This window comes from Phragmites australis, chromosome 6 (genome assembly GCF_958298935.1).
Source record: "Phragmites australis chromosome 6, lpPhrAust1.1, whole genome shotgun sequence".
Lineage (NCBI taxonomy): Eukaryota > Viridiplantae > Streptophyta > Magnoliopsida > Poales > Poaceae > Phragmites > Phragmites australis.
In genome coordinates this window covers 11,759,241-11,898,929 of record NC_084926.1, presented here as the reverse complement: position 1 = coordinate 11,898,929, position 139,689 = coordinate 11,759,241, and the positions used below count along the sequence as shown (strand labels likewise).

Genomic DNA, 139,689 nt, shown 5'->3' with positions numbered 1-139,689 from the left:
CTTGACCTTCATGTGTACAACTAGGATCATCCTTGACTCCGTCCGACCCTCCTTGATCATCCAGCACCAAGCATCTGCTTAGCCCCGATCACCCACCATCAACCGCCAAGTTGCATCTGTTACCTACACACCTTGAAACAATCAAACACATTTCTCCACACTCCAAAACATCTCCAGGTTAGCATTAAATCAAAACTTCAACTCAGAGCACATCCTATAGAAAACGTGAACACTGGATATTCCGATGTGTTCTGTTGTTGAACACCGGACCATTCGGTGAGTGCAACACTATTTGTTCTAAGAAAATTTTGCTTTGTGCAAGAAAAGGTCCGGTGAAAGCTTTTGGTGATCTCATATCTATCATCGGATAATCTAGTGTGTGCTAATCCACCGAACCACCCTTCTACAACCTCTCTGTAACAAAAGGTCTGGTGCATTCTCTGGTGTTCACAATTACAGTACCGAACTATCCGACATATATAATCAAACTTGGTGCCAAAAATCTCCTTTATGAAAAAAATACTCTGGCGCTCTCAAAGTTCATCACTGTATCATCCGGTGTCTAGTTTTGTTTCTGCTTTAGCACTGAAAATGCTCCGGTCATACCATCCGGTGTAGCCACCACACTCACCGGACCTTCCGGTGCATTGATCTCTAATTTCACCCAAAAAATTACTCTTTGGAAGAAATAGTCCGACGAGTACATACTGCCCACATCAGAACTTCTAGTGAACATCGGAACATCCAATGTTCACATAGAAACTTCCGGTGTGTGTAATTTTTCTACATATAGAGAAGTATTAGCCAATTCCAAATATCGTCAATTCGAGTTAGATATGAACAAGAGCAATCATCCACAAACACATGCTAACGAAGTTCAAGACACGTCAATTGTTGTTAATGTCTCATTACATGCAAACCAAGGCACTTCTTCACTTGATTTTTCAATCTCCCTCTTAATGAGTGCATCGACAACCCTCAAAGCACAAAGATTTAGGTAGAATAAGTGAAAAACATCCAAGTAACCAAAAACTCGAGAAAGAGTAAACACAAATCACTTAGCATAAGATAGATTGCAAAAGGCCGAAGATAAGCAAAGACAAGCCAACACCTCAAAAGATCAAGAAAAACTCAAAAACTTAAAAACAAATGCTTCCCCTAGATGAATGCACACTTTTCATTTTTCTTTGAGATTTATTATAAATTTTCTCATTTCTCCTCATTTTTAGCATATTCTCTTCTTTGTACATATACTCTCCCCCTTTGGCAATGCAAACATCAATGACAAAATATTATGCAATGCATAAATATGCAAACCTAATGAGCCTTTACATGTATACCACAAAGCATTTGCAAAAGCTAGAAACGTCAAAGGGCTCCGGAAAGTAGAAAGTGGAGCTCACAATCGCATAAAGGCTAAAAGAAGACAGTGACACAAGAACATGAAGCTTTACAAGCTAAACCCGAAGAATTGATTGGCGCATTGAAGTTCACATAGCAAAATCATATTAAAAGTGAACACCACATAAGCATCCACTCGTGCCGAGTCAATACAAGCATTAAGAACTAGCTGACTTCAATATCAAACTAAGCAAACAAGCATTCATGACAATAGACTTTGCAAACACTCACATATGAAATCAAAACTTAGATTGATCAAGTGATTAAAAAGAATTAAACAGTTAAGTACATTTCTTTGAATTTCATTTTATCCTTAAGTTACCTCTTATCCAAGCAAAGTGTCGCGCGACTGGGTATGACAAACACCTTGAGGCCTCAAGACAACCGTATTGGATCACATTTTAGAACAAGAGAATTGATTATTCATGATTATTTGATTCACACAAGTTATCAAGATGGTCACAAGATCAGGTTTAGTAGTGCATTTGCGACACAAGAATTACATGTTCCCCCAAGGTTCTATCATGAGCTAAACATTTAACAAAGACAGAAAACATAATGTAATATTCCCTAATTCATTGTCGTGAACCAAGAAGACCTAGAGCAAGATATTCATCAGACTAGCCTTAACATAAGCATTGATTAAGTCTAAGCAATTACAAACATGGTGATCAAGAATGTGGTATTTCGTAGCCTATATGATTCATAAAATTACCAAATTTCATTTTAAGTAAAGCAAGCTTGATTGCAATTTATCATGTCAAAGCATACAGAAGAGCCTAAGATTAAAAAATTGCTCAACATAACTTCTCAACTTAATCCAAATTCAAGTCTAGCAATCGAAAATGCTAAAGACATACAAGTCAAAACTCAACTATTATGATTATCTTACATAATGAAATGTAATGTAAATACAACAAAAATAAGATAGAGTATGTACAAAGAATAACTCCTCATAGGGATGGCACACACCAAGCTCTCCTCTCAAATAGGTAAATCTTGTAGCACTTAGAGGCTTGTGAATATATCGGCTAGCTGGTGTTGGATATCTATGTAGCTCAACTGAATATCGCCCTTCTCATTGTTGTCTCTTAGAAAGTGAAATCTCATATCTATGTGTTTATTTTTGGAATGTTGAACTAGATTGTTGGCTAAGCTAATAGCAATAGTGTTGTCACACAAAGTGGCACACTCCTGAAATTTAACCCAAAATCGCTCAAAGTAGCAACCATCCACAAAATTTTTGAGCAATAGCTAGCAGTAGCTACATATTCAGTTTCAGCAGTAGACTATGTAACACTAGACTGTTTACGAGAAGACCAACACCCAAGAGAAGTACCCAAGAAGTGACAAGTATCAGAGGTATTTTTCCTGTTAATTCTACAACCAGCAAAATCCGCATCCGAAAAACCTCAAAGAGAAAGCGAAGAGGAAGCAGAAACCTAAAGTCTACCAAGAAAGATCTAAGCCTATCATCCACATATATCTGAACAAGTAAGAAATCATTGTCATGCCTGAGAGTGAACAAAGTTTTATCAGCTGACCCCATCACATACTCATGCTATACCAAGAAAGATAGAAGCCTATCATACCAAGCTCTAGGTGCCTGCTTAAGCCCATACAAAGCTTTTCTAAGCTTGTAAACTCTGTGTGGGTATTTGAGGTGCTCAAATCCTAGAGGTTGCCTAACATAGACCTCTTTCTAAATGAAAATATTTAGGAAAGCACTCTTGACATTCATTTGATACAACTTAAAACCCTTGGATGCCGCGAATGCAAGAAGGATCTAATGGCTTCTAGTCTAGTTATGGGAGCAAAGGTCTCTCCAAAGTCTATCCCTTCAACCTGAGCCATTAGTCTAGCCTCGTTTCTCACTACATACCGATCTCCCACTGTTTGTTTATGAAAACCCATTTTGTGCCTATGGTGTGAACATTAGGGGGTAGCTCTACAAAGACCCAAACTTGGTTTCTCTCAAAATTTTCAAGCTCTTCATGCATGGCATTGAACTAACTCGAATCAGATAAAGCATGTCCAACATCATGGAGCTTAAAAAAGTAACGAATGCAAAATCAGTAAAATGAGCATGAGAAGCGGTCTTAGACCTCGTTACCCTCTCATCAAGATCTCCAATCATCATGTGTGGAGGGTGTCACTGTTGAATGTGTTGAGGGGCCTCACGCCTAGAGGTGAACTCCCCCTCAACCTGTGCTGGTGCAGGCTCAAGAGCAGCTAAAATGGAAGTAGACGTTGCAGGGCCCTCTACTGGAATAGAAAAGGTAGGAGCCAACTCTGGGACAGGTGTGGTAGAGGGAAGTAGTGGATCATCCTCATCATCACCAAGAGCTGGAAGGTCACCATCTACAAAGATGTCTTGCTCATCTCCTGATCACATGCACACTCAAAAATAGAACTAGCACAGGGGGTTGACTCATCAAAAATCACATCACAGGATTCTATGATAGTATTAGTGTTAAGATTGTAAACCATGTATGCATAACAACGAAGAGAATACCCTAAGAAAATGCCATCAGAAGGTCACGACTCGAACCTGTCAAGATTGCCACGTTTTAGGATGAAGCACTGACACCCAAAAACTCTCAAATATGAAACATTCGGCTTCCTCCCAAAACGTAACTCATAAGAAGTCAAATTCAAGATCGAGCGCAAGAAAATCCGATTTGAGATGTAGCACGCTCTACTAATGGTCTCAATCCAAAACTTTCTATATGTAGCCAGGTCACAGCCGGAACCCCTTTCTTCATGGTTTTTGGCGCCGAAGCAATGCTCCCCTATGAAATTGCCCTTTCATCACCCCGAGTCAATACTCGGATAACGACCAGGTGGCACGACGGGAGGATGACATAAACCTGATCAAAGAGTTCCGTGATCGTGCTCCAATTTGAGCTGCCCGTTATCTATTAGCAAAGCCTCATACGCTACCACGACCGAAAGGTGCGAAAGTGAACATTGGTCGTAAGCGACCTCGTCCTTAGGCAACTCCAAAATAAGGCCAGTCAGAATAAACTCTCCTCTAAATAGGAGGGACCCTACAAAGTGGCCGCCATCACCCAACCTGACGCAGTCAAACTAGCCATGGAGGACAACCATGAATTACACAACTCTTGGAACATTGTCTTGCACAGGTTCTATGTGTAGGGTCGCTCGAAGACGGCCTTATCTTTCTATTTTGTACGACCTTCCGAACGAGTGTGGAATACAGCTTGTGAGTTATTAAATAAATAAAAAAAAACCAAGACTCTGTTTTTCAGGACTTCACAACCAAGTCATGGGCTCCTGACATATTGATTCTCCAACCACAGCACGTGACCACGCTCGACGACCACTACGGAACTTAGTGACCAAGATGCCAAATGACCAGGAGGCCAGAGACAACGACCATCAGGCCACAAATTCTTGCTAGGGCCGAACGCTACTCATCCCTGACGGACTTGCCGAGTTGTGTCTTGTTTCGCACACCAAGAACCATACTAGCGTTCCGATAGAAAAAGAACAGGCGTTCAACCCCCATGCTTTTTCATTCATGAAAAGGTTAGGTTATAGGCCGACTAGTTGCATCCGATCAGACTAACTATCATATCAGGGAGGCTAGCTCAAAGTTGATAGAAAGGGTCCGCCGGACCCTCATCTCTATTTTCCCTTGAATGAGTCAAGGAACCTCTTGTACTCCTCCTTGGAGCGGCAGCTCACCACTTCAGGGATCGGACGACGACCAGTATAAGGTCCAGGGAAGGTGGCCGACACAAAGACCTTGCTGGGGCTGTTGACTGGCACCAGCGCATCCTGCAGACTTCCCTTCCGCTTCATCTCTGACTCCTCCTCTTCATTGATATCCTTCTCTAAAAGGTCCCAATCAACCCCCTCCTCGTCATTGGAGATATCGATGACCTCGGCTGGAGGATCCGCCTAGGCGGGAGATCGAGACAGACCAGAGAAGGGTGGCCTTCTTTCGAAGGGCATGAGCTCGATGGTTGCCGGCTTCAATCTCGTAAGCATACCCGCAACAACCACCGCCTCCGGAAGCACCACTGCGAGTGGATCAAGAGTCAGAATTGATTATGCCCTCGCCGAGCCGTCCGAGGTCATCAACCTCTCCGGCGATGATGGAGGGGAATACGCCATGGCCTCAGGACCTGCAGACACTACGGGGTAGAATACAGGATGGGATAGATGTGAATGGACTCTAGTCACTAAAAGCTTGAGGGTAAGAAGGAAGGCGAAGGGGTGGTTCAAAAGGCCATAAAGCACTCCCCCTTTTTAAACCACAGCGACACCCCAACCAGCGCGACCTTCAAAACCGCTCGAAACTTGAGGGGACGCACAGAAAGAACCAAGAGTCCTTCAGGTCTAGTGCCAAGCAACATCTCTCTCTCTCTCTCTCTCTCTCTCTCTCTCTCTCTCTCTCTCTCTCTCTCTCTCTCTCTCTCTCGTACCCTCTTTTTCCCCTCTCGGGACATTTAAACCTCCCCACTTAACGCGAAGTTCATAGTTGTACTCTAAGAACTGACGGCGTCAATGACCACTCTCTAGGCAGAATACGTCCCCCGAGGCCCAAGTGGTGTGACCAAGCTGGGACACGGTCATGAGGAAGTTCGGGGGCTACTATCGGTGTATTGAGTAAATGGGTACCCTAGCAAACAGGCCCTGCGAGAGATATAACGGCTAGAGACGTATATTTCTTAAAAACTGGTCGGTCGTGCGACCAGGGAATGGTTCCCACGACCAGTTCAAGGCATACGCGACCAGTCTCCCTGCACCATCACATAAACTCACGGCCAGCCTCACTGGTCACAGGGTCGTATCTAACACAACCTGTTCAATTGTATTTATTGACATCCACTAAAGCTTTTTCCTTCTAGCACTAAAATCATTGTTAGGGACTAACCCTCGATATTTGACGTACCAGGTAGGGGGCGTTTTCATCGTTTCACCAAGTTTGAAAACTTGATCAGGTTACCCATGGCCGGATCCACACCAATGCTGAGTCTTGTTCTGAGGACCCCGGCCGCTGCAAGGTATTCGTCATGGGGGTACCACCCAGATGAACCCAGTGTGCTCAAGGCAAGGGACACCGAGACTGAGTTCGAGAGCTCCGAGACCTAACACGAGGTCTGCATGGAGTATCACGTCACATCACATTATATTACATTAGGATCAAACATGGCCTAATGTTTGGTAGCACGAGATGATGGTCAACAATTTAGTAATACATCAGTTAACGAATTAGGGCTGGCAACGGAGCGAGCCGGGTTAGGTCCCCATGGGTTTTACACTCGGCAGGGATGGGGGCTGATTTCCCTTCTAGTTTTACACCCGCCCATCTACTTCCCGACCACCCTGCGCCCGCCAGCCTCTTGGCCACAGTCGTCCACAGCACATCCACCCGCGCCCATTGCCGGCCGCCCCGCCTCTGCCCACGCTCGCCCACCTCGAGCTCTCGGTCATCTCTGCGCCCGCAAGTACCCACATGAGTTTCGTGTACTCGTCGGGTTTAGGGTTGAGGGCATATTTCCATCCACTAGTCAAATTAGGTTCAGATCAGATTTTTCTAATTCGGGTTTTAGATCGGGTGTGTTCTAGCTGTATCCGGACCTAATCTGACCCATTTCAGGCCTATTACACATTGTGCAAAAAGCATCAAATTGATAAATTGTCTCCAATGCAGAATGCTTGCATAAATACTCAGATACTATCAACACGGGCAGATCCACCGTGGCGGAGGGGGCTCAATTTCTGGACATGGAAGAATAAAAAAAGGGAGAACCGGTCATCTTGACAAAGAATGAAGCTCTGAGCTTTCACCAAAAGGGGAAGAAGAACCGAAACGGCAGTTCTTCTCTGACAACGGTGCTCGCCTGTTCTGGCTCCTGAAAAGGACCGAGGCAAAATATCTAGCTACCGGTGAACTGAAGTTACAGTACTGGTAGCAAGAAGCCAAGACCACCCCAACCCCCGGACGGCGACCTCAATCGGCGCCGGCGGCAACCGCGCGGATCGCAGAAACGAAGTCAGAGGCGGATTCTTGCACGCATCGGACTCGCTCGCGCGCGCGCGCCATACAGTCACCCGCTGGTATGCGCAGCTTGCCACATCGCAGGCTCTCGCGCCACGAGCTGCCCATCTGTAACTGTACCAGACAAAAATGCCAGACCTGCCTAGTTGGACCTGTCTCGGCCGTGGATCTCTCTCTTGGTGAATGCCCCGCCCTGTGCTGTGAGGGGAGGAGCCAATGTTCGTGGCGAAAGAGATGGCGTGTTGTTTTTTTAGCGAAAGATGACGTGTTGTTCGTGGACAAGGTCAGGATGTTGGTTTCACTGAACTTTGCCCGAGACAAACAGTTAGTAATTCACAACTGTATTTGAGCACACTTTACCTGCCATTCTTATTTCTTCACTACTGGCACACACGAGGAAGCATAGTATTGAAATGTTGCACATGTTCTGTTCGGAAAAAAGACATGTTGCACATGTCAGCACAGGGTTCAGAATTCCATTTGAGCGCTGGGCGAACAAGGCCCAGACGTCTCACAGATCATCAGCACGGCTGAAGAGCAGAGCGTCAGAGCCCAGAGATGGCAATTTATATTTATTACCGTTTATCCACGGGGAAATATCCTAATATAGATAGTATCAGTTACCTATAGATACGTTTGTGAGCGAAAATACTACTCGATGAGTAAATAGATACGAATATAGGTAAGAAGTATCTATACACGTGAAATTCATATACCCGTACAGGTCTATGATGATGCCCTTGTTCAATGTTTACATATTCATTTGAGTCATTGAAATGCTCGTCTGTTCAAATGTTTATTTGAGTGAAAATTATGTTGTGTTAGGGATAGATAATCATATTGAAGTTTAGTATACATCTCACTGAAATCATACTGAATAATACATCTTGCTGAAATTATTTGAGCTGAAATCATATTAAAATCATTTATTTATATGTCTTGCCTAAATTATTTATATGTCTTGTTGAAAGTGCATCTAGCCTCTATGTGTGATTTTGGTAATTAATGACAATACCTATGGACTAACAATGGTGTTGAGTTTGTTAGTAGGATGTTTCATAGGTGATGCATGAATAAGAGACATGCATGAACTCTAGGTGAATGAGAAGATTGAAAGTACATCTAGATAAATGAGCTCTTGGTGATGCTCATAAGAAGATCAAGAAGCTCAATAAGATTAGCAATAAGTTTGAAGGCTAAGTTACTTATGGAGATCAAGTAACTAAAGGTATGACTTGTCAATAGAGTTTTATGGACTAACCCATGTGCTATGTGTTTAAGAATGAGTGGGGTTAGGTTCTATATGAAGATTGACAATATGCATGAAGGCTAATAAGTTACTTGTGGAGATCGAGTAACTTAAGGTATAAATGTTGTCATTTAGGTTTTATGGACTAACCCACGTGTTTTGTGCTTGAGAGTGAGTTGGGGTTAGGATCCATAAGAAGGCATAAGTTGAATTGAAATCATATATGCCAAGAGTGAAGAACAAGAGTGGACTCCATATTTGATAAAATGAATTCCTTGAAGATGTCGAATACAAAATGGTTTTCTATGGCAAGACGGTGAAGGGCAAGCAAGACTCGGCTGCGATGGACCATCCGGTGGTGAAGGGCAAGCAAATGGCTTGGCGCCGAAGGACCAAGGCAATGGTGAAGAGTGAGTGAAGCTTTGCGTCAATGGACCGTGCAAGGCCATGAGAAGCTATGAGTGATTCGCATCAATCATATGAAGAATCAAGAAGAGATGGAGTGAAGATTTTATGGAAGTTGGCAACCCTCAAGGTTTGAAAGAAAAAGAAGCGGTACTTGAAAGTTTTCAAATGCTCAAAGTGGTTCAAACGAGTTTTATGTTTGAATTTGAGTATAGGTATGCCGCACTATTAAGAGGGATGCAACGTGAGCTAATTGTCGCGTCTCAGTGCTCAAGAGTTCCCAACCAAACCCAAAGTGAGAGTTTGTTGTTAAGAGTCCGGAGCGGAAAGTGGGGAAGTGTCCAAAATGGGTTTTGGAGTGTTCCTAATTTGATCCTTTATGTTTTAGGTTATGAATTTAGTTGGGATGTGTAGCCCTCTGAATAAGCTTTCCATAGAGTCCAAAATCGTCGAAATCGGACTCCGGGATCAAAAGTTATCGCCGTTTTTCGGAGGTCAGCTGTGCTGTACTCGGAGACTCCGGTGAAGACTGGATTCTCCGGTACCTGGAAAGGCCGGAGACTCCGGTGAAGTCCGGATACTCCGGTACCTGGAGTGGCCGGAGACTCCGGGAAGTCTCTGGGGCTATTTTCTGGGTTAAGTGCCGACCGGAGACTCCGGTGTAGGCCGGATACTCCGGTAAAAGTCCAGAAAAGAGCATAACGGCTAGTTCTGACACATTCTGTGACCGTTCTGACGCCGTATTTGGATTTAGGGCCGGATACTCCGGTGTTCACCGGATACTCCGGTCAGTTCTGTCAAAAACAGTAACAGCTAGTTCTTTGGAGTGGGCTATTTATACCCCACTCACCCCATCCTTTGGGGCTGCTGGAAGGGCACGAAAAGAACACATTTCTAGAGCCAAAAGAACATCTCCCACTCCATTCTAGTGTGTGATTTGAGAAGAAAAGTGAGTTGGTTTGAGAGGTTGGAAGATTGAGTGCAAGTGAGCTAAAATCCAATCTTGAGCACTTGAGTTCTTGACAAGAAGTTCTCGAAGCGTTTGTTACTCTTGGAGGTGAAGCCTCCTAGCCGGCTAGGTGTTGCCCGGTGAGGTCCCGCGCGTGTGGTGAGCCGCGGGAAAGTTTGTGAAGGTCGATATCGCCTCCGAAAGGGAAGAGATAAAGCTAGTGGATCGAGGAAAGCGGTTGAAAGAGACCCGGCTCGTTGGAGCTTCCTCAACGGAGACGTAGGATTCACGGTGGTGAATCCGAACTTCGGGAAACAAATCTTTGTGTCTCATCTCTTGTTTCCTTACTTTTATGTTATTGCTCAAACCTTTGTGCATATTGCTCGATCTACTTGTTTGTGTATTTTTGAGTATAGGTTCTTCGTGAATCTACTTGGAATCATCTCCGGGAACACACGACATCACTTGGTTTGAGCTAGAACCCTCTACTCATTAATTTCATTCAGTTTCGGGCTCAGTTCTGTACAGAACCCGGAGAATCCGGACTTTACCGGAGTATCCGGACTACACCGGAGTCTCCGGTGAACAGTAATTTCAGGCATATGAACAGTATTTTCAGCCTTTTTCAATTTAAGTTTTATTGCATATCTCTAGCTAGAATTGAGTAATTTTTGTCACCTTAGGATTGTAATTTCCACACTTATTTAGGGTGATTGTGCACTAGTTGAGCCTAGCATATTTAGGTTTTTCTCTTGTGAAAAACTCGTTAGTTTATATTCCGCTGCAAGTTTAGGCTAACGGTAGAAAGGGTTGAATTTTTGTAAAATCGTCTATTCACCCCCCTCTAGGCGACATCATTGTCCTTTCACTTGTTGCAACCATTACACTATTCTTATATAGAATAGACGAACGATGTATGGAATTTGTGACAGTGTTTGGTATATCTATTATAGCAAATGAGTAAATAGGTATACTCGCGGGTGACGGGTATCCATGGGCGACGGATTTGGGGTTACTTTTCGCTCACGAGCGGGTAAAAATTGACGATATGGGTGAACACTATCTATACCCGATACCCAATTGCCATCCCTAGTCTAGATCACCAAGCACGACACGAGTAGGAGCACCGATCCCGAACTCCAAAAGATCCAAACCCAGCTTGGGATAAAATAATTTCACTAGCACATCTAATCATGATCATTTATTTATGTTGAGATGTACCATCGATATAATCCATAATTAGATCATCTCCAACGGATTTCCTTTGTGAAGGGATTTTCGTTACTTTCAGTGTTTCAACGGTTTTCCTTCATAGTTTCCTGTACGAAGAGATTCTCAAAGTCATTCCCTTCACCCCGGGATTCTATCTCCTTTTTCTTCGTGAATTCTTTCAAATAAAAACTGTTAGAGATGAAAAAAATAAAAGAAATAAGAACGGGAAGGAAAATCAGTAAGGAAACAAAATGAGGGAAAATAATTTGAGATAGCCTGACAAAGGGATGCGGAGTGGTATTTGCATCTCAGTGTCGAAACTAGGGATGTCAACGGGGAATTTCTCGTCGGAGAACGGTTCCCCATCCCCATCCCCAAACTGCTCACGGGAACTATTTTCTTCCTATCCTCATCCCCACGCAGGGAATGTGGATCCAATAGGGAACTCGTCTCCACTAACAAGTGGAGCGCATGGGTGCATACAACAGTTTGCTGTCAGGTACGACATAGCAGGCGAACGGGCGATGGACAACATGGGGGAGCTTGCGGGCTAGGGCCTTCTGCGACTGAGGAAGGAGGTGACTCGACAGCGCAAGATGTGTGGAGTGCATCGAGTCCACAGGTATGGTAGCTTGGTTGGCTCATTCTTCTCTGGGTTTGGTGTTGGACCAGGATGCATGTGTACCTTGTTACCATTCTCTCATGATCTCGCCCCCACGAACAAACAAAATAACGAGCTGGTGATTTTCCTCATGGAGAAACGGAGATGAGAAATGCTTTTCCATATCGATTCCCGTTAGATCTGATGGGATTATTTTTTATCACTAGTCACTGGACCCGTCCATATGCGGGTGTTAGTCAGGAGCTACGGGAGGCGGCTGATGTGCATGGCGTGCAGCGCTGGGTAAATGGACGTGCTAGCCAGAGGCGAAACGTGAAAGCAGGATTTTCAAGAGCGAAACACATACGAGCGAAGTAGTACGGATTGAGTGATATAATATGGGTAATTTTTTAGTAGTATTTAGGATTAAAAGTAAGACGTATTGTCTGACAAAAGAATTACTAGTATTTCTTTAAGTATTAGAGATTTATATCATCGCGAGAAACCAAATCTGTTCACCCTAATTCCTTAATAGGTGAATTCTCCGCAAGGAATCGTCCACGTCCCTAGTCGAAACCACTCAGAATCGCACGCACCGTCCCGATTCCTCCTCCGCCGCGACCTCACCCTATCCGTTTCACGCTCCTCCGTCTCTTGTTATAACTACTAACCTTCCTTCCCTATCCCCAACCCACGCCCACCGCCAGCCCACGGCTTCGTCGCCTCAGATCCCCCCCCCCCCCCCCGGCGCCCCGTACCCGTACACCACGCGGCCATGACGCCCTCCTCCGCTCTCGCCCTCGCCCACCTAACCGCCGCCACCCCGCTCCCGGCCTCCTCGTCGTCCCGGCCCTCGCCGAGGCCCAGCTCGCTGAGCCTGGGCCCCGGCCCTGTTGGGCTCGGAGGCGCGCGCCGGCTCGCCACGGCGGCGCCCCCGCGGGCGTTCTTCTCCTCTTCGCCGTACCAGCCCCCGCCGCAGCCGTCGGGGTTCTCGCAGCACCGCGAGTACGGCCTGGTCCCCATGGTCATTGAGACCACCTCCCGCGGGGAGCGTGCGTACGACATCTTCTCGCGCCTGCTCAAGGAGCGCATCGTCTGCATCCACGGGCCCATCGCCGACGACACCGCCTCGCTCGTCGTGGCCCAGCTGCTCTTCCTCGAGTCCGAGAACCCGCTCAAGCCCGTGCATCTCTACATCAACTCCCCGGGGGGCGTCGTCACGGCGGGGCTCGCCATCTACGACACCATGCAGTACATCCGCTGCCCCGTCACCACGCTCTGCATCGGCCAGGCGGCCTCCATGGGGTCGCTCCTGCTCGCGGCCGGGGCGCCAGGGGAGAGGCGGGCGCTGCCCAACGCCAGGGTCATGATCCACCAGCCGTCCGGCGGCGCGCAAGGTCAGGCCACCGATATCGCCATCCAGGCCAAGGAGATCCTCAAGATGCGCGACCGGCTCAACAAGATCTACCAGAAGCACACGAAGCAGCCCATCGACAAGATCGAGCAGTGCATGGAGAGGGATCTCTTCATGGACCCCGAGGAGGCGCGCGACTGGGGGCTCATCGACGAGGTCATTGAGAACCGACCTGCCTCGCTCATGCCCGACGGCCTCGGTGGCGGCGTCGATCTGCCCAACCTCGGTGGAGGCGGCGGACGGGGAAGGGATGTTGAGGAGCCGTCTGCGGTGTGAGGACCGGCCACAAAGGTGAAATCTTTTTCGCGTCCGGTGGCTGTGTTGTTTGTTGTTAGATCTAAGGCTTAATTCTTACTACACAAGGTTAACCTTGTTATTCTGGTTGCCGAGGCGTCCGGATCCCCATTCCCCTTGTTGCTTCAATTGCCTGAATTGAGCTATTTCTGATATTTATTTTAACTCTTAAGGAAATTTCAGTCCTTTGATACTGATAAATTGGTACAGTGTTGTGGATGTTTGTATCATAAGTATCATTAAAAATCCCATCTTTTTGTTTGTCTCACAGTAAATGATCTTTTTGGTTTGTGTCAGTGTTCCAATGTGTTTAATTAAGATGTGCTTGTTATAAAACTGACTATTGACTGGTATGATGTTTCTTCATATCAATCAGTTACTATCTTTCTTTGTCCTGGTTGCCTAGGCCTGATTTACGTGATTCTGTAATCTTGTATTTGGTGTCGACCGGCATATGCTAATGTGTAAGTACGATATATGAATGGAATTTGCATGATATTCTAATTTACTGTAAGCCTGTAAGGCCTTTCTAGTTTCCAGACCCACCTAATAGGTCTCAGCAGAAGTGAACTCTCTGCATAACTGATCACTTAACTAGTTATTTACAATTGGGTGGATTAGTTAAATTCCAAGACATCATTTATTATGTCTTAAAAAGTGTCATTGTTTGGTAGGGATTTGCAGATCGACGTTTAAGTAACTTGGTGTTTAATTGAGTCTCCAGGCCAGACTATAGAATAATTGTAAGCATTGTTATGGGTCATGGCAAGAATATATCATGAGTTCTAGCATTGCTATGGTACAAAACCTCATTGATATTGTGCTCAAATTTGTTGCAAATTGCAATCAAACACAACATGAAGTTGGTCGATATGAACTAGAGTCTAGATCAAATTGCATCCAGCGTGTTGTCACCAATCTATTGGTCATTTGGAGCTTAATAGACCATGGAGTTAATCTCTCAAAGTTTTAACCTGTTTGAAAGTACTATTATTTGTTTGGGCAAAACTGGGAATTAAGCTGTGCGATTTAACATGGAAATTAAAGTAGTTTAGTTGTTGGATTGCTGTGTCAGCCGATGTAGTGCATTCAACACTTCTAATCGCATGTTTAAATTTCAAGCTATCATAGTTCTGATATAGTAATGTCTGGTGGCAAGAATACATTGTAATTCTCAACCTGATGGAAAAAATATGTAATCTAGTATCACTTTTTGCAACATAGTGAAGAGACTGATATATTGGTGAACGTAGAATTTCAAGAAATATGGACCATTTGTTCTCAAAGTGGTTGCAGTGTGTGCATGTCTGAAGTTGATATGTGTGAACCAGACCATGGTTTATACATCTGGTTGTCTCAGATCTATGGCACCTTTGGAGTTTCATGGATCCTGGTTCTAAACTCTGGTCTTACTTCTTTTTTTCTTTTTCTTTTTTCCTTTTGCAAGTCTGATGTTCTGTCTAACTTCAAAGCTTCATTAGAAATGTGCAAAAAAAATCCCAGATATATTTCAACAGCTCCATGTAAGGAGCGCTAACAATGTGCTAAGGAAAGTTAGGCAAATTATGAAGCGGCTTAATTCGGTCAAGTTCTTTACCATGCTTTGCTGGTTGGATTGAGTTTTGCTGGCACATGGTCGACTAATCTATAAGCAGTGGGTAGCTTGTATCACAGTTGGATGATGAGCAATCGTGTAGAATTGTAAAATTTTGAAGCTGTTTGATTCTTTCTTGAGTATACCACTACTAGGTACTTTTCTAGAGAGTGCCAACTTGTATACTCTTGTATTGTTGGTTTGGGTGTTCTGTTTAGGAGTGCAAAGAGAAGGGTGTGCTTTTGTTTGGTTGAATGGTTTAATCCTGAAGCTAGGACTACAGTTTCAGTTTAGGCAGGGCTTGAAATCCTATTTAGTTGTTCAAATGTCATGTTCAATGCTTCAAATGAATCTGGCTTCAGTGAAGTCTTGTTCTTGCTCGGACAGAGCGACAGAGATGCATCGTATCCTGTATCCCAACAACATTTTGCTATCACCATAATACGAGGGAGGGACGAGGAATTGTTATTGCTGTCGCATCTGTTGGCTTTCATGTTAACGCTGTTATCAGCAAGCAGCACCGGCAGCTTACCTTTATCTGGTTGTAACAATACTTGTCGGCATTATTTGATCACTTGATGAGCTTTGCTGATTCTTTGCGTAGTAAGAATATCAGGTGCTCTCTGTTACTTTCCTCGGCCTTCAGTATTTGATATATGCATGAAACCTGGGCATTTCTGAGATGTTCAGAGTTGGATCGGCTGCTGGCTGCAGTACGATTATCCCTATTTTTTGGGGTCCTTCATGCTGTTCTATTTTTCTGCAACACATGTATACGTTTCGAAAAGAAGTTCAGGAACACGCGAGGTCCTCTACCGCTCTTTGTACGCTGGACAGCATCAGAGCAGTACAGATGTCTAAGTAATCAATCACCGTTCGCATTTTCTTTTCGATGAGCTTGATGCCGCGGCCACGGCCAGCGACAGTGAACCTGAAGTTGGCGGCCGGGGAGAGGAGGTACTGGAATGCAGCGTGCAGGCTGGTGCGAAATGCCAGCGCGTCGGGCAAAACGACCTGTCGGAGCTTGGAGAGGACTGGCACGCGCCATGTCTAAGTATTCCACAGATTGATGAGCCAGCAATCGTTTCTGCTTGCTGGCCAAGGTCAGTATACTGAATCCCTTACCAAACACCAACCCAATCTCCATTCCTTGATGGGAAATGAGCAAGATCAGCGGAATATCTCACATTCCAGATTCCACCTCGTCTCGCCATCGCCGGCGGCTCCTCACTTGGCGGTCCACCAGACTAGTACTGTCGTTCAAAGGCGCTTGCCGTTGGGTGTGAGACATTCCGCTGATCGCCAAAACGATTGACAAGAGGCCGGAGCCGGCGGGGCCTGCTGGTTCAGTGCTGGAAAGCGCTAAGAGCATGCAAAGCGGGTGGTGGCCACGATCTGCTGCTCTCGGGAGTTGGATCTCATCGAGCTTACCAACGCGCCCTCTCCGCCGCAAACGACTGTTACGCCGGGGAGGATTGCTGATGTCGGCGTCGAGAGCTTCGCGGCTCCCATGCTCTTGGACAGCTGCTGGCTGCTTCTTGCTGATTCCCGGGCACCGCCGCCGTGCCGGAGGAGAGGACGCGATGCTGCGGGGGTTGTTCACGAGGGCCGGCCCTAACAGAGGCCCAACACTGCCGAGGCCTACTATTATGGACCGCGCCCAGGAAGACCGAAGAATCCGATGCGGCCCAAACGTCCTAAAACCCCTTCTCCTCCCACGACCGATCGCCGCCGCCCTCAAGTCCGGACCCTTCTTCGACTTCACCCCTGCTCCGGCGTTCCGGCCGGCGTCGTTCGGTTCTCTTCATTCCCGCAGAGCCAATGACGGATCCAGGAACAATTTTGAGCTAGGGCGGAGACACGGAGTCTAAGTAAGGAAGAATACAAGGCGAGATTATATACTTTTGTCTATGTAATGTGGAATGACCTTATGAGATCATAACCTAAATAAGTTTTGTATCCCGTATATTTATGACATGTTACATTTTATCAATATATGGTGAAACTATCTAGACTTAGAGTCCTATTCTAATTTCTAGTTACTTAGTGCTAGTGGGAGAGGAGGTCACCCATATTTATATTGTCCTTTGATGCAAGACATTTGGAATGTTGGTACATGGCACATTCCACACATTTCTTATAAAATATCTAAATCTAGATTTTTTCAGTTTTATCTAAAATCTAGATATTTCTTACCATGTAAAATATCTAGTAAGAAATATCTATGTTTCACACAAACCTTTACTTTGCCATGAAGCATGATAACTCTAGTCTTTTGTAGTCTTCAAACTATTTTAAAGAATTTCATGTATGTATTGATAATTCAACAATCCTTAGTTAAATATAAACTAGATTGCAGTTATAATGAAAAAGTTATTGTGGAAGCCATATGGCTGGTATAACGCGTGTTGTATGTTGCCTCTACCAGGTTGTGTGTTTAAGTAACGAGCCTGCCGATGTAGAGCAGAGTATGCTGTTGTAATAAAAAGCATCACAAACATATGATCGCTTTTTTTGAAATGAGGGAACTATGCAGTTTTTGTTAGACTTTTGCAATGAGAATATAAAATCTTTTGCATTCCAAGTGCATGTTCCCCCATGATACAGGGCCAATTGCCAATTTGCCATAGTTAAAAATGGGCTTAGTTTATTTGCCACAGACCCCACAATCATAGACTCAAGGGGGCCATTTGTCATTGACTTCGATGGCATTATGATCAAAATGGCTCAAGTTTTGAGTGGCAAAAGATCAATTTTTTCCATGACACGAAGGTTAGTCCATTAGTAAGTGCATATATTGAGTTCAAAACTGTAACGCATAGTTCAAAATTGGTTGTATTTTTTTTATAAAAAATTGAAATAAATCTTCGAGCAACTCCGAAAGCAAAAATGAATAGAAAGCAACCAAATTGCTGCAATGAGAGCCGTCATATCTGTGATGAAGACCAGAGATGTAGATGGATTTGTCTTTCACCGTCTATCCCTATCCTCATGATGTCTAAAAATTCTATAGAGAACCCTTGTGCCCTCTGCCCGATGCGCACTGGCCTCACGGGTCGCGGCCATGTCATCCTTTCTTCCTCTTGACAACTCCTCATCGGTTACCTTCACATCGATTTAGGGTTTGGGCAGCCTTGTCTCCTACTCTTACTTTGTTCACTGCGACGCTTACTGCCTCGGCCAGTGAAAGATTCAAAAACAATTTTGAAATAAGGCGAAGACACGGAATCTAAGTAAAGAAGAATACCTCAATAATGAATAGAGCATATTAATTCCCCAACAAAAGATAACAGAAAAAATATAAACCTATAAATTAAATAAAGGGAAATGTAGATGGATTAGTGGGGGAAACAGTAAAATCTTGACTAAGCTATAATAAATATGTTTACTAATGGTTATACCATATTACAAATTAGAGTATGCATAAAATTTAAAACAATTTTGATATATTTCCAACAAGGTACAATGTGGCATAATGTGTGTTTTTAATTAAATGTTTAAGCACGATTGCATAGATAGATTGAATATTTAATATCCGAGTGTAATATTTTAATGACAACACGTAATGGGCCACACCTTAATCTTTCATTAAGAACTGTTGAAAAATTTAGGAGGTTTTCCATAAATTTCGAATTTGAGTTTGTAGCCAAATTTGAAATGTGGAATTTTCATGGAAAAAAGGGAAAAAAAGAGAGAGAAAATAAGGCGGCGGTTGGCTTAATGGGCTACTCCAGGCAATGCCGAGCAGCCCATTCGGCTGCCGTTAGGTTTCAGAATTCGCCCGGCGGACTCGGACCCGGCAGCTGCTCTCCTTATTAAAAGCGGAGCTCTCCTCTCTCTACCCAATCTGCAACCTCACCTTCCCCGTCTCCATTCTTCTCCTTGTCCAGCTCAATTCTGTCGCGGTTCACCTCGTCTCCAACTCCGACAGGCGCCAGCGCGTTCCTCTGCTCGTTCCGCCGCCGGGACACCTCGGGCGGTCGCCCGACCTCGCCTCAGTGGTGGATCCGCCCCTGCGCAGAGCCAAGAAGGGTGCCGCTGGCTTCTACCCTCGTCCACGCGGAGCATGTCCTTCCTCTTCAACAAGTTCCAAGAGGTACGCCTCACGTCTCGCAACCATCGCCAAATCTCGATCTGCCTGGTACCTCCCCCTTCGCGCGCGACAAATCGCAAAACCCACCGTGGATTTTCTTAACACGAGTAAAGTTTCAACCTTTCTGCACGCTTTGACCTGGTCGAACATTGGAGATGCTCGGCATGCAATTGACATTCTGTGCAATCAACCTGCGTGATGTGCTCCCGCGTTGCTTCAGTGCTCCTCCATCCTTCTTACCTTTGCTCTTGCCTTGAAAGGTTTTTACCTCCTTCTTCAGATGCCTGTTCGATTCTTCCGTGCTTTATGCCATGCTAACTGAAATGAGCACAACATTAGGCCTGCGGAACATCACAGCGAGTTTTTAATCGCCGTAAATCTGTACCGTCATTTTAATCGATTTGTTTTTACATTTCCAGGCGATCAGAACACTTGCTAAGAACCCCATGTTTGCTCGTGATCCAAGGCATCTTCAATTTGAAGCTGATGTGAATCGTTTATTTCTCTATACAAGGTTTGCAATTCTGAAGAAGAAACTATCTGTTATCCTTGTTCACTGTGTTTTTCAAGTTGAGCAATGCCAGTTCTGTGCATGTAATATCTAGTGACTAGTGGTTCTTTTTTTTGTGAGCAATGGAGAACATAAATTAGCACTTGCAATTTGGTTTACTCTTGCAAGCTTTAAGCAACCAATTTGAGTCCACTAGGGTGGTTATTGAATTCTCGTTTTTTTATAGGTCATTAGGCCTCTTCTTGTCGAATCCATGTGGTTAGGCAAGTTACATCTTCTTTTTTTTGCATGGAACATGATATATTAATCGAAACCAGAAGAAATACAATCGTCAGTAATATGATGAGTTACAACATTCTCCTCCTGCCCTATCCAAATCTTAGAAGTACCATGGATACGGGCATGATTTGCTAACTCCTGACTAACTTTGTTCTGGCTTCGGTCAACTTTTTTAATCTCCAATATCCTTGTTCCGGTGAACAAAAGTTTCACCTCCCTGACCATATGGGCAAGAGTTGAGCGGTCTTCTTCTCGACTTGTGGCTAGATGGATAACTGTGGTACTATCAGTTTCCACAATTATTGACGCTGATGTATATTGGAACGCCAACTCAATACCCTCCTTGCAAGCCACTAGTTCTGCCTCTAGAGAATTTGAACAGAACGGATTGCAGGCTGTAACAATTCTTTTTCCATCGCTATCCCGCAACACCATGCCAATACCCCCCCCCCCATCCTGTAAAGCAAAAGACCCATCCACATTTAGCTTGTGCCAACCAGGTGCGGGGCATGACCATGGTTTAGGCACAGTCGGTGAACCAATAGTATCCCGCCATTGTTTTTGTATCACCTCCAGAGAATTTGCAATGACATGCTTGCCTTTTGCCACATCCAAGTCCGGGTTATGCTTGATCATTAATAAAGATTGGACGTAGCTTTCCAAGAAGCGCCGGGACGCCTCCACAGGTGGCGCCGTTTTCTGGTGTACCACCTCATTCCGTACATGCCAGACACGCCATAACAACATTAGCAGCATCATGCGATCAGTCTCAGAAATGTTATCTAAAAGAATTAACAACCAATGCGTACCTGTGATTCGCAGCTGATCAGTCGACGGTAGATGCCATACCTGGCGCATGGCATTCCATAGAGCTTGAGCGTTTGGGCAGCGACAAAGAGCATGGTAACATCATCTTTTTCCATTCCGCACACACAACAAGTATCATCTAGCTCAAGACGGCGTCGCCGTTTATTATCCCGAGTTGCCAGGCTGTTGGTAGCAGCTTTCCAAGCAAATATGCGTACCTTCTGCGGCACAGGACACTTCCAGATGTGATTCCACACAAGGTTGCATCCATCCAGCTGTGAGCTAGCAGCTTCACCTCCAATCTCTCTCCTCTGAATATTTACCGCTAATCTATAAGCGCCTCGCACTGTAAACATACCATTTTTCTCCAGGTGCCAAGCTAAAAAATCATCCCCACCTCTACAAGAAGTTTTGATTTTTACAATGTCATTTACATCGACATGCAGGAATGCATGACTAAGTTTCTGCAAATCCCAAGCACCATTCGCATCTAGGAAAGTCGAGGCCCGCTTAATTCTACAATTTCCTTGCTTGCTAATTACCCTTCGAGATGTATTCCTTGGGATCCAAGGATCTCTCCACACTCTGATCAACTGTCCATTACCTACCCGCCAAATCAAACCTTGCTTCAAGAGTTCCAAGCTATGTTCAATGGCTCGCCAAGTGGGCGAGGCATTTCCTGAACACCATATCACCCAAACAACCATTCGGATAATAGCGTGCCTTTAACACCCTGGCACAAAGACTATCTGGCTTTTCAATAAGTCTCCATGCTTGACGTGCCAACAAAGCTTGATTGAAAAGCTTCATGTCTCTAAATCCCATGCCTCCTCTGTCTTTTGAACAAGTAAGTTTGTCCCATGCAATCCAATGAGTTTTCCTTTTTCTGTTCTCCACGCCCCACCAGAAATTCCTAGTGAGCCTTGTAAGGTCTTCTAACACCGACTCTGGAAGCTTGAACACCCCCATAATATATATCGGGATAGCTTGTGCCACTGTCTTAATCATGATTCCTTCCCTCCACTAGACAAATGATTATCTCCCCATTGGATAAGCCTTTCGCTTAGCTGTGCTTGAAGGCTTTGAAATTTACCTTTCTTCATACGGCCCTCAGGAGTTGGTAATCCCAAATACTTGGTTTCAAAAGCTTCTTGCACAATGCTAAGTGTTGTTTTAATTTCCTCTTGGTTATCACTTGGACAGGACTCATCGAACATGATTGAACACTTGGCCGGATTGATTAGTTGTCATGTTCCCTTTGCGTAGCTTTCCAAAATCTTCTTGACATTAGCAGCCCGAAAACTATTTGCTTTGAAAAATAGTAAGGCATCATCTGCAAACAAGAGATGGGATACGCCTAGCGCATTGCGACAAACTCGGACTAGAGTTATATTGCCTTTATCCACCTCAACCTTGATCAAGGACGACAGACCATCAGCAACAAAAATAAATAGAAAAGGGGACAGGGGGTCACCTTGTCTTAGGCCACGTGTCGGAACAAATGCATCCAATATAGCTCCATTGAATTTTACAGAGTATCTCACCGAGGTCACACACGTCATGATCCAATCGACCCATCGGCGAGCGAAGCCTATTTTAAACATCGCTTGTTCCAAAAAACTCCAGTCCACACGATCATAAGCCTTCGACAAGTCCAACTTATATGCACAAAAGGATTTTTCTGGTTTCCTTGTGTTATGTATATGGTGTATGCATTCAAAAGCCACCAAGGCATTATCTGTTATCATGCGCCCTTGCACAAAAGCACTCTGATTTGGCGATATAATTTTATCCAACAAAGGCCTCATCTTATTGACCAAACACTTTGAAACAATTTTATAAAGAACATTGCATAGGCTTATAGGCCGAAAATCCTTCAGATCAACCGGGTTGTCAACTTTTGGGATCAAAACAATAGATGTACAACGCCAATTATTTCGTGCTTCACCGTCCCCCAGTTTCTTTGGTAAAATCTCGCAGGGAAGCCCTTTGGCCCCGGCGCCTTAATCGGACCAATCTGGAAAAGAGCATTTGATATCTCCTCCTCCGTGAATTCCCCACAAAGCATCGCATTCATCTCTTTAGTAACCTGTTTATCAAATAATTGGATGATTGCATTAGGGTCTAGTGAAGGGTCTTTTGTATACATCTCCTTGAAATATAAAGTAGCCATTCTTTCCAATGCATCGGGGGCTGTTTGTATGTTCCCATCTGTATCTCGCAATTTTAAAATTTTGTTCTTTCTTGCTCTCCAGACTGCCTTGTTTTGGAAGAACCTTGTATTTCTGTCTCCTTTTAGCCAATTGATTCTGGACCTTTGTAACCAAAGCATTTCCTCTCTATACAGAAGCTCATTCATTTGGTCTTCTACTTGTCTTACTTCTCTCCTGTCCATCTGTCCTGCTTGGAGTGCATTCAGTTTTTCTCTTAGCTTCTCAATTTGCCTCTGTACATTGCAAACTTTCTTCTTCCCCATGACTGCAAGGTATTCATAAGTACCCATAGCCTTACTAATTTCTCCCAAGTCTGATTTGGATCCTGCATCACGCCAAGCATCCGAAATAATTTCAGGCAGCTCAGCTTCTTGTTCCCACATAATTTCATAGTGCAGGCACTTCCTTCTATTCATGGTCTTGGATTCTTGCTGTAACTGAACTAAAATGGGACAATGATCAGAACAAGGTGAAATAAGATGTGTTACTGCAGCAGCACTGAAAAGATCTCTCCATGAATCATTAGCAACAGCTCTGTCCAGCCTAACCCTCACATTCCTTCTGCCATCTCTTCTGTTATTATATGTAAAAGGATAACCTTCAAACCCCAAGTCTTTTAAGTCACAATCATGAAGCACATTCCTGGAGGTCTGCATATGGCGCTCAGATATCAGATTCTGTGAGGCATGCTCAAACTGCCGTAAGGCCTCATTGAAATCCCCCATCACCATCCAAGGAAGATCTGACCTTTGTTTGATATCACATAATAAGGACCACATGAGGTGCTGATTTTCAGTCCTTGGTTCGCCATACACACAGGTGAGGTGCCAAATTGGTTCATCTTGAGACACACGTACATACACATCAATATATCTCTCATTCATTGCCTTTATTTCAACATACAAAGACTCATGCCAAAAAAGAGCTAGACCTCCACTACGACCATTACTATCAACTCCAACAAAACCCCTCAAGCCAAGTCTACTACGCAGCTGATGAACTTTTTCACTTTTTTGTCTTGTTTCACAAAGAAAAACAAGCTGGGAATTATTTGCTTTAACCAAAGATACAAGATCGCGAACTGTCGGAGCGTTTCCTATACCCCAACAGTTCCAACTTAGGCATTTCATGGCTCCTAACGGAGCACCACATTCGGCTCCGCCAGTTGACCAGCAGCCCCTGGGCTGGTTACTTCCTTTCCATCCAAACTTGCCCTTGCATCCATCCACATCTCTTGCTTGTTAACAGCCAGTCCCCCTGCAGGAGACCTCTTCATCTTCTTCAGAGCTGCTCCCTTGGTTGGGTTTCTCTGTACCACCGCCAAAGCCATGGAAGACTTGATCTCAGAAGTATCCTTTTGCTCTGCCGCCCGTTTGAGCCTGGACAAGCCGTCATCTAGCAGCTCTGTGGTGCCATGCGACTCCAAACTTGATCCAAGAGCACGAAAGGCTGGGATCATATCACAGGACATGAGGGGGGGGGGGGATTCATTGCCTGGGTCGACTTGCATTGGTATCTTTCCTGTCAGTGCCAACAAGCCAGGGGAGTTAGAATGATCAGTCATAATCGGTTGTGTATTACCTACCTGACTGAACAACACCTCCCTCAAGAGTTGCTGCTCGGCCACAGACATCTTATTAATCTTCTCTGCAAGCTCTTTGTCAATCTGCATGCTATCTTTCCTTTCAATTGCTCCAAAGTCATTTCCCACATCACCTTGCTTAGGAACAGCCGGTTTTAGAGTTTGTGCAGTGCCTGGGCGTCGGCTTGATGATGAATTTGCACTCCTAGCTTGTGCGAAAGCAAGCTGGCATCGAACTGTTGGGGTAGCTTCCGCCTTGACATTGCTCGTTCGCCGTTCAACCTGTGTAAACGGAGAACAACGCAGCTCCGCAGAATAATGAAGAGGGACATCTCCTTCCATCTTCTTCTCACATTCTTTGTCTAAGTGTCCCATGAAACCACAAGAAAAACAGAAGTAGGGCACACGTTCATAGCGTAAATCGAAATTACGTACCACCTCCTGGCCCTGTACCTTCACCTTTGTTGGTAGTTTTACCTTCAGTGGACGATCAACCGGCAGCTCAATTCTCACCCGGAGAAAGTCATGTTTGCTCATGCCATTCTCCTCAACATCCACGGCCAGCACTGAACTAAGTTTTTTACCAAGAGTTTCTCCAGCGCGCCTAGTCATCATCCCAAGCGGCAAATCATGAATCCTAACCTGCACGGGAATAGCATTGAGAGGTACCTCAGATGGGCTTGTAAAGCCATCAAATAGGGCGACAATGAGCGCATCTCCTCAGTGGATCCAGGGCCCTCCTCTCAGGACGAAGGCAAAATCACCCTCGGAGCCAAAAGTGATGATGAACAAGTTGTCCCGCAGGGTCTTGCAACTAAAATCAGTCCTCAGCTGCCAAGCGCGCTTGAGATCATCGAACAGAGCCGCCGGATTTGGATGTTTCAGCGAGTAGAACCTCGCCAAAACAGTCCATTGTCCAGCCAAGGCCGCCTCTGCATCATTGATCTCGAACTCTACAGCATCTTCCTCTTCCTCAATCATATCTCCTTCAAGGTGTGCATCAGGCCCTCCATTGATTGCTGCCTCATCTTGCTGCTCCCCCATCTCTGTAGTACCCAACAGAGGTCCAGGTTCCTGCAATTTCTTCATAGCCGGGGTTGTAGCACGGGAAACTACCACCAGATCCAATCTCTCCGCTCCCTGCTGCAAGGCCGTCGCCGCACCTCCACTAGGCAACTTCGGATGGGCAATTCCCTCAGCGGAAACCCCTTTGACACCCCAATTGCTAGCAGAGGCCATTGACAAAGCACCCACAGGAGGAGGCAAAGAACCAGGATCAAAGGTAATGCCGGTGACCGGAAGAGATTTGCAGGTGTGGATTCGTGGAAGCCAATTTCTCTTTTTAAATCTGCAGCCCTGCATCTCATGCCCTTGATTCGCTCCCCAGGATACCCCTCCATCCGATGTGGTCATCAATGAAGAATCCTCAAAGAAATTCTTCCTCAGTAAAGTGCAAATCTCCTTCCCAAATTCCGGATCAAACTTTCCCATAGATACTCTGCAATTCCAGATTTTTCTCCAACTACGTACCTTCGTATGCCTAGAGGATCCATCCTGTGCCCCAAGGGCGATCATCTTCTTGGATCGGAGACTCACTCCACCCTAGACGCCAAACAACTCACAGATCTGGTGGCGCCACCTGATCGCCCAGGCGTCACCAGGCCTTAGCCGCAGTCAGACTCCAAGTTACATCTTCTTAACTCTTCTGTTGGACTGTTACCACTAATCAGTGACTGCAGGGATTAAGCCACTAAACCATTTGTGTGCTCATCTCCATATTCTTGGAGAATGTATTATAAAGTTCTCTTGCAAAGCTATATACGAAGATGACTACTTTTCTAAGTTTATTTTGCTGTGCACTTAGCTATTATCGTCTGGGGGAGAATGCTGAAGAGAAGGATGCAGATGAGATTATTGACTTGGCTAGCAAAGCTTCTGTTGCTGACCAGCAGAAACAAGTGCAAGAAAATGTTCATTATCAACTTAAGCATATGTGCCAAGCAATGGATATCATTCTTCGTCCTGATGCAACAAATGATCCGACAAAGGATCCTTCAGAAGCGCATAATCATTCTCGGCGTAGTGGATTGAGTTTTGCTGTTGGCGGATCTGCATCTGCAAACAAGCTAAGGTAGTTTGTTCCAACTAAGTACGTTACATTGGTACATTCTTGTCCATAGGCTACTTAGCATGTTGATGAGTTGTTTGTGGATGATCCTGTTGCATAATGTGTACTACTGAAAAGTTAATCTCAACATTTTCTGCTACTGAACTAATGAAGATGCTTAAAGTATGATAACCAGTTCATTTACCTCTTTTTGGGGGATGGGTATTACTGTTCCATAAGAACAGCATTCCCTTTTTAACTCCCAATTAATTTGTGTGCTGTATTAGCCATGCTTCAACTTTATGTACCATAATGTCACATCTCTAATCACTGTCATATTGGCACAGTTTCTTTGAAGTTCCAGGCTAAGGATACATAAAGTATGCATTGATCTGTTTCTGATGACATCATATGCATCAATGCATAAATATGTTGTCGCAAGAAGCAATGCTAAACCCTGAAGAGATTGCATATGTTTACCTTTTCTTTTGAGAAGGATTACATATGTTTACTGTTTGCACTCGTTTTCATTCGATGAATCCTAAGAAGCTAAGTGCTAGTCTATTTGCTCTGCAGTACAGCTGTCCCTGCTACACGACCTTTAACTCGAGCGGAATTGTCAAATAAATTTAGAGATCATTTCGGGTACACCCTTGACATCAAACCATCAGGAATTCCTCACAAAGATGCAGGTCAAGGTCTGTTCTTATCTGGAGAAGCTAATGTTGGTGCTGTCCTAGCCATCTATCCTGGTGTTATATATTCACCTGCTTATTATCGATATATACCTGGATACCCAAGAATTGATGCATGCAACAACTATCTTATAACAAGATATGACGGAACACTAATTGATGCAAAACCATGGTGTTTTGGCGGTGAAACAAGAGAATTATGGGATGGTTCAGATTTGGTGGATTACAATTCTGTGCCACCCAAAGGCTCAGAGAGCAACTCTGACAGAGTGTGGAGAATGCTTAGCAAGCCTCTAGAGAAAAGTGTCAGCGGGAATCTTGGGGAAGTGCTTGAACAACGAAATCCACTTGCTTTTGGTCATTTTGCAAATCATCCACCACAGGGGTCAACTCCTAATGTCATGATCTGCCCGTATGATTTTCCTTTGACAGAGAAAAACATGAGAGTATACATCCCTAACATTACATTCGGTGGTGAAGAGCCCATTACAATGAAGAGGTTTGGCTCCTTCTATTTCAAGTCTGGAGGTTCAGGTAATCAGGCTGGGGATTCTCCAGTTCTAAAGACGCTAGTGTTGGTGAGTACAAGGTCCATCTGTGATGAAGAGCTCTTCCTGAATTACCGTTACAGTAACTCAAAGCGTCGACCAGAGTGGTATACCCCTGTTGATGAAGAAGAGGATAAGAGGAGATGGAGCTAGTTTAGCACTTGCTGTACCAATCTGGCTGCGATGTTTTTCTAACACTTTCTTATTTCATTATCAGTCCGGATATTCAAACAGGGCCCTGGTAAGCTCCTGAAATTGAGGTTGTGTAGTTTCAGTATCCTTCATATATGAATATTTCCTATTTGCTACGACAATAGTTTGGTGTGACATTTATCATCATAAGAAAAGTAGAGTGTCTCCTGTAAACTCTACTAACTAGTCCTTTATAACACATAAAGAATACCGATTATGTTGTCATTAGTCCTTTTTATCTCTTCTCCATCCCAGTGATTGAAGGGATAAAAATAATTTACGGATTTGTACCTGATGATGAATTTTTTGTTGGAATTTCCAATTCAATTCATCTATTCAAGCAACTGGTTCCAGTTTAGTTCCCATCATTTTTTTTAACTGCTCATTCAGACAAAAGTGCAGAGATAGGAAATCAAATGAACTTTTTTCAGAAGTTTGTGCACTCATGATTAGAATACTATCCGAGGGTGTTTTTCTGCAATAAAAAATGGGAACCTTGATGTTTCCATCTTACTGACATTTTTTTCATCAGTTTCCTAAATCTAATAAATTTAAAATGAGCAAAAACAGCTTATGGTCCCTATTATATTGATTTCCTCTTTTGACCAGGTTGTCAAGTAAAGTTTTTTTAGAGAGATATTATCGAGTTCTGCTGTTATGGTTGCTTCTTTTTGAGTCATCCTGAATTGAATGAACTTGTGTTGACTATGTGTGGCATGGTGGCCTGCTTGCACTTTACCCATTCTTCCGTGCAAACCCCGCTTCACTGAAAATCATGCAAGCTGGCTGTTGACTGTATTCCATGTCTTCATATCTTCAACTATGCCGTATGTGGTATGTTCGCTTTTCCTTGGGATATGCATGCCTGATGTTATCATGCCGTTCTAGCTAGTAGCACCGAAAGAGTGCATTCTTTGGTAAGATGGCAAGAAATATATTTCAGTCAAATGGCTGCTCCGGGAAGCCTTGGGATCTTGCCGTGTGGACGGTGATTTTGCTTGGACATGTAGCTTGATAGGAGGCACCTTCTGTATTTTATGATCTTGGGTTGATCAATCACCGATCTCTTGGGCCTCCAATTATGCATCCATCGAGCATCACTTGTTCAGGTTCGGTAGAATCCAGTCGAATGCTTGATGGATACAAATCATCAAATCAGACACTTGTAGCTATCTTGTGTTCTCTAATTGAGGTAAGATGATGAGTTGCCAACTAATGACATTTGGTAATGGAACAAAGCACCGAAACTATCTTGAAAACGAGCAACCATTCTGTCAGCCTATTACATGTTTGATATAAAAAATTTAGTAAAGAATGGAATGACACAATATGTGAGTTCTATATGGTGCGTATGCGAAAAACCTCAATGGCTTATGGATTAAATGAGTTGGCATGTGAAAGCAATAGACTTCTAATGCGGTTTTTCTTCCTTTGAAGTTGAAGAATATCTTTTAATGCGGTTGTTTTAGAAATTATGTCGGTAATTTGCGCAGTTTTAAGCATCAACTTAGTTCGGAATTATATGAAAAAAAATACCAGCATGATTACTAGCAGTCTAGCACAATTACGCAGCTCGTTACTACTGCACAAAAATGTTCTATTTGGAGATACCGTTGTATATGGCTTTAGTGGCTACGATTGAAAATATCTCATGCATTTGTGGTATGGCTGCATTTGATTGATTTACGCTGAAATTTGTATATCTGATACTAATTTCGATGAATAGAATGTTTCTGGTGTTGGAATACGACTTCATTGGTTAATGGGATACATATTAAATGCATTCCGACGACCAAATTGGGATTTGGTTTCTGTCCGACGTTCAGGCTTTTTCTGTTGATTGATGATAAACTCTCCACTCTATTTTCGCCTTTCAAAGATGGCACTTTCTTGAATGGACCGTCTCGGCCATTCATATTTCGTTGAAGAGAAGAAAATAAAAATACCAACGGTCGTTGTCGTTCTTGTTTTATGAAGATTAATCTACATGTAACAACGACGAGGATCGACCAAACTTGTTGTGGATGGTAATTTTTGATATTGTCCGCCGAGTAGTAGAAAACTTTACAACTAAATATCCAGAGAGCACAGGCAGTTGGGGCTCAATTTCTGTCAGTCGCTGTCGATTTCACTGTGCAAATTATGTCGCTAGTGATGGATCACTGATCTCAATTCTCAATTTCTCATGCATGTCGATAACAAAAGCCAGTGCCGGCCGCTACAATGATACAACAATAGCTGCAGCTTGGAAGCACGTCATCGGGGAAGTAGCAGTGGCACATTCTCTGGCGAATTGTGGTAGTACACAGCACTATAGTTATTTTAGGAGGAGATGTATCCAGTCTCAGTGTCGCACTAACGAGCACAGCAGAGAGCACCATTTGTCTCTGAACTTGCAAAAGAAACAAGTCCATGCACTTGCCGCTGTGTTACTAGCTCGGATCGATCAGGCTAACCAGGAACAGGGGCGAATGCCGGACAAGTTCTTCTCCGGCAGTGCTCGGTCCAGCCGTCTGAAATTGAAGTGGATTTGGATAGGAACATGTCTTTGCATAGACGCTGTTCTTCGGTCTTTACTCGTCAGCTACTTCGCTAGTTCCATAAGCAAAACTTTCTCCCAGGTTGAAACTCTTTTTTATGCCCCTGAAGCTACCTCCTCAGGTGATCAAACCAGGCATGTGATATCTGATGCCATTATCTGCAAAAACGACTCGGGAGTTACTTGCGGTGGAAAAAAGAGCCCCGGATACACGTTGGTTAATTGGTTTATCTCTATGAAAAACAACAGATGCGTTAACAAATTAGTTTTTTGTGAAAAAAACCTATTTTTGAGACAAGGGCTTAGGAAAGGAATGCCCGCGTCGCATCTCTGTTAAAAAGTCTCCAATACTCTAGAAGGGGGTCTGGTGTTAAAAAAAAAAATCACATGGTGGAAATTACCAGGGTTGGGGATGAACCCAAGCCTAGCAATCGGGTGATTTGGGTGGAGGGGTTAATTGAGCTGGGTAGCCTAACTATAGAATATGCTATTATGTAGCTAGTATATATAAATACATATATATATATAGTGCTTATTAATAATATTATTATTATTTTAGCTCTTCAGACGTGTGAAAAAAACAGTCAATACCTTAGTTTTGAATGATTGGTTTCTGGAGGCTGTCCCCAGTGGGAGACCCGGGTTCGATCCCCGGCTTCCACCCCCGGAGACGCCCCTCAGTCCCTTGTGGCTGGGGGTGTGGGCCTCCCCTTTGAAAAAAAAATGATGTAAAATTTGGAAGTCTAGCTTTAAAGGTCATCAGTGCTATGTGCCTATGTTCTTACTCCATTGTGCTTTGACCTTAGCTCACTCTTTCTTCTACAGTTTAGCTGCAAGTTCACGCTTTGACTGTACATATATCACTGGAGAAGCTTTGGTTATATACTGACACAAGCAGGCAACCAGCCAACCACGACAGCAGCCGCCATCGGCATTTACGGAGCTTGCTAGGCCCCTCCCGACCTTCCATATATAGGCCACCCGGGGACGACGTGACGACGCACCACCAGCAGCGGCGGCGGCAGCGGCGCACCACGCATTCTCACAATGGCGGCTGCCTGCTCCTGGCTCGCGCTCTCGCTCTCGCTCGCGCTCTGCGTCGCCGCCGCCGCCGCCGCCCTGCAGGGCGCGTCGGCCCTGCAGCTGGACGCCGTGGCCGCGGCGCAGCAGGCGGCCGACCGCGTGGCGGGGCTCCCCGGGCAGCCGCCCGTGGGGTTCGCGCAGTACGCCGGGTACGTGACCGTGAACGAGACGCACGGCCGCGCGCTCTTCTACTGGTTCTTCGAGGCCACCGCGTCACCCGAAAAGAAGCCGCTCGTCCTCTGGCTCAACGGCGGTAAGTATATGCGTGCAACGTCCTACTAACTTCTACACACATACACTCCACTCTACCGTCGGCTCGTACCTCGTTTACTAACCTCTAGCATTAATTGAATTTCCATTGCTTCCTGCTGCTTCTATACTCGACGGTTTTTTTTTCTTGGAGCAGAGCTTGCTGTGCTCCACGTTTCTTGTGTTAGGTGGCCATGGCTACATGCATGCGTGTGGTCGATGCTAGGGGTTCAGAGAGATAGAGATAGGATGACGAAGGCGTAGCTGGTCGTCTCTGACAATTAGTTGAGACGTTTCTTCTCACTTCGAAGTTGACATTGATTAAGAAGCAAGGTGGTTAGGCTGGCTGCACTAAATTTTTTAGTAGTAGTCTGCTTGTATCGATTATATAAATTTATATATGTTGTTAGATATATAGTGAGATGACATTAAAATCATTTCAGCTCTAGAGTAGTGGGCAGAGATGCATGGTACACGCATATTTTGTGAATCGTGATGGCGCGCGAGTACTATGCGGTGTAGCCAACCAATTAAACGACATTTGATTAGAGTGAACGCGAGGAGCTACTATCGCATCAAGTAGTTACGTTCCACCATTAATATGCTGGTCACTGTTTGAGGTTGATGGTGTAACCGTCGAAGCAGCTACTCTTTCGATGACTTGCTACGTCATTCATTGGTGACCAAGGCTCTGAATTTTCATGGAGTTAGTCGAAGTATTTTCCTATGAAATTCATGCAAAATTCCTATGAGATTTTTGCACTCTAGATGTCCTATCAAGTTAATTGGAGCCTTAATCATGTTTCGTAATCTTCAAACGTCTGAAAAATGAGATGCATCGATCAAGCGACGAAGAACGTGGACAGGGTTAGGGGATGATTTGAGGGAGGGGGGCTCCTTCGTCGTTAGACTTAGAAGAGATTCTGGAGAGAGATGTCTGCTCAGCAGAGGAGGTGGGCACGAGGGTGAAGAGGTGGAAGACGGTCAATGGGCTAGTGCCAAGGTGGAGGAGGTAAGAATACCAGGTTAGTGTGGTGGCGGACGGTGCTAGAAGATCCGACGACAGGAGAGCCGTCAGAGACGGGCGGAGGAAGGCAGGAGGCGGATGTGGGGGTGAGCAGCTGGAGACCCGTGCAAGAAGATAGGCTGAGTGAGTTGTTCGCATGCACACGATGAAGAATCAGTAGAAGGAAGAAGGGAGGAGGGCCGTCTAATCAAGATTCCATGGCTGTCATTTATCGACTTAAACAAAACTCCGAAATCGGCCAATGCTATATGTGGTGAAGCACAAACGGCTCAGGACCACGCTGTCAACCTTACCAGCCACCAATGTTCCACTTGCTCAATGAGCCGGAGTTGCTGGTCAGAACTCAGAAGAGAGAGTGCCGCTTGCGCTTATGCTCTGGACCTTCTGGTCCATTACTAGCGGGACCTACAGGAAGTAGACTGTAGCTACATGTACGCCGTGGGTCAGTGATGCTCGACCTCAATCTGTGCACTTCAATGACGAGTGCTTCGCTTGCTTGCCTGGCACGGTCAACAGTCAACGCACGCACCCGGAGCAAAGGGAGGATGATCCATGCAGCCAATGGGGTCTCACCGTCTCACTGCATGCATGCATGCTTCTTCCAAGCGACAAGCTAATCGTGTGGCCTAATCCACAGCCTCGTGGGGATCTGCCAACCGTTGCCAACATCCCAAGCAAAGTGTCGGATAGTCAGAGAGGTGTAGCTAGCGGTATAGTTTTCCTTTCTGCTTGCGCCGGCTGAGCTGTTCGTCGTCGTCGGACCCGGCCGGCCGGGCAATATTTTAGGTAGAAACGTGTCACTCTGGTCCCTAGAGAATGATTGAGCAACGTTACTTAGAAATTAGACACGCCACTGCTAGCTGGTAGTCCACAGTAGTTTATAAGACTTGGGATTTTAATTTCTAGGTTCAAACCAAGGTTGTTCAAAGGGCGGTTTAGGATAAGTTCCATGGTTGATATTTTGATCAGAAGTGAAAAACTAGTTGATGCTGACTAGTTTCCTCACCATTTTCGTTTGTGCAGAACGGTCCCATCGGTCCTGGTTCTTCGTTAGGATAGAAGAATATATCCACAAGTCAAATTAGTATTGCAGGAAGGTTGTTAGGACAGGTGTCAATTTTCGTTCCAGTTTTGTGGAGATAGAAAACAAAGCTATTGAATTTGGTCCAACCAATCCGAGCATCCACAATATACTAGTAGCTGTTGATCCCTCGAATAATTTCCTCTCGATAGGATCGATCAGGCCCCAATGTCTATGCATGCCTCGCACAACAAGCAGCCAAGCCGTTCTTTGCCAGTTGCTGGACAGACACTGATCGATTCCCTTTTGGCGATGCATGCATTCATGAACAGATATATTGTTCCACACATATGCTCTCCGATCCGGCTCTCTGGATCGGGACACTTCATTCTCTTTCAGCTAACGCACGCTCCCGCGGCCACCACCGTCTCCCTGTCTGCACCGGCCGCCCTCGGCCGTCATCCCGACCCCGATAGCTCTATGCGCGCATGGAGCTCAAACAAGCAATTCGATCCTTCCGAAAAAGAGAGGAGTTGAAGCAGGCATGCATCAGTCTCTGGGATATATAGAAAGTTGCTCGTCCCTTTCTGTTTGTACGGAACCACAGGCACTGCACAACGTTCGCGCGCACAGCCACACACCCAAGATCAGCCCGGGAATGCATACGCAGATCGGTCGTGGTGACCGGGGTCTGAGCTCGAGAGAGCGCGGAAGAAAGGGCAAGGGGGAGGCTGGTGGTCGCCATGGCGCTTTCACGCGCGAGGGCGCAGGAACGTACGCGCGCCACCCGCTAGCGATCGAGGTCGGCGGGGACCATGCGTGCGTCGCGTTGCGATGCATGCGCTGCGCCCACGGAATCGAAGCGGGGAAAAGATCTGGACGAAGGGCGCATGCGCTTCCAAGAGCAAGCTAAGGGAGTGTAGACCTGCAATGCAGCTCGACCACTAGCTAGCTTCTCGCGCACCCACCACGAACTGTACTCCACTGTGCTCTGCTGCACCCATCGGTTTCAGTCGCCGGTCACGGTCAGGCGATCGATCGATCGATCGATGGCGTGCGCGCAGAGCCGTGCCTCGGAGCGTCAAGAAACGCGAATGATCTTACCGTACCGGTTCATAGCTGTAGGCTCCTTGAAACCGCGCGAATGATTTCGTCTGTCCCTTTGGCTTTGGCTTGGTCGCTGCTGTTCCCAGTACAGTTTGTCTGTCCATTTCGTTCGTTAGCTAGCTGGACGGTGTGCATGCTGAGATTTTCTTTCCCCCCTCGTGATCATGAGCTAGCTGGTGCGGTTCGAATTCTCTTCGGCTCGAATTCAGATGTTTATTTTCGTACTGATACAAGTATTTTCGGAACAAAATCAAAGCTAGATACGAGTGAAAAATGTGAAATACGTTTGCTGTTGTTGCAGGGCCTGGGTGTTCGTCTATTGGGTACGGAGAAGCGGAAGAGCTGGGGCCTTTCTTGGTGCAGAAGGGCAAGCCGGAGCTGAAATGGAACAACTACTCTTGGAACACAGGCATGTACTGATAAAGACAGGAAATCTATTGTAGAATGATGATGCTTTCGTTTCAGTTTGCTGAAACTTAACGAACCGCAGAGGCCAACCTGATGTTCCTGGAGTCCCCGGTGGGCGTCGGATTCTCCTACACAAACACAAGCTCCGACATCCTGCATCTTGGTGATAAGATCACGGGTAAAATAATTCATCCCTGGAATCATCTCTCTAAGACACACATTTTTTTTTCGATGACTCCAACTGTCTCTGAACTTGAATTGATTGTCACGCCCGGCATGCATGCAGCTGACGACGCTTACATATTCCTGCTCAACTGGTTCAAGAGGTTCCCACAGTACAAGTCTCACGACTTCTACATCGCCGGAGAGAGCTACGCCGGTGAGTGGCAACCGAGCGTTGCACATCTCAATATCTGAGCTTAATTCGCACTTCAGTCAGAGCACGCAAATGAAAAAAAATGAAAGATAGTAACGCGAGCTGGTTTTGCAATTTTTTTCCTGTCAGGGCACTACGTTCCGCAGCTGTCCGAGAAGATCTTCGACGGCAACAAGGTGGGCCTCAAGGAGAACTACATCAACTTCAAGGGCCTCATGATTGGGAACGCCCTGATGGACGACGAGACGGACCAGACGGGCATGATCGAGTACGCCTGGGACCACGCCGTCATCTCCGACCGGGTGTACGGCGACGTCAAGGCCCGCTGCAACTTCAGCATGGTGAACGTGACGGACGCGTGCAACGCAGCGCTGGACGAGTACTTCGCCGTGTACCGCCTCATCGACATGTACAGCCTCTACACCCCCGTCTGCACCGACGGCGGCTCGCCCGCGCGCGGCCACCGGAAGGTCGCCGTCCACGGCGCCGCCCCCAGGGTCTTATCCAAATACGTGCGTAGCGCACCGTGTTCGCATTCGTCACCTTGAGTCCTCGATGATTGCGCGATCGGCGTGACGATCTCATCGTTTTTCTTTCTTCTGCGTGGATCTTGCAGCATGGGTGGATCATGAGGCCGGCGGGCTACGACCCCTGCACCGCGGAGTACGCCGAGACCTACTTCAACCGGCCCGACGTCCAGGCGGCGCTGCACGCGAACGTGACCAAGATCGGCTACAACTGGACTCACTGCAGGTGCTGTACGATTCATTCGCTACTCCGGATCGAGCAGCTAGCAGTGCTGCCACTTCTCTTCAGGTACGTGTTTCTGAGAAGTTTTTCAAGCTAATATGTGTCGTTCCGGTGTATGTACAGTGATGTGATCAACAAGTGGAACGACGCTGCCTTCTCCACTCTCCCCATCATCCGCAAACTCGCCGGCGGCGGCCTCAGGGTCTGGGTTTTCAGCGGCGACACCGATGGAAGGATCCCCGTGACGGCCACGAGGCTCACCCTGAACAAGCTTGGGCTCAAGACCGTCCAGGAGTGGACGCCGTGGTACGACCATCTGCAGGTAGTCTGACGAACCAAACCCTACTGCCTTGTACAGAATATAGCTCGTCGCGAGCATCAATCTGACATCTTTTTCTGACGAAATTTAGGTTGGCGGATGGACAATCGTCTACAAGGGCCTGACGTTCGTGACGATCCGCGGCGCGGGGCACGAAGTACCTCTGCACGCGCCGAGGCAGGCGCTGACGCTCTTCAGCAACTTCCTCGCCGGCACGATGATGCCCCCAACGGCGTTCCCCTAGCTGCCGCCCGCGCCGGCTGATCTGGGCGTTTTCATTTTCCTTGCTCTCAAAATTGCAAGTGTAATTCGATTGGAAAAATCGGGAATAAAAGTCTTACTGCTGATTTCAGCGTTCACAACACATTGCCCTTCCATTTGAACGCCCTTTTGTGCCCCTGAAAATGAGTACTACACGAATGTCTCGGTGGTTGACAACATATGCAACGCGAAACCCTAACAGAGTGCTACAAATACAAATTAATTGAAACAGTGAACACTGCAACAAATTAGTGGTACCAACAACCGAATCACAAGATTCATTACATTATACACCAAGCATCCCAGATTCATGTTTTCTCCCTTTTACCGCAGAATACACACGTATACGTGGTAAAGAAACAAGCACCACAAGTTCATAAACAGACGACACAAGGTACATAACAACTTGTAGTCATGCATGAAACGCCCCCACTGGTACATGTTTCCTTTCACCCCTCTTCAGCTAACCTTTCTTTGGCATGGCAGCCAGCCTTGTATACATGCGGGCCATTGACTGAAAGCCTCTAATATCACCTGATCGCAGGAGATTGCCTATGGTTGAAGAAAAAGATAGCCAGAAAGCAAAGATAGATTTAGAGTACCATTGTAGGTCTCTTCAGATAAATTAAGCCCAAGGGTTTTGATATTATAAGTTTCTCTAGGCAGTACATGACTAATCAGAAATAGATCTTGCAAAATGTAAATGCTACATGTTTTGTTCATCAGGTGTTCGAATAGCAGATTTGTCAGTTATTACGTCCATTCTTTCATTTGGTTTATGTTCCGATTCACAATGAAGAACCAAATCATATCATCGACAACAAACTACACATTCAGAGGATCCTAATTGCTAGTGGAGACTCCAATGACGAGATCATATTAAGGGGGGCTACATACCTACATAAATATAAAAAACTAGTGAAATCAAAGGCGGCATCTTCGCTTTCAGGGCTAGAAACCCCCCAATAGCCCATAAGTAGAAAAGATAAAGAACATAAACTATTGGTAGAGAAAAAGAGAAGGATCAACACCGCTTACTTTGGTAGGACCATGATGCAATGGTGTAGATTAATTAGATATAGAAATTACAACAGTTACAGTTGTATAATAAAGTTGTAAAGTAGGAGTAACTATTTTTTCAAATGTACCTGTGCCATTGGATTAGCGATTCGGCTAGTTCAGTTGATAAGTCGGAATGCCAAGAATTATGATTTTGTTACCACCTTAGATTTAAGAACGGTTCATTTACTGTGATGTCATGCCTGAGACTTGATATATATTGTCATCTAGAGGTCCAGGCCTCTTAGAGCAATAGCCTAATATTTCTTGTTAATCTGGCTAACGTAGTACAGCATTTTCAATCAACACCGTATCACCTTGGTCTAATCCAGAAATATTGTATCATACAGTAGTAGAATGTGGTGGCTTTTCATGTAGCATAGTTCGATGAAAAGTGCGAACACGAACAAGGTACCTACAAAGTCATAAGTAGGAAGAAAGAGCTACCTGAATCACAGTTAAGTGGGCTGTCTGGTTCAGGATGGGCCATCAGCGCAATTATTGCTCTACAAACAGACTGAAGGGTCCATGCAGGGCTCCATGCATTCTTCAAGATATCCAGGCAAATTTCACCTGTCTAGAAACAGAAACGAGGGAAAACAAATGAAACTAAAGAGAAATTGCCCCTGCATTTTGTTGATTCATTTTTAAAGGATAAAAATAGGCGTGCGTTTATGTCTGAAGCCTAATAGTTTTATATTTGCACAATATGCCACACACAACAAAGATGCTAAGAAACACATTTATAATCAGGAGACCACATTCTTAGCTAACCTTGAAATGCACATTTGGGTGGAAAATTTTGGTCAGAAATCTAACTTGTGGAGGCAGCAGAGGATACTGCTCTGGAATTGCAAACGCAAGTTGAAATACACCAGCTTCATAAGGTGTCTCTGAAGGGCCCTAACCACATAAAGATAGACAGTCAGAAGAGGCAATAGTAAAAGGTTGATCTTTCCTGTTGCTGCAATTAAGAAAATACCTTGATAAGAGCAGTCCACTTGAATATGTTTGAATCGTCACATATTAATTGGATATCTGGGTCAGCTGACTTCTCTCGCTGTACCTCCTTATACTCCTTGAAAAGCCTTGCTCTAGATGCCTAGAGATAGAACATATTGTCAATAAAGGTTTTATTTTTATGCTAAGAACCCTGATAGCTCAATTGTGAAACATAAAATATCCTATGGGTGTGGTGGAGTATTTGACGTAGCATTTCATACTGTCCCTGTTGACTATAATACTATATTGCAAGTAATTAGCAGTTACATTTTATTCAAGAGAATTTTATAGTTGTGACAAACTAGAACCAACAGACAATAGACTAGAAGTAATGGGAAAAAGGAGAGGAAATTGCTCCCTATGAAATGCAATTGCTAGTTATAAAATCTTGCATAGGGATATAAGTGATGCACCAAATAAACATAAGAAAATAGCATCATTCAATCTTTATGAGATGACTGACATTTCATGGCTATGAAATTAATGTGCTAATGAATCAATTGTGAACTCACCTGCATCTTCTCTCTTCTTTACTGATGACCACAGAGCTAATACGATGAAAGTGTTACTGAATGCAAGCAAAATAGAAAACAAGAGAAGTTAGAAAGGTCCTATTAACCTTTATAGTGAAAATGAACAATATTGAGCTTGACATGGACAAAAATGGTAGCAAACTCAGATTACACTTCCTGTGACTAGATTCAGGAAGCTAGCAGAGATCCACACAAATCATAAACTGAGGAAATCAGCCACAAATGTTCATCAGTAGTAAAGACTAGTATAACAAAAACCGGACCTCTGACTCCACGGACAAACACATAAAAGCCTTTGGACCATAATATAATCTTCTGTTCTTTTTTCTTCTGACCTTATATACTTGTTAAGACGAAATCAAATGTGACCCTCTAACTGCAATAGGGACTGCGCATATCTTACAAAATAATCCACTGGACTACATTAATCCCAAATTAAGTTTATTACCAACATGTAGGGCACTGTAAAGCATCGGCCAAGGCGTAAATCAATAAAAAAAACCTGAGTCCATCGCCTCCAACTTCTCTTCAACAGCAAGCACTGCTGCCACCGATCTGGACATTTGCCTACCGCGCTCATAGGACCTTCCATCGCCCGCCGAGCAGCGCTTGAGTCAGGATACCAGGCCGCGCGCGACCAATCGCGCTCCCGAAATCGGTCAGGAACGTCCACTAGTAAAAATCCCCTAACCTCCCTCGACGTCCCTGAATCCTCCCTCAACCTCAACCGTGTACATACATCGAAGAAAAGCACGGTGTGGATCGAGCGTACCAATTTGAAGCGACTTCGATTCCGGCGTGGGGAAAGCCGACTCCACGCCTCCCCGGAGGTTGCTATGGCGAATCGGGAGGAGCTCGTGCTGCCGCGACGGTGCTTGGTCGGGAGCGCTGGGGTCAGGAGATGTGAAGAGCAGGTGGGTGCGCGCGCGGCGGGCCCGGACCAACCCAGTCCATCCCAAAAGCCCACTTGGACTCCAGCCCAAAAGCCTTCTTCTTGCGAAACACTCCACTCGTCTCCCACCCCGTCTCGTCGTCCGATCCCCTCCTATTAGCCAGCCGCCCCGCCCCGCCCGCGAGCAGCAAAACCTTGCCGCGAATCGCACACGCGAAACCCCAAACCCGGAGAAGCCGACGAGGTGACCGCGCGCACCGGCCATGGGCGACAGCCAGTACTCCTTCTCCCTCACCACCTTCAGGTCTGTGCCCCCCCCCCCCTCTGCGTCTCTCCCTTGCTGTTCCCCTCGGTCGAGATCGGGGGAGATTTGATGTAGTTTTGGTGGTTTGACGCGAGCTTTTTTGGTTTGTTTTGCTGCAGCCCGTCGGGGAAGCTGGTGCAGATCGAGCACGCGCTCACGGCGGTCGGATCCGGCCAGACCTCGCTCGGGATCAAAGGTGCGATCCGTTCAGTAGTGGCCTTCACTGTACTTTATCTGCGGTTAATGGTTTCGCGTTACGAGAATTCAAGTACGGGGGACAAGGTCGAGATCAATTTAGCCAGTTTGAGACGGCTTGTAGGTTTTATGATGTGTTCAACTCGATAAGGAGTGGTGCACAAAAGGAATATCACTGACTGATTGTTTCCACTAGTGTCAATTATGTTTTTCTGCCAATTTAAGACACGAATATTATTTTCTGATCTAGGGTGCATTATCGAGTTGCATACATGGTTGAGTTTTATGAGCTCCTTAATACATTCGATAAACTTGGCGTTATTTCTTGCTGTCAATGGGATTGTCAGAGCATGTGCATGTTTAAAGTTCTATCCTTCTATGTTCTGAAGGCTTATCAGAGCTGTAAAAGTTGGTGCTCTTTGTGATGTCGATTTTATAGTTGTTTGGATAATTTGCAAACTAATTAATTGTATCCCAAGGAGCGTGCCCTAATCTTAGCTGGAGTTCACCTTCTGGCTCCTGGATGTTCAATGGGGACTGTTGGAGCTTTTTCATTGGAAATTGCAAATTTGCTTCTCTACTTCATATACAGCATAGGATTAGTTTAGTTGCACTTAAATGAGCTAATTGTGCCACGCAGCAGAAGTTGGGCTATGCAAGTTGAAAGCAATATGTCGATTTTAGCTCACAAACTTTGGTGTGTTGTTTGTACTTCCGAATGAGACTAATATCTGACATGCATTCCTCACATAGTTTCTACCAATACATTTAGTTTTATTTAAATGAACTGTGGCATAGTAGGCACTATGTATATTTTTACCAGGTAGTTCTATTCTATGTATTCTATGTGTCACTGGTCAGACAGTACAACATTTTTTACTTCCCTTTTACTTGCTTTGTTGATTCTGAAATACATCTGCCATGTTCGCAGCTGCTAATGGTGTAGTTATCGCTACCGAGAAGAAGTTGCCTTCTATTTTAGTGGATGAAACATCTGTAAGTTTAAATCATCCTCAATGTTGAATGTCCTCTTTCAGCAACATTCTATCCTTCTTTTGCACAAAAGTGTTAAATCAGTACTTACTTGCAAATTATAGGTGCAAAAGATTCAGGCACTGACTCCAAATATTGGAGTTGTCTACAGGTAATTCATTTTTTTCCCTATTTTGGAATTTGCATACATTACGGTCATGCACTGTTTGTTAATTTGAATTACCCCAACTTAGTATTTTATTGGTTATGTTCTTAGTTTTTCATGATGGCATAGCTAATGTGTTAGTATTAGCTTCGACATTTTAGTTTTGTGCTCTGCTCACTGATGAACTGTTATACACAGTAGTACTAGAATGGAAAAAATGAACATTTAGTTCGAAGGACTATCTTTAGGTGTACAAGGGACGTTCTTAACCTTGGAAGCTGCTTTTCTTTGTTGACAAAGACTCTCCTGAAAAGGGCAAAATATGAAAATCAATCTATGGTATCTACTCCTATGCACACATAATTTTAGTAACTTCAGGTATCTATAGTGACACCTTGTTTGTAGCAAATATAGGGCATCAACTATTTTTTAGGCAACTTGAGGAATGGGCAAGCAGAGATTAAACTTACGTTTGTTATTAACAAGTAAATTGTGTATTGGATCAAGTCTTTAGCAAAAAGTCATAGCCTAGAATGTGCAAAGACTTCACTACTATTTGATGAAGTTTCTTGACCACAGAAACAGAAGCACACATTGGAGATGAAAAAAAAAGTTTTTTAGTGCTAAGCAACCAGGACCTCTGTTTTCTCTTCAATTATTTTGTTTCTTCTCTCAACTTCCTTCCTTAACATGAGTTCTAGTTTAATGATATTATTGGGGAAGTTATGGACGTTTGATGTATCTTTTGAATTGCCAAGTCTTTCTCTCTTATGTTGCATACATGTACTTACCTCGCATCGTTTTCAGTGGGATGGGTCCAGATTTCCGTGTTCTAGTGAGAAAAAGTCGAAAGCAGGCACAACAATATTATCGATTGTACAAGGTATATTTATTGGCAATTTAAATTTGGTTTAGACCTCCGAATATTATTCCTATATTTGGTGAAGACACCATTTTAAATATATTGCTAATTTGTACAATGTGTACTCTTGTGCTCACTTTCAGCCAAGTAAATATGTTTTTCATGATTATTGTTTCTCATTGTCAAATGCAGGAACATATACCTGTTACACAGCTTGTTCGAGAGACTGCTGCTGTTATGCAGGAGTTCACACAATCAGGGTATGTTACTAGACTTGGTAACTTCCATTGGTGCATATGAGATTTTTAGATCATGACTTGCCCTACCTAATTTAGTCATGAAAATTTAAGTTGCTGATTATATTGGCAGAGCCTCTGCATGGTCCCTTAATATAAGCTGCATTTAATTTTTTAAATATCCAAACTACCAACACATATTATAACAATGTAGCATGGATTGTGTTAATTTAATTGCTTATCAATGCTTTAATTGTATGTTACCACAATGTATTGCAATCTCTTCATAACATTATATGGGACCTGAATGATCTGTGTGTGATCCAATTATTGGATTTTCAAAATGGGTTAGATTGAGCGGTTGATGATTGGATGTTCTTAAAGTAACCAAGCAAGTCAGCCAGTGTCATACATCAAATATGGGATAATAAGATTTAGTTTCCATTTGTATTTATTGATTCACTTTAACGTCATCTCGACGGCTTGACCTGAAGTGAAGTTAAAAGAGATTACTGAGATCTACATCATGTTAAAAACCACATACTAGCCTCTATGGTTTGGTGCTAATGGTGATTTGTGAAGCCTAAAGAACTGTCTTACTCCTTATAGATAGGCTATACCAATGTATTTACTAGTGACCTCGTTTGTTTCAGTGGTGTAAGACCATTTGGAGTATCGTTGTTGATTGCTGGGTATGATGACAATGGCCCACAGTTGTATCAGGTATGTTTAAGGAGCTACAAGATAGAAACTTCGCTATTTTTGTTCTCATCATTCTAGCCTCATTTAACATGATCATCCATATCTCATTGACAAGCTGACAACTTGTTCTCACCTATTATCTAGCTGTAACTTATAAGTGATAACCAGAATCACTTATAAAGTGAAAATTTCAACTGTTGGACTAATATTTCACCATCATACTGTATTTGGCCGTACTTGATAAAATGCAGGATGGCTGACATTGTTGGCTATTTCTTCAGGTTGACCCCTCAGGATCATACTTCTCCTGGAAAGCGTCAGCTATGGGGAAAAATGTGTCCAATGCAAAAACTTTTCTTGAGAAGAGGTACGCAGAGGCTCAATGCAGCATACACTAATGTTGTCTAGACGCTGTTATGACTCAGTACTGCTAATATATTTCTTCCAAGCAGCACATACGCTCGTAAAGCTTCTTCTATTTTCCCCAAAGATGTATGATTTCACTTGTGTAAATGTATAACCTTTATTTATGGTTTTGTTGCAGATACACAGAAGATATGGAGCTTGATGATGCCATCCACACTGCAATTTTGACGCTGAAAGAAGGGTATCACATCCCTCTTGTAGTTGCTTACTTTTGAAACATTATTTGTTTACTAACTGGTTCTGGATCTGGACTTGCAGATACGAGGGGCAAATTTCTTCCAACAATATTGAAATTGGAATTATTCGATCTGACCGTGAATTCAAGTACGCTATTCAAACTCAATTTTACTGCCACATTTATCTGATGCATTGCTCCTCTGCCTCATCCAATGATTAAAACTGGCATCCATCCCTTACTTGTCAAGATATAATCTTGATTGGTTCGCTGACAACTGGTGCTCCTCTTAAGTCCTTACTACAGAGCACCTTCTAGCCGTTGATACATAGTCAAATTTCCTATTCTCATGGTTTTGTAGTTAGTCATAGATCTTTGCGACCTGTTCTGTAATTTAGGTCCAATATGTTTGTGTTTACTCTGCCTTACTGTTGCAACTTTAACACTAAAGCTATTTCATGATAGTACAAATTCCTTGCTACGATCAAATGGTTTACTTACAAGTAATACTTCTCCATATAAAATGCAGAGTTCTAAGCCCAGCAGAGATCAAAGATTTCTTGGAAGAGGTGGAGTAAGTTGTCTATTGATGATTCACTGTTTCGAACAAGGAAAGTGTCGCCAAGGAGCCGCCCTGAAGCTTATCTTTCAGTTTTTTTATTTTGTCACTCACTTTAAACTGATTTGCTCCAGTGACATGTGATGCTTGCACTTGGATCCTCATGAATGCATGTTGTAGACAAGGAAGACGGCGTTAGGTGGATGTTGTATTTGGCTTACTCCCTGGGGCTCATTTATGTGATGCACATTCTTGCGTATCCTGTCGAGATGGGGAAGTCTTGTTTATTTTGTGGTTTTTTCTATTTGCGAATTGGAGCCGGAAGTAACACACGCATTGCAGTAATGCAAATTTTCTGGGTTTCGTGGTTGCAAAAATTAAATTTGCTAGCAGGTGGTCCTTCACAGGCTACAGCTGCACAGGGTGTGCACCCGATGCGTGTGCCCAAATCAATTATAGAACTTCCTCATCACAGCCTAGTATTCAGAGTATGTGAATTTGGGTAGGCAAATTGGCACCACATGCTGTTTATTACCCATTGATCGTCTTGGCCTTCCATTCCTCATTATCCTCTTGGTTGCCGCCTTCTGGTGTTCTATAAGGTGCGCGGATGATAAACCTTTTTAGGCTTCACGGCAGTTCATGCACCCTTTTGGATTGGAGGACTCTTCAGAAGAATTTTAGATGTGAATTCCCATTGAATTCATTATTTCAAAGAAGTACCCCCCCCCCCCCCCTCGAGTCATTTTTATTCGAAGTAACTTTTTTTTGCTTATATTGTATGCATTGATACACTTTCTTCCGAATAATAGATACACTTTTTATCTGTTAATTTTTATCTTGATAGTGACACTCCTTTTGGATGGGAGGATTACTTTTTTTTTTTTTCTTTTTGAGTCTTCATTTTTATTCAAAGTAACTATTTTTGTGTTTATACACTTTCTTCCAAACAATAGATACACTTCTTTATCTTGTGGTCCTTAATTATCATGCATCTGCATCACATACAAGTTACATCACCTTAAATCAAATTATTTATCAACCACCCTAGCCGCCATCCTTCAACCCTTGGCAAACCACCATCTCTTGCCACTACCACTTCCTAATGTTTTGCCGTCATTGTTGTTGGCACCACCACTATCCTCCTCCTTTGTCAATTCAACACTACCTCTAATATACTGAATCGTCCTCTTCGTCAAATCCAATGGCTTGGTGCTATCATCTATCACCACCCTTTTCTTCCATGTATTGGCGGCAATGACGGACGTAGCAAAATCATGGAGGAGGAACTAATCTTCTTCCTCCTCCTCCACCACCACCTCATCTCCCTTTTCTTCTTCTTCTCTTGTAAAAAATGAAGGTGAGGCTTGAGGGGGCTAAGGGGAGTGATAGCCGGTAGGAGGAGGCTTGAAGATCCGTCGCTATTTGACAGGATAGTTGATATTATGCCCACTGCCTTCTTGCACTCTTGCAACCAATAGTGACACCGTCGCTGCCCCACTTGCCATCTTGTTTTCACCTCCCCTCCTTCCTGTTGGACTGCACCTCTAACCCTAATATGAATACGGTGAATATAAGATGAGGAAAATTTAGATAAAAGTTTCGTAATTCTTGCATTTGTTTGTTAACAAAACAATAAAATGACAAGTAAAATGCAAAAGTTACACTGACCTGCACATAATTTGCCAAAACGGTAAACTGGAAGTGGAAGAACTTGATCTCTGCAGCAATGCAGAGAGGCTACTATAGCTACAGAGATCTGAGCCTGGCACAATGGATCCACGTAGGCTACAGTGCTTGATTCACTGTGGCGACAGCTACTGATTTTACTCCTGAGACGATTTTGTCGCTGTAGCACCGCTCCTGTGGTGGTTGGCCTTGAACGTTCATCACGAAACGGACGGTGCAGATCATGCCTAATGCACCCTACTGTAGCCCTCTGCTGTAGCTAGTTGCTATAGCAGAGGATCCCGATTCCGAATCCGGTTCCTCTGACTTTAGAGGTAAAGGCAGAGAAGCACAATATTTTGTGAGTTAGACTACAGCACCGTAATTGTACTATAGCTGATTTACTGTAGTCGACCACCTAACCTAAAAATAGTAGGCTAAATTTACTGTAGCATATGCACTGTAGTATTACTATATTACTGGATCTTATCCTCTTGTTTTCGATCCAAACAACTCAGAGCTATCTACAGTCGCAAGTACTGTTAAAGTCAGAGCATCCTCTTCCCCTGATCCCCGTCATCGTCCTCCAGCTGCAGTCCAAAGTTCCACACTCCTTCCCCTTTTTCCTTATAAGGCCATCTCCAACAGCTACCTTAAAATTTCATTCTCTAAAACACTATTACAGCATCCCTCATTCCATCCATCTCCAACAGCTACTCTATATCTTATCCACTATTTTCTCTTCCCTATATTAAAATATTTTTTCCCCAACCGCCATAACCGTCATAACAGCATAATTTTTTCACAATAAATCCAATAATATCAATCTTATGTTGTCAATTTGCCCATCAATATTGCATTTGCCCATTGCCAAGACTAAAAATGCTAGCTATTAGACCATCTCTAATCATATTCTTTTCATTTCGTTTCCTTCCCGATTCCCTTATCCGTTCTCATTCCCTTTATTTCCTCTCATCTTCAACAGCTTTCTTTCGAGGGAAATCGCGAAGGGAAAGGAGAGAGAATCCCGTCCTAGAGGGAATGACTCTGAGAATCCCGTCGTGACGGGAACCGTGAAGGAAAATTGTTGGAGCGCTGAAGGGAACGAAATTCCTATCGTGAAGGGATTCTAATCCCTGAAGGAAAACCGTTGGAGATAGTCTTACTGGAGTTGAAGAGCTTCTGTAAAATATAGTGATATTGCTGCCAAAGAGAGGTTTATTCTTTAATAGAAAATTTTGCTACCTTTGTTCCAAGAATAAGGATTCAGATGTACACCATTTTCATCTGCATTGAGCCAGAGCAGGAGGGGCTTGGACCTCGAAGAACCAGTAGAACCAGTAGAAGAGTGCGGCGCCGTGCTTCTCGCTGATGGTGACGTACCCGGTGTAGTACGCGAAGCTCGCGTTGAAGGCTTGCCCCGGCACCCGCGGCACTCGGTCCCGCTCCTGCTTCCCCCGCTGCGGCGGAGACAGCGACCACGAGGAGGAGGAGGAGCTAGGGGCTCCCGAGCTCGGCGGCGGCAGCTCCCCCAGCGGACAGGGTGGGGAACGCGGAGGCGGCGTCCCCGTCGACGGCGAGCGCTGCGTCTACGTCCAGAGCAGCGGCGAGCGGCGAGCGGCGCTGGAGGAGCCCGGACGCGGAGGCGAGGAGGCCGAGCCCGCGCCGGAGCACGTGTTTCTGCGACGGGACCACCCCCAGACCGTGTAGGCGCCCACGAGGACCTGCGGCAGCGCTGATGGGAGCGGGCAGAGCAGGAGAAGCGCGCCAACAGTGAAGCAGACACCGTATCGCACCGCAATTTTGCCGCCGCCAGCCCCCTCCCCGCAACCCTGTTCACCTAGATACGGAGTCCGCTGGAGAAGCGTTGTGGGCGCACGCGAAGCCGTATCCGACGTGGATACGGGATGATGGGCGGATACGGCATCACCTGGAGATGGCCTAAACCACCCACCAAAGCCGACGGATGGGGTGGTGCTCCCCGTCCGCTCCCCGGCAGCTCCTCTCCACGGCCTCCTTGTTCGCCCTCGGCGCGGGCCTCCTCGCCACCGGCATCCACCTCTCCTACGCCCACATCGAGCCCCAACGCGCCCGCACGCTCGCCCGCGACCAGTGCGTCCGCGACTACCTCCGCAAGAAGTACGACAAGTAGCTCGTACCCCCTCCCCCGCTGCCCCGCCCCGATCAATCAATAACTCTCTTGGCGATGGCTTTGGCGCCCGCGAGCTCAGGAGGCGGATCGGTGATCGCGGAGGTGGAAATGAACGCCGCCGCCGCCGCCACCGTGCGGGCCACCGTCGTGCAGGCGTCGACCGTGTTCTACGACACCCCCGCCACCCTCGGTGCGTGCTGTTATTTTGCTCTCTCCCCGTTGTTGGTGTTGCTGTTGGAGACTTGGAGTAGCTCGCGTGGTGTTCGATTCATTGTCTAACTCGTATGGTCGCGTGGTGTTCGATTCATTGTCTAACTCGTATGGTTGTTTGGATTGGTGCTGCGCGCTAGGTGCTTGCTTGTTTGTCTCTCCGACACTAACTCACCGAATTTTGTTCGATTAGACTGATGGCTTGTATAAAAAACGGCCCGTGAACTGAAATTTGTTCAATTAAACTGTGATCGTGTCAGTATATGCTCGCCTCACTGCTTCAATACACTATAAGCTGATTGGCATCTACTTCAAGGAGACATCATTCTCCAGTTTTGGTCATGATCTTAGATATATGATGAAGGGAGTGCTGGGTTTGGTCAGAATGAATGAGCTAGATGGAGAAGGAATGGACACAACTTTTCTTAGATAGTGGTTGGTGAGTTGCGTGAACAGTTTCTCTTTCTGGGAGGATAGGGTGTTTGATGTGAGTGTGACACACATGTATGGATTTGATGATGGAATAATTGCTTTGGACTTATTTCTGTGGCCATTTCCTTAAATCCTTAACATCATGGATGCATGGTATAGGAGTATGTGATCCAGTTTTCTTGATGTTTTGTCGTATACCTGTGAAAGTGAGCTGAAAAGTAGTGAAGGCTTGTCTAACTGAGATATTTATTTTTTCATGCATGTGCATAAATTTGGTTACTATTTGTTTTGTGGTATCTTTCTCATAGTTTTGTATTATAATTTCTGGTAAAGAAGGAGATGTTTGGAGAGTTGCCGGAGGCATGTACACTATCATTGAGAAATTGTCTATTTTGGTCTTTTTTCCGTAAGATAAATCAGTAATGACTCGACTGCAATTAATATTTGTTCTAGCAAACCTAGTGAAGAATAAAATATTCTTACTCCTAAAGAGCGCTAGGAACCGCAACTGGAAGTACATGCTGCTAGGAGTAAGATCATTTTTATACATATAATCCTTTTATCAACATGAAGTCCTATAGGATTGGAGATGCGAAATTTTGTAAATTTCTTCACTAAATTGTGTTACAGATAAAGCGGAGAAATTGATAGCAAAGGCAGCTGGATATGGTTCACAGTTTGTTCTGTTTCCGGAAGTTTTCATTGGTGGGTACCCTCTTGGATCTACCTTTGGACTGACTATCGGCAATCGCTCTGCCAAGGGAAAGGAAGACTTTCGGAAGTATCATGCAGCTGCCATAGATGTGCCTGGTATTCCAAAATAATGTTAATATATCCACGTTATATGTTATTTTTCGGAAGTATCATGCAGCTGCCATGCTTTGTCTTTTGGCTTTACTTTGTACTTCAGACAAGTAAACTTTATGCTCTGAATTGGGGAGAATCTATAACTTGTGCTGCAGATGGCAAGCTGACAAATTGCAGCTTATGTTGGTTATATTTTACTGAACAAATGCACTTACAGCATGACATTTACTTTCTGTTTCAAGCCTTAGCATACTACTATGGAGCTCACTATAGGACTCTCGAACCTTTTCTTGTGTTTTAGGAAATGCACCCATTGTCTTATCTCTTGGCAATTTTTTATGATAAATTGAATAAACAACAATGCTTTACTGATTTGGCTAGCATCAGCATCAAATAACCACCCATGTATTGGTAGGGCAGAGTGTTATTTCTATAAGTTGCATTGACTTATTCCACCTTTATATTCATCAGTCTCATTTTAATGTAGTTCTTGCACCATTTTAGCTACTGCAATCCACTTCCTACTCGATATCTTTTGCCTGTTGTAAAGGACGTGTAGTATTCATCTGCTATTCCACAGTTTACGGACATTTGACGTATGCAGGCTCAGAGGTGTCCCGCTTAGCTGCGTTAGCCGGAAAATACAAAGTCTTTTTGGTGATGGGGGTGGTTGAAAGGGCAGGCTATACACTTTACAACACTGTGCTCTTCTTTGATCCTCTGGGCAAATACCTAGGAAAGCACCGCAAGCTCATGCCTACTGCACTGGAACGAGTATTCTGGGGATTTGGAGATGGATCTACAATACCTGTCTATGATACTCCGCTTGGAAAAATTGGTGCTCTCATCTGCTGGGAAAACAGAATGCCACTTCTCAGGACAGCCATGTATGCCAAAGGTATTCCTATTTCTTGGAACATGAGAGTTGCTCAATACTTTACCCAGAAAAAAATATTAAGTTTTTGCAGTCCATTTAACAGACGTCACAACCTTGAAACAAAGAATAAAAAGAAAAGGCAGAAATGCACCTTAAAACATAAGGGTTTAATGCTGAAAATGCACAATGTCACGTGTACTTGAGTTCATATTTTCTATTAAGTCCTTTCTCCTATGTTTGTGCAAATGTGCAGGTGTTGAGATATATTGTGCTCCCACTGCTGATTTCATGCCAAGTTGGCAGGCTTCTATGACACACATTGCCCTTGAAGGAGGATGCTTTGTCCTGTCAGCAAACCGGTTCTGTCGTAGAAAAGACTATCCTCCCCCACCTGAGTATACGTTCGGGGGCCTCGATGAAGAGCCATCCCCAGAATCTATTGTTTGTCCTGGAGGGAGTGTCATCATTTCACCATCTGGAAGAGTATTGGCAGGTCCCAACTACGAAGGCGAGGCCCTTCTTACAGCTGACCTGGGTAAGATTCTAAGAAATTCAAATGAAATTATATGCAAAATATATCTCTGTCTGGTGTTCATATGCATTAGGACATGGTACGTCTAGCTATATGTTTGCATTGATTTACTACATATGAGATAACAGTGTTGTGATCGTGAAACATTACAAAAACAATCCATGTTAAAAATTGTCTGATATTTGTTCACAGACCTTGGGGAGATTGTTCGAGCCAAGTTTGATTTCGACGTGGTGGACCACTACTCGCGACCTGAGGTGCTGAGCTTGGTGGTGAAGACCGATCCAAAGCCCGCTGTCTCTTTTACTTCTGCCGCAGAGAAGACTTCAGCTGGAAAGAGCGACGACATTTTGAAGACCTAATGACCATGCTTCTTCAATCGCCGTATATAACAATTGCAGCTGGCCGCTGCATCACAATAATTGTGGCCTTTTGTTTCTTGTAAAGATGGGACGTGCCAGAATAAACTGTTTTGATCAGTGTGATGGATTCTATCCTATAAGTCTGGCAATCGTGTCTGTTTTCTGCTTGTGCTTATCTTGGCGTTGTCACTTCATGATAATCGGGAAGATGTTCCATCTTCCATGCGCCCATTGCGATGAATAATCTCTTTTTAGTTGTCACGTGATAATTGATGGATCAGTTAGATAATGATGGATCTTGTTTCAATCTGTTCGCTATGGTCTTCTTCGCAAATAAATAAATAAAAAAAAATCTGTTCGCTATGGTCAAGAATAGTTCCCTTCTTATCAAACACCACTTTGTCACTCGTCTATTTTGCTTCTTCAATTTACTATCTGGACCAAGAGAGATCGTTCTGCTATAGTTTCCTCCACTGCCTTCCTCCTCGTCACTGAACACAAATGCTTCTAAAAAACATTCAATAAATCATACAAATCCAAAATTTCTGGACTTTCTTCTTCCTTAGAAACCCCAATTAATTTCCCATTCAATTTTTTTTACTCTTTTTTGAAAAAAATTGTGAACGTGAACCAAAAGAAGAAAAAAAGAGAGAAAGAAGAAGACAAGCCTAGCAGCATCCGTTCCTCCTACGCTCCTCGCCCCATCAAAACCAAGGAGAAACCACGCACGCGCACCACGGCCCCGGTGCTCAACGTCCACTGATCCACTCCCCGCGAGCTCGTCCCCACCTCCGCGTCGAGCCCCAGCAAGGGGCAGTAGCAGGCGTCCCCGTCCATACTGATGGCTCTGGTCACGTCGGGCTCGGGCGGCGGGCCGGTGATCGCCGAGGTGGAGATGAACGCCGGCTCCGACCCGGGCGCCACCACCGTGCGCGCCACCGTCGTGCAGGCATCCACCATCTTCTACGACACCCCCGCCACTCTTGGTAAGCACGCTTTCGCGTTCCCCACTTCTTCTGTGACTGTGTGCTCGCGTCAGTCAATTACAAGGGAGAGAGATATGAGGGAGGGTGATAAAGAGAGAGATATTATTTGTGTTAAAAGAAAAGTGAAATAAATATTATTTGTATTAAAAGAAAAATCAAATAAAAATAAAAAATAGCATATCAGCAAAAGGTAAAATAGTCAATTACACCACTATCATCTCTGAATCCATACAGCTAGCCAAACGGTTTCCTTCGATGATTTTGATTCATCATAGAAACGTTTCCAGAGAGAATCTGAAACCGAAATATTTCTAAGAAAATCTGGATCCCTATCAAACGCACCCGCTGGGATTTGATGGTCGCACCGCCATAATGCGATTATATGATTTATTGATACATATGGGGGAAAGGGTGCAGATTGACAAGGGGCCACATCTGTAGAGCACCTCGCCCCAAGCTGGGGGAGCTCAGAGTGGAGGCTAGCTCTGCTTCTTCAATCTCAGTAGTTTCGAATTTCGCTAACTGATGGCTACCATCACCATTAATGCTACATTGGCTTCATGACTAGGAAAACCCAGAAGTCTCTAACTAAGCTAGCATGCACTAGAGGAAGTTTTGGAGAAGGTGTCGACATATAGGTCATAGTACGTTTTGCAAAGCTTATTGTTTGCTTATCATATTGAAAGAAACCACGTAATGTAATCCAAATGAAATATTTATTCTACTAAGCCAAACAAGAAGTTTGAAAAGAAAAAAAAATGATTGCTGTTACACTTTAAAGTCCAAGGTTTGCCATTGTAGTATGTCTTTATATCATGGCTGTTGCCCGGGGAAGGAACATGAATGGAATGGATAGTTTTCTACTCTTCGCTGGATGTGTATGTAGTAGTAACATATTTGGGAGGACCGAATGCATTTCAATGAATTTGTACTTATGAATTTGTTGTTAATAATGCTATTTCCACTACAGATAAAGCAGAGAGATTGATAGCAGGGGCTGCTGGGTATGGTTCACAGCTAGTTGTGTTCCCTGAGGCTTTTATTGGAGGCTATCCTCGTGGATCCACCTTTGGCTTTGGGATCAATATTAGCATTGCTAATCCAAAAGACAAGGGAAAGGAAGCATTCCGGAGGTATCACTCAGCTGCCATAGATGTGCCTGGTACGTGGAAATATAATGGACAATGCCTGTTCCTTGTTATTAGTTCTCTTATTGTTACCTAATAAGTTCACAAGAAACTTAGGTGTTAGCTTCTTCATATTTTCTGCCTGAATTTGGGAATATTGTTACTTTTTTTTTCATGTTTGATGTATGCATAAACTGTCTAAGGTTGGCAGGTAGGACTTTTACGGCCTTCCAAAAATTGCCGACTGTTTGGTAATTCTTCCACTCGTCCTGATTCAATTGATGGACAGTTAAGCTTGCTTGGAGTGTCCCTCAAATGCAGACAATCATCTAAGTTGGTCCTTTTGTTGATACTTGGTTGTGCTGCTTCAGCTACATGTTATGATCATGTTTTTACATTTTTTACATCGATTGCCATCCTGTAACTTAGTACCATTCTTAGGGTCAGTAATTATATCTTATTTACGACTTCCGCTGTTTTTAGTGTTCCATTAATCGCAGTTAATAATATTACCATATTTTTCATTACTATGGACATATAATTTGTTTTTACTGTATGTATATATCTACTTACTGACAGAAGAAGCCTACAGGTCCAGAGGTGACATGCTTGGCTGCTCTGGCTGGAAAATATAAGGTCTTCTTGGTAATGGGAGTGATTGAAAGGGAAGGTTATACACTGTATTGCTCGGTGCTCTTCTTTGATCCTCTAGGACGTTACCTGGGTAAGCACCGCAAGCTCATGCCTACAGCATTAGAACGGATTATATGGGGATTTGGAGATGGATCGACAATTCCCGTTTATGATACTCCACTTGGAAAGATCGGAGCCCTCATTTGCTGGGAAAATAAAATGCCACTTTTGAGGACAGCATTATATGGTAAAGGTAAGACTCTTGAAGATGTATTCTTTAGTGTGGTGCTGATCAATTTCCTAGAGACAGCTTACCAAGAAGTATCATTATTTCCTGACTTCACTGGATGGTAGCCTTGAAATGAAAAGGAATATACTTAAAGCACTAGTCCGAGTAGCAAATGCTTAAAAAGCGTTGGCACCGGAATACGTGCCTGACTTTTTTCTCTTGTTTTATATGCAGGTATTGAGATCTACTGTGCCCCCACAGCTGATTCCAGGCCTGTTTGGCAAGCCTCCATGACGCATATTGCCTTGGAAGGGGGATGCTTTGTCCTGTCAGCAAACCAATTCTGCCGCAGAAAGGACTATCCTCCCCCACCTGAGTATGAGTTTGCTGGTTTAGGTGAAGAGCCTTCTCCAGACACTGTTGTTTGTCCTGGAGGCAGTGTCATCATTTCTCCATCTGGAACAATCTTGGCAGGTCCCAACTACGAGGGAGAGGCGCTGATTACAGCCGACCTTGGTAAGAATACAAACACAATGGGTGTGTTTGGTTCCCCGCATCTCCTCCATTCTAGCCTAGCGAATGCGTAGAATCTCAAAAAGAAGCATATTTGGTTGCCTGCATCTACTGTTGTAGCCTGGCCCGGCGGGTGCAAATATACGGCCGTAGCCTGGCCCAGGAGTGAAGCTCGACTGTAGCCTAGTCCGGCTACAGTCGAGCCAAACAAAAAGTCATGCAAGCGGGCCCAGTACCAGTGTCAAAATTATCTTTATACGAGTAACGAATCACAATCTCAACTCTTGCATCCGCTCATATGGTCTCAGGTTCAGTCAACTAAACAGAAACTTAGCTCAGCCTGTCCAGACAGAGATGACTCCGCTTAGCCTGTTTCTCCTCAGCCTGCTTATACGGTACAACTTTATGAAATCTTGTCCGGGAACCAAACACACCCAATATGTTTCTACACAGGCATTTGTATACACTGTTCTGCTCTAGTGTTCTCATAGTTGTTTTGGTACCAGTTTTGAATTGTTGAAAGCTATACCTCATTCTTGTTAGAAGGGCTCTAATGGAATGCCCCTTTTGCAGACCTGGGAGAAATTGTTCGAGCCAAGTTTGACTTCGACGTAGTGGGCCACTACGCTCGACCTGAGGTCCTGAGCTTGGTGGTGAATGATCAACCACACCTTCCTGTGTCTTTCACGTCTGCTGCTGAGAAGACCCCAGCTACAAAAACTGACAACGTTGCTAAGTCCTACTGATGGACGACGACCCTTAAAATTCAGTTGTGTCAATACGTCGGTGACCGTGGCTCGGTTCCCCTGGGTGAGTCTGTCTGGGATGGGAGATGTAACTTTTGAATTCCATTTCTTTCTCCAATGAATGGACAAAGATCCTGCCATCCGTTTCAAATGAAAAAGGGTCGCCGGCGTGCCGTGTGCTCTGGACCTTCTGGTAACCACGGACGCACGGATTATGGTCCGTGTGCCTTGTACGTATGCTGCTTGTAAGGATGAACAGCTGGGGTCTGTGCCGTTTCTATTTCGCCCGTGCCCTCTAATGTTACCATGGCTTTGCAACGAATTCCAAACGTATTAGATTCAGGTAAGTACAATTGTAGAGTGATGAGATTTCGGTATTGCTTTCTAGCGCGCGGTTGCACACTTAGGTGTGGTAGGGATTGCAATTTTTCTTGCATTTTTGTTTTTTTTCGCTCAAACTCGAAGGGAAACTTTGCTTCTTATCTTCTTCTTTTCACCACGTTGCTGGCCGATTTGGTGGACGGCAATCTGTTTAGGGTTTAGGGCTTAAAAGGGAGGGATCTCTTCGACCATAGAAACCATGAGATTTTACGAGTATATTGGGCTTATGTAGAAGGATTAATAAAGTTTCATTTTCTCTTAAAAAATAGACTATGCAAAGTTGTTTTAGCAATAATTACTTTATTCTTTTTTACTTATCATTTAGGATATTAACACGATCTTTAATGCATGACTTTGACTATTGCTTTTTTAAAACATTTGTTATAAAAAGATATTAAAAATATAATTATTTGAAAGTATTTTACACGATAAATTTATTAATATTATTTTCATGTGATATATTTTAATTTTTCTTCTATGTTAGTGGTCAAAATTTGTATTTTAAAACGATATTTATTTAAGAATGGAGGTAGTTATCAATATCAAATATAGCAAAATCAGTGTTCTCATAAATTCACGTCGGAGGATCCGCCGCGTGCCATTCGGCCGCTCAGGGGCAGGCCGAGCTTGTTTGCGTCTCATGGCACCCCGTAGAGCGAGAAATGGTTCCTCCGACGTGAATCGCCTTCTGACGTGCTCACTGATGCATGAACCTAGACTTGAGAGGCTCACACGTTAGTGACCAAATCAGAGAGTAGTTACGTTAGACGAGCCTCCTCCTGTAGAGCGGTATGGCCGCCTAGAGACGCTCCGGATTTCGCCGTAGCTTCTCTCGAACCTAGGTGAGTTTACTTATTGGGGGAAAAATATTTGATTTCAGTCTAGGGTTTCAATCATACGAGATTTCCTGCGTGTTTCTTTTCCGGGGGCATGTCTGATAGGAGGGACGGAATCGATCCAAATCCTGAGGTTGTAGATCAAATTTGAACTAGGTCGCCCTAGAGCAATCCCATGGTACAGGCTGCATCTGTTTTACCCCCCTGCTTTCTTAGAAGTAGACCTCAAAATCCCGTTACTTCAGAGTTTAGAGCGTGCGGTTTGTAGGACCAAAATTTGACATGATACAGCGTCCGAAATTAAATTGGATATATAAGTCATGCTACTATTTTCAGAAATTAAATTGGATATCTGAATCTGGTAAAAGTAAAACCATAATTGATCTGCACTTGTAATTTCCACTAATTCTCACATCTAGTCATCCCCTGGGTGGGAAGACTTGTGGACTTCTGGTTCTGGATGCCGAATACCAGATACTCATAATCAACTTGAATGGTCAAAGTTGCTGGAAGGATAGAAAGACTATGCAGTAAACTCGCGCTGGTTTTGTCACACAAATTGGGTTTCCCTGTCTAGTGTTTACCTAGGTGTGAATTGTGAATTGGCCGGGGTTTCAGTCTCAAGCCCGGTTCGTGTTCCATACAACACGTTAGACTACCCCTAACGGATTCCCTTCACGGTCAGATTCCCGTCGTGAAGGGATTCCTGTTTCCTTCAGCGCTCCCAACGGTTTCCCTTCACGACGGGATTCCCAGGGTCATTCCCTTCAGGACGGAATTCTCTCTCCTTTCCCTTCGCGATTCCCTTCGAAGAGAAGCTGTTGGAGATGAGAGAAAATAAATGGAATGAGAACAGGGAAGGAAATCGGGAAGGGAACGAAATGAAGGGAATATGGTTGGGGATAGTCTTAGGAAGCAGAGGATGGAAATGATCGAAAGTGGTTTGTGCTCCAACATGTTAGGCTGATAGGCACTGAATTACACGTCAGGTTATAATATTGAAAAGACAGTTATACAGATGCGTGTTGGACGTGTTTAGTGGACTCATATTGAGTGATATCCAGCACTAGTTCACCCATAATCACCTCTGAGGAAAGGTTAGCAATCCACCTAGACTTTGATCAACTCCGAATATCATTTAAGTGCCACTCCTTATGGGCTATATATCTCTCTCTCCTTACACAACCACATGCAAGAGAGGCTCTGTGATCAACCAAGCAGAGCTTCAGTACTAGCTTCCTCTTCTACATCCACAACCAACACGCCCCCAATCCAAAGAACAGAGAGGCATGCAGGCCATAGCAGTAGTGTGCTTCTCGCTGCTGCTATGTTCCTATGCAAAAGCATCGCTCTGGAGCGGGGGCAGCAATGCCACGGCGTCTGACGAAGTCGCGCTCATCCACTTCAAGTCCAAGCTGTTGGACCCAACTGGGTCGCTGGCTTCATGGAATATGTCCAACCACTTTTGCTCCTGGCGAGGAGTTACATGCAGCAGGCGGCATCCTGGAAAGGTTATTGTGTTAAATGTGAACTCCTCTTGTCTGTCTGGACGTATCTCGCCATTCTTGGGCAACCTCTCCTTCCTCATGATACTCAACATCGGCAACAACAAACTCTTCGGGGAGATCCCCCCAGAGCTTGGCCATATGGGTAGGTTGCAAGAGCTCAACCTCAGCATGAACTCTTTGCAAGGAAGCATCCCATCGGTCTTGGGAAAGTGCAGTAAGCTCGTCATACTTGGTCTTAAGAATAACCACCTTCAAGGTGAGATCCCAGTAGAGCTGGGTTCCTTGAAAAATCTAGTCGTTTTGAATCTTTATGCCAACTATTTGTCTGGAGATTTCCCTCCATTTTTGGGTAACATGTCATCACTCCAACACTTGAATTTGGGAAACAACACATTCACAGGACCAATTCCTACATCTCTGAGCCACCTATCAGGTCTGTCTATACTTGTCCTTGAGTACAACAATCTATCTGGAGCTATTCCACCTGCAGTTTGGAATATTTCTTCTCTGACCCATATTTCTGTGGTGGGTAATGCGCTGAGTGGGACAATACCCCCAAATGCACTCAGTAATCTTCCTGCTCTGCAGGAATTACTTTTGAGCGCAAATCGGTTTCATGGCCATATCCCAACTTCGTTGGCCAATGCTTCTAACCTGCAATACTTTGAGATCGTGAAAAACAATTTTAGCGGCTTAGTTCCCTTGGAGGTTGGACTCTTACAAAGTCTCCAGTCGATAAACTTTGCCTATAATTTTCTCGAAGCTAAAGAAACCAAAGATTGGAAGTTCATGACTGCCTTAACAAATTGCTCCCAATTGATATATTTGGAACTAGATTACAATAGATTTAGAGGTATGCTTCCCACTTCTGTTTCCAATCTATCCACTTCACTTCAGTATTTCACTTTGTCACATAATGAAATATCAGGTATTATACCCGAAAGAATAGGCAATGTTGCCGGTCTACAAGTTGTTGCTTTGGAGTACAATTATTTAACAGGAACTCTCCCCTATTCTTTGAGTAAGCTTGGTAACTTGGTAGACTTGTCATTGGCAGAAAATGGCTTAAGTGGGCAAATCGACCTAGCCATAGGAAATTTTACCCAATTAAATTACTTGTATCTTGAAGTCAATTTATTTACTGGTAGCATACCAAGCAGCTTAGGAAATTTGTCATCCTTGTTAGAAATAAGCCTTTCTAGCAATAACTTCAGCGGCATGATCCCAAGTAGTATATTCAACATTCCCTCACTCTCTGGATACTTGGATCTTTCTCATAACCAGTTGGAAGGGACAATACCACCTGAAGTTGGAAATCTAAAAAGTGTCATATTATTCCTGGCTCACTCGAATAGATTATCAGGTGAAATACCTGCTACCCTTGGTGAATGTCAACTTCTCCAGAATCTCCAACTGCAAAATAACTTCTTTGAAAGTAGTATCCCATTGCTATTGAGTAGGCTCAAGGGTTTAGAAATTATTGACCTCTCAAGAAACAATCTGTCAGGCTGGATACCTATGTTCTTCGAGAATCTTACTGCGCTCCAGTATCTGAACCTCTCTTTTAACAACCTTGTTGGCGAAGTGCCAACTTTTGGCATTTTCGCAAATGCTACTGCAGTTTCGGTGCAGGGCAATGCCAAGCTTTGTGGGGGCATCCAAAGCCTTCAGTTGCCTCGATGTTCATCTGAATCATCAGAGAAGAAGCACAGATTTCCAGTGATGCCTGTGATACTTTCCCTCGTGGGAGCACTGCTCGTGCTTTTGTTGTTGATATATTTCTTGTTTACTTGGAACAAGAAAAGACTAGCAAATGGCCCTTCGGCATTGTCCTTACAGGGACGTCCGTTGTTTTCGTACTCGCAGTTGCTAGAAGCAACAGATGGTTTCGCAACAACTAATTTGCTGGGTACTGGAACTTTTGGGTCTGTATACAGAGGAAAAATTAATGGTGAAACTGGCGAGAATTTTATTGCTGTGAAAGTACTAAAACTTCAGACACCTGGGGCACTTAAAAGTTTCACAGCTGAATGTGAAGCTATGAGAAACCTGCGTCATCGGAATCTTGTCAAGGTAATCACAGCTTGCTCAAGCATTGATTTTAGAGGGAATGACTTCAAAGCGATTGTGTTTGAGTTCATGCCTAATGGTAGCTTAGAAGATTGGCTACATCCTAACTCACATGACAAAAGAGCGCTGATAAACTTAAATCTCCGTCAAAGAGTGAGCATACTCCTTGATGTGGCTTATGCCTTGGATCATCTTCACTTCCACGGTGCTATCCCAATTGTTCATTGTGATATTAAGCCAAGTAATGTGCTTCTCGATGCTAATATGGTAGCTCATGTTGGAGATTTTGGACTTGCTAGAATTATTACTGAGGGGTGCTCATCTTTCAAGCCCTCAACTAGTTCAATGGGATTCAGAGGAACTATTGGTTATGCTCCTCCAGGTTAGATAATATTTTAACTTTATATTTCTTTTGCTTGTTTATGAAACCAAGCATATTGTTGTGAAGAACAAATTGTGGAATATTCCTCTGAACTAGTCCGTTCTTTCTTATAATCAAAGATTTTAATTAACCTTTCTGTCATCTGAACTTTCTAACTACGCCCAGCCATCAAATTGCTTGTGCATAACGAAAACAAATGTAATGCTATCGTATTGTTTATTCTCTTAACAACATTTTCCAATGCAACAGAATACGGTGCTGGAAATACAGTTTCAACTCATGGCGACATTTATAGCTATGGAATTCTTGTTCTTGAGATGGTGACTGGAAGGAGACCCGTGGACAGTTCATTCGAGCAAGGATTAAGCCTTCGCATGTATGCTGAGATGGCTGCAAACACCAGAGTTATGGACATTGTTGACGCCAAGTTGGTGATGGAGTTTGAAAATGAGCTTGCAACTTCGGATGGTCCCTCAAACAGAAAAATGGTTGATGCCGTGATTTCACTGCTTAAACTTGGGATGTCGTGCTCTGAGGAAACGCCATCTGGTAGAATGTCAACCAAAGATATCATCAAGGAGCTGCATGCGACCAAAAAGGCACTAATTCAAGTAGAACAAGAAAGTGAAGATATGCCTAGCGCTTTTTGCTAGATTTTGAAGAAATTATGCAATATGTTGTCATGTATCACTTGAAATTTTCAGAATCATTCCCGGATTTGTGGGTTGAATAAAATGTAAAACATCTTCTTTGACTTAAAAGGTGTTATTTATAGTTAACTAGAGTTCTTATCTGTACTCTCTAATGTACTCTATATATATTATTATTAAATATAAATTGCTATTTCTAATATAATATCAGAGCTAGTTTTTCTTTTTCTTTTTTACGCCGCAACTCGTCTTCTTCTATTCCCCTGCAGGCTCTCTCCCATCGTCTCTCTCTCTCTTATATCGATTTTTCTGTCGATCTCCTGTGCCGCTCGAGAATCTGGACATTGCCTCCCGGCCTCCATCCACTGCTCCACGCCGAAGACCCGATCCGGCCGTCCCCGGATCCCCGTCGCTGCGGCCGGCTCAATCCGGTCACCGTTCCTCCGTCTGCAAGCTCTCGATGGTTTGGTCGCTTCTTCAGCATCGGCTACCTCCGTCGTCGACCGACACGAGCTGCCGCTCGATTCGGTTGCTCCAGTGTCTCCTCTGCCGCCCCTTGAGCCCGCTGCGCTCAGCGCCCCCGAGCCATGTCTAGCGCGTCGACTTGAACGCCCGCCAGATCCTTCTGCCCTGGCTTCCCCTCCGCCCAGCCGCCTCCCGCACCGGGCCGCCCCGGCCCCGTCCGCCTCCGTCCTGGCTGCTCACCCCCGAGCCGTCGCTCCACCTCCGGCCGTCCCGTATGCGTCGCCTCGTCCCCGGCCGGATTTGCCCGCGCCAGGGGCCGCCACCGCTCTCTCGGCCCCGCTCCGGCCGGATTCGCCCAAGCCAGCCTCTGGCCTGGCCGGATTCGCGCCACTCTGCTCGTCGCTCGCCTCGATCTACTCCACCCGTTGGCCACCCTGCTCCTCTTCTGCAAGCGCGTGCCGTCCACTCGCCGTCTCCTATGGCGGCGGAGGATGGGGAAGGATAGGCTTAAATGGGCTGCTTCTTGGTGGATATTAGGGTAGCTTTTGGTTAGTCGAACAAGTTGAATGGGGTGGGGTCATTCTGGATGTGATAGGATTGGATGGAATGAGTGGTATAAGTAAGTTATTTAGTTAGATGTTTGAGATGGTATAGAAATATGTTTAATTTATTGTATGAAATATGACGACTTGGTAAAAGATTCTGTTTGATTGGCTGAATGAGTTAATGCTAGATGGGCTGTATAAGATGATAAAAATGCATATAAATGAAATATTGTAAAGGAATTTATTTTTTCACCATATAACCGAGGACTGAAAATAATTTTAAAAATTAGTTTATCATATAAGAAGAATATTAATGAAATTTCTTGATTTTTAAGAATTTATTTGAGACCTTCATAATTGTTAGAAGTTATAAAAGTAGTATTTTTTAGAGAATTTTAGTTTCAATTCTACATAAAATTTTTGGGTGAATCCAATTAAAATAGGTTGTACATAGATTATAAAATACGTATAATTTTTTTTAGGATTTTTAGAAACAGAAGACGGCGTGTGGTATTGCCGATTTTGGTGAGTACTGTTCATGCAGGACCAGTTGGTCCTGCATAGTGTGTGGTTCGGTCGAATTTGGCATGCGAGTTGGTTCAACATCTGGAGAAAATATATTGGAAATCTGTATCAGACCTTATCATGCACCATGCATAATTCACGCATCTAAATGCGAGGATGAGAGCTCGTCCTGGACGGTCCCGTCCAGGTAAGCTCTCGTTCAACCAACCAAACATATGGTAGGATATCGATCTCCAGCTGCATACTGCTATCTTTTACTTAATTGCCACTATTGTTGTTGTGATAGTCGTTGTGTGGTGCTGCTGTTGTGGCTTGTGCTACTGATGCATCTCTGCGTAGCTTTTGTCTTCACTGCTAGTACTTGTTAGTATCTCACTGATGCCTACTAGTGTCTTAGCCTCGTGTTAGAGACTTTGTAATTCCGCTACATCCACATCCAAGTTTTAGTCTTTTTTTTGAGTTTGTCTATGCCATGCGAGTTCGCATATTCTTTCATCAATTAGTCGATTTATTTCCTATCGTTATTGATGCAACAATGCCATCTAGATCTTTCCGTACCTTTAGTAATAACTTTGTTTGTTGTCGTGCTACTTGTCATTATTTTGTTTGTAATTCTTGATCTAGGGTATTTTTGTGTCATCTTGGTTTTTCCATAGCTATAGTGATAATTTTTGTTTTATCATCTTGCTACTCGGTCGTTGCTTTGTTGCGATTTTTTAATAAGGACATTTTTGTTGTTGTCATCATCACGATTCTACTCATATGCTTCACTTTGCACTTCTTCGATTTGATTCGATAGGATTACAAGACTCCTCTCTACGATGATTTTAAAGAAATATTTTTTTAGATGTATTAATCTAAATTCATTACTCAGTGTCACTTTTTGAAATGCAACATTATTGCATACATCTTGCATTTGAGAGAGTGTTAGAAATATAGAGTCATTATCCTTTATGTATAAATTATTAGAGTCTTATCTCGTACTCTCCCATGTACTCTATATATTACCTATGAACTATCATTGAATAAAGTTATTATTCCTAACAATTCTGACGTGTGAAAGGATAATAGGAAAAGCTACCAGCAGCTAGTACTAATATATGTTCTTATCATACGTCTTCTATTTTAAACGATAGTTTTTTTGCGAGCAAAAGCAAGAGCTTTATTAATCAAGCATGAGACATGGTACAATCAAGATGACTCAACCAAACCGCAGTATGAACCGTTCTCCCATCTAATTGCGCTAACTCATACGCCACTGTATTCTACTCTCGCTTAACCTGTTTGATCTCGACACCTTGCAGTAACCCCATCAACCCATTTGCCTCCTGGACATAGTACCTAATCTCTGATCGATCCTCACCAAGTTTCTTGAGGGCGTTAACCACCTGACTGCAATCTCTTATTCTAGAATGATTGGACCATGCACCCATTGTGACGCCAGTCGAATATCTTCAACACTAGCCTTAACTTCGGCTTTTGCCGGATTAGCGCCCCGAAACAAAACTCTCCATGCTGAGAAAACCATTGTACCATGGTGGTCTCTTGCAATCATACCAATGCCAGCCTCTCCGGTATGAGGAAAGTACGCACCATCCACATTGACTTTAATCCACTCAGTCAGGGGTGGAGACCATCTTAAATTTATCTTGCAAGAACTTTCAATATTGTTTCGAGAAGTACGACCAGGATCCGACACCTTCGCTTTGCCCTTGCTATCATCTGGTATCTCCTCTTGTCAGATTGGCGCCAAAGTCGTCTGATAGTTCAAAGGAAAATGCACTGATTCTGAAATTGCCCAGCTTCCTGAATGATGAACGATATTGTTGTGCACCTGCCATGTACGCCAGAAAAGGAGACGAATCAGGTCCCTCTGCTCCCCATGCATTGTATTCAGAGCAAGAAGGAACCAATCCGGTCCTGTTTTAATTAAAATATCATCTGGTGGTAGTGGTCAATGTTCACGCATTGCTTGTCGCAGTACAACAGCTTGAGGGCAAGACACCACCGCATGGTAACTGTCCTCAGGTTCAACCCCGCAAAGATTGCATCTGTCATCCTGCTTCAGCGTTCTTTTGAATTTATTCCTCTTTGTTGGAAGAGCATCCCGAGCCAATTTCCATGCGAATTTTTTTACTTTTCCTGGGATGTGGCCTCCCCAAACATGTTGCCAGACTTTCCTTTCTCCATCAGCTCTATAACTCGAGGAGACGATTAACGATGTACTCTGATTGATACTCATGGCAAGATTATAAGCACTTCGAACTGAAAAGGTTCCTGTCTTTTCTGCATGCCAAGCAACTTTTAATTGTCAGTAATCCACAACTGACGTGCATCGCTAAATTCAGCCCATCTGACCGAAGTGTCTATGACATCTGACGCCTGAAACGTCGACAATAGCGATACTTGCGGCTTCGTGCAGAATCCGTGCAGCACTGTATATATTTTGCATGAGGCTTCATGGTCTTCATCGCCGTTTTTCAGAGCGACGACTGCGTCGCAGTTCTGCTTGTGATGACTGCTCTTGCTGCATGCTCCTTCACTTCTTCTCAAGATTGAGCAGGCACTGGCCGTGCCCGTGCTGCGACGTCAAACCAGCAAACAAGTTGGCGACAGCTTTACATTTTAGCCATACATCTGGCGACGAATTGATTCAATTGCTTGCGAGATCGTTCCCCTGTCTGACCCAACAAGCCATGCGGCACACAAGTCCTGGCCCGTGTCAAATACACGGAAGATTGAACCGTGGTCCTTATTGCATGCATCGATTACCCACGCATCTCAATTTCAAGACATTGACAGTCCATCTACACTAGAAAGCTAAAATCAGGAAAGAAAAAGAACAAGGCCGCATCCTTCGCACTGAGCTAAAGTAGACGCGCCGCAACAGCTCGAGATCAAATCAGCAGAATGACATTCAGTTTTCCTGCGTGTTGTTGATCTCGACCATGATGTTTTGGACGTGTGAACTTTTGCTATTTGTTGGCATTTTATCCCCAGCCTATGGATGAAACTTGTAATAATGGATAGTTAGGTGCATGACTTATACAGAGGCTGGAATAAAGATATTCCTTTATTAGAAAAATGTTGGAGATTTTGGACTAGCCAGGATTCTAGCATAGGAATGCTTATCTTTCCAACCCTCGACGAGGTCGATGGGATTCAGAGGGATAATTGGTTATGCTCCTCCAGGTTAGCCTTTTTTCCTCCTTTTTTTATATTTCTCAACTTATAAATTTATGGAATCGAGAGTATAATACACAATTTTTTAAAGTAGCAAGTCAGAAAATTAAATTGCATCAAATGCCTAGAGAATATTAAATTGCATCAAATCCCTCTAAACCAATTCAATCGTCTCATCATAGTGCATGAACATTTTCCTTGAAGGGCCTCATGTGATCTTCTTTTAATTTCGCCATTTTATTTCAACCACCAAATAATATTCCCCAACTGTTACTTCTTATATCATCACTACTCAATGCAACAGAATATGGTGCTGGAAATATAGTGTCAACTCATGGCGGCATCTACAGCTATGGGGTTCTTGTTCTTGAGATGATAACTGGAAAGAGACCAACGGATACTGCATTTGAGCATGTATTAGGCCTTCGCAACTACATTGAGATGGCCTTAAACAACAATAGTGTGATGGATATTATCGACATGGAATTGTTGACGGACACTACTGAAAATGAGCGTGCAACGGCTTGTGGTCCATCAAGCAGCAGGAGGGTGGATTCGCTGATATCTCTTCTAAACCTGGGGTTGCTTTGCTCTGCGGACACGCCATCCAGGAGCATGTCAACCAAAGAGAGATCATCAAGGAGCTGCATGTGATAAATAGTAAACTTGCTTAAGGAGAAGAATGTGAAGACACATATGCCAAGCCCTTCTGCACCAGATCTCAAAGAGTTTATAGGTCATCTTGTGATGTTCTCGAATTTAAAGAACCATTCGTTGATGCATGGATTTCAACTGTAGAACATAATAAAGCAAGGCGGCATGAATTTGAGGAATTTTCCTTGCTGGAATGTAATATGCTTTTCAATGGGTTTACATGTTAGTATAGACTTAGAACTTTTGCTGATTCAAATTCATTTGTTCTAACTAGTAACTGCACACATACACACGTGAAATCAATAATATTGTAATGGAAGCTGTAAATTTGTAAGCGTGCATATGTATTGTAATACATGCGCGTGCACTCGGGCATCACGTGCAGCATCTCATCGCCATCCCTATACTCGCTGAGACAGATGGAACACATGGAGCTACCCACGATGGCCCTGCTAGAAAATGGGACCTTAGGGTAGGACGTGATGGTGGCGGGGTTGAGCCCCACAAGGGACGAAGCTGATGCCATGGCTGAGGAGTAGATCTGGGTGTCCTCAACCTCTCGCAGGGTGTCACTGTGGCCATAGCTTTTGCTGCATGTGCTGAGTATGTAGGTTTACGGACGCTTGGTGGGGGAGAAAAGGAAACAAATACGAGACGGGAGAAAGGAGGCATGAATTATGGGAGCGGGATTAGAGAGGATGAGTTTCCATATAAATCGTGTTTGGTGTTTGATGGGATACAATATTGGAGTAATATGTGCTGTTTGATCTAGGATTTGGATGGCAGAGTAATATTTGGAATGATCTATGGATCCCAGGTAGTCCATCTCGAAAAGTTGTAATAAGGAGGGGGTCGGTGGTTCTTACAAAAGTATCAAAAATAATTGATATAGAATTTAGATCATGGAATGAGGTTTTGGTTTGCCAATAGATGCAAATCATATCCTCAATATACCATTGGCAATGGGGACGATGGAAGATTTTGTTGCTTGGAATTTTACAAAGCATGGCTTATTTTCAGTGTGCTTGGATTATCATACTAAATGGGACCATCAACATGGTAGAAAAATTGCTGAGAACTAATATCATGGGATCATCTAGCAATAATCCTATATGGAAGAATTTGTGGGCTCTTAAAGTACCAGCAAAGGTGAAAATCCATTGCTGGAAGGTCCTTCTCAGGGCTATCCCATGCTATGAGGTCCTTGCAAATAGGCACATGAGCAGTCAAGTCAATATCATCTGTGCCAAATTCATTGTGAGAACATCCATCATGTTTTTATTGGTTGTGGATGTGTGAAGGAAATCTAGGATCACCTGGGGCTAACAAGTGTGATTGATAATGTTGTAACTATTGATAGGGCTAGGTCGGTGGTATTGGAGGACATTTTGTGATCCCCAGCCCTTTTTGCTCTATTGCTACCTCAGGTTGGTTCAAAAGAACTGATTGCTAAGGCGTGTTACTATATGTGGTGGGAACATTGTCAAGTCACACATGGCGAGCAGATCTCGTGACCCATGAGGTCGTCTTTGGCGATAGCAGCACTCGCTACTAATTATGGTAAAGCATTGAAAAGGAACAGAGGAATTGTGAGGCATGGTTGGACTAGACCAAAGGAAGGGTACGTCAAGCTTTAACATTGATGCTTCTTTTTGTCTTGAACAATGCACATGGGTGACGGGAGCAGTGTTGTAGGACGAGCATGGCATGTTCTTAGGGGTAAGTAACAGTAAGATATTATACGTCGATGTGGCTGTAACAGCTGAAGCTCGTGCCCTTCGTGATGGAATCCTTCTCGCAGGTCAGGTGGGGTGTAACAAGGTGATTATCAATTCGAACTGTATGGAGGTGGTTGTGAGGAACCGTCTAAACAGTATTTGAATTAATCATTAAGTCGATCATTTACTTAATCACGACTTCAACGATTAACCCAAATACTGCTTCGGTAGTCCCGGCATGTGTTTTGTGTCCAAGATCGGAACACATGACTTCCAACATAATACATCACAATATAGCTTAATAAAGAGCGAGTAATTAACATTATATTACAAGTTCTTTAAACATGCAACGGTTTTCAACAATTTACAGCAAAAGTGAAACAACAACTACGCAGCGGAAGATACCTATACAACAAAAGAGAGAGCGGTGCCACATGCCCTTAGGCACCGACTGAAAAGCACGACCTCCTAGAATAGGATGAACTACTCTTGCCCGCCACCCTGATCGGCAGGCACGAAGTAGCCAAAGATAGCCTCCTTCTCGGCAGCAGCAATACCTGCATCAACTTAAGGGCAGCACCCTGAGTACGAAGGTACTCGCAAGACTTACACAATATGGGTATATAATATTCCGACTCCAAGGATTATGCATTGAGTTGTTAGCAATGACAGGCCATAAGGTTAAGTAAAATATATGCGGTAAACAACCTAGATATATATGTGTGAGCACCTATACTTAACCAAACATGTCATTCTACTCTGCAACAAACAACTGAACATAAATGAAACTGTAACATAAACGTAACATAAGTACTTGAACATATAAGTAAACTGAACCAACTCATCCATCACCATAATTACCGAACCATCAACCACATATATGAACAATCACCCACAAACGAGAACTCTACGACTGGGTGCAAATAAAACAATAGCATGCTCATGACCGAGAGTGCGGCAGTTTGAACTGTTTATACACCTTGCAGGGGGATACTCCTAGACCCACATGACACGAGGACCATACGGCTTGTGCCACCCGCTAAAGTGCACCCAAGGGGGTATTTGTGACAACTTTTCCCAACCAGCCCCAACCGTGTGGATCGTGCATCGTTCGGCGCGCCGGTACTAGAACTACTCCCGGAGCAAACTAGTACCACTTATAAGCCCACCCGCTCACACCGTCGATGTTCAGGCCCATAAAGCCACAGCTGCGAAGGTATTCGGCTCGCCTTACCATTAGATCGGCATGTGGTGAGTAAGGTAAGTGCTAAAGTCAACTACCCCAACGATCGGCCTTAAACGATGCAAGCGGTCTACGGTGTCCGGGTTCCTTTCCCAGACTACCCCCGGGACTTTTCTTCGAGGCAGACGTCACCCCTAAAACCGCCCACATCTCGTCTCATACTCACCACTCATCCAACCAACATCCACATAACCATATACGTGAACAAGTAGTAAGCTCTAAGCTCGCGAACAACGGTCGAACCATTGCTCGTCTTCTACCGAGGACCTATGCATTGCTAAGCATTTCGATCGACCCTTAGACATTTACCACGTTACCAAGACTACAAGGATATAGATGAACAATTCAAGGTAGGGATTATGCAATCAATATAGGTTCTACCTATAAAAACCCGACATCGACTCCCTATACATGCAAAGCTATACATAAGCATAGTTTATCAATATTTAGATTTCATTCAATTCGACAAAGGTGCAATATGATAGATACTTGCCTTGATGCACTGGCTCAAATAGGTGGGGTGCGTCGGGATCCTCCTCGGCCTCCGGGATCAACGGATCGGCGTGCTCTATGAAACATAACGCGTGCAATGATGAACATGAATGAAGTGCAACAAAGCATGCTACAATATGCATAACAATATGCTTAAAGCGTAAGACATGCGAAGGAACAACGAAAACTGTGATCGAAATCACTTCGGAAAAGTATCAGGAGGCCGGAGACTCCGGGTTGACTCGGAGACTCTGGGTTCCAGACCCTCCGGGCCATACTCCGGGCCAAGCTATCGGTTAACTTCTAACCCTATTCAATCCGGACTATCCGGGCTAGGCCAGATACTCCGGGTTAGCTGGAATGTCCGGGTGATACTCCGAGAGAGGCTCTCGGCTAAATTTAAACTAAATTACCTGGATACTCCGGGTTGGGCCGGACTATCCAGGTGGGTCGGACAATCCGAGTGAGTCTCCGAGCGAGACTCTCGGTTAAATCCGTCAATTTAACCCGGAACCTCCGGGCTTACCCGGACTATCCGGGTTGGGCAGACTTAGACATTCTCAAATATTTCTCTCGGTTGATTCGACTCGCATGACAAATCTATACTATATAAATATGTATATGCCATATCTAAAGAATTCTAGACCCAACTTGCACCCTAAACCCTAACGATTATTGAATACAATTCAATGGGTTTTCTCCTGTTGAACCCGGAGTATCCGGGTTTACCCGGAGTATCCGGGCTATCCAGAACAACCATTTTCGAGGGGATATTGGGGTCGGTTTGATTTGCGAGCCTCTCCAAGCCTAAGGGAAACATGCTAGAGATAGTTTAAGGAGTCTAGAACTCACTCATCAACCTAGCAACACGACTCCTAACTCAAATCTCCCTAATTCCTTTAATTTGGTCCAAAACCTTAAGAACTCATGAACTTTAGTCCAACTCGAAATCGACCAACCAAATCACGAATTCATGCTGAGGGAAGCCTAAGAGACTTACCCACGGTGCTTTGCCGAGGTTGGGGACCGCTGGGAGAAGGAGGAAACGGTGAAAAATCGAAGAACTCCGGTGTTCCTTGAGCTTCAACCAAGAACACCAAAAGACAACAAAATCGGCTCGAATCCTTCGGGAAAATAAAAATGAATTGGAGGAATGGATAGCTTATGAGCTCGTGATCGTAATGGTACCACATGCTTACCTCCACTCCTTCTCTTGAGCTCGAATTTGAGGGAGGAAGAGAGAGTTTGAGAGAGAGGGGGTGCTCCCTTGCTTCCTTGGCCGGTGGGGAGCACGGGAGAGCACGGTGAGGGAGAGAGGGCAGGTGGGGCTGCTGCCCAAATGGAGGGAGTGGTTGGTGGGGCCACATGTGAGGCCCACATGTTAAGGAAAAAGTCCGTTTTGACTGTGAATTTCATTCTTTTCCCTCCCGAATTTCTTTTTTCTCACCCAATTGACTTTTAACGAAGTGCATTAGTATTCTGAATTACAATTATGCAAAATTAAATATAATACTTAAAAAGCATGACTATGCTTAATTGCGTGATTAAGGATTTGGGATGTGACAGTGGTGGAGACTATGTTAGGGTGCGAATTCGGCGGGGCAAGCGGCAACGATTTATGATGAATGCTCATTTCTATCTCGCGGGTTCGATCATATAATAATTGAACATTGTTCTAGGGAAAGCAATTATGTTGCTAATAACTTAGCTTGTCGATTAGAGGATTCCCAATTTTGTGTTTGGATTGATGAACCTCCATCGTTTATTTTATCGGATTTTGTGAATGATGTAATGCTTATTTGATATCAATAAAGGTGCCATGATGGCTTTTCCTAAAAAAAAAAGCTTTTATAGTTTATATACGAGATAGATTGAACTTTTGTGTAATGGCTTTTGCTTTGGGGATGCTGTTCCAAACCAAAATTTTACCTAAAAAAATAGGACCCAGTTAAACTAACTGGGCCAAAAATGGACCGGTGGTTCGGTCCAGCACTTTGGCTACACGTCCGTCCTCACCCAGCCACGACCCACGAGGGAGGAACCGGAGAAGGGACCAGAAGAGGAGAAAGGGACAGGGAAGAACGTGGAGGCCAGCAAGAAGTAGCGAGAAAGGGCAAGGGTTCATGGAGCTAGAGAAGTCCGATGAGGCGGCGAGGCAGCCGATGGAGGCGGAGGCCGGAGACCCGGTGGATCATAGGCGGATCCAGTGGGTAGTACAGGTGGGTCTGGGACTATTTTGGGATCCGATCTATTTTTTGTAAGTATGTGTAGGGGGCTAGGGAGCGTGAGGTTGTGAGCACAGAGTACAACTACTCAGCTAGCATATATGTTTGAAGTTCAATATTGCATTGCTATGAGTTTCAATTGATTTTGTAATCTTGTATGTTCAATGTTGATTGCAATTTCCAATTTTGCAATGCCATGAGCTTCAATTTATCTGGTACAAATAGTTGATGATAATTATATAAAAGAATGTATTTTGGTGTCATTGATAAAATTTAGCGAGATCTTAACAATAAGTAAGTTACTAATTGCTTTATCCTTGCCTAGAAAATCAAGTACTGGCTTGGATCCTTGTCTAGAAGAAGGGAAAAGAGATAGGGAAGCGAAGTGGCTGCAGTACTAACTAGCAGCTAGAGCAAATGCATTGCACGATAGAGTACTACTTGTTGTGGTTGTGACTGATCGATCTTGTTAGTTGTTTCAATATTTGTTTGACAGATATTGATATTATTATTTTATTATTATTCAGATTACTCACATGATATTTAATTAGTAGAATTTTAGAAATTAGATTGTGTGGTTTGTGCCAAACATTTATTGAGCTGGATATTTTCTCCAAAGTAAACAAGGATGATATAATTGAGACTTTTATGGCTACGAGAAAGCGCAAGGTGAAGAATCTAGAGTAGTATTATAATCTCTTATTTATGTAAGATCTTATTTCATATTTGAACAATTTATATTGTAATTTTTCCAAAAATTAAACTTATTTGTTGAATTTATGATATTATAATATATTTTTAATAAATTAGTATTGTGCTTTTAGGATTTTTTTACTCATATATTGATTTTACGGTCTTATGAAAAGTTAGAGTGCTTACCCAATTTAAAAATCCTAGCTCCGCCACTGCTATGGATCCCCGCGAACTAGGTGATTTTCTTAATCTCCTTACTCCTGCTTCAGATGGTTAATCTTCTGCAATTTGTGCAATAAGCAGAGGGTTTCTTGTTTTGTTCTAGTGCGCTAAGCAATGTCTCTTATTCACCTTTGATTTATTTTTTTGTCTCTAATTCTCAAGTCTCCAGCGACGATGAGATAGACTACTCCGTCGAGCCCGAGTTCTACGACCCCGACCTGGATGACGTCGATGAGCGGTGGGTGAACAAGCAGAGGAAATGCCGCACATCCGACGCCGTGCTCAGCTGCCCCGCCTGTTTCACTACCTTGTGCTTGGATTGTCAGAGGTAATCCATTACTGCTTGACACAGCGCTTACTCTAGGAGGGAAGTTTCAATCAGATCGATTTTTTAGATTACCCTTTTTAGTTTCTTCCTTGATAAACAAAGTCAGTGTTATTTAGTGTGAGGCCTTCACAGTGATGGTTTTTCTTATGGTAGATAATCTATCAGTTACCATTGCTCACATCAGGGTCCTGGTGTTACTGCCTTTGTGAAACAGGAGTGTGAACAATTGTTATCAGCTAACCAATTCACTGACAATTATAAGCAATATCTCTTATATAGTCATGTTTAGAAGAGCTTATGCATATTAGACTAGTAGGAGTAACTATGTAAATCCATCTTGTAAGTAGACTTTGTATCGTGGCTTATGAGTTTGTTTGATTTGTGCCCCAACCAACCTTTGCCGGTTTTTGGAAATGGCCCAAGAATTTGGCACTTGATTGGATGGTTGCCAAATTTTGGCATGCCAATGTCCCTTTGGTTACATCCTATGCATTATGTTGCCAATCATCGGCTAAATCATGGGCAGCCAAATTTTGGCACAGCTGGTTAGGGCACAAAGCAAATAAACCCATAATGATCAGATTGATGGGTTAATGTCAAATGGTGAAATTCAATAGTGTTTGTTTTATTTGTATAGGTTAATTGTGTAAACTGTACAGGGGATTTATTTCTGAAAGATACTTCTCAATTCTCATAATATGGTAGAAACACTCTTGGAAGGCTGGAAGTGGAAAATCACAATGTTGTAAACTTATGAGCGGCATCTATATTCTGTGATGGATTATTGCCTGTAGGACTGGAACTGGACTGCATCAATAATCCTAGCATTCATTGTGCCTTTTCATTTGTCCTTCAGAATATGCAATTAATTATCGGACCTGTAACCCTGCTTCCGCTGGAAATTTGTTCAGACAAGAATGAGAATCCCATGTGTGAAGTAAACCAGAAGATCTAGGTAAGTACAATTTGTTTGCGAATGCTTGAGTAATCGCTTTATATTGTAAATATAGAACCATGGATATCTCTAGAAACATGATGCTGCTGTGCTCCCTATGCACATACATTGTTTGGAAATACCTTATTTTAAAACCTCAATGTTTTAAGTCCTCTCCCAATTTTTTCCCCAAGTTATTGAACATGGTACTCTCTCCGTTTCGTAATATTTGACATTTTTAACCAATCATAGAGATTTAGGTAATCATTGGTAAAAAACAATTATGACCTCAATGCTCTTTTATGATTAATATTGAGTTACAAGAATAACGAGGTGAATTATGAATTGATAGGGGTAAAAAATTATGAGGAAGGATGCCACAGAGATAAGGGGAAGAGTAATAAGAAGAAAGCAAGAGTCATAAAAAAAATGATCAAATCACGCAAGCTTGATGTGTCGACCTACATAGGAAGGGATATGCTAGAAATGCAAGACAAGTACTATATCATACCCTCCTATAACTTTAAGTAAGTTTGATACGTCAATTAGTCATAAAAGTTTATTTTGCACCTAACTTGGTCGATCAAGAACTTAACATAAGTATTCATGTAGTGATCACTTTATTTGTATAATGCTAATATCGAAGTGGAGCAGACTCGTGATCATTGACTCGGCCGATCTCTCCCAATCATCCTACCAAGATCTCATCGACATTATATAGATGTAAAGAAAATCTCCATACAAACAATCCTTATAATCCCCATCTGAATAGGGCTTACAAGTGGTACGTGCTGCAAGGTGGGATACACGATACGGCCAAGCCAGATAAGATGTTTGTCCTTATACATTTTCCGATAATAACACACCTCTAATGCTTGTATCTTACTATTTATGACGAAGAGTACTATTGAACTAACGAATACGTTGTATTATTATTTGAAGTGCCACAAGCAAGATTTTGACACCATTCTTTATGAATACTATGTTTGCCAGTTTCGTAGAGTAAACAGGAGGTACACAACGAACCCTGAGGACATAAGTCATCATTGCGCTTGTATATTCTTATTTGGTTATGTTTCCGTTGTTACTAGTGTTTTAACTCTTTTAGTTGTGTTTTCATTGCAGGCACGGAGGATCGAATGCACTAATTCTCCACTCACTGACAAAGATATCCAAAACATCCAATATGACATGTGCCGGTTCATCTTCCACAAAATCATCCACAAAAATGATAGGTTCTTTGATCATGTAGGTGAATTGTCTAGCCATCCGAGGCTTTGTGAGTGAGAGATGAAACAATAATTTTAGTAATGTTAGTTGAGTTATTGTTGCAGTTGTGTTGAATATTTTCTTGTAATGTAAATATTATATTGAAATCTATGTTGAAATGGTGTTGAATATATATTGTCTTGAAAATATGTTGAAATCTGGAGGGAATAAAATATATACCTATTATGAATTTAGAATGAAATACATACCACGGCGTGGGTCCTTATATTACTCATATGTGGTATTCTATCTATCTACAGACGAATGCTAAGTGCGCGGCCTATGAAAACTAATTACCAGAGACGGTTCAATTAGGAAACTGTATGTAAAAATGGAAATGACTAAGTGAATCATCTCTAATAATCGGTTTTTATAGGCTTTTGATCAGAAGTGAATAGTTAAACACCTCTGTAAATAGTAGTACAGGAGCAAAACTAGGCTCATAGCTACCTTGGTTTGAGCTGAGGTTTGGATCTAAATTTTTATTAGACTTTACTATATAAATAATAGATTTTTAAGCTAGACCAAGACTTGTCCATAACTGGTTGCGCAGCTGCATGCAACTTAGTAGTACAAAAGTCAAGCTACCTCGGTACCTCCACCTTCATGCTGGTTTTGGTATCTTCACGCACACATCGTGTGGTCGCTCGTCGGCAGCCGCAACGAAGTAGCGAGCTTGTTCGGTTAAGGTGACCATCGCCTAATATAACCGGCACCGGCAGCAACTAGGTCCTGACGTGAGGAGGACGGACGGTCTCCCCGCGTGGGGTACGTTTTCTCCCGGCGCACACGGACCGGGGAACGGGAATGCATGCGAAACTACGTACCGCCCGTCGGCTGCCGCGGCCGCGGGGCAGGTCGCGTCAAGCCGTCGATCCCTTCCGCCCGCTGCGACCCAACTGTGCGCGGGTACGTACGTCTGCGTCGTGATCTCGTCTCGGCGATGGTCCGGCTGCCCGGTCCTGGCCCCCATGTACAGCAGCAGGTCAGCACCAGCGACGCACAGCACAGCGTTGTGCTGCTCCATGCCCACGCCCATTCGGGCGCAACTTGGCACTACCGGAGACGGCTTCTTTGCCGAGTGTCCGAGACTTTGCCGTGTGTTTTTTATCGGGCACTCGGCAAAGAGCCTCTGTGCCGAGTGCCAGAGAGAAAGAACTCGGCAAACAGCTGGCACTCGGCAAAGAGGCTCTTTGTGATATATTGTGAGACATGTGATGTTTGTGATATATATGTGATGTTTGTGATATATATGTGGTGTTGGTGATATATATGTGCTGTTGATGATATATATGTGATGTTGGTGATGTTTGTTATATATATATCTGTTTGTTTGGATGGGATGTCAAAAACAAATAAAAAAGGCTGTTTTCAGCCACTTTGCCGAGTGCAATGGCCATGACACTCGGCAAAGATGGTCTGTTTGCCGAGTGTCCTCCAGGTGGCACTCGGCACAGACGCCACCTTTGCCGAGTGTTTGATTCACTGGCGCTCGGCAAAGAGGAAGCCTTTGCCGAGTGTCAGATTAGCACTCGGCAAAGCCTTTGCCGAGTGCCCGATAAAATGCACTCGGCAAAGAGGTCTTTACCGACAAATTTTTTACCGCGCGCCCTTTACCGAGTGTAGCACTCGGCAAAGCCTTTGCCGAGTGTAGCACTCGGCAAAGCCTTTGCCGAGTGTATATCGTTCTTTGCCGAGTGCCTGAGGCACTCGGCAAAGAAGCTGTCTCCGGTAGTGTGGGAGATCTGTACGCACGCATGCATGGCATGATAACGATTTTTAGTAGGGCAAGGGCGAATTCTCCACAGCCGCAGCAGCGTGCCCCATCATCCGATGTCGATCGTCCCTGACCTTTTGGTTGAAAACGAACTTCAATTGCCACTCTTTCTCCAAGCTAAATCCAAATTTTAATCTTGTTGCCTAGCGAGGGAGAGCTGGAAAGACAGGGGATCGCAGAGGCTGCTGTGTCTCCACAGTTGATTTGTTTCACCACCCATGAAGGAAGATAAGCTAGTATATTACCTCGTGCCCGTCTAATCCCGAGTGCGATGTGATTCGATGGTAGGCTTGCTACTATTTGTAAAAGACCTGCGAATTCCAGCAAAGTGAGAGCTGCTGGACCCAGATTCCCATGTGCCCTGCCCCCCTCATGGGTACAGTGCCTACTGCACCAACGGTCCTGGCTGTGTCTCTTCGAATTTTTTTTATGTTCTAACTTAATAAATTAAATAAATATATTTTTTAAAAAAAAATTATAAAAATAAACGTCTACCGTCTTTTTAAAAGACTGTAGCAATTTTAGAAGACGGTAAGGATGCTACTATATTAAGCATATGCCTTACCACCCTCTTAAAAGTTGATTATCCATTGCAGCCACATGAGAGCACGGTTAGTACTATTCCGTGTTGAACAATACTCAACTTCTCTATTTTCTCTTTCCGTCTCTTCTATTCAAAGCAGTAGTCTTCTGTTATTCTAAAAATTCTAATTTTTTTACATGTTCCATACTCTATGTTCAACGTATTTTAATTAGATTCACCTAAAAATCCTATGTAGAGCTTAAATAAAATTATAAAAAAAGTTACTTTTATAACTTTTAGCAATTATTAGAGCTTAAATAAATTTACTAATATTGTTCTTATGTGATATAATAATTTTTCAAATTATTTTCAGCCCTAGTTTATATGGTGAAAAAGTGAGTCCTTTGTAATACTTATTTATATGTATTTTTATAATTTCATATGATATTCTTCTTTTAAATCAATTTGAATTCAAACATATACAAACATAGGGCAAAAAATAATTTTAAAAATTATTCTATCATATAATAAGAATATTAGTAATTTTTTCTAGATTTTTGAGAATTTATTTGATGCCCTAGCAATTGCTAGAAGTTATAAAAGTAAATTTTTTAGAGAATTTTAGTTTAAATTCTACATATGGTTTTTAGATGAATATAATTAAAATAGGTTGCACATGAATTATGGGACATACACAAAAAAATTTAAATTTTTTGAAGTAATAGAAAACTACTATTTTGAACAGAGAAATGAGAAGAGAAAATTGAGCAACTGAGTACTGTTCACCACATATTAACCATTCTCGTGTAGCTGCAAGGTTTAACCGCCCTCTCAGAGGGCAGTAAGGCTCTACATCTGTCACTATGGTATCCTTACCACTTTCTAAAAGAGCTGCAACCTTTTAAGAGAGTGGTAGATGTCTATTCCTATAAACTTTTCTATCCAGAATCTATTTATTTAATTTTTAACTTAAAAATGTGAAAATAAAAAAACTCATGCCTCTTCTACCCCTCTGCCATGCACTTTCGCCCAGTGTGTCATCCGTGCTCATTTTTCTTACCCTATGTTGCTGCCTTTTACACGTAGAGCCAAAATAAGCAGATCATGTATTGCACAATTCCGTTATGGACTCACTTAGGTTCTGGTTAGGCCGTAGTTTGTGTGTGTGAGCATAACTTTGGTCTAATCAAAGTAAAACACTAGTACTAACACATAAACACCCTTAAGACGGAAGCATAATCAACATACCTGAGCTGATCGACACCATGAAGTGAAGATCCATCGACGTAGAACCATGACAGGGATCAACATGGCTCGGGGTGGAGCTTGTGGTCAATGTCGTGGTCGCCAGCACGTGGTGATGATGTTGGTGTTGATGCAGTAGCGATGTGCGGCCTTCACCCGTCACAACACACATAAGGATCAGATAAAGATATGTTTGTGGAAAGACAAAACCTAGCATGAATTGATCGGATAGGCACCGAACTTCACCCTTTTGTGTTTATATTGCGTTGTACGAGATGAAACCGTAATCATAAATTGTTGTTATCCCTATCAGAATGCGTAGGTAGGTTGGCATAGCCCCTAAGGACTCGGCATGTTAGTTAGGATACATGACATTAGGCTGAGATCAATCTAACAGTGTGCATGGGTGCATGTATACATGGATTTTTTTATACGGATACATAGTCAGAGAAAAACAACATCAGTAGAATATGCATGATAAAACTTTTCAAGTCTACATCAACTCTGTTATAAGGCTCTGTTTATTTTTTGTTTTTGGTTCAACTTCTGTTGCTGTCAAAAGCAAGAAGCCAGAAGCGAGAGCAAATGAGGTTCTCGAGAAGTGGTTTTTAGAGAAACAGAAGTCTGCTTTTGAGGAAAATGAATTGAAGCTGAGAAGCTCGCTGAGAAACATTTTTCTAACAAGCTATATGCTAAGAAGCTATAAATTTGTTACAAAAGCCAACATCCTATTTAAAAAATAACTTTTCAAAAATACACAAAAGCAAAAACCAAATAAACAAACCCTAAATCTACCCTCGGTGCCCCTCTCCCCCATCGCCTCAAAACCTCTAAAACCCCACCGGTCCACCACCACCTGTCCACCTCTTCGTAGTCGACTCCAGCAACACGACGAGAGACGAGACAGGCGCCATGGCCACCCGCGACGTCTCCACCGCCGCCGCCGCCATGTTCCACGTCTACCAGCCCGTGCCGGCCACATCCACGGCGGCGCCGGCCGCAGCCGACGGCACCAGCATGAGCGTGGTCCCCGCTCCGGCGTGCAAGAAGGCGGCGCAGGGCGGCAAGGACCGGCACAGCAAGGTGAACGGGCGCGGGAGGCGCGTGCGCATGCCGATCGTGTGCGCGGCGCGCGTGTTCCAGCTCACCCGCGAGCTCGGGCTCAAGTCCGACGGCCAGACCATCGAGTGGCTGCTCCGCCAGGCCGAGCCCTCCATCTTCGCCGCCACTGGATCCGGCACCACCCCGGCCGTCTTCGTCTCCTCCGCACCTTCCACCTCCTCCTCATCGTCCCACTACCAGCAGATCATCCTCGGCAAGCGCCCGTGTGAGGAAGGCGACGCCGTCGGCACCGCGGCGGCCGCGGCCGCCGCATCCGCGTTCTGGGCCGCGCTGCCGGCGCCGCGGACGGAGGCCTGGGGCTTCTCGCCGCTGGAGGCGCATGCGGCGGCGGCGTACGTGCCGATGGCGCAGACCCACCACAACCACCTCAACCTGCTCGCCGCGCCCTCCGGCGCCACCAGGCGCGCCGAGGAGGAGTCCCGGTGACTCCACGGCTTCTGACACGTTCTACATGCATTGATTTCCGCGTGTTCTACTTCCTGGCAGTGTTCTTGATTTGCTTGTTCCTCCCTACCGGTCGATCGCCACTGTGTCATTTCCACGATTCGATGAAGATCGCTGTGGGTGCCTAGTGCAAATGTAAATACGAGTCCTTGATCAGATCGCACATTCCAGTAGCATGCGTTCGAGTTTGCCGCCTGTGTTAGGTTTCCTGTGTGTTTCTTTCTTGATCCCATGGAACTTTTTTCAGTTAGCATCTTTGTCTGTATCAGCCCAAGTCATTTAGTAACATGAATTAATAAAGCTGCTGTTCCTTTTCAGGTCATTTCTTATTCTCATAGTGAATTATAGCAATGTTAATCATAGACTCGCCTGAAAGTTTCATAAGCTCTTAATTTTGACTCTGTTGATACTGCTGCTACTAGTACTGGAATAGTAGAGCACTTGGATGCAGCGCCTGTCAAAAAATTTCAGCTCTGCGTTGGCTGATCCAGAGGTGCTAGGCCTCTGCCTCTGAGCTTCTTAGCTGGATTCGTACTGTGTGAGAGTATCAAATGGATATATAATATATTTTTTCTAAATTTTCACGGGCCCTGATCCGTCCCTGGTTGGTGGTTGCAGATGAGCATATTACATCAATGATAACGCTGGAGAAAGAATTCCATTTCCCCCGTCGGTTGCTTTTTTTCTCGTGAGACTTCGCTCTCCCTCTGTTCGAAAGGAAGGGGCAAAAGGCTGCGGCTTGCGGCGCCTGCACCCGCACAGTCGGGACTGCTGCTGCCGCTGCCGCGTTCTGAAAGGCTGTGGCCGTTGTGCCTGTGAACTCGATCCGATTCGTGTCAAAGCTGGAGGCAACTTCTCGGGCTCTGAACTGTAAAGATGCCCAGCACTGCCGTGCTCGTGCTCGTGCTCGTGCTCGTGCCTCCGGTACTAGCATCAGCTTGCGGCAGAGGACTGGTTAACCTGGCGACGATGCATGTCGCGGCAGCAGATCAATTTGCTGTTGCCTATGCCTCTACGTGCACTGCGGGCTAACCTAAGGTTACATGCCGCCGCTGCTCTGCATGGGAATGGATGAATCGGTTGCTACTTGGAAGGAGGGTCACAAAGCAAAAAAATAGGTCAAATGGTCACAATCTCGCAAAAAAAGGGTCAAACGGTCAGAAGATGTACGCCAATAAGCGCGATGCTGTACATGGGAATTGGTGGTTGTATAGTTATACTCACCAGGCCAGTCGCCAACATCGGATGTGAATGAGTATATATATATAATGATTAGTTATGTGTTATTATTTAGTTTATTTTTAATTTAATTAGATGAGAGTAAATTTTAATTTATTCTTTTGAGTTTTAGATCGATTAAATAAAAAAATACAAAACTTGTATCGTCTGAATGTTGCGAGGTAACTTGCCGAATTACTGGATTTATGTCTGCTCTAGGATCCATATGTGCTCTATAGTTATGTATAATAAAATATAAATATCATTAACAAAAGCGGGGATAGCGTCAGACTGAGCATCTGAAGGTCGCGTGTTAGATCCACGCTCACTGCAAAAAAAAAAAAAACTCTTTTAATTTTCCCTATTTTGTTGGCCCTGTTCCTGATTTCAGGTTAGGGGTTCTCGACTTCCTTCCCTTTCCCAGGTTTCCTCGCTCCCAGCCGCCGCCGCCGCCGCCCTTCGCTACTCCTGTCGTGGCAACGCACCGCGACTTCAGGCTTGGACGTAAGCTCTAACTATTCCTTTTTTTACTCCGTTCAGTTCCGTCCTGCTTCCATCTGGAAAAAAAATTGTGGATTTGATCTTCTCGTCGTTAGCAAGAACGAAACTAGGTCATGGCGACTGTAGAATCACTGTTCCTTGTAAGCATCTCTTCGAATCCTGTTTGGTTAAGGCAAGAATTCAGAACCTTTCAAAGCCAATACATTGCGTGCTCGGACTTTTCAGTAGCTGGAGCGAAATATGATCGGCGTATGTCAGACCCCGTATAATTCCGGTCATCTAGGTTTTGATTTCTCAAGTGAGGTTAAGATCTCTGTTGGCTCGATGGAAGAGCACCATTGGCTTTGGAAGAATTGAGTGTTCTTTCCCTTCTTATGAAGAGGCGTGATTAACCGAATCGGGCCACGGAATACTGGCTTAGAGTTTAGGACCGATTGCGTTGTAGGCTGTTCTGAGATCTGTACCAATTCCAGTCGGCTGGGGACTACGCAGGTCAAGAGAAGATAATACGATTGTTTACAGTTCATGAATTGGATCCATATTTGTTGCTTGGAAGTCATAATATGCGGATCTGCATCATGATATACTCATAAGTATTTGAGATTAGGTTTGGTCAAGCTGCCAAGGTATTCTTTTCAGTTTTGTAATGCAATTGTGGCCTTGACGTTGGTTCATGATCCCCACCAAGCGCATCTTAATATGAATTCTGACTTCTAAGATGAGATATGCTTAGTTCCTGGTTCATCCTGTAACGGTCCATTACGCCTTCTGTCCTGATTATGCCTACATTCCAGCGATGAAACTTAGATCTTTTAGCAAAGATTATCTTCCATAACTAGTAAATCTTTCTACCAGGTATCGTTAATTGTTGGCTGTGAGGCATGCTATACCAATGATGGGTTCACGAGGTACCAGTATCGTGCTAACAAGAGCTGCTCGGATGAGGCAAAAGCTGCAGTCTGCTTTGGAGACCAGTGCCCTGGACATTGAAGACGTTTCTTATCAACATGCCGGGCATGCAGCTGTCAAGGACAATACAAACGAGACACATTTTAACATCAAGTTAGTTTCACCAAAATTTGAAGGGCAGAGCCTTGTGAAGCGTCACAGGATGGTGTATGATCTTCTAACTGATGAGCTGAACTCAGGTCTTCATGCTATCTCCATTGCTGCAAAAACCCCGAAAGAGTCAGGATCCTGAGTCCTGATGGTCTAATAAGCATTTGCCTGTGTTTTGTTTCAAAATAAGTTGATTGTAGCAATATCATGTAACCGTGAAGTGATTGCCAAATCAATGTTATGACATGCTGCTTTTCTTACGAAGACCCTGTATTTGCATTAGATTGGAGCGTGGAATTTATGTGAATCATTTATTGCTCACGGCCATGAATTATCTGGAAATTATACTTTTGGTGATTGTAGGCATTGTTATAGCGTGTAACAAATTTGCTTTCTTTATTTAGCACACGTGTTCATCTAACATTTTTTTATTTGGTGCTGCTGGCAGCATTTGTCAAGCTGAAATTTTTGTGTTGGTGAGTTGTTGATATATTTATACTCATCCTCCCCCCCCCCCCCCGGTGATTGGTATATTCTTATAATGATACTTCTATTTTTGATAGTTGTGTCTCAGATCTTAGCCAATAGTGCAAAACTAGTAAAGCTGAAGCATATTTAGCATATTGTCGATCGATAAAACTATTCAAGCATGAATCATCTGTCAAGGGAAAGATGCCCATCTGCATTTTTCTGCAGCATCATGTGTGAATACAGTACGGATTTCTCTAGTGGAATCTCCTAATGCCGATAACGGTGTCTCTCCATCACCAGTCTTCTCATCATGCTCATGATTTCCAGATGACAGCTACTGTTGTCTGGTCCACTCGGCTGCCTTTCTAAGTGAAAAATGTACTAGCTTTCGTTTACTTGTTACTGGCTATTTACTATAGTAATTTTGATCTTACATTTTTTTAATTTATGAATACTTAATATATATAATATTAATAAAATATATTTCACGACGAATCTAATGATATGAAAGTTTTAGATATCTATAAACTCTTTAAAAAAAACGTAAGTTCAAAATTGCTACAATAAAAATTGGTGACAAATAAATGAAAACGGAGGTAAAAATTGGTGATAGATAAATGAAAACAGAGGTATCACTTGAGAGGGCATGAGTGCAGGCTTTTCCAAGGCTGCAAGACCATTGCGAACAGTGCTTTCGGTTGCTACTTGCCAGAGAAACCATGAACATGAGCAGGAATACAGGATTGCAGATTGCTGGCCAGTCTGATGCTTCTGCCATAGCTGCCTTCGTACTAACAGTTATCACCTTATCGAGCAAACCTTTTTGCCCGTTCTGGCTGTCCGAACTGTGTCACGGGCTGCGGAGCTAGTTACCCTGCATTTGCGATGTGGAATTTGGTTTGGGTTTTGGGAAAATACTCAACGAAATTTGACGAGATTTTCTGAGCGGAAGGGGAAAAAGAAAAGCAGGAGACCGCGGCAGGAGCACCGGTGCTCCAGAGGAGACGGCCGGCGCTGCCACCGGCCGGTCATCTACTCGAGATTAGTTTGCTGAAGGCCATGTCGTCGCGAACCCAGTTTACTGGCGGCTGCTGGGTGCACCGTTGGTGACAGGTATCAATGGAGGTCAGGGTTGCGTCTTAGAAGACTTGCAGAAAGCGAGAGCAAAAAATCTGAAATCGAAGGTAAAAAAAAATGCCCCCATGCAGGATCAATGGAGGTCAGGGTTGCATCTTCGACGACTTGCAGAAAGCGAGAGCAAAAAATCTGAAATCGAAGGTAAAAAAATGCCCCCATGCAGGATCGAACTACAGACCTTCAGTTTACAAGACTGACGCTCTACCACTGAGCTATAGGGGCCATGTTGGATAGTAGTTTAAGACACCCTTTTTTGTTTAAATGAATGGTTATGTCACCCTCAGATGAATGATTAACTGGACTCTCCAAGCCATGATAGAAAAGAAATGCTGTGGGAACAAATAGAGATAACGCGTACATGCCCTTGCACGAGGAATAAACAGGAACGAAGTCAACAGGGTTCCAGGAAGTGGTGATAGTTCAGTAGATAAATACATGAGCGTCAAAGAATAGCTAAGTTCAATTTACACCCAAAAGATTAGTGTTTCAATCCGTATTTCATCTACAGCCAGGTGTATAGATTGCTTGTTCAGCCATTCCGTAGGAAATTGCTCCCTGCAAGGGAAAGACTTAACTTTGTTTCAGCCTGGTGTTTCTAACATTTCTACCCAGGCAATATGAACATCCAGCAGGACAAGCAAAGGCCATTATTTTGAAGTGCTAAGAGTAGAATTCGCAAGAATCATATTACAAAACGCAAGAAGTAAACAAAAATAGAGTAGTCAGGTGCATAATGAGGAGTTTACTCCACATCTTCCTCCTTGTGAACAACAAGCTCGCCTTCAGTGAATTCGCATGGCTTGATTGGCACAGCTAACTGCTTGCGCATTTTTCTTACAACAAATGCCTCTGTTTCTTCACATATTGTGACCACAATCCCTTTCCGCCCGAGACGTCCAGTTCTTCCAGCTCTGTGGGCGTAATGTGTAGAGTCCGTTGGAAGATCCAGATTAACCACAAGGTCACATTCTGGCACATCCAGTCCTCTGGCAGACAACTCATTTGTAACTAGAACTCTGAATTCACCGTCCTTGAACTTTTTCAAGACTGTAGACCTTGCAAGCTTTCCAAGATCTCCATGTAGCTCAGTGGCTTTGATCCCACGGGCCTCCAACTTAAATACAACATCCTTCAGAGGCTTGGTGTTGTTCATGAATGCAATCACTGTCTGTGCTTCCAGAGCATGGATGCATCTCCGTAAAGTGTCAACTTTGTGCTGAGCCTTGGATGTACAATAGTAATGTTCCAAAGATGGTGGTAAGCTGCCAACAGCAGCTTGGTTCACTGAGTTTGATGGAGAGCTGGAGTTAGCACCAGTTTGGGATAATGCGGGTCTCGGAACAGTGATTGATTCAAGTGGAACTACACTCTTGGCTCTAACCAGAACCGGATCATGACCCCAACTCCTTGCTGCTCGTATAACTGAAAATGGTATTGTTGCAGAAACCAAGATAGTCTGACGCTCAGATCGCCTAGCAAGTGGGCCAAGAATATCCCTAGATACAGTACTAAACTTCCTTCCAACATGCTCCAGAATTCTATGCATATCCTCACGGTAATTAAAAGACAAAAGCTGGTCGACTTCATCCAGTACAAGAAAGCGGCAGCCATGGGTGTGTAGCTTACCTGCAGCTGAAATTTCGGAAATACGACCAGGTGTTCCAACAACAACAATTGGCTTGTTCTTCTTTAATGCTTCTTCTTGCCTGGAACGATTAGCACCGCCAACAAGTTGCTGGACAAGTCTCTTATCACTAGGACCCAAAATCTTCTCCACTTCTCTCACAATTTGCATTCCTAATTCCCTGGAAGGAGCAACAATAACTGCTTCTACCCCTGATCTTTTCTCAGAACTAACTTGTTCCATCGGCCTATTCAGGGGCCCTATTTCAGAAAGAATCGGGAGAAGGTAAGCAAGTGTTTTGCCGGAGCCAGTATATGATTGGATCACAACATCATGCTTTTGTGCTATTATAGGAATAGCAGCGGATTGGACCTCAGTTGGAGCAGTCAGACCTTCTTTGTTCAACCGATCCAAAAGCAAAGGTGGCAAACCAAGCTCTTCAAATGACTTTGCAGAAAACAGAGCCTCATCTACCTTCAGTGTCTTCTTTATCTGAGCTGACTTTGGTAAGGCACTCTTTGCTGGTTTGACATTAAGAGAAGAAACCTTTGGTTTCACATTGACAGAAGATACTCTTGAACTTGATTTTGAACCTCCACTTCGTACCATTTTTTCCTTCTTCCCATATTCAACTTTGCTTTGCACTTCTAGGCTAGCAAGAGTTAGTGGCCCACCCCTGTCTTCTACAATTTGACTACCACACCAAGCGGTCTGATGAAACCCAGCTGCCCGTGGTAGTGACAGCATCCTGAATGGAGGATGGTCTCCAAGAACAAAGCATGACCTGGAAGATGCCAGTGCAAGAACATTTCGATGGACTATACTAAGCCGCATTTATACCCCTCGTAATAAAATCGAACACAGCACAGCAAATATTCTTTCCTCCAAACTTCTTACAAGTTTACAGCAAGGTGCTCTTGTTCCTGTGTAAGGAATAAATAAATAGATTAGGTAAGTTGCAAACTTTCCTAACGCAGACCCAGACAGAAAATTTCTACATGTACTACACTGCAGGTCTGCTGGATATCAAGGTGTCCATAATGTGAATTCGATAAATCCGGTATTTGAAACTAGATACCAGATTTTTCCCAAACAAAACTTCAGCTCAGTATCGCTAAATACTGCACAGTGACAATATAGACTCTATTGGCGTATTTACCAAATTAGTGTGAATCACAGAAAGATATGACTACTTTCCAATATGGACAATGTGAGAAATGATAATAGTCAGCAGGGAAACAAACAAGCACTGAACCAACTCCAAACAAAAGATAGATACAAGTGCACGCTGCATTTCTGACGAGCAACGCAAGATTGCCATTTTCTCCTTTCTTGGCAAATATCTAGATAGTCTGACATAGTAAGTAACTGCACATTATGCACAATAACATACCTACGCACTTATGCTTCTCAGGCTCTATTTGCTTCTCTATTGAGCTCAAGGGGATTTTCGTTCTTCCTGCACAAATCAATGACAGAGAAATAATCAGATATATTACAGCTTTTCGAGATACTTAAGACTAAACCAACATCTGCAGATTTCCTCATCGGTTGTACACAAGATTGCACCTAAGTTGAACAGGAACGATCGACCCAACTCCAACGAACTATCAAAAGGAAACCCCAATCGCCAATACACCACAGCAACTAGAAATCTAAGAAAGGGAAGCGATACCATTGCAGGATTTGGGCGAGGAAAGCGACCGAAGGAGGGAGGAGGCACCTGGCGGCGTTCCACTGGAGGGTGGGGGCGGGGGCGGGAGGCGGTGGACGGCAGAGGGAGGCTGTCGGCGTTTACTGGAGAGGGCGGTAGTCCCCCGCGGTTGAGGAGGAGCCTGTCGGTGGAGGGAGGCCGGCGTTCTCCGCTCGTGTGTGCGGGGGAGAAGCGATTGGGAGAGGGAGAAGTGGGGATGAGATTTTTTTTTTAGGATAGTGGGGATGAGGGTTGGGGGACGGTGTTGAGGGTTTTTGGATTGGGCCCACCTGTCAGCGAGGTGGACCGATAAAAGAAGTCAAGGGGGGGGGGGGTGGCCCTGCCCGTTTCACCCATTACCAACTTTCCATTCCTTCCATAAAAAAATGGGGAAAAAAAAGGCTTTCCATTCCTTTATTATATCCTTCATCCAAAAAATGAGAAAAAGTTTCGATAAATACGCTCTATCTGTATTGCGAACTTCAACAGGCTTCAAACATGACACGGTGGCACCAGCGAATATGACCAGATCTATACAGCAATGAATGCAAGCAACGGAAAGAGAAGGAACATGATGTGCTAAAAGTGAGCTACGAGAATAGATGCGAGACAAACTTGAGTGCAATACATAGGCCTAATTGGATGTATGTGGTAGGTTGAAAGAAGCGATTCAAAGAAGCTGGTACTTAGTCCTCGAGAACAAAGAAGCTGGTACCTTCCTATGGTAAAGATATTTTGGGTACTATATAATTAAAAAAAAGTAGGCTTTTGGTTATTCTCTCTCTCTCGCTCGCTCGGCATGTTTGCTTTGTGAACTGCAGATAAATGTGTGGGTCAAGAACGGAAAATGAGCCGCACATACCCCACCATTTATAGTCGAGGCGGCAGTAGTGTTAGCATGAAGCAACAAGCACTGCAAAGCAGCACAAAACAAAGATCTGTACGCTATGCACAGAATAACAGATCTAGAATACATTGACCGCAGGCAGTATTACAATGTACATTCAATTGAATACATTGTCGGAGTTGCCACAATACAAAATGCATATACGTTCATAGTTAAGAGAACTTATTGCACGGGCACTGGTGCTACTTTATACATAATAGATTACATCCCAAGTGAATTCAGCAGCGCATATCACTCATGGATTGCATCCATGGTGTTCTCCGGTCCTTGCACAGACTTAATTGATAATACGCGATAATCACAGTCAAGCACTCGTCGACATGATGCAGCAATTCACAGTTCACATTAATCTTGGATGCTGGTAGCTAATAGCAGATCCTAGAAGAACCTATCAATAGATGGATCAGACTCCAACAAGCTGCCAGAGAAATTCACCTTACAGCCACCAGGAAACTGCAACCCAGCTTGCTCGCAGCTGTCTCTCGTAACCTGCGGACATGACCGAACATCCAGGTACTCAAGAGCCTTGCATGATTCAATCACACTGCTGATTCCTGCAACTGTGAGCCTAACACAACTGCTGATTTTCAAAACTTTCAATGCAGACTGAAACCCATTTCCTTCCCTGTCCTGAAATGCCGCATCCGTTATTTGGTCACAGCACCCAACATCAATAGCCACAAGAAGTTTACAGTTAGATAGCAGGCTTCGCAATGACATGTCTGTTATTTTTAAGCACCAGTCCATTCTTAGGCTCCTTAAGCTGCTGGAGCAGGCATGAGCAAGTCCTTCTATGGATGCATCGCTAATGTTCCGACATCCACCAATGACAAGAGTCTCTAGGTTATGGCAGAACTTAGCTAATGAACAGATTGACTGATCCCCCACTTTGCTGCAGTCCAACAGCTTTAGTGACACCAAGCATGATGAAGAAAACTCAGCGATTTTACAGACTCCAGGATCACCAACTTTATTGCATTTACTTATGTCCAGTGATTTCATATGATGGCAGCCATCGGCTAGTGCAGAGATACCGGCATCTGTTATGCTGTTACATCCTGCAGCTCCAAGCTCTTCCAGTTGTAAACAGCTCTTTGATAGAGCAAGCAATAAATTATCAGTTATTAATCTGCAACCTGTGATATGCAGATGCCGCAGTTTTTGGCAACCCAGTGCAACTGCCTTCAAACCTTTGTCACTAAGCTTTATGCAGCGAGAAACATCAAGGGACTGCAGAGATGGCAGTCCATCTCCTAATTTGGCCACTCCAACATCAGAGATACCTGTGAGACACAAGAACAGTAGCAACTGTAATACCCAATAGATTTTATTTAAGGAAATGGCAGGAAATTCCAAAATAAATCAGCAATTACTTGTTACAGCTAACAATGGAAGTTACAAACATAGTCATCATACAGCTATGGGTATGCAAGTCATTAAACACAATGCCAAACATAAATTAAAGGTCACACGATGTGTTTCTTAAACCAACTTTTAGGTTCACAAACACATAACTAAAAGTAAACACAACAATTCATGCTTAAAATTATACACCTAAAGCCAGCAAAATGGCACTATAAGATGTTCACTTCACTTCACAGTTGCATCAGTGCACCAAAACAAAGATACACAACCTTCCGTGACAATCATACCTTTACAGGATACCAAATTAGCATTATTAATTACAGAGTTAAAGACTTGGAGACCATCGAAGGAGAACATAACTTGGGTAAGTAAAACTATTTACCCACGGAATGATAGAGTCATCAGCTTTACCTAGCCAAACTATACAAATAGAAGCAAAGTCATAAAAAAAGTGAGCATCAGAAAATCAATTAAAAGTTAAAGTGAAATCTTTGAGAATCGTACTGAAGAGACATTGCAATAAGAAAAAGGTTTGCACATAACTTTTCACTTTTTTTATAAACAAGTCGCGTTTAACAATATTCGAGAGAAACACACCCTAATTTCTAAAAATATACACTGCTTCCCATGCTACTAAGGATGAAATGGAAGAATGGTGGCATGGCCAAAAAGGTTCATTCTTTGAAATAAGTTAGAAAGAATGTACTATTTATAACATTGTTAAAAGGGCGTAGTCAACAAAAGGTCCGAACTTCATCTCTAAGCTGTAAAAGTAGTACATATAGGATTCCCCTTCACAAAGACCAGAGAGTTATTTCACAAACAGGGATAAATTGAAATATGAACTCGAAGTAGCATACCTAGGACTACAAAATACAAGTATCTCTCTGATGCTACATGAGACTAACATCAAGTAGAACTGAATCAACTTCACGTTATGTACTCCAAAATGCACTATATACCACCAAGAAAAATTGTAATGTCCACCAAGAAGATACTAATCTCATCCATTAAAAAAGATAAACTTATTTTCCAGCCTAATTCGCTTAGACAAGCAGCACAGATAGGTAACGCCAGAGGAGACATTCGCACCTTTGCAATTCTGCAGCGCGAGGACGCGCAGACTGCGGAAGCTCCCCGCGATGACGTCAAGGTCGTCGTCGATGACACCGGGGTAGAAGGAGCGGGAGGGCGACTGGGAGAGGTCGAGCTCGAGGATGCCCGTGAAGCGCGCAGCGAGGCGGCGCAGCATGTCCGGGCCGGCACGCGCGCGCAGGCGCCGCCGCTCGGAATTCTGGATCTGGAGCCAGCGGTGGCACACGAGCCCGAACGCGTCGCGCTCCGCCTCGGGCCCCAGCCGGGTGAGCACCGCGCGGAGCTCATCTTCGGTGAGCACCTCGTTGATGAGGGCGCCGCCGCGGCCCGACGGTGGCGTCGCCATGGCTGGAGTTAGGAGCAGCCTCTTTTTTTTTTTCTCCTTTTATTCTCTTGAAGCTAAAGAAGTGCACACTGTAGATGTGGAGAGTGAAAGCCGCTACTTCATCTTTTTAGAGGCGATACAAGAGGCCTCTAAAAAAGAAAAAAACACCATTCCACACTCAAACTTAAACGCTAATCATCAATGAGATCTTATTCTTACATTATTAAGCACGTATACACGCGCTTATGTGCAAAAGGCTCACTTGGTATGCTTCTGAAACACGACCACATAAGGCTTGTGATTTACGTCCAGTCACTTCATTCCATGCATATCAACATGCAGGCTCGCAAATCGGCGAGATCGGCATCTGAATCCGTCTGAATGTAAGGCTTTAGTAACATCAGTATTTATCTCATAGCCAATCTATTAGTATTTGACTGCGTTGGAGGTCCCCAGCAAGCATCCTCGATGAAATAGACTCCAAGAGACATAGATTCTTGTGGACTGGTACGGATAGGATTGTAGACGGCAAATGTAAAATAAATTGGAGATAAGTTTGCAGACTAAAAAACTGGGTGGGCTGGGCATCCTGAACTTGAGGAAATTGGCAGGAGCTCTTCGGCTTCGTTGGTTATGATATGAGTGGACGGCAGAAAATAAACCCTAGGTTAGAATGCCTACGTCTTGCACTAACACGGACAGAGCACTCTTTGATGCGGCTACCACGATCATCATTGGAAACGGGGAAACAACCACTTTTTGGCACTCGGCGTGGCTTAAAGGGGATTCGGTGAGGAGGTTAGCGCCAAACATCTTTGCGATTTCCAAAAGGAAGCAGCTAAAGCTTAGGGAGGCTTTGCACAACAACACTTGGGTGCGGCATATCAACTTTAACGCCATTACTTCCGCTCAACATTTTGTCGAATTTATCCTCCTATGGTCACGCCTCCAGCAGGTCCAGTTAAATAAAAAATATCCCTGATGCTATCATATGGAACCTCACATCCCATAGAAAGTACATAGTGGCCTTCGCCTACTAAACACAATTCTTAGGACTGACGTCCTCTGATATGGAGCAGCTGATCTGGAAGGTCTGGGCGCCACTGACGTGTAAGTTCTTCTTGTGGCTTGCATTCCAGAATCGAATTTGGACAACAGACAGGCTCATTAAGAAAGGGATGACCGAATCAGAGGATTTGTCCTTTCCGTAGAGCCACAGATGAGTCGGCAATCCACATTTTCGCTCACTACAAATTCTCCAAGCGGGTATGGGATACCGGCTTCAGTTGGTGCACCGGGACTTCCATCGGCACTTCGGCCTATGATGCTTTCGATACTGTTAACCATTGGTGGAGAGCTATCGGCTCCATGTAGGGGTGTCGCATAGGGCTCTTTGATCCCTCGTCATATTCTGATAATATAGGGGCTATGGAACGACTGGAACAAGAGAGTTTTTCAACACAACAAGAATTTGACGATCGTTTAGTGGCGAAAATCAAGGGGAGGCTAAGGCATGGTGCATTGCGGGAGACAAGAGTCTTGCGTCTTTTCTTCTATTGCGCTAATTATCATGTTTAGTTTATTGTTATAAATTTTCTCCTTCTCTACTGATATAAAATTAACAAATCTCCTGCCCAGTTACCTTTTAAAAAAAATCAATATTCAGGCCCAGACCATGGCACCTCTGGCCGTCTTCAGGCCAGCTGGTGCACGACGCAAGCATGTACCCCTCCGGCGTGCCTTCGTGCCTCTCGATTCTGAACACCTTGCTCGACAGCGGGTGGGGCCCCAATCGATCCATCCGCCCGGCGGCCACGTGCCACTGCATGTCTACAGCTTCCTACCTGCAGAGGTGCCACTCCTTGGGAACCTCTCTTGGCAGTCGAAGATCAGCCTCCTGTTGTGGAAGTTGATCTCGACGTCGTCTGAGAGCCGGAGCGGGCCAGGGGCGGGGCGGAAGCATTCGGCCGCGCGATCAGCACGGGCATGCCCAGTGGTGATGGTTCATGATGGTCGTTGAGTAGTACCACGCACATCGGGCATGGGTAAGCTGCCTTCCAAGAAAGCAAAGCTAAAGCCGCCGCCGAGGCTCCGATCAGCTGGTAGGATGTAGTACGGTCGGCTAGCTCGTGGCCGTCCATGTCGCAGATCGGCTGCGCGGCTGTGCATTGGAGGGAGCTCAGGGCTAAGAGCGCGACCAGAATGCTGAGTAGCATGAGATGTTTCATTGCTGGTAGATATATATGGAACTTGACTTTGTGATGGAGTTGAAATGTTGAGTTGGTGATGTTTGCTTATTCAGCTAGAGTGGTTATATATCGTACCCGTGTGGTGGTATACTACACAGCATTTATTTTGTATCACAAATGCGGGCAAATCCTTTTGAGTTTATCGACAACCTATTGAAATCTAAATCTATTCCAAAGATATATATCATTGAGGGTCTGCCTATTAACTACAAACATTATTTATGAAGTGTTTTCTCAAGTTGAGAACTAGATTGTGTACTAGCATTTGCCAAAGAAAAAAATGCTCTTTTTTTCTGAGTTTCGGATGTGTTTTGTACGTCGAGATGTGCAGTGTGGTTGGAGAATGCTCCATATTTCCTCTGTACATGCTTACTCAAATAATGTAATCATGCTACAGTGATACAAACAAAAATATTTTTCTTTTAAAAGAGGATATACATAGAGGTGAAAAGGCAACTCGATTTTGCTATCCGATAATATTTTGTTTTTCATATATTGGCATCCTCTCATCGTATCCAACAATACATCCAAATATAAAGTATTGCGAGGACGCCTGATTACGAACACACGCTAGGAGCAAGGGGTATGATGAGTCCATGGCTATCTAAGATACACATAAGGTGAATTCGTTTCTTATTGTTCATATTTTTTCGTAAAGAATAGAATGCTACTAAGTTTTTGTGTTATTTTGTTGCTTAGAGACATGAGAGAAGCATCACAACTTTACCCGGACATCACCCCTCGAAGACCAAGTCTACTCAGACTCGAGGCTGAGCTCTAGTCGTGGTCATGATTGAGGTCATGGTCGTGATCGAGTCCCATGACAACACATCAGTAAAACAGGCATAACTCTCTCATACGAAATTCATTTTAGGCAACATTGGACATTCTGGAAAGCTTACGACGAGCCTTTTCCAATGGATATGAGCTCGACCAAATATTCCATATACTTTAGTCAGAGTCAAAGAAATAAGATGATACGCTACTATTTTGGGCCTTGTTAGGTCTTGTATGTGTCGGGGTCGGAGTCTAGGTTGTGCACGTCTCTTTTCACGGCTGCACAACCCTAGGTTGACCTCCTCACTTCCCTCCTATATATACACAGTAGCCATAGTATTTTAGATTTGAGTTTAGCTTAGATTATTCTATTTTAGACAGTTTCGTCGTTTATCGATTTGTTGAACCCCAACTCGAGCACTTTATTGGTAATTAGCAATATTCAGATTGCATCTACCTGTTCTTGCTCGTGTTCTTGATTTACTTGCAGAAAAAGCCTTCTTGGCGAGGTCAATCGCGTCTTGGCACGGTTGATAATCACAGAGTAGTGGTGTAGTGGTTGCAAGGGTTCTCGATCTGTTCTGTTCGGAGCTTTTGAATCATCAATGTCGAAGCTCCACTAATCGACTTATCATATTACCTTTCGAAAGATCGGGCAAGTGGTATCAGAGCCTCGGTTGCCCATTAGGTAATCTCAGTTATCCCCTTTGTTTTATCGTTTTTCATTACCTAGAGTTTAGAAAATTGTCCCACAAAAATATTTAGATCTTAGTTTTTTCGCTGTCCAAACCACTTTGTGCCGGCGCAATTTTGTTTTCAGTATTCGCGTTGTTGAGTTTGAGTCCATCGTCTGTGTCTTTGTTGCTGGTCAAGTCATCGTGATATAGTTTCTAGTGTCGAGTCTTGTTGTTCAATCGTCGAGTATCTCGGCTTGCCCTTGTTTGCAATAGCTGAGATTGTGAAAGTAATTATGGACCTACATAAAATTAATCATAAGATTTAACACATGATCACAAATAATGTTGGTCAGTATGCACCCATGGCCAAAAGGATATCAAATTTCTCTAAATAAACTTTCCTATTGGTTCCAATGTATCCAGAGAAATTTTCATAAATTTTAGCGCATAAAATATCATAATTTTGGGTCACATTAGTCAATTAATGTTGAGACCAGTTCCAGAAGTAAACCAATCTTATCTATGTATTGAGCCCAGTAATCAATCCTAACACATAGTGACTTCATTGATAATAATCATTACAATATCCATACTTAATCGAATTAACCGTCTTACAAAAGTGACCTTCAATGGGTCGGAGAACCAAATAAATTACAACGAAACTAAACGAACTAATACTACTCTAATCTTTTACGACTCTTTCACATGCATTATCGACGTAAAAAGCATCTTAGAACGATCCATCTTCAGCGTACTTCTTGATACCTTCTCCAACTAGGTTTGGGTGATAGCGAGAGTGAGCATTTATTGTACTTAGCAAGTTGTGAAAAAATAGTATGTATATGAAAGTTTTAACAAGGATATGACTAAATAGCTCTTTTGCATGAGACAATATTTAAGTAAAAACAATTGAAAAATGATAATAATTAAGTGAATAACAAACCACCTCAAGATTCCATCAATCTTGACTTAACCAACACTGACCACCTCAAATAAAGTTCTATCCACTAAAGTTGAACCCCCTGAATCACAGTTCCAACCAATATGACTGATGACCATCAACTATGATTCTCACCATCACATTTGACCAGACTAATCAAAATATCAAGTTATAATCAAGGTTGGTTTTTAGTGCCGCTCGTAACCGTGAGCATGACTGAATATTCAGTTTTAAATCTGTAGAGGTTATCCTTTACCCATAAGATATTTCTTCCCATTTTACCGAGCATCCGTTGCCCGACAGAAAACTCTTACACACTACTGATGTGTGCGCTAGGAATCCACTACAAAACCTTTACAATGCCCCTCTCAGTACATGTCTAGCTGCTAAGGTTTCACCACCATGTGATTCCACCTCAACAACAGAAGCCCCCTCTTACACCTTTCGGATCAAAACAAGTTCATCCCTTCCATTCCCCGTACTACCAGATGGTCTACACTATGCTGAGAGTAAAGCAAATTATTTGGCTAAGCCCGTCCCGTATTAGGCTTGTGGTTGTACTGTAAACACAGAAAAGTCACCTCACGAACTGGTCATTATATTTGATCAAGACTACCACTTTTCCAACTGTACATCACATACCAGCCTTATCATACCACTTTCTCAAATTCACTATGCCATGTTGCTACAAAAATTATTCCATCATATTTTATCATTATTGCATAGGATCATTATCAAGTTCGTAGATTAATTATCATGATCACTATCCCAAAGTAAGGTTAAGCATCATCTACCCTTCCATAACCCAAAACCATACTATAGCGACAAGGATGATAAAGGAAAACTAGGGTAAAACCTAACTCATGGGATTCCCAACAAAATTATTCACATGCATGTTTTTTAAACAAAATATTTGTAAAACTAGGATAAATATGTTCAATAAACATTAGTGCAAGGTGTATCAAGTTCTCAGGGCTGAAAATATAGCTTTCTCGAAGATTTCGGGATGTACAAGAAAAGGAAGAGGTCTACAGTGGACGTGGATGCATTGACACGGGCATTGACACAGGACATGACCCTAAAAGTTTACGCAAACGTCATGGAGCATCTTGCGTTATAGGGAATACATATTTCCATGCCAGCGAAAGCTAGTCTTGGAGCTGCAGGGAACAGTAGCTGCACCTCCAAGGAGGTCGAGCAACAAGTAGTTGCTGTCGTGACTGAGCCGGATACGATTGACCTGCTAGAAGGGCTCATGCCCTGCACCCTTGTAATCAAGTATGGTAGGTATCACATCGAGGTTGCAAGGGGCCATGTGCTTCTAGGCGTCCGTATCTTACATACGGTCCCAATACGTGCAAGCTATGCATGGTTACGGTGGATATAGTACATAGCAATACCATCGATCACGTGTTGGAGCTCCCCCCAATGATGAAGCCACAACTTTAGGTGAAGCTCTTCGTCAAAGGATCTAGTGAAAGAGGGGCGACATCGTGGTCTCTAGTGCATCCCAGTCTGGGCGAGCTCCAAGTGCACCACCAACGCGCCCCCAACTTCCAGAGAAGGTGTTGCCTTCTTCTCCTCTAGAGAAGTTGGCTCCACTGCCTTCTCCTCCGCATCTGGTAGCCTCGCTTCTAGATCCAATTTTGTCTCCCTCAGAGAGTCCAAAGAAGAAGAAAAATGAGGTAGAGAAGAAAGGCTCTAAGAAGCACCCACCGAAAATGTCAAAGGTCATTGTACCGGCAAAGAAGCCCACAAACATTGGAGCATCGTGGACTAGTACCAACACGAATTCCAATATGGAAAACCTATGATGATGTAGATGACCTAGCAAGAGCGAGAAAAGCATGTGTCGATCTGCATAATTACTACATGCAGGCTTCTAGAGACAGCAATGCTACATCTATAGTCGTACAGTATAAACGATGACACCTCTTAAGTAATGAAGACATCTACTTTATTGTGGGTTTGAATGACTTATACGACCTCTTCAACCTTGGTGGTCTGGACATTTCGTTATTACGGATCTTCACATTATCAGTCCCTTGAAATTGAATATTCATGAATTAATATCACTAAGTCTTGAATCTAACTATGTTCTTATCTGTAGACACTTGATGAAAGAAACAAAGAAAAACAAGGATTCCATCGCATGTCTTTACCCTGAGGCCATTACAATATCTGTAATCCAACTTCACCCCGACTACGCTATGGACCATATGGCCAGGACAATGCAAAAATATTCTAAAATTTAGTATTTGATGGGTGCCCACAACACCAATGATCATTAGATCTTATTGGTCATTTGCCTCAAGTGGGACTTGGTGTTCTACCTTGACTTGTCAAGACTAGTAGGACCAAAAGGCAAAGTTAGACAACATGATTACAATGTTGTAAAAGAACATATCGACGCGTAAGTTATGTCTGACTTAGTTTACATATTTAACTTTTCTAACATTCAAATACTCCCTAATCGATCCATCTTTATGTAGAGCTTTTGACAAGTACCTTCGAGCTCAACCTGACTACGATAAGAAAGATGACCGCAGACCGACACACAAGACCGGTTTCGCGGTAAGCACTACCAAACATATCACCAAATACTCTCTGTCGCTTTTTTTTCTTTTGATCTAACACTAGAAGCAAAGGCCCCAATCTAACTGAGACTGGCTGAAATTTTCTTTTCAGCAGTGACACCAACAACTATCGGGTAACGCCTGCAGATTCTATATTGCGTGAAACATGCTCCTCACACTTTGTATGAAGGATATCAAATCCTCCGATGTAAGTTTAATATGAGATTATTCTTAACTAATTTCAGTAATTATTTTAATTCTATGATAACATTACTTTGGTTATACGTCAAATTATGCAAAAAAAAAATTAGCTTATTTTTTCAATGATGGTGCACTATAAGGACGGATCGCCGAGTTCTTAGTGTTTGAAGTTATTAACCCATATGGAGAGTTCCACTGTAGAACTCCTAAGTTGTGAGGTCTTATGTAATATAAGTTGATCGAAAATTTTTAATATTTGTAATTCTGTAACAAATTGATTGAACTTAGTAACATTTGTGATTCTGTGATCAATACTATTCTAGCTAGTGTTTGTCAATATAGATTTGGACGTTGTTGTTGTTTGCTAGGAGAAGACGGCTGCTAAATCCTAGCTACGCTCTAGAATACTGCTAGGAAGCATGTCAATCCAGCATGATAATCTACACATAAGTGATGGATGAATAGGTTACCCGTCACTTATATCTGCCATGAAAGACGTTTATAGATGACGGGTCACGAATATAAGTGACGGGTGAATAGGTTACCCGTCACTAATATCTGCCACCCTAACGTATGAGAGACATTTATAGGTAACGGGTTATGGTTATGACCCGTCACCGTTGATCTTAATAGTAACGAGTCTTTACCCGTCATCAATAACTAGTCATCAGTGACGTATTCAAAATAGCACGTGTAAAACCTGTCACCCATGTCGTTATGACCTGTCACCTTGACGTTTTTTCACATAGTGGATAAAAAATTATTCATTCCACGTACACCAAGTACAGGCCCAAATCAAGGCACCGCCGGCCGTCGTATGGCCAACCGGCACACGACACCAGCTTGTATAGCCGTCCGGTGCGCCGTCCTGCCTCTCGATGCGGAACAACGTGGTGGACAGCAGGTGAAACCGATCCCTAGCCCCGGCGGCCTCCATCCTGCATGTGGATGTGCCACCCGAGATCGTCAGCACAGGCCGTCCTGCAGGTGTAGCTGAAGGCTTGAAGTCGGCCGAAAGGAGGAGCGCCCCGGCGGCACTGGCCGAAGCGTTCCACGGCGCAATCAGCACGGGAAAGCCTTCGTATTGAGTGTTGTCCGAGAACCTCACGCGCTGCGGGCACTGCAGGTTGCCGTCCGCGGCATTGAGGTCCAGGCCGCCGCCGCCGAGGTTACGCCGTTACGGTCGGCCGGAAGGCCTACGTCATCTCTTAGCTCCTGGCCGTCCGTGTCGTAGATTGGCTCCATGCATGGCGTTACATCGGAGGGAGCTCAGGAGCAAGAGCGCAACCAGGACGCTGAGTAGCATGAGATGTGGAAATGGGCTTTCGTGAGGGGATTGGAAATGTTTTGAGTCAGTGTTGTTTGCTTTCCAAGAGTCTGAAAAGCTAGATTGGATAGTATGTATCGTATCCGTATAGTGGTACCGCTTACCCAGCATTTATTTAGTTATAGGGCTCTTTACGGTATCCGGTTACTCTCTATAGCTATTTTTAAAGATTTTGGGTCTAAATGTCTCTCCAACAGCTCTTCCATGTTGTTCTCAATTTTTAGTAATTCCTAAAACTCTCCTCCATCCTAGCTATTTTTAGAGGAGCAGCTCTCGTTCCCTATTCATCTAGCCCCACCCCTCGCAAGCCATGGGAAAAAAGGGCAACTGAATCCATCGACGACCACTGTTGCTCATCAAAGCTCTGAAAGCTGATCAAAGACGGTTTCGTTCTCATCTCCCGTGTCATTATGCCATCCTCGGGAACACCATCGTCGTTGTAAAGTACGCAAGCCGTCTTGATTCTTAGCCCAAATCGAATCCGCCTGCCATGGCTGCTGCCGGTTTCTCCTATATTCGGATGTCAAACTGTCAGAGGCCTGGCTGTGGGCAAACTGCTGGGTCTGGTGATCGACCTTGCGGTGCTCCAGGAGGATCTGGTACCAATCGAGAAGATGGTTACCATTGCCGCGGATCTCGCCCCAACTGCTCCAGATCAGGACGTAGCCCACCGCCTCCATGATATACTTGACGAGCTTGAGTACGACTGGCTCGATGCCCGCCTAGCCGAGGACTTAGAGGTCAGGCACGAGGGGACGCGGAACACCTACGTCGGTATGGCGTTGGCACTCTTCCACCTTTCCCGCCGCCACGTGCTTAAAGTTGCCCCGACGACAACAACTGCGAGCGGTCGGTGACATAACAGTGCATGGGCTCTATGCATGTTGTGATGATGCTGAATCGGATCATGACGTTAGTCGACATCCGACGGCCGCCTTGCTGCGCTCCGGGACCACGAAGAATGTGCAGTATTCGTAAGCAGAGGTGCAAGGCCGCCGCCGATCCCGCGCTCTGCCGGGAGAATGTGGTATCGGGAATCGATGGGCTTCCGTGTCGTAGACCAGTTGGGTGTCAACCCCGGCGATGCAGGGGAGGAAGATGGCGAGGAGCGGAAGGAGCAAGAGGAAATGCTTCATGGCTTATCGATCTAGCGGTGGTTGTTGCCTTTGTGACTTGGCTGAAACCTTCGTATATGGGTCTTTGCTGCTTCAAACTATCAAGGGCTGGGTTTTTATCGAGTGTAGTCATGCTAGAAAGCATTAAATGTTCTCTACACATTTGCAGAACTTCTTTTATGTTTCAGGATATCTCATTAAAATCGTATCCATTTTCTGACCAAAACCAGAAAGGATCTGCCCGAGAAAATATTTAATTTGGGTTCTCTAAAGATATCCGAGTAAAGGGATATACCATAAATATTTATTTTGTAATTAATAAAAATGCATCCAGTATTAATATCAAGCCACACATATTTTTCAAATAAATTTTTTAATTTGCACCTTTTATTGTTGCTTATAGAAATCCGTGTCGTGGATCGGCTGCGCAGTGTTGCATCGCAGGGAACTCAGGGCCAAGAGCACGACCAGGCTGGTTAACAAAATGAGATGTTTCATGGCGGCCGGTAGCTTATAGCTATATGAAATTTGGCTTTGAGATGGGAGTCGAAATGTTTTTGAGACGGTGATGTTTGCTTTGCTTTCAGAGTCTGAAGAGCTAGAGTTGGTATATATAGTACCCATGCTAGTGCTACCCAGAACATTTACGTCTTATGTTGGCAATTTGAAACTTTTAGATGGAAACATGAACTTTTGACAACTCTGATTTTGAATATGGAACTTTCAACATAGAAAAATCTGAAGCTCCTAAGGTTTTCTATTAGGGAACTAGACACCTTAACCTTTCAAGCTGATCTTCAAAAATTCAAATTGGAAGTTAAACTTCTAACTCGACAAAGGAACAACTTTTAAATTCAAGATGGCGAATTTCACCTTGGAAGTCAAAATATCAAAACCTTTGCATGGGGCCGGTTGCACGTAGAACTGCTAGTAGTGGCAGTGCATCCAACGGTAGTGGTGGATCCGGTGGTAGTTGTAATTGCCTATATGGGGCTGCCTTTTGTTATTGTCTCTGCAAATCCCAAAAAATTTTGTAACTCGTGGGCAGTTGATCCAACAACTAAAATAGCCAAAGCCATTGATCTTTTCTAAATTAGCTGTGGATATGGGAAGTCGCACCTGCTGCTTAGCAAAGTAAATTCCTGATAGGGTGGTGGTGTTGTGAGAGTAAGACTCTACCGACAAGGATTCAAATTATGGTGTTATCTATTTACCCACACACTAGTGTACTTAATGTTTTAAGCGTGTCATGGTGGTATGTGTCTCTAAATGTGTGGTAGGAGGTGCATTCACGTGTAGCATGAGTGCCATGCATGTGTAGTGATGTACAGGATATGCATCTTTCTTGTAATCGAGAAAAAAACAAACTCTTGCCGCTAATTAAATATCAATTCATAATTAAAGACATCAAAGAAAATACCAGCTCTCAGTCGTCGTTCACGTAGTCTTTTACTGTAGAAAGTACATATCCTCCTACACTGTGAGCTCGCTTCGAATGTCTGGGAAAAACTGCTTCTTGACGTCAGGCTATCCTTGCAACATCAATCCTGCATTTCGTCGAGGGGCCAAGAAATGAACTGACAGACCAACTCCGTCTGACCTGGCCAGTTTGTTTTGCAGGTTGCGCATATGAGCTTTGGCTAGCCCGAAACCAACGCATTTTTTAGGGCGTCCGTTTATCAAGTCAAGAAATCCTAGTCCTCATTAGACAGGCAAATAAACTGTGGAGCCACAGATCCAAGAATTCGTGGCTCGGTGCTTTGCATGCCTGTGAGCTGCGCTTCTCCTGATGGGCGTACCTCTTTTGTCACCTGTGTCAGGATCTCGCATGCACGGATGCCGGATTGATTAGGAAAGTAATTTGCGTCGGGATTAATTCCTTTGCGCTGCTGCATGCATGCTCCGGCTCGTTCCATGTCGGCTTTGGCTGCATACGCTCGTGGGGTTGGCTCTCGGAATGCTTTGAGGTTAGTTCGTGGGACACCTGTCAGTCATCCGGCTGGTTCTGCAGAAGCGTCGGTTTGCAGCACATCAGCAGAGAATATTTTTCAAAAAAATGGTGGAGCAGTTTGGGACTATGGACGTTCCAACAAGACGTTGCCATTCACGTAGCCCACAAATTTCACTTCTGCCAGACAGATAATTCGCACGGACAACATCCATAGCGATCGAGGCACGCATGAGATAGCTACAACTCGGAGAGCATCGGCTGCATGTACTTGAAACATTTTTAAAATTCTACAACTGGCTTGTAATTGATCCAACAGCTGAAATAGCCTAAGACATTGAATTAGCAATGTATATGGGAGTTCTGTCCGTTGCTTAGCAATACCAAATTCCTGGGTGGTGCCACCACAACAGGTTCAAATCCTGGTGCACACATATTCACACACATGCTAATACATTTAGTGTTTTAAATGCGTGCCATAGAGGTACGTGTGTCTCTAGTCGTGTGATAATGGTGCATATTCACGTTTAGTGTGTGACATGTGTGTGTCTGTGTATAAGTCTTCCTTGTAATCTCAAGAAAAAACAAAATCCTGCCACTAAGTACAATTCATAAAGGCATAGAAGGAAATACTACTCTCAGTTGCTGATCACACATATAGTCTCTTATTGTAGAAAGTGCAAGCCGATACATAAGGCTACACAACATAAATGGAACTTGCTATATACGGGTGTGCACGACTAGAACAAATGCATGCGGCATGCATGAATCCTAGGAATGGAACCATCTATGCATTTGGTTTCTTCTTCTGTGTCTTCCTGAACACGACCGCCAAAGGTGAGTCGCTTGTAGTGGTCAGCAACGTCATCTACCCAGAAGTATGCAAGCCCAGATCTTTGCACGGCCCATCGCCGGCGCACGACACCAGCTTGTAGCCCTCCGTCGCGCCGTCGTACTTCTCAATGCGGAACACCATGGCCGGTGATCGTATGTAGTCTTCATCCTCGTCCTTCCCGACGGCCACGTGCTCATGCGGCTCCGAAGATGACAGTAGCGAGCTGTTGGTGACGTACCAGTCCATGGACTCGACGCATGTCGTGATGACGTCGAATCCGATCGTGACGTTCGTCGAAAGGCGAACCGCCCCGTCAGATGAAGCGGTATACGACTCGAATTTCACGGCCATGCCAACGGCAGCCTCTCCGGGCGCCTGGACCACGAAGAAATGGCAGGGTCTGTTTTCATGTAAGACCCCGAGGCCGCCGCTTGTCCTGCGGTCAGCCGAGAGAATGTAGTATAGGAAATCGCTGCTCAGCTCATGTTCCTCCGTGTCGTAGACCAGTTGGGTGTCAACCCCGGCAGTGCAGGGGAGGGAGATGGCCAGAAGCGGGAGGAGGAGGAGGACGAGATGTTTCATGGCTATCGATCTAACTAGCAGTTAGTTTTGCCTTGTGAGGTGGCTGAAATCTTTGGATGCGGGTGTTGGCTGCTTCAAATCAAGAGCTTGGGTCTTTATAGACAGATGTCATGCTAGGCAGCATTAAATAGTTTTTCTCTAGTTGTGTGCAAAACTTTTTTTAATGTTTCGGTATGGCTCATTAAAACCATATCCATTCTCCGAGCGAACATCGGGAAGGATTTTTTTGGAAAACATATAATTTGGGAACTATAAAAATATCCAGGTAGAGGGATATAACACAAATATCTATTTTTTAATTAATAAAAGTGTACCCTCTCGTCCATCAACCCATATCCTAGCAAGGATTAAATGTTTTTCTACAGGTGTGCAAAACTTTGTTTATGTTTAGGTATAGCTCATTAAAACCATATCCGTTCTTCCAGTGAACATCCGAAACGATTTTATGAGAAAACATTTAATCTGGGAACTCTAAAGATATCTAGGTAGAGGGATATAACACAAATGCCTATTTTTTAATTAATAAAGTGTATCCACTCGTCCATCAACCCATATCCTAGCAATTTTTAAGGACGCAAGAACATTAGAATTGTTCCGTTTCTTTTCCTCCTTCTCCATCTCGTTTCTTTTCATTTGATCAAGCAAAAACTTTTGAATAAAAAGGAACAAAAAAATCTAGTGACAGATTCCGTCCCAATATTTTGAACTCAAACAATTCTTACTAAAATATTTCAATTGAAAAAAGATTCGACACAAAAGATTTCGCTCAGGATGTGAACTAAAGAATTTCAAAAAGAAATATAAACTTAGGTTACAGTTCTGGGATCACGGCAGTGAGAACTGCATGCTAGGTGACTGAGCGTACTGACTCGGCTGCACAAGCTCCATGGCGGTAGCAGAGGGCGGCAGTCTGATGAGATCTCCTCATCGAGCGTGACTTCGGGTAAGGATCGATGAGCTCGGTGATAAGGGGAGAGTGAATTGGACAGTTTTTGGACGTGGAATAAAGTTTGGGGTTGATTTCCTTTATGGCAAGTTTTTGTTGGTGGGCGTTCGCGTTTTAACTAAATTAAGGGGGAAGCAGGGGGAGGCGATAGAGATGCAGCTACACTGGCTGTGGTCCATGTAGAGTAGCGCAGCAACACACTTGAAAGGACATGTACGTGGATGACTGGTAGAGTATAGATGGGCTAGCACAATAAAACATTGGATGTGCTCTTGAGGCATGGTGTCGACCGTCGAAAAGGAGGAAGTATGGAGAGTGTGCATCAGCTAGCCTTCGAGGGCATCTCTAACATGACCCTGCCAACCGGTAATGAGTAAGATTGAGATAGGTGATTAGACAGAGTTGAATAGGTGTTTTATAAATTTTGTACGAAATAGGTGGTCTACTTTTTGTTCACTCAACGTTTTTAAAAAATGTATAAATAGAAGCATAAATTTTAGAGAGATAAATTGAGAAAGAAAGTTTTAAGATAAGATAACTCCGCGAATGGAATATGAGCCATAATCTCTATTCAAGACTATTCTATATGTCTTTGAGCGCAAAAGCTTAAAACTTGAATGAAGAACACAACAAAAAGACAATCACTAAAAGAATCAACTCTCCAAATTGGTGTTCTAGAGACAAGGAGATTCAATATTCTCTTAAATACATGAGTATATGAATATTTATGCCTCTAACAAAAAGAAGAACAACTTCCTAGTGTTGAAAAATTATAGCTCAAAGGCAAAAATAAAAATCAACAAGAAAATAAAAAAACTTGCACTGAAGGCAAGAGAACCAGAAGGAGACTGGAAGGAGATGGATATAAGTTCATGCGAGAAAATAAACTTCATTAAGCACAGATGTCAGCTCTATTTTTGACAGATTACAAAGTCATTTTTCTCACAAAAGATTTAGTTTATTACAAAGACCAAGTCTATCATCTTCTCTCCTCCAAAATCTATCACTAGGCTCTCAAATTAATGGCTTAAGACTCACTCGTAGCTCTATCCCTCTATTTATAGCTCTTGGGAGCTTTCTTGGTCCTTAAATTTCTTTGTTCCTAAAATACTCTTCACCGGTTGAAGCACCAATTTCTCTCCCTTGTTGACAATGAATTAATCATTAATACAAAAATGATACACATGAATGCAAAAACTCCCCCTTTCTAAGCAATTTTCCTTTTTTTACTCTTCCTTTGAGACAAATTTTCCCCTTCGACAATGCAAAAGATGTGCAAATGAGATGCAGACTATAAAGCTTCACATATAGATCACAAAGCACTTGCAAGAACTAGAGATGTCAAAGCACTATGAGTAAATAATATAACTCAAAGGCACACAAAGGCTCAAAGTGATTCCATGTTACAAGCACCGAGAGAATGGCAAATTTTTATCAAGTTGTTCAATTATAAAAAAGGATATCACCACAAAAACATCCACAGTTTCATGATCAGTGCAAAGATTAGGGAAACTAGTGCTATATCAAGTTCAAACTAGATAACCAAGTTCAACCCGATGGGCTATAAAAATACACATATATCAATCCAAACCTTAGTTTGACAAAATAAAAAGAAACATTCTTAGCACATTATAAAGACACAAGTTAAATTTATCATTTGATCATTTTATTATCCTCAAGTGAACTTTAGCAACCAGAGGTTCATTTATTTGGCAAACTACATGAAGCATTAAGCCACCGTATTGGATTAAATTTTAACTCAAATTTGATCATTCATTTGATTAATTTAACATAAGATTAAGTGATGTAATTTTTCACAAAGTCAAGATCAGTTGTGCCTTTACGACACAAAAGAGCATATGCTCTCCCAAAGATTAATTATGGGATAAATATCTACATAGACAAATGCCAAAGAGCCTCAATCCGCTAAACTGAACAAAGCAACCTAGCACAAGTTTTTCACAGAACTAGCACTAATTTAAGCACTAATTAAGCTAAAGCAAACACTCAAGGGTGACAAGCGATTATGTTCATATTTTAAGTTCATTCTTAGAAATACAAGCTAGCTCAACAGATTTTATGCTCTATCTCAAAAAGAGTCTAAGCTTGCACAATTTGTCATATATACTACACCTAGCACAAATTTACAACTAGTACATGAAAATGCAATGAACATATAAGTGAAGCTTAACTACTATGAATATCTTACAACATGCGATGTAAATGAAAATGCAACAAGAGTAAGATGTAGTATGTACAAAAATAACTCCCCCTCACACAATGCCATAAGGATGGCATACATCAAGCTCTCTCCTCAAATGGATAAATCTAGTAGCATCTAGAGGCTTAGTGAAGATGTCGGCTAGCTAGTGTTGGGTGTCAATGTATTTCAAGTCAATGTCTCCCTTCTCATTGTGATCTCTCAAGAAGTGGGATCTCACATCTATGTGTTTGATTCTGGAATGTTAGACTAGGTTTTTGGCTAGACTTATGACACTAGAGTTGTTACACAAAAGTAGCACACTCTTGAAATTTAACCTAAAGTCCCTAAAGGTAACAACCATCCACAAAATCTATGAGCAACAGGTAGCGACAACTACATATTCAGCTTCAGAAGTAGACTACGCAACACTAGACTGCTTACTAAACGACCCACATAAGAGAAGTACCCAAGAAATGACAAGTACCAGAGGTAATCTTCCTATCAATTCTACAACCAGTAAAATCTACATCCGAAAAACCTCGAAGAGAAAGTGAAGATGAAGCAGAAAACCAAAGTTCAAACTCAAAAGTGGACTTGAGATACCTCAGAATGTGTTTCACCTCTTGGCGGTGAGACGTATGTGGTTAAGCCTGGAAGTGAGCGCACAAGCAGATGGCGAAGTGGATGTCAGGTCTTGTAGCCGTCAGGTACATGAGTGAGTAAATCATACTCCTAAACTCCCACTGGTCCACCGCCTCGCCATCTTCATCAGAATCAAGCACGATCGAGGTACCCATCGGTGTAGCCAAGGGCTTCGTGTCGCTCATGTCAAACTTATTTAGCAGCTTCTTGGCGTACTTCATCTGGTGGACGAATATATCTTGCTTGCATTGCTTGATTTGAAGTTCAAGAAAGAAGTTGAGCTCGTCCATCATCGATATCTTGAACTCCCTGCTCATAGTTTCTACAAACTTAGTCACAAGTGTATGAGAAGAGCTACCAGAAATGATATCATCTATGTAAATCTGAACAAGTAAGAAATTTTTACCATGCCTAAGAGTGAACAAAGTTTTATCAATCGATCCCATCACATACCCATGCTCTAGCAAGAAAGACCTAAGCCTATCATACCAAGCCCTAGGTGCCTGCTTGAGCCCATATAACGGTTTCTGAAGCTTGTATACTCTATGTGGGTATTTTAGGTGCTCAAAGCCCAGAGGTTGCTTGACATAGACCTCTTCCAGAATGAAACTATTTAGGAATTCACTCTTGACATCTATTTGATATAACTTCAAGAAACCAAGTTGAAATGCGCTTTGGTTTATATATGATGAATGATGCACAAGGTTGTCAATTTGGTTTGCCAAGTTTCGGATTGCCTGGGTTGTGTGGAGAGTCCGCAAAATTCTTCGAATAGTCCATAGTTTTGAAGTGAATTAGGATGTGTGGAGAGTCTACAAAATTCTTCAGGTAGTCTGTAGTTTTGAAGTGAACTAGGATGTGCGGAGAGTCCGCACATTTTCTCGGAGAGTTCGCATTTCTGCGTATTGTTCGCTCTTTTCTTTGGAGAGTCCGCAGTTGAGCAGAATTTGAATTTTGATTGAAATGTGCTCTGTGTTGATTTGAGTTTTCAATTGTGCATTTTGATTATGGACTAACTGCAGATGGAGTTGGAGATATGTGTTTGCTTGTCTCATAGTGTGCAGGTGACGGATGCAACTTGGCGGTCGACGGCGGGTGATCAGGGCCAAGTGGGGTGCTTGGTGACAGACGATCAAGGAGACCAGATGAAGTCAGGGGTGATCCTAGCGGTACACGTGGAGATCAAGCAAAGCTTGGAAGATGGATGAAGACAGTGTGTTGACAAAGTCAAGCGAAAGGGATACCGATGCAAGTGACAAGGCGGCCTGAGGGATCAGGAGCAGGAGAGACTTGCCGATGGTCAGGATCGCAAGCTGAAGTACACACGTCGACATCGGAGTGCTTGCTTAATGTGTAAGCAAGTGGCGTGTCACGCTTAGAGTAGCGTGCATAGGATTTTGCGGTTTGGCCTTAAAACCGTGGAAGGACAGGAGGAGTACATGACACCATTGTGAAGTTTGTGTCAAGGCGAAGCTAAGTCGTAAAGGTGTCGCGGTCATCCGATGAATGGGGAATAAAATGGACCAAGATATCCTCGATGGTAGGTAGGAGTGTATTACATGAAAGGGGTATTTTGAGAAAAAGTTAGGAAACTTAGATGTCAAGTTTTCTAGTCCTATAAATAGAGGGGTAAGGCTAGAGAGAGCCTTGAACCAACCATTTGAGCCTCTTGTGCCACCCATATGAGAGCATTGTGTTAGGGTTTTAGAGAAGAGGATGATGAGTGCTTAGACTAAGTAATATGTGAGAGTTTTGAGAGGAAAATCTTTGCAATCTATCTAAAATAGGGCTAACCACTTTGAGTAATAAAGTTTATTTTGTTACATATGCTTGAATGCCTCTACTTCTAGTTTCCCTCTATTGGTTGTTTTGCCTTATGTGCAAGTTTTTCTTTTTTCAATGTAGATTTTTGTTTTTCTTTTTGAGCTGAAATTTTAACACCTTGGGAGGCTGTTCTTCTTAATACTAAAGGCGTAAAATTCACATACACATTCATATGTGATAGAGTTTTGAATTTCCTTACCTTTAGATCATCATGTTGAAGATCTTCTTCATCTGGTGTTCATCTCTTGATCCTTGAGTGATCTTTTCTCAAGATTTAACCTTTATGTGGGGATGAGTCATGAATTGGTTTATTGTGGAACCTAGTATTCGATTCCAACCGTGAGACCCATCTATTGTTGAATCTTCAAGTTTGGTTTTTGATCTTTTTGGAATCTTCGGACTCTCCGGTCCAATCTCCAAACTCTCCGGTCCCATCTCCGGAGTCTTTGGACTTTCTGGGTAGGTGTAGTTTTTCTGCTGCGTATTTGTGTTATGTTCTGTTGTGATTCTCTTTTAGAGGTGCGTTGGGTGATCAAATAGGAGAAGGCCACCAATTTCATAAGAAATTTGTTGAGGCACCTATTCACCCCCTTCTAGTCGCCACTCTCAATCCTGCAAGCACGAAACCCTTCGATGTCGTAAATGCAAGAAGGATCCTAATGGCTTCTAGCCTAGCTACAATGCAAAAGGTCTCTCCAAAGTCTATTCCCTCAATTTGAGTGAAACCTTGAGCTACAAGTGTAGCTTTGTTTCTCACTACGTACCCATCCTCCCCTTGTTTATTTTTAAAAACCCATTTCATGCCTATGATGTGTACATTGGGAGCTGGTTCTACAAGGATCCAAACTTAGTTTCTCTCAAAATTTTCTAACTCTTTATACATGGCATTGATCCAATTTGAATTAGATAGAGTATGTCCAACATCATGAGGCTCAAAAGAAGCAACAAATACAGAATCAATAAAGTGAGCATGAGATGCGGACTTTAACCTCATTACCCTCTCATCGAGATCTCCAATCATCGTTTGTGAAGGGTGTCGCCATTGAATGTGTTAAGGGGCCTTACGCTGTGAGAGAATCTCCCCCTCAAACACATCTGGTGGAGGCTCGAGAGCAGCTAAAGTGGATATAAAGACAGCAGAACCCTCTGCTAGAGTAGAAGAAGAAGGAGCCAACTCCGAAGTAAGTATAGTCATGAGTAGTGGATAATCCTCGTCCTTACTGAGAGCTGAAAAGTCACCATCTACAAAGATGCTTTCGCTCATCTCCTGATCACCCACACAATCAAAGATAGAACTAGCACAGGGAGTTAACTCATCAAAAGTCATATCATAGGATTCCATGGTGGCGGTAGTGTCAATATTATAAACCTTATAGGCATAGCTATGAAGAGAATACCCTAAGAAAATGCCATCATAAGAGCTTGAATCAAACTTGTCAAGATTGCCACGCTTTAGGATGAAGCACCGACAACCAAAAACTCTCAAATATGAAACTTTCGGCTTCCTCCCAAAGCGCAACTCATAAGAAGTCAGATTCAAGATCGAGCGCAAGAAGATCTGATTGGAGATGTAGCATGTTATACTAATGGCCTCAGTCCAAAACTTCCTAGGAGTCCTATGCTCATCGAGTATCATCCTAGCCATTTTCACTAGTCCTGTTCTTTCTCTCAACCACGCTATTCTACTGAGAAACGTATAGGGTAGAAAATTGATGCTTAATGCCATGTTCAAGACAGAAAGCATAAAAAAGATAGTTCTTGAACTCGATGCCATTATTACTATGAATTACTTTTAATGCATCAGGAAGTTCCTTAAACAATCTCAAAGTCAAGATCCAAAAGTGTAAGAATACTTCATCCTTGCTCACAAGAAAGAAAACCCAAGAGTAGCGAGAGTAATCATCAACAATGACAAGTACATATCACTTCCTACATGTCGAACGAACCCGGGAATGACCAATGGTGTTCATATAGAGAAGTTCTCCTGATCGTTCAGTCGTCACCAGATTGACTGGTGGGTGAGAAGCAGCAACCATCTTGCCATGTCGACAAGAAGCATAAACAAGGTTTTTCTCAAACTTAAGCTTGGGCAATCCTCGGATCAAGCCTAGGGCAATCAAACGAGTAAGCCAATCAAAACTCATGTGCCCTAGTCTCCTATGCCACATTGAAAGCTCGGAAGAAAGTTGAGCAAGTAAACATTGAGAAGAACCAGAAGACTCAGAAAAATCAGCTCCAAAAACTCTCTCAACTCTAGAAATCTTGCAAATCAAAACGCTAGAAGAATTAAGAACCTGAGAAGTATCGCGCTTCCAGCGCACTTCCATGTCCTCATCATGCAACTCAGATAAAGAAAGTAAGTTGTATCCTAGATGCTCAACCAAAGCCACATCTTTAAGAGTAAAACTCTCATTTACCTTTACCATTTCTTTGGCTTTCACTTTACCTTTCCGATCATCTTCGAAAGTGATATACTTATGATGCTTCATCAAGGTGAGGCTGGAGAACCATGATGAGTCTCTGGTCATGTGGCGTGAACAACCGAAGTCAATGAGTTACTTGTTCTCTAGGCCTTCACCTGCCACCTACATATAAGAAGAAAGATAGGTGAATAGCTCAGTACTGGGGTTAGTGATACACCTCTTGGGAATCCAGTACTGGATCATCCATCCTGAAGCAGTAAAAGCAGGTGCAAGTAAATCAATACAAGTGCGCTGAGAGCGAGTGCCATGGTGGGGAAAATGTGGTCTGCCAATATGCTGGGACACAAGGCCTCTAGCACGTGAATCAAAACTATATGAGCCATGGTATGATCCACGTCGGGTAACACCTTTAGGAAGAGACTGAAAAGTGCTAGGGACTCATAGGTGGGAGCGAGGAAAAAACTTATGTACACCAACATAAAGGCGGTACATGTATCGGGTACTCCACTCCCACGCACGCTACTCATCTCTCCTACGGCGAAAGTAAACACCAACCAAGTGACCCTCCCTCTAACAATATGTGCAATGTTAAAGTCTCTCGAGAGCTCGGCTACTAGTCACTCTGGGCTCTTTTACAAGAGCTCTAACCTTAGGTTGTGGAGCTTTCTTGGGCTATGGTGCGGGTTTCTTCATGATGGGTTGTGGTATGAGTTTCTTCTTGATGGGTGGTGGTGTAATATTGATTTTAACTTCTCAGCATCGGGGGTAATAGGTGTGGTGAACACAGTTTCACTATCCCCATTGTACGCCGCCCTCCCAAAACCCATCCCAAGAGTCAAACCTATCTTGTCAGCACACATCTTGGTCTTGTTCAAGATCAAATTCATTTTTCCTTTACTCTCTGAGCACTTTTTCACTAGAGAGAAGAGATACTCATTTTCAGTCAAAAGCTTTTGAACTTGCCCTCTAACTCAGCTGAGCTTGTCCTAAAAGATAACGCAGGTGGAACAATTCAGCTGCATATCCTTCGAACACCTAGCACTATTCAATCTAGTTTCTAACTCTTTAAGACACTTATCTTTTAGTTCAACATCCTTTGCAAGCAAAAGACAATTCTTGCAAGCGCCTAAGAGAGTAGACCTAGACTCCTCCTTAAGGAGCTTATTCTCGGCATTCTCAAGCCGACTGGTGACTTAAGTATGCACATTCCGAAGCTCAGCAAGTTCATCCACAACAATCAAACAACTCTCACATTTCTCAACATCCGGCCTGACTAAGCAATGCAAGTTCAGAAGGCACAGATTCATACTTAGGCCTAAGATCCTTCAACTCAAGTACAACTTTTTAAGTAACCCATCATAGATAATAAGAGCATCATTCAAGGTATCGACTTAGATGGAAAGCTAGTCATAGGAAGGCAATACCTTAGAAGGATCAAGCCCGGGATCACTGTCATTGTCGTTGTCATCCACCATGAAGTAGAGGCCGGTGAAGTCCTTGACCTTCTTCTTATTCTTCACTTATGGTTCCTCCTCCTCTGAGCTTTCCTCTTCACTTGATGAGGTGTTGATGTCGCCAAGAGCTACCACAAATGCCCTAGAGGCGGTATGGCTGCTGTCGGAGGACGAACTCCTCAAGCGGGGATCCTGAGGGACCCCATTTGAGATTTGACCGGGGGGATGATTCTGAATCTACCTCGTACGTGGATTTAATGTGAATATGTGAGATGTAGGCGGGACGGATGATCGGCTGCTAGTGGGAGTAAATGCTCGAAGGATTTTAGACAGGTTCAGGCCGCATGGAGCGTAATATCCTACTCCTGTGTGTATGTTATTAATGCTCTGGGAATGCCTTTCTCTGGATCTCTTGTGCTACAAGGTTTTTTGTTTAAGTCTAGAGTTTTGGTCTTCAAGTGCCGACCTCTAACTGTGTGCTAGAGCTTCTTCTTTTTTGATTCGTTCTGGCGTGTCTTTAGCTTATCCAACTTGTTCTTCTCCGAGGTGCACCCCCCTTTTATCCTGTCGGGGGAGGCTTGGCGTGCCCAAAAAGGATGGCACGAATTCCCATGAGCTATAAATGGAAAGCAACCATCATGGGGTTGCAGCTTGATGTTACAGGAGGTTGAAAATGCGCCCTCGACCGGTCCTGTCGCCCATTACGCCACCTTTTAGCGGGTGCAGCAGGGGGGCCAATCGGGCAGCCACCGAGCAACCCTGCATGCCCGCTCGGTCAGAGCAAGTCTGACACAGCAGGTGACAGGCGATATGTCTTGAGCCCAGCGACGATATCTCCAAGCCGCGCAGGGTGACGTGCGATGGGACTCGTTGCATTAAATGTCCCTACGCCTTCCTGCCAGGCGGTGGCAGGGACTAACGTACTCAGTACGACAGGCGTGGGGGGAGTGGTTGGAAGTGAAAGGCCATGCTCCCTCTTTAAATGCAGCATCGGGCCTCTCACCAATTGACACCTCACCGCTGAGCCCTTGTGGGGTCCATCGGCAAGGGGCTTCTCAGGTCCTCGGGGAACTCTGGGTGCTCGGGGACTACTGTTCATAGCCCTGAGTGCCCTCTCCCGGATATGTCTCTTCTTGGTCCTCGGAGAACTCTGGGTACTCGGGGGCCACTGTTCATGGCCCCGAGCACCCCTCCCAGAATTGGCTCTTCTCGGGTCCTCGAGGAACTACGGGTACTCGGGGACCACTGTTCATGGCCCTAAGCATCCTTCCCGGAACTGTGTCTTGTCGGGTCCTCGGGGAACTACGGGTACTCAGGGACCACTGTTCATGGCCCCGAGCACCCCTCCCGGAACTGGGTCTTCTCAGGCCTCAGGGAGACGGTCCCCAAGGGAAGGCGCCACGTGGCATTTGCTGTCCTGGCATCGGGACTTAGGGACCCCTGGTTCCCATGTCACCGACAGCTGCCTTTTTGGCCACCTTGTTGCAGTTCTTTTTGAAGAATGGCTTCTTATTCTTCTTCTTGTGGTTGTTATAGTCGTGGTCGTTGTCCTCCCTCTTCTTGAGCTTGGGGCAGTTTGCCTTGAAGTGGGTGGTGTCACCACACTTAAAGAAGGCTCAAGAGCCACTCCTCCTCCGGTCTTAGTGGTTGTTGTAGAAGCAAGTGAACTTCTTCACAATAAGGGCAAGGTCCTAATCATCAAGTACCCTCACCTGCTCCTCTATCATAGAGACAAGGGATGACAAAACAAATTTACCAGATAAAGTGTTAGCATAAGAAACACCACCTCTATACTAGTTGTTATCACTAAGTTCAAAAACCAACACCGTGTTTCAAGACAGAGGGTTTCTGAGACCAATCTGAGCCACCTTGACTATCTCGATGGACTTGAGCTTGCTGAAGAGTTCATCAAAAGTTGGTAACTCTTCAATGCTCGGGATCTTCACTTCCCATATGCTACGATCGAGAGCATAAAGAAGCTTGATCGCTCTCTTATGATCAGAGTAGGGAAAAAACTAGCGGATCTAAGGTTGCTCATAATTCCATCAAAACAAGCAAACATAGCATCCAGAGGTTCACCGGACTCTTGCACAAACATTTGGTATTCTTAGCTGCATATGCTCTGGCGTCTAGTCTTAATCTGATTAGTGCTTTCATGGAAGACACTCATAGTAGTCCAGATCTCTCGAGCAGTACGGAATTGTTGGACCATGTCAAACTCATTTTGACTCAGGCTAGTGAACAAAATATTTCTAGCCTTATTGTTGGCCTTATATTGTTCAATTTGAACCTGAGTTGTGCGAGCAACAGGGATCTCATAGTTGGAATAAACTACTTCTCATATTGCACTTCCTTGGCTTAGAAGATAAGCCTCCATGCGTACCTTCAAGTATGAAAAGTCTCATCCATCGAATAACGGAATCTTCCCACTTTTCTCCATATCACCCATGGATCACGAAACCGGTTAATGTCAACAAGTGATCAAACCGGTTCTAATACCAATTGCATGTTTGGGATAAGTGATTAAAGGGAGTTGAATAGGCATATTACAAATTTCGTGTAAAATAGATGACCTACTCCTTATTCACCCAAGGCTCCTAAAAAAATACACAAATGGAAGCATAAACTTTAGACAGACAAAGCGAGAAATAAAGTTCTAAGTCAACATGACTCCAAGAATAGAATATGAATCATAGGCTCTATTCAAGACCATTCTATATGTCTTTGAGCACAAAATCTTAAAACTTGAATGAAGAACAAAACAAAAAGACAATCATCGGAAGAAGAAACTCTCCAAGTTGATGGTATTGAGGCAAGAGGATTCAATACCCTCTTAAATACATAAGTATATGAACGTTTATGCCTCTAGCAACAAGAAGAATAACTTCCTAAGGTTGAAAAATTATAGCTCAAAGGAAAAACGAAAATTAACAAGAAAATCGAAGAACTTGCACTGAAGGCAAGGGAAACAAAAGAAGAAAACTAGAAGGAGATGAACATAAGCTCATGCGAGAAAATAAAATTCATTAAGCACAGAGGTCAATCCTATTTTTGATAGATTACACAATCATTTATCTCATAAAAGCTCTAACCTATTATAAAGACTAAGTCTATCTTCTCCTCTCCTACAAAACCTATCACTAGCCTCTAAAATGGATAGCTCAAGACTCTCCCACAGCTCTACCTCTCTATTTATAGCTCTTGGGAGCTTCCTTGGTCCTTAAGTTTTCTTGTTCCCAAAATACCTTTCATCGGTAGTGCACTCCTAACTACCATCGGGGCATTTTAGTCCAGATTTTGTTCCTTCCATCGAACAGCCATAACTTCTTCACGACTTAGCTTCACCTCAACGCAAGCCTCGTGATGGTACAACGTGACCCTCTAGTCCTCCTACGATTTTATGGTCAAACCGTGAAACCCTAGCACGCTTCTCAAAGTGTGACTAGCCGCCACTTGTTTTGCTTCAAGCAAGCACTCCGATGTCAACGCGTGTCCTCCGTCTTGTGATCTTGACTATCGGAAAGTCTCTCCCGCACCCGATCCATCAGGCCATTTTGTCACTTGCATCGGCATCCCCTTCGCTTGACTTTGTCACACGTCGTCTTCATCCTTCATCATCTCCATACTTTTCTTGAACTCCATATGTACCTCTAGGATCACCCTTGATTTCGTTCGGTCTCCTTGATCGTCTGGCACCAAGCACCCACTTGGCCATGATCATCCCGTCTTCGACCATCAAGTTGCATCTATCACCTGCACACCATGAAACAAGCAAACACATATCTCCAAATTCCAAGGATATCTCTAGTTAGCCCATAACACAAATCCTTAGTTCAAAACCCATTCTGCAGAAAACATGAGCAGTGGATGTTTTGGCGTGTTCACTCACTGAGCACTGGAACATTCGATGAGTGTGTTCCCATTCAGTGCACTGAAAAATGCTTTCTACAAGAATTGGTCTGGTGTGAAGCTTTGGTGCTCACTTTCCTATCACCGGATCATCCGGCGCCTTTATCTTCACCAGACTCTCATTATGCAATCTCTCTGTAAAAATTATGCTGGTGTATTATCCGATGTTCACAAACTCCCACACCAGACTATACGATGACTTCTTCAGATTTGACGCCAAACTCCAATTTCAAATTTTGTCACGCACTGGAAAATACTCTGGCTCTACCAGCATTGTATCACCAGATCATCTGGTGAGATATATGCTTTTCACTGAAAATTTCTTCTCTACAGGAAATGGTTTGGTGCCCTCTAAGCCCATTGCCTAACAATCTGGTGCCTTGATCTTCATTTCTACTTGAGCACAGAATTGCTCTAGTGTCAGCTTCAGCACCACACCAGATCATCTGGTGAAGCCAATTTCTCGGACATTGGATATTCCAATGAGTTCATTTTTTCTGGACTCAAAATAGAAAATCCAACTCCAACTTGGGTTAGCCATAAACAAAATTACGCACAACAAAGTTTATTCCAACCAAGTTCAACTTAAATCCAATATTGTCAATGATTCATCACAATCAAACCAAGGCACATCTCAGCTCGGTTTCTTAGCTTATGTGGTGGCGAAAGAAAAAGAGGAGGGATAGATGTCAACTACTAATTCACAAATAGTTTAGTCACACATCCCTCCACACTAGCTTATAGCTTGTAACACTCAATTACATGTGGAACATATTAAACTTGGAGATCGTGCTATAGCCACTTCATTGGATGGATTTGTCGGTGTGATATCTATCATTGATAGGGAAACCACTTGTAAACAATATGTTGGTTATATTGTTAGAGATGCTCTGACCTATTCGCTCGAAAGAATGTAAGTCATGCCGTGCATAGGTGCAGCATTAACCGTTCAACTAAAGGTAAATTATACCCTACTAGCTAAAAGACTAGGCCGAAGTGGGCCGAATCAGGTCGGGCAAAGTGGTCTTGGCTTGGGAAGGGTTCGAATTTAAGGTTGGTCCACAATTTGGCAATGGGTTGACCCGGGAACATGAAAGAGAATTGGGCTCATATATAATCGAGCTAGCCAATACGTGCTTATATTAGATTTTAGAATCGCTAGTCTCAACTGCGTCCCACGCACTCCACTTAATGCACAACTGATGCATCCAAAATATGTATGCATAATAACTATGTTTTTATATACATGCTCTCATCTTCCTCCTTTCTAAATATGTTTTCATAGTATATATATTGTGTAAACTACAATAAACATGTTTAACACCTTGAGTATTGCATATTTTATCATATATGAATAATCTTCTACTTAATTTTATGCAGAATAAATATGTCCTTGAACTCCTATGGATGCACCATGATGAAAAGATCCAAGTCGGAGCCACTCCGAAGGAGTTATAGGTACTCGAAACATAGTTTGAAGCTTATATTAATCATTTAGGCACATAAACGACTTCAAATGCAAAAAGTCACAATAGTAAAGTTATAGCTATCATTGAGAGTTGTAACTTTAATATAAAGATAGTCTCCATCTAAAGTAGTATGAATTTTCTATGAATTTATGAACAGAAACTACATATAAGAAAACACATAAAGTTTGAAGGACTTCAGTACGATCACCCATGACCGTACCAACCCTCGACAGGCCACGAGAAGATCCGATTTAAGCCCTAACTTATCTGTTTCAACTTTGATTCTATTGGAACTTATTTGGGAGATTTCTTGTACTTCATGAAGATATTTTGAAGGAGTAAATCACCCAATAATTATTGGATTGGATTGGAATAACATCGGATAGATTGTAAGGCCATCTACCATGTCTATATAAGGTGATCCAACTCTAGCAGTTGGGGGGAACACCCACACATAGAGGCGGCGCCCTCTCCATCTCCATGCCGCCGCCATGCCTCAAAACCATCTACACGCCGCCGCCGCCGCCAGTTGTCCTCTTCACCTTAGCGTCGATCTCCATCACCATCTCCACCGCTAGCGAGTTTTCCATTGTAACTTAGAGGGTTCTGGATTACACTTGTGTTTGCATCTTTAATCAATCTATTGTGTCTTGTAATTTCACATCTTTATTTATCTTTGCATGGTTGTCTAGATACTGCATAAGTAGTTGAGTCGTTCTTTGGCCATGGCAATCATGATGTGAATTAGGATTACTTAATAGTTGTTGATATAGATGGTTCCTCTTAGCACCGGGCTACGGTTGCAACTGTATATTTGGGGTAACGGTAAGTGGATGATTGAGTAAGTGTGATGGGATGATCTATATCAACAACTATTAAATAACCTAATTAACATCATCCTTGTCTTGGGTCTTTTGTCATGGTTCATCCATGAGAGTTCAAGGGCATATTTATTCAGCATAAAAATAAGTAGAAAATTATTCAAATATGATAAAATAATAAAATATGCGATGCTCAAGGTATTACACGTGTTTATCATGATTTACGCAATATATACTACAAAAGTGCATTTAATAAGGATGCACATGATATCATTTTACATTGAAAATATTGTTTTTATATGTGTATATTTTGGACACATCAATGATCCGCTAGAGACAAGGAAAACGACACACAGAAGGCTCATAGGAGTAGTTAGGGTTAGGGTTTCCGTGTTGCTCTCTCTCCCCTCACCCCCTCCATGAACTACGGGTGGCGGGGTGCCGTCGGCCATAGGTGATGGACGGAGTCCAGGTGGGAGGAAGTGGTGGCATGTGGACACTGGCCAGCGTGGTAAGATGACAGTGACACCATCGGCTGCCGGTGGTGGTAACGACAATGTGGGGCAGGGTTTGCAGTGGAGCAGACTCCAGCGAGAAGAGAGGGGCGACAGGTCGTATGCTTCTCACGCATTAACTTCTTTTTTTTAGAATGTGGAGCCTTTCTTATGAGCCATACCCAAAGAGTGAAGACTGAGGGAAGAAAAGACTTAATCCTCGTTCTGAGAACGGTTGAAATATTTTCATTCAGTAAAACCAAGTTCCTTGGTACATCAATCCTAGTAAAAGAACTTTCAAGACCTCACAACTGTTAACCAATCCGAATCACAAGAGGAAGGAACGTGCTCCCATCAGAAAAATGGTGGAGCAGTTCGGGACTTCGGAAGTTCCAACAAGATGTCGCCGCGCACAGTAGCCCACAAACTTCACTTCTAGGATAAACGCTCGCACGGACCTCCACGGCGACCGGACACGCTGATCGAGGCATAAGCTACAGCTCGGAGAACACCTGCTGCATGTACTTGCAGCATCTCTGGTAGCTCACGAACCCCATGAACCAAAACTCGAACCCGTCCACGGTGACCACCTGTATGTACTTCTCCTCCGGCTTCTCGGCGTTCTCGCTCGGTCTCACCCTCTTGATCCTCCTCAGGGGAACCATCACCTTGTACGGCACCCGGGCGACGACGTCTCCAGCCGGGGAGGTGACGGCGAGGGAGCGGTCGCTGCGGAAGGCGATCTTGCGGGTGGACACAAAGAGCATCCCTGCGATGGGACCGCCGGTGGTGTAGAGGTAGCACTGGAGGGCCTTCACCAGCCGCTCTCCTTTCTCGGCCGAGAAGGCCTGCCGGAACACGCGCTCCACGCCGCCGGCCTGCAGGATCCTTGCGCCCAGGCTCAGCTTCCCCTTCACCGTCTCAGACAGCTTCGGTCCCAAGGTCACTGCAACGTGAGACACAACACGTCAGTTCACGCACACGTACGATTCGATCGCCCACTGCCAGTTGTGGGTTGTGGTGGAGTAAGATAAAAGTTGTTGACTACTCACCATGGTCCCTGAAGCTCTGAGCCCGTCTGCCCAGCTTGTTCACCCAGCGGATCACTTGACCCTTGCTGCCTGAAAACGTAACACATATGAACTTAGTATTAGCATCAAGTACTGTAACACATAATGTTTGGAAGGGACAACAATCTTTCTAGAGGGATCATGCGAACGTACTGTGCTTGTAACCGAAGGACGTGTAGGGGCTCGGGTGCGTCAAAGATACCGCAAGGCGATCGCCGTCCTTCTTAGCCGCCGGCCGGTCCCTCATCGCCTCCTCGGTGGCGTACGCCTTGGAGGTGACAGGCACTCCGACCACATGGGCACCGTTCGTCTTCTTCATGGCTCTCTGCTGCTCTCTATCCAAGAAGAGAGAGAGAGAGGGAGGGGTTAGGTGGCTCGGGACGGCAGGGCAGCAGGCTTTATAACTCGCCGTGTGATGAAATCTTTAGCGGAAGCGAGTGGATTCGCGGAGTCAGAACCGGCTCATCGGCGCCAGAAAAGCAGCGGTCCACGTTCGCCAACTGGCCAGGCTTTACGTGGGGCTGTGTCATCCGTTACGAGCTTTCGATCGTGCGCGCGGCCGGCCGGAGTCTGGCGAGCGAGCGGCCAACCGCAGGAGATTGCTTCTTTCCGCCGCGCGCTGGCGTGGAGGCCTTGCCTCATATGTCCACGGCCGCTGAGCTGCGGGGACAGGTGGCTCGGCACGGTGGATGGCTTGCCGCTTTCGAAGAAGCAGCCCATGTGCTCGCACAATCTTGAGCCGGGTTACGGCAAAAGACGTGGGGGTGGGGTGCATGCCAGGGAGGCCCAGGGATCTTATGTATGGAGATTTGGGTAGTTTGTTTTTGAAGTACCTAGTACCTACCGGTAGTCTTTTTCAACAACATTTTTTCTTAATGACTTAGATAGCCTTATTATAATATTTTATTATTATAATATTTAATTAATTATATTTATGAACTTTTAATTTAAATATTTTTTTAAGACTATAGTATTTGATATGGATGCTCTTTTTTATTCTAATCTCAATTTTAAGTATTATTTATTTTTATTTTATTTTATTCAGACTATTTATTTAGATATTTTACTTTCCACATCATATGGAAATCGAATTGGTAATTTTTTATAATTTTTAATTTTTAATTTAACTATTTATTAATCGTATTTAATATATACTCTTTGATTTAATCTGGACCGTTAAATTTTCTTACTAATAAGTAGTTTTGATCTTTTTTCTTTTTTATTAATATTGTAATTTTATGAGCTTTAAAGCGAACATGGTGACTCTTTTAAACACTTAAATAATAATATAATAGATTGCTGGGTGTTTTTAATTTGAGAAAAAGGTAATTTAAGAACCTTCTAATTGAAGCTAAAAGAGATGAAGCTAATGTCACTCCACAAGGTCTAGGGTGATGTGCGGCTTCGATGTAGATGAAACAGTGGTGGCATGGAAGTTGTTGGCGGCACGACGATAAGACAACCACGGTATGGCGCATCGAGAAGGAGAGAACACTGCAGGAAGATGATGTAAGCGATCGACATGGAGAGATGAGAGGACTCTCCCGGGTGAAGAAAGAGGTAGCGGCACGCAGGAGAAAAGACTCTGGTGGATATTTTTTTTAGTTTTTTTTTAAAAAGCTATAAGTTATTTAAAGGACAGATTTTTGTTTAAGGTTTTTGATAACTTTTGGTTGGCTGAAAAAGTGGTTGTAGTTAAAAATAAATTAGAAGCTAAAAAAATAGAACGTGATGAGTTTTTCTAAGTTTGGTGGGTTAAGAAGTTAAAAAGTTGTTATAAAAACTAATAATTAAAATTCAATAACCACAACTGTTTTTTAAGCTAGCTATGAAGGTTGCGGCAAAAATATTATTTGGCACCTATCATCAAATGTAATTACATTATGTGGATCATTTGCATCCGCAACTTATCACTGTTGGATGTAGATACGAAAGTTGCGGCAAAAATATTAGAAAAGTGAAGAAGATGGACATAAGCAGCGCTTAAAGGAGGAAGAGGAGGAGGAGCCGAGGAGGACACTATGCATATCCAATGGCTCATATATACTACTTTACCATAAAAACATGTTCACATGATCCCACTCATACCATAAGAAATGCTCCCCTTTTATAGCAAAAGAAAAGAAGAATAGGAAAAGAAATGCTCCTCTAAGCTGCCGCCGCAGAAGGAAATCCATATCGAGGCCCCACAACCTGTGGGCCACAGACGATGTGGATCCATGACGATCCAGTGGGTAAAACAACATCCTTTTCCAACGAAAACTCTCTGGTTTTGACCATTTCGGGGTCGGAACTTGGAAAGTCGGAAGTGCGTAACAGTCCGAACGGTCTCCTACTCGCCTCTCATCCAGTTTCCCTCACAACCGAAGTCTCCGCTTGCCATCCCATTTGTCCCCGCTGGCTTTGGCCAAAGAAGTCGCTGAGACCACATGAAATTTTACGCGGAGGTAAATTTATAAGATCCTGTTCAAAAAGATCTTTGTGAGACCTTATCTATACTATCAATCTCCTTATCTAACAATTGAACTGAAAAAATAGACACATGTCATCATAAAAGAGAAGATTTTTTATAGAATCAAATTTGCTTTCGTCCCATACGGCACCGACTCAGCACAGCCGCTTCGCCCAGCTATGCGCCGAGCTCACTCGGTGTCCCAGCAGGGGCGGACCCACTATAATACATGGGTATTCAGTTGAATACCCAACTTTTTTGAAAAAAATTGATTATATAGCAGCTATACTACATATATATATCTCTAGTTAGGCCAACTTACTTGTTTGCTGCTTCAATCTATCAGATCACTCAACAAATCGTGAGCCCAAACTACTATCCATCCTCCACTCGGCCTATTAACTGAAAAGAGCTCACCTTCTCATACCACAGCAACAAGCATCAGGAGTTCATGATCTCCATATTTTGACTGCCCAGTTCGGCAGTCAGCAGTTGAGCATGAATTTTTTTTGCAAGTTAAGGATAGTAACATCATTAAACGCTTCCAAGCCATGAAGGAACACAAAGTTAAATTACAATTTTCTTTAAGTATTTTGTAATTTCTCTTAATTAGTTGAGACTTCTCTACTATGAATAATTTATACTTTAAATTTACGTTACTATAGACTTCTCGTATTTTAAAGTAAATATTTTTTTAATACTGAATATTCAATCGCAAAATCCTGAATCCGCCACTGTTTCCCAGTCCCACACGGGCGCACCGCGCACACGATAGGCCATTGGCACCCCGCTGTCTCTGATATTTTCTGCATTTGCAAAGGTAGGTCGGGTTTTTAAGAAGTACATTTGCCCACGCCGTGTGATATGGAAAGCTCAGAGCTGATGAGCTGGATCCTTTCGGCGACGATATCGGCAAATCATAGTTATGGCGTTCGTGTCGATGCTTAGATGGAAGTGTGTCACCAGGTAGTGGTATCTATTGGTTTTTGTCGGAATATCCAGGATGCAACATTTTCAATCCAAGTGTCCAACAGTGCTGTCTTTTCGGCGAAAAGGTGCGAAGATGACGCGCGATATCCATTCCAGACTGTCCAACTCTGCAACTGGTTGGAGCAATGCTAGCTGCCCAAATCATTTTCTAGAAACTTAATGAGACGCGAGTTTTTCGGCTTGATAACAGACTGGAGCGGGAGCAATCTAACCCAACCAGGGCGGACAAGTCTAGTTAAATCAGTGCTATCTTGGCAGCTGAAAAAAAAAATAAGAAAACGATTCCTTTCGGCGAGGGACAAAGAACTAACAGGAGGCAAATACAAAGTCAATTGGCTCCGTGTATGCGGACCAGTCGACCTCGGAGGATTGGGCGCCATTAACCTTGAGAAATTGACCAGATGCTGCGCCTAAGATGGTTGTGGCGTGGATGAAAATCAGAGGACAAAATATGTTGAAAAATAAGGCACCTTTAAGTTTAATTTAATTTATAAATAATTTATAAGTGTAAACTGATAAATTAATATTTTCATATTACTAAAAAATAGGAATCGCAAAAAATAAAGTATGAGTGACATATTTTTATGTATTGATCCTGCGTTGTAAAGATTGTTGAGGATGTAAGTTGCACTGTGTTGACGTCACGATCAATTCCGCTGACGACGTGCTAGTTTTGTTGATGATGACAGCGTGCGATGCCCAAGTAATCAGAAAGACGAGCCGCAGTGAAAAAATTGAGCAGTTGAGTGGAGCGTTTCCCAAAAAACTTATTCGCTCACTCCTGATGCAAGATCTCAAGAGCGAGGGTTTTGGAAACCTGCTCTCCCAGTTGCCAGTGTGTCGATGCCGGGATGGAGTAAACTACAGTGACAACGCAACAGCGAGAGGATGAGGCAAAAAATCTTAATTCTTATGTAGACTCATGTAATAAGGGTGTTCTCATATTGAGAGTTATTCTCATTAGTAGTCTATTTTCTCACTCTAATGAGGTGGGGTCCTTAGATATATATTGGGAGAAAAATCTCTCATTTCCACCTCTATTAGCAATATGATACTAATAGAATGTGACCTCGTCATAGGCCATCTCTCTGTAATATGGGTCTTCGAGATTTATTGAGAATTATTAAAATTATATGGGCTCCTATAATTCTAACCATCCTCTACCATCTCAGTCCCATAGAGATTTGTCTATTTTTCACTATTATTTGATATACTAGTGTTTCAATAGAGACTGTTAAGTTAAATATTTACTTAAAACATCAAGCTACACCGTTCACAACTTAAACAATAGACTATGTCTTGAATTGCAAGTTTTGTACAAACAAGTTTCACCAGAAATCATAACTAATACTTGGCTACATGTAGGCTACCCCGTGGGTGGAGCATATAAGTCATACTTATTGGTCTCTTCATGAGCTTAATAGAGATTACCCAAGTCTCACAAACTGTGACTAACGGTCGGGCGTATATAGGTGTTTTCTTTCAAGAATGCTCTGCAGGATAACATCTTTACTTGTTAAAGCTAAAATAACATATTAAGACAATAGTCAACCTGCCTTACAAATCTCTTAGATTATTGAATTTTCACTGGAGTAGGTTGTAAAGTACTCTCATTCAGTTAGACCAATAGCTTGTTCTTTCCAGGTCCTAATTCACAGGATCTCCGATCACATAGGCTGGGTTACCACTATGGTATAACTCCCATGAGTCTCATACCCATCTCCCTCGATGTATCTCTATCACATTTGTGATAATCCATTTGTGAAGGGATCTGCCAAATTCTTAACTGTTTGGATATAATCCAAGATTATCACTTCGGAGTTTCTTAATTTCCTGACAGACTTTAATTGTCTCTTTACATGCTTTGTAGGTTTGTCATTATCCTTAGAACTGTTTACTTTGATAATAATCGTCTGATTATCTCAGTTCATAAATATAGCCGGTACCAGTTTCTCAACCACATGCAAGTCTATCAACAACTCACATAGTCATTGTGCCTCAACAGTGGCTGTGTTTAACGCAGTGAGTTATGCTTCTGTAGTTGACATCATCAAGATGGTCTGTTTGCAAGACCTCCATGAGACAATAGCACACCTAGAGTGAATACATATCCACTTATGGCATAAATCTCATCAGCATTAGATATCCAGTTTGAATTACTATAACCCTCCAGTACTAATGGGTACCTAAAATAGTGAAAACCATAACTCATAGTACCAAACAAATAGTGCATGACTCGCTCAAAGCATGCTAATGTTCATCACCTGGGTTAGAAGTAAACCGACTCAATTTGCTCACAAAAAATGAGATATCAAGTCTTATAGCACCAGCTAAGTACATGAGTGATCCAATAATCTGAGAGTATCTCATTTGGTCCCTGCCACTTTTATTATTCTTTCAAAGTATCACACTGAGATAAAGTGTTGGAGAAAGCTTATTGTCCTGGTAGCCAAAGCGGCTCAAGACCTTCTCAATATAATGAGATTGTGTAAGAGTAATCTCATTCTCTCTTTTGATTAGCTTGATGTTTAAGATTACATCAGCCTCACCCAGATCTTTCATATCAAAGCGCTGAGACAAAAAAGACTTGACCTCATTAATCACGTCAATATTTGTCCTAAATATCAGTATGTCATCAACATACGAACACAATATAACTCCTTCACCCCCACCATAGAGATAGTGCACATATTTATCTGCCTCATTAACTGAAAATCCTGCAGATGTTAAAGTTATGTCGAATTTCTTATGCTATTGCTATAAGGAACCGTCCAAACAATATTCTAATTAATCATTAAATCAATCATTTACTTAATCACGACCTCAATGATTAATCATAATACCGCTCTGGTAGTCCCGACACATGTTTTGTGCTCAAGATCAGAACACATACCTTTCCAACATATCATATCACAACAAAGCTTAATAAAGAGTGAGTAATTTAATTATATTACAAGTTCTTAAGTATCCATAGTTTTCCCGTAGGCTCCATCACAAAAGTAAGATCTCCGAGTAGTTACCTACTTATGCTCGCCACCACCCTTGGTGGGTGTGAAGTAGCCAAAGACCAGCTCCTTCTCACCGGTAGCACTTGAAAGAGCAGCATAAGTACGAATGCGCTCGCAAGATTTAATCCATATTGGGTACTTATAGATAACCTGACTCCAAAGATTATGAATTGGGATGTTAGCAACAATATGACCACATGGTTAAGTAAATTTATATGCAAAAGTAAAATTTGACAAAAACATGTGTGAGTATCTAGACTTAACCAACACAACTATCTAACTCATAACCATCAACTAAACATATATGTAAAGGAAACTATAGTAATAATATCGGTAAAGAACCATATTAGCCCATCAACCACCTCAATCCACAATCATAAATCATAACTCTACGACTACTGCAAATGGATAAAAGCATGCTCATGACCGAGAGCGTGACATTTCAAAATATTTTTACACCCTACATGGGGTACAACTTTACCCATATGACTCAAGGACTATATGGCTTGAGTGACCACATAAGTCTATGTGCAAGGGGGTACTCGTATCAACCTTTTCTAATAAGCTCAAATCATTTGAATCATGCATTGCTCGGTGCGGAGCCCACTTAGGTTAACTCCCAGAGCAACCTTAAGTGTCTCTTACAAGCCCGTTCGCTCACACCGTCAATGTGCAAGCTCAAATGATCATAGCTACAGAGGTATTTGACTTATCTTACCAATAGATCGACATGTGGTAAGTACGGTAAGTGCTAGAGCCAACTACAATAACGATCGATATTTAAGTGACATAAGCGGTCTATGGTGCCTGGGTTTCTCTACCGACATACCCTGGGGAACTCCACATCGGGGCAGGAGAAACACCCCTAACACCGTCCATATCTCGCCTCATCCTCACTACTTATGCAATCAACACCATCAACCCAACATTGTCATCAATGTGACAATAATTAAAGCCTATAGCTCATGAACGGGGGTTGAACCACCACTCGACTTCTACCGAAGAATATAGGTATGGCTAAGCATTTCAGTTAACTTTTAAACTAGACCATCATCAAGTTAAACCCCGGTTACAAGGAGATGGATCACCAATAACTCAAGATAGGGTGGAATGCATCGATATAGGTTCTTCCCATACCAGACCTAATATCAACTCAACAACATGCATAACGTACATAAAGCTTAGACGCTTATATTGCTGCTCTGGTGACCGCCTAATGCTACCCTCGCAACACGCACAGAATTCTGGTAGATTGGCATCACCTTCGCCCACGCTCGGGTCATGCTCCAGTTCTTTGTTCACTAAAGAAGAATGCATGCAATGATGAGCATGAATGAGGTAAAATAATGTATGCTACAATATGTATAACAACAAGCTAAAAGTGCAAGACATGCGAAATAATAGCAAACTTTGCAATCTAAACTACTTCGAAAAGCTAAAAAGAGGCCGAAGACACTAGGTCGAACTCGGAACCTCCGGGTTGTACTCCAGATGTGGGCTCTTGGTTAGCTATTTTTAAATTAACTCAGAATGTCCGGGCTGAGTCCAGAACCTCCGGGTTAGGCTAGAATGTCCGGGTAAGGCTCTGAGCAAGAGTTCTCTGCTATATCTAAATCAAATTAACCCGTACTATCTGGGTTAGGCAGAATTGCACTTCTCGATGATCTTCCTTGATCGATTTGATTCGCATGTTAAATCCATTCCACCTAAAAATAGATATACACTACACAAAAGGTTCTATACTCAAATTGCACCCTAAACCCTAAAGATTTTTTTAGCACAATTCATCAGAATGTTTCAGGTCTACCCGAAAAATTTGAACAATACTCGGACTATCCGCGTTGTCCAAAGAGGTTGCTTCGAGGGGGGAAACTCGACCGATTTGATTTGCGAGCCTCTCCAAACCAAAGAGAAACATATTTGAGATTGTTCATAGAGTCTAAAACTCACTTATGAACCTAGCAACATGATTCCTAACACAATTCTCATCATAATCCTCTCTTTTCGCTCCAAAGCTCAAGAACTCAAGAACTCTACAAACTTAGCTCCAAACTCAAAATTGACCCACCAATTTATGCATTATTACCAAGGAAAGCCTAAGGGACTTACCCATAGTGATTGTGAAGGTTGGTGGCCATCAGGTGATGAAGGAAACGAATAAATCGCCCGGGAAGAGAGTTCAACGGCGGTTCCTCGTGCTTCAAGCAAAAACACCAAGAACGTCAAGAACGACTTGAATCTTCCAGGAAAACGCAAATGAATTGGATGGATGGGAATCTTAGGAGCTAGTGATCGTGTGAATACTACATGCGTACCTCGATTCGGCTTCTAGAGGGAGGAATCGAGGGAGAAAGAGAGAGGGCTTAAGAGGGAATGTGCTGCTCTTCTCCTTGGCCAGCTGGAAATGGTAGGGAGAGAGAGAGAGAGAGCATGGTGGGAGTGAGGGAGTGGATGGCTGCATGGGGGTGAGAGGTAAACGGAGTGGTTGGCCACTCAAATGGGTCCCACATGCAAGAGAAGGAAAATATTTCCAACGCGAATTCTATTCCTTTCTCTCCCGAATTTTCTTATCTCATCCGATAGACTCGAAACGAAGTGCTCTAGTGTGCCAAAATAAAATGCCAAAATTTAGGCATGATGCTAATGACACATGATTAGACTTAATCCCGTGATTATGGATTTGGGACATGACAATTGCTTCGGAGCTTGTTTAAGACCATATAAGGATTTCAACAAGTTACATTTCATGCCTTCTCGACCTTTTACTACAAACTCATCGGGTTGTTCCATATACATTTCCTCATGTAACTCTCCATTAAGGAAAGTTCTCTTAACATTCATCTGATGAATGATAAGACCATGTGAGGCAATCAAGGAAAGTAGCACTCGGATAGTAGTCAATCTCACAAAAGGTGAATAAGGGTCAAAGAAGTCTTCGCCTTCCTTTTGGGTATAACCCTTGTTGGAGCAAGAGATTGTCTTGCACCAGTAAGTACAGCGAGAGTTTCTTCTAAGGAGGAGACTCAAGCTTGTTGACGAAGTTTGAGAGGAAGGAACACCACAAATGTATTGATGGTAAAAATATGGACTAGGCTAGGGGGAGTATCACAGGAAGACTTATGATTATGCTCCTCCGTGCTGTGCTGGGTGTGTCCTTTGTTGACCTCCTCTTCCAGGCGACCACGACCCCCTATTTATAAGGCAGTACGTAGCGTAGTGTACAAGTTATCACGATGTACAAATATCTAGAACCTAGCCGAATTACTGGATCTTATCCTGGATAACTACCTTTTACCCTACATAGGAGATAAATATTTACCGTGGTAACTGATGAGGACATCGCAACCAACACCACACCAAAACCGATTACACAAGTATTGGAAGGACCGATTACGCGCAACTGGGCAAAGAAGCTACAACAACTGGTGAACGTGCTCCTCTATGAAATACATTTTAATATTGATGAGAATTATATATTGCCTAAGTTGTGTATATTGCTCTTACTCAGATATATGCGTGAGGCTACTCTGGAACTAAAGGGTTACGAGAAGATGGAGATGGGTTACGCGGGGGACCGGATCTGTCAGCTGACACATGCCTCCACTCCCATGAGTCACAGAACCTATCCTGTTGTGAATAAGTATGCCTAATACACATGGTTGGAAAGATTATCAAGTCTACTTTCACATCCAAAAAATGGCTTGTCATTTGGACTTCTGAGGAGGGAGTAATGACCATTTAACCGAAGACTGCACAGGAGCCAAACAGACGCGCTAGAACTCGAGAAGACATATTGAATGACCAACAATCTTCTCCTTTTCACCTTCCAAACGTGATGACTTGTGTTCATACCTTGCTGGGAGGGTTGTTCCTAGTATAAATACCTCCTATGTTTTAGCAAAAAAGGGGGATGATTGGATAAACCGATATATGGTATTGCAGCCGAGCTGCTGAGTATCTTACACCTTTGTTCTTGTGAGTTCTCTTGGGCTTGCGAGAGATCCCTCTGGGATCCTCTAATTCATGCTCCAGGCTTTTGGGCCTTTTGTGTGGATTAGTCCCGGATTGTGGTTCTGTGGTTGTTTGGAGATCGAGTTGTAGTCTAGGAGGCTTCGGATCGTTTCTCCCCGTCACTTGGTCGCATCCAACCTTGGCAGGTTAAAGCTATTTACCCTTACTGTTCGCAGCTAGTTATCCTTGGTTCATCCACCTACTGTCGTGACCGGGGCACCCCTAGTGAGCTCCCACCATTTGGTATCAGTGGAGGTGGATGAGGAAAAGATCAAAGCTGTTCTTGAGTGGCTACCTCCGCAAAATGTGAGCCAAGTGCGGAGCTTTCTTGGCCTTGCAGGTTTCTACCGTCGATTTGTGAAGGAATTTAGCACCATTGCTGCCCTGATCAATGAGTTACTAAAGAAAGAACTGCCTTTTCAATGGGGTGACAAAAAAGAGAAGGCATTTGAGGAGCTGAAAGCTAAGTTAACAGCAGCACCACTCCTTGCACTACCAGATTTCGGTAAGACTTTTGAAATTGAATGTGATGCAAGTGGTGTATGGATTGGAGGCGTGCTTATGCAGGAAAGTAGGCCTATTGCTTATTTTAGTGAAAAGCTTAGTGGACCAACTCTTAATTACTCTATTTATGATAAAGAACTGTATGCACTTGTGAGAGTTTTGTAAACTTGGCAACACTCTTTATGGCCTAAGGAATTTGTAATACATTCAGACCATGAATCTTTGAAACATCTTAAGGGTCAACTGAAGCTGAATCGAAGGCATACGAAATGGAGTGAATTTATAGAATCGTTCCCTTACATTGTCAAGTACAAAAAATGGAAGGATAATGTTGTAGCTGATGCTTTATCTACCATGCCTTACTTTTTCAACTTGATGCTAAAATTCTTGGACTAGAAAGTATCAAGGACTTATATGCTAATGATTCATATTTCACTGAACCATATTCCAAGTGTGGTAATGGAAAGGGCTGGGAAAAGTATCACTTGCATGATGGATTTTTGTTTCGAGCTAACAAACTGTGCATTCCAGATTGCTCGGTACGTCTTTTGCTTTTGCAGTAAGCTCATGCAGGTGGACTTATGGGTCATTTTGGTGCAAAGAAGACTGAGAATGTGTTGGCTGGCCATTTCTTTTGGCCAAAGATGAGGCGTGATGTTGAGAAATACGTGCAGCGATGTGAGATATGCCATAAAGCTAAGTCCCGTTTGAACCCTCATGGCTTGTATACTCCTTTACCTATTCCTAATGCACCATGGGAAGATATTTCAATAGATTTTGTTCTTAGTTTACCTTGTACTAAAAGGGGAAGGGACTCAATTTTTGTCATTGTTGATAGATTTAGCAAGATGGCTCACTTTATTCCTTGTCATAAGAGCGATGATGCTTCATACATTGCTGAATTGTTTTTCAGGAACATCGTGCGGCTACATGGTGTACCACACACCATTGTTTCAGATCACGACACCAAATTTCTGAGCTACTTTTGGAAAACCTTATGGGGGAAGCTTGGAACTAAACTACTATTTTTTACAACATGTTGTCCCCAAATCGATGGACAAACTGAAGTAGTGAGCCGCACATTATCAATGTTGTTGCGAGCTGTCCTGGAGAAGAATCTGAAGATGTAGGCAGAGAGTCTACCTCATGTGAAATTTGCATATAACAGGGCAATACGTTCGACCACTAAGTTTTGTCCATTTGAGATAGTATATGGTTTCAAACCTACTGCTCCCATAGATCTTTTGCCTTTGCCTATGTAGGAGCATGTTAACTTTGATGCAAGCAAGCGTTCTGAAGTTGTCAAGAAGATTCATGAACAAGCACGAGACAACATTGAGAAGATGACCAAGCTGTACGAGATGCGCGCCAACAAGAGATGAAAGAAGATGTTGTTTGCACCTGGGGATTTAGTCTGGGTGCATCTACAGAAGGATCATTTTCCTGAACAACGCAAGTGCAAGGTACAACCACAAGCAGATGGACCTTTCAAAGTGCTTCAAAAGATCAATGACAATGCATATGAGATTGATCTTCCAAGCGAGTACGGCGTAAGTAAGACCTTCAATGTTTCTGACCTCTCTCCATTCTCTAGATCAATAGAGTCGAGGACGACTCCTTTCCAAGAGGGGGAGGATGATGAGGACATCCCAACCAACACCACACCAAAACCGGTTACACAAGTATTGGAAGGACCGATTATGCGCAACTAGGCAAAGAAGCTAAAACAACAGGTGAACACGCTCCTCTCCGAAATACATTTTAATATTGATGAGAATTATATATTGCCTAAGTCGTGTACATTTCTCTTACTCAGATATATGCGTGAGGCTACTCTTGAACAAAAGGATTACGAGAAGATGCAGATGAGTTACGCGGGAAAGTAGCACTCGGATAGTAGTCAATCTCACAAAAGGTGAATAAGGGTCAAAGAAGTCTTTGCCTTCCTTTTAGGTATAACCCTTGTTGGAGCAAGAGATCGTCTTGCCCCAGTAAGTACGGCGAGAGTTTCTTCTAAGGAGGAGACTCAAGTTTGGAGACGAAGTTTGAGAGGAAGGAACACCACAAATGTATTGATAGTAAAAATATGGACTGGGCTAGGGGGAGTATCACAAGAAGACTTGTGATTATGCTCCTCCGTGCTATGCTGAGTGTGTCCTTTGTTGACCTCCTCTTTCAGGTGACCACGACCCCCTATTTATAAGGCAGTACGTAGCTTAGTGTACAAGTTATAACGATGTACAAATATCTAGAACCTGACCGAATTACTGGATCTTATCCTGGATAACTACCTTTTACTCTACATAGAAGATAAATATCTACCGTGGTAACTGATAAGGACATCTCAACCAACACCACACCAAAACCGGTTACACAAGTATTGGAAGGACCAATTACGCGCAACTGGGCAAAGAAGCAACAACAACAGGTGAACGTGCTCCTCTCTGAAATACATTTTAATATTGATGAGAATTATATATTGCCTAAGTTATGTACATTGCTCTTACTCAGATATATGCGTGAGGCTACTATGGAACTAAAGGATTACGAGAAGATGGAGATGGGTTACGCGGGAGACCGGATCTGTCAGCTGACACATGCCTCCACTCCCATGAGTCACAGAACCTAGCCTGTTGTGAATCAGTATGAATAATACACATGGTCAGAAAGCTTATCAAGTCTACTTTCACCTCCAAAAAAATGGCTTGTCATTTGGACTTCCGAGGAGGGAGTAATGACCATTTAACTGAAGACTACACAGGAGCCAAACAGACGTGCGAGAACTCGAGAAGACATATTGAATGACCGACAATTTGCTCCTTTTCACCTTCCAAACGTGATGACTTGTGTTCATACCTTGCTGGGAGGGTTGTTCCTAGTATAAATACCTCCTATGTTTTAGCAAAAAAGGGGGATGATTGGATAAACCGATATATGGTATTGCATCCGAGCTACTAAGTGTCTTACACCTTTGTTCTTGTGAGTTTTTTTGGGCTTGCGAGAGATCCCTTTGGGATCCCCTAATTCGTGCTCCAGGTTTTTGGGCCTTTTATGTGGATTAGTCCCAGCTTGTGGTTCTGTGATCGTTTGGAGATCGAGTTGGAGTCCAGGATGCTTTAGATCGTTTCTCCCCGTCGGTTGGTCGCATCCAACCTTGGCAGGTTAAAGCTATTTACCCTTGCTGTTCGCAGCTAGTTATCCTTGGTTCATCCACCTACTGGCCTGCAGAGATAATATCAGGGAAGAAAGGATACCCCCCTCTACAGCCGACCTGATGCGAGGTGACGGGCGTTTAGGCTTCGAAAGGCCGCATGGGCACCGGAGGAGCGGCTCGAATGGGTTCACAGCCTCCGGGGATAAGGCCTCCTGCTGAGTTCGGAGGCCGAAAGCTCTATGGGTACTTGTTGTAGCTTTGAGCCTTTGGAAGGCCACGTATGAGCCAGAGAGATGGCCCGAAGGGGTTCGTAGCCTCCGTGGATAGGGCCTCTTACCGAGTCTGGAGGCTGAAGGCTCTGGAGGGACCTTTGATAGCGATCGCCAACCATTATCCTTAGGTTAGTCTATTTTCCTCCAACAACCCTTGGCCACAAGCCGAGCCTTATACCTTTCAATAGTGCCATCAAGCCTAAGCTTCTTTTGAACACCCACATGCAACCTATAGGTTTGCAACCATATGGTCATTCTATGACCTCCCAAGTCCCGTTTGTGAGGATGGAATCCATTTCGCTGTGGACTACTTCCTTTCAGTAGTCTACATCAGGAGATACAAACGCTTTTGAAATAGATTTGAGAGTATCATCCACAAGGTACACAGTGAAATCATCACAAAACAACTTTGCAGTCCTTTGTCTCTTACTCCTCCTAAGAGCATCACTGTCATCCTCCTTAGGATCTTGCTCATGTGTTTGATCAATAGTCTCAATAGGTGGAGTGGGTTTACGAATTATCTCGTAAGATAGTCTAGACATGCTGAGTAAATCTTTCATAGGAAATGTATGCTAAAAAAAATATTGCATCACAAGGCTCCATCATTGTATCGACATACACATCATATACCTCAAATTTAACCACTAAAAATCTATAAGCAATGCTCTGATGAGCATATCCTTGAAAGACATAATCCATTATTTTAGCTCTGAGCTTACACTTTGAAGTTATTGGTATTGGTATTGATGTTCGCCAAGTATCCCAAAGTGCGTAAATAAGAAAGTGATGGCCTTCTCCCTTATCCTTTAGAGGAACTCTATTCAGAACATAATACGAAGTCAACAGGGCCTCCTCCCACCATGCCTTAGATAATTCCTCAGTATCTAACATGGAATTAACCAAATCAGCCAGTGTGTGGTTTTTTCTTTGGGCAACCCCATTTGATTGGGGTGAATAGAAAGGCGTCTTCTCATGAATAATCACATGTTTCTCACAATATAAATCGAAGTCACTAGAGAAATACTCTCCATCATGATTCAACCTAATTCTTTTGATATTTCTCTCTAGTTGATTATCAACTTCTACTTTATAGATTTTAAAGTGATCTAAAACCTCATCTTTCATTTTTAACAAATATACATAGCAAAATCTAGTCGCATCATCAATTAACATCATGAGGTACTTCTTTTCACCCTTTCTCAATACACTATTTGTTTTACACAGATCTAAATTTGTGAGTTCTAAGGTGCCACATTTCTCTCCTCTGCTGACTTTTAAGGCTTACGAGGTTATTTTGATTACACACAACT

At 43.5% G+C, this 139,689-nt stretch overlaps 15 protein-coding genes and 1 non-coding gene across 21 annotated transcripts; 10 read left to right on the top strand and 6 right to left on the bottom strand.

Annotated features, from left to right (window-relative positions):
• Nucleotides 1–12,444: 12,444 nt before the first annotated feature.
• On the top strand, nt 12,445–13,834 carry LOC133921701 (uncharacterized). The gene has a single exon (XM_062366685.1). The coding sequence runs from the start codon at nt 12,627–12,629 to the stop codon at nt 13,539–13,541; it is 915 nt and encodes a 304-aa protein (XP_062222669.1). The 5' UTR covers nt 12,445–12,626; the 3' UTR covers nt 13,542–13,834.
• A 5,133-nt stretch (nt 13,835–18,967) lies between these two features.
• LOC133921700 (uncharacterized) lies at nt 18,968–28,418 on the top strand. 2 transcript variants are annotated; one of them, XM_062366683.1, is made up of 4 exons: nt 18,968–19,249; nt 19,666–19,760; nt 26,503–26,769; nt 27,322–28,418. In XM_062366683.1, exons 1-4 carry the CDS (start codon nt 19,220–19,222, stop codon nt 28,139–28,141), a joined length of 1,212 nt encoding a protein of 403 aa, XP_062222667.1. In that variant the 5' UTR covers nt 18,968–19,219; the 3' UTR covers nt 28,142–28,418. The 2 variants fall into 2 exon arrangements, with proteins under 2 accessions (XP_062222667.1, XP_062222668.1); XM_062366684.1 differs by lacking the exon at nt 18,968–19,249 and adding an exon at nt 19,286–19,506.
• A 3,164-nt stretch (nt 28,419–31,582) lies between these two features.
• LOC133921697 (serine carboxypeptidase-like 34) lies at nt 31,583–37,442 on the top strand. 2 transcript variants are annotated; one of them, XM_062366678.1, is made up of 8 exons: nt 31,583–32,055; nt 35,508–35,615; nt 35,697–35,792; nt 35,901–35,993; nt 36,120–36,502; nt 36,607–36,743; nt 36,864–37,062; nt 37,151–37,442. In XM_062366678.1, exons 1-8 carry the CDS (start codon nt 31,767–31,769, stop codon nt 37,301–37,303), a joined length of 1,458 nt encoding a protein of 485 aa, XP_062222662.1. In that variant the 5' UTR covers nt 31,583–31,766; the 3' UTR covers nt 37,304–37,442. The 2 variants fall into 2 exon arrangements, with proteins under 2 accessions (XP_062222662.1, XP_062222663.1); XM_062366679.1 differs by lacking the exon at nt 31,583–32,055 and adding an exon at nt 34,850–35,382 and having other exon boundaries at nt 37,151–37,441.
• Nucleotides 37,443–37,524: 82 nt separating this feature from the next.
• Nucleotides 37,525–40,839, bottom strand: LOC133921699 (protein PEROXIN-4). Of its 2 annotated transcripts, none has more exons than XM_062366681.1 (6): nt 40,687–40,839; nt 39,894–39,949; nt 39,362–39,481; nt 39,154–39,282; nt 38,827–38,956; nt 37,525–37,872 (listed from the first exon to the last, which is right to left on the bottom strand). In XM_062366681.1, exons 2-6 carry the CDS (start codon nt 39,897–39,899, stop codon nt 37,784–37,786), a joined length of 474 nt encoding a protein of 157 aa, XP_062222665.1. In that variant the 5' UTR covers nt 39,900–39,949; nt 40,687–40,839; the 3' UTR covers nt 37,525–37,783. The 2 variants fall into 2 exon arrangements, with proteins under 2 accessions (XP_062222665.1, XP_062222666.1); XM_062366682.1 differs by having other exon boundaries at nt 39,199–39,282; nt 40,687–40,837.
• Nucleotides 40,840–40,931: 92 nt separating this feature from the next.
• LOC133921698 (proteasome subunit alpha type-2-like) lies at nt 40,932–45,662 on the top strand. The gene is made up of 11 exons (XM_062366680.1): nt 40,932–41,110; nt 41,230–41,306; nt 42,237–42,301; nt 42,403–42,449; nt 43,251–43,326; nt 43,498–43,565; nt 44,195–44,264; nt 44,525–44,610; nt 44,788–44,850; nt 44,928–44,993; nt 45,374–45,662. The coding sequence occupies exons 1-11, from the start codon at nt 41,070–41,072 to the stop codon at nt 45,420–45,422; spliced, it is 708 nt and encodes a 235-aa protein (XP_062222664.1). The 5' UTR covers nt 40,932–41,069; the 3' UTR covers nt 45,423–45,662.
• A 3,467-nt stretch (nt 45,663–49,129) lies between these two features.
• On the top strand, nt 49,130–52,610 carry LOC133921696 (bifunctional nitrilase/nitrile hydratase NIT4-like). Of its 2 annotated transcripts, none has more exons than XM_062366677.1 (5): nt 49,130–49,413; nt 50,496–50,675; nt 51,277–51,570; nt 51,803–52,084; nt 52,274–52,610. In XM_062366677.1, the coding sequence occupies exons 1-5, from the start codon at nt 49,278–49,280 to the stop codon at nt 52,441–52,443; spliced, it is 1,062 nt and encodes a 353-aa protein (XP_062222661.1). In that variant the 5' UTR covers nt 49,130–49,277; the 3' UTR covers nt 52,444–52,610. The 2 variants fall into 2 exon arrangements, with proteins under 2 accessions (XP_062222661.1, XP_062222659.1); XM_062366675.1 differs by having other exon boundaries at nt 51,253–51,570.
• Nucleotides 52,611–53,092: 482 nt separating this feature from the next.
• On the top strand, nt 53,093–56,976 carry LOC133921695 (bifunctional nitrilase/nitrile hydratase NIT4-like). Its single transcript, XM_062366674.1, has 5 exons — nt 53,093–53,429; nt 54,400–54,591; nt 55,149–55,442; nt 55,653–55,934; nt 56,505–56,976. Exons 1-5 carry the CDS (start codon nt 53,285–53,287, stop codon nt 56,675–56,677), a joined length of 1,086 nt encoding a protein of 361 aa, XP_062222658.1. The 5' UTR covers nt 53,093–53,284; the 3' UTR covers nt 56,678–56,976.
• Nucleotides 56,977–58,872: 1,896 nt separating this feature from the next.
• LOC133921694 (receptor kinase-like protein Xa21) lies at nt 58,873–62,659 on the top strand. Its single transcript, XM_062366673.1, has 2 exons — nt 58,873–61,854; nt 62,104–62,659. The coding sequence occupies exons 1-2, from the start codon at nt 59,184–59,186 to the stop codon at nt 62,505–62,507; spliced, it is 3,075 nt and encodes a 1,024-aa protein (XP_062222657.1). The 5' UTR covers nt 58,873–59,183; the 3' UTR covers nt 62,508–62,659.
• An 18,749-nt stretch (nt 62,660–81,408) lies between these two features.
• Nucleotides 81,409–82,410, top strand: LOC133920460 (transcription factor TCP21-like). Its single transcript, XM_062365080.1, has one exon. The coding sequence runs from the start codon at nt 81,458–81,460 to the stop codon at nt 82,091–82,093; it is 636 nt and encodes a 211-aa protein (XP_062221064.1). The 5' UTR covers nt 81,409–81,457; the 3' UTR covers nt 82,094–82,410.
• Nucleotides 82,411–83,671: 1,261 nt separating this feature from the next.
• Nucleotides 83,672–85,208, top strand: LOC133921692 (protein BOLA1, chloroplastic). Its single transcript, XM_062366672.1, has 2 exons — nt 83,672–83,833; nt 84,686–85,208. The coding sequence occupies exon 2, from the start codon at nt 84,723–84,725 to the stop codon at nt 85,029–85,031; it is 309 nt and encodes a 102-aa protein (XP_062222656.1). The 5' UTR covers nt 83,672–83,833; nt 84,686–84,722; the 3' UTR covers nt 85,032–85,208.
• A 1,439-nt stretch (nt 85,209–86,647) lies between these two features.
• Nucleotides 86,648–86,719, bottom strand: TRNAT-UGU (transfer RNA threonine (anticodon UGU)). The gene has a single exon. It is a non-coding gene; the product is annotated as a tRNA-Thr (tRNA).
• Nucleotides 86,720–87,038: 319 nt separating this feature from the next.
• Nucleotides 87,039–90,061, bottom strand: LOC133921691 (DEAD-box ATP-dependent RNA helicase 47A). Of its 2 annotated transcripts, none has more exons than XM_062366671.1 (3): nt 89,797–90,061; nt 89,515–89,580; nt 87,039–89,044 (listed from the first exon to the last, which is right to left on the bottom strand). In XM_062366671.1, the coding sequence occupies exon 3, from the start codon at nt 88,953–88,955 to the stop codon at nt 87,240–87,242; it is 1,716 nt and encodes a 571-aa protein (XP_062222655.1). In that variant the 5' UTR covers nt 88,956–89,044; nt 89,515–89,580; nt 89,797–90,061; the 3' UTR covers nt 87,039–87,239. The 2 variants fall into 2 exon arrangements, with proteins under 2 accessions (XP_062222655.1, XP_062222654.1); XM_062366670.1 differs by having other exon boundaries at nt 89,845–90,061.
• A 707-nt stretch (nt 90,062–90,768) lies between these two features.
• On the bottom strand, nt 90,769–93,613 carry LOC133921690 (uncharacterized). The gene is made up of 2 exons (XM_062366669.1): nt 93,179–93,613; nt 90,769–92,004 (listed from the first exon to the last, which is right to left on the bottom strand). The coding sequence occupies exons 1-2, from the start codon at nt 93,525–93,527 to the stop codon at nt 91,100–91,102; spliced, it is 1,254 nt and encodes a 417-aa protein (XP_062222653.1). The 5' UTR covers nt 93,528–93,613; the 3' UTR covers nt 90,769–91,099.
• Nucleotides 93,614–106,184: 12,571 nt separating this feature from the next.
• LOC133922958 (alpha-amylase/subtilisin inhibitor-like) lies at nt 106,185–106,733 on the bottom strand. Its single transcript, XM_062368458.1, has one exon. The coding sequence runs from the start codon at nt 106,731–106,733 to the stop codon at nt 106,185–106,187; it is 549 nt and encodes a 182-aa protein (XP_062224442.1).
• A 16,411-nt stretch (nt 106,734–123,144) lies between these two features.
• Nucleotides 123,145–124,364, bottom strand: LOC133920459 (GEM-like protein 4). The gene is made up of 3 exons (XM_062365079.1): nt 124,142–124,364; nt 123,971–124,039; nt 123,145–123,864 (listed from the first exon to the last, which is right to left on the bottom strand). Exons 1-3 carry the CDS (start codon nt 124,305–124,307, stop codon nt 123,413–123,415), a joined length of 687 nt encoding a protein of 228 aa, XP_062221063.1. The 5' UTR covers nt 124,308–124,364; the 3' UTR covers nt 123,145–123,412.
• Nucleotides 124,365–133,989: 9,625 nt separating this feature from the next.
• On the top strand, nt 133,990–136,335 carry LOC133922957 (uncharacterized). The gene is made up of 4 exons (XM_062368457.1): nt 133,990–134,020; nt 134,790–134,954; nt 135,350–135,492; nt 136,216–136,335. The coding sequence occupies exons 1-4, from the start codon at nt 133,990–133,992 to the stop codon at nt 136,333–136,335; spliced, it is 459 nt and encodes a 152-aa protein (XP_062224441.1).
• The last annotated feature ends 3,354 nt before the right edge of the window (nt 136,336–139,689 follow it).

Excerpts from the sequence above, each read along its gene's own strand:
- LOC133921701 (XM_062366685.1), top strand. The coding sequence starts at position 12,627 with ATGACGCCCTCCTCCGCTCTCGCCCTCGCCCACCTAACCGCCGCCACC.
- LOC133921700 (XM_062366683.1), top strand. The coding sequence starts at position 19,220 with ATGTCCTTCCTCTTCAACAAGTTCCAAGAG. Across the intron at positions 19,761-26,502 it reads CGTTTATTTCTCTATACAAG|CTATTATCGTCTGGGGGAGA; the intron begins GTTTGCAATTCT and ends CTGTGCACTTAG. Across the intron at positions 26,770-27,321 it reads GCATCTGCAAACAAGCTAAG|TACAGCTGTCCCTGCTACAC; the intron begins GTAGTTTGTTCC and ends TTTGCTCTGCAG.
- LOC133921697 (XM_062366678.1), top strand. The coding sequence starts at position 31,767 with ATGGCGGCTGCCTGCTCCTGGCTCGCGCTCTCGCTCTCGCTCGCGCTC. Across the intron at positions 35,793-35,900 it reads TCTTGGTGATAAGATCACGG|CTGACGACGCTTACATATTC; the intron begins GTAAAATAATTC and ends GCATGCATGCAG. Across the intron at positions 36,503-36,606 it reads CCAGGGTCTTATCCAAATAC|CATGGGTGGATCATGAGGCC; the intron begins GTGCGTAGCGCA and ends TGGATCTTGCAG.
- LOC133921699 (XM_062366681.1), bottom strand. Across the intron at positions 38,957-39,153 it reads ACCCAAATGTGCATTTCAAG|ACAGGTGAAATTTGCCTGGA; the intron begins GTTAGCTAAGAA and ends TTCTGTTTCTAG. Across the intron at positions 37,873-38,826 it reads CCCACTTAACTGTGATTCAG|GCAATCTCCTGCGATCAGGT; the intron begins GTAGCTCTTTCT and ends CTTCAACCATAG.
- LOC133921698 (XM_062366680.1), top strand. The coding sequence starts at position 41,070 with ATGGGCGACAGCCAGTACTCCTTCTCCCTCACCACCTTCAG. Across the intron at positions 42,450-43,250 it reads AATATTGGAGTTGTCTACAG|TGGGATGGGTCCAGATTTCC; the intron begins GTAATTCATTTT and ends CATCGTTTTCAG. Across the intron at positions 43,327-43,497 it reads AATATTATCGATTGTACAAG|GAACATATACCTGTTACACA; the intron begins GTATATTTATTG and ends TGTCAAATGCAG.
- LOC133921696 (XM_062366675.1), top strand. The coding sequence starts at position 49,278 with ATGGCTTTGGCGCCCGCGAGCTCAGGAGGCGGATCGGTGATCGCGGAG. Across the intron at positions 50,676-51,252 it reads AGCTGCCATAGATGTGCCTG|TTTACGGACATTTGACGTAT; the intron begins GTATTCCAAAAT and ends GCTATTCCACAG. Across the intron at positions 51,571-51,802 it reads GACAGCCATGTATGCCAAAG|GTGTTGAGATATATTGTGCT; the intron begins GTATTCCTATTT and ends GCAAATGTGCAG.
- LOC133921695 (XM_062366674.1), top strand. The coding sequence starts at position 53,285 with ATGGCTCTGGTCACGTCGGGCTCGGGCGGCGGGCCGGTGATCGCCGAG. Across the intron at positions 54,592-55,148 it reads AGCTGCCATAGATGTGCCTG|GTCCAGAGGTGACATGCTTG; the intron begins GTACGTGGAAAT and ends AGAAGCCTACAG. Across the intron at positions 55,935-56,504 it reads GCTGATTACAGCCGACCTTG|ACCTGGGAGAAATTGTTCGA; the intron begins GTAAGAATACAA and ends CCCCTTTTGCAG.
- LOC133921694 (XM_062366673.1), top strand. The coding sequence starts at position 59,184 with ATGCAGGCCATAGCAGTAGTGTGCTTCTCGCTGCTGCTATGTTCCTAT. Across the intron at positions 61,855-62,103 it reads TATTGGTTATGCTCCTCCAG|AATACGGTGCTGGAAATACA; the intron begins GTTAGATAATAT and ends CCAATGCAACAG.
- LOC133920460 (XM_062365080.1), top strand. The coding sequence starts at position 81,458 with ATGGCCACCCGCGACGTCTCCACCGCCGCCGCCGCCATGTTCCACGTC.
- LOC133921692 (XM_062366672.1), top strand. The coding sequence starts at position 84,723 with ATGATGGGTTCACGAGGTACCAGTATCGTGCTAACAAGAGCTGCTCGG.
- LOC133921691 (XM_062366671.1), bottom strand. The coding sequence starts at position 88,955 with ATGCGGCTTAGTATAGTCCATCGAAATGTTCTTGCACTGGCATCTTCC.
- LOC133921690 (XM_062366669.1), bottom strand. The coding sequence starts at position 93,527 with ATGGCGACGCCACCGTCGGGCCGCGGCGGCGCCCTCATCAACGAGGTG. Across the intron at positions 92,005-93,178 it reads CGCGCTGCAGAATTGCAAAG|GTATCTCTGATGTTGGAGTG; the intron begins GTGCGAATGTCT and ends TGTGTCTCACAG.
- LOC133922958 (XM_062368458.1), bottom strand. The coding sequence starts at position 106,733 with ATGAAACATCTCGTCCTCCTCCTCCTCCCGCTTCTGGCCATCTCCCTC.
- LOC133920459 (XM_062365079.1), bottom strand. The coding sequence starts at position 124,307 with ATGAAGAAGACGAACGGTGCCCATGTGGTCGGAGTGCCTGTCACCTCC. Across the intron at positions 124,040-124,141 it reads GTCCTTCGGTTACAAGCACA|GCAGCAAGGGTCAAGTGATC; the intron begins GTACGTTCGCAT and ends TTACGTTTTCAG. Across the intron at positions 123,865-123,970 it reads TCAGAGCTTCAGGGACCATG|TGACCTTGGGACCGAAGCTG; the intron begins GTGAGTAGTCAA and ends CTCACGTTGCAG.
- LOC133922957 (XM_062368457.1), top strand. The coding sequence starts at position 133,990 with ATGGAGATGGGTTACGCGGGGGACCGGATCT. Across the intron at positions 134,021-134,789 it reads TTACGCGGGGGACCGGATCT|GTTTCTACCGTCGATTTGTG; the intron begins GTCAGCTGACAC and ends TTGGCCTTGCAG. Across the intron at positions 134,955-135,349 it reads CCTTGCACTACCAGATTTCG|AAAGTATCAAGGACTTATAT; the intron begins GTAAGACTTTTG and ends TTCTTGGACTAG.